This window comes from Mixophyes fleayi, chromosome 8 (genome assembly GCF_038048845.1).
Source record: "Mixophyes fleayi isolate aMixFle1 chromosome 8, aMixFle1.hap1, whole genome shotgun sequence".
Classification (NCBI taxonomy): Eukaryota; Metazoa; Chordata; class Amphibia; order Anura; family Limnodynastidae; genus Mixophyes; species Mixophyes fleayi.
This window is the reverse complement of record NC_134409.1, coordinates 83704886-83807009: the sequence shown is the minus strand read 5'-3', so window position 1 is coordinate 83807009 and position 102124 is coordinate 83704886. Positions and strand designations below refer to the sequence as shown.

Genomic DNA, 102124 nt, shown 5'->3' with positions numbered 1-102124 from the left:
AAAGTTGTTGAGAGCCAATTCCCCGTAGTGCCGAATCCAGCTGTCATCCTCATGCAGATTCCAACGTCTGCTAGTCACTTTACTGTCATTGATCTATGTTCTGCTTTCTTCTCAGTCCCTCTTCACCCTGACTGCCAATACCTTTTTGCATTCTCCTACCAGGGAGTGCAATACACATGGACCAGACTTCCCCAGGGGTTCATTGACAGTCCCAGTATTTTCTCCCAAGCCTTACATGACTGTTTGCAATCCTTTCAACCCCACAATGGGTCTGTTCTAATTCAATATGTGGACGATTTGTTGCTGTGCTCTGATTCTTTTATGTCATGTTTACATGATACTAAATTGTTGTTGCTCCATCTCTCACAAACAGGGCACAAGGTGGCAAAGGACAAATTACAGCCATTTCAGACTAAGGTCAAATACTTAGGACACTGCCTCACTAAGGGGCTAAGACACCTGACAACCAACAGGATTAAGGCCATACAACACATGACTCTGCCGCAGAGCCAGAAGCAGATTCGTTCATTCCTGGGGATGTGTGGATACTGTAGATCCTGGATCCCAGGTTTTTCTATTCTGGCATTACCATTGCAGGAGCTAGTCTCTTCTTCAGAACCAGAATGTGTCGTACACACAGAAGAGTCAGAGCAAGCATTCTTTAACCTTAAAGATAGTCTGACTAAAGCACCTGCATTGGGAATACCTGATTACGAAAAGCCTTTTGAGCTATACTGTACGGAAGCTGATGGTTGTGCAGCAGGTGTCCTCACACAGAAACATGGTGACGCTAGCAGACCGGTAGCATACTACAGTGCACAATTGGACAATGTGGCAAGATCACTCCCAACATGTCTCAGAAGTGTAGCAGCAACTGCTCTTCTGGTAAGTAAGATTGAGGACATAGTATTAGGACATAATTCAACTCTCTATACACCCCATGCTGTATCAGCTCTGTTAAATTCGGTCCAAACCAGACATATTTCTTTAGCTAGATTCACAAAGTGGGAACTAGCCCTGATGGCACCCTCAAACATCACCATCAAACGATGTAGCACCTTAAATCCAGCTACATACCTTCCATATGTGTCTCTAGAGACACAAAGGGTGGGAGGTGAGGAGACCCTGGTTGATGATGAGTTAGGCAAGAAAACTGACACGCATGACTGTATGGAACACCTGAATCAGACCTTTACTGCAAGGCCCGACATACGTGACACCCCCTTAGAAAATGTAGATTTTACGTTTTATACAGATGGGAGTTGTCATAGACAGACAGAGACGGGAGAGCTATGTACTGGTTACGCTGTTGTAGATGATCAGGATGTGGTAGAAGCTGAACCCCTTGGTTCACCTCACTCAGCCCAGGTGGCGGAACTAGTAGCATTAAGGAGAGCGTGTGAGTTGGCAGAGGGTAAATCAGCCAATATATATATACTGATTCTGGGTACGCCTTCGGGGTAGTGCACGATTTTGGGGCCCTTTGGCGTCTTAGAAACTTTACGACAGCAGCAGGTACGCCAGTGGCACAGTCACAACACATAAAAGGACTTCTGACAGCGATACAGTTACCCAGAACAGTAGCTATCATAAAGTGCAAAGCCCATACCTTTAAAGAAGACCCAGTGTCATTGGGCAACAACAGGGCAGACGAAGCTGCTAAATGGGCAGCAGGGCAACCTATGACTGTATCGACCGAGACTATGATGGTTTTTCAGACATTAGACATGCAGAAATTAATTGAAATGCAAGATTTGTGTTCCCTGCAGGAAAAGGCGGTCTGGAAGGCGAAGGGATGTGGTCAAGAGTCCTCAGGACTCTGGAGGGATGGACAAGGTAAGCCTGTAGCTCCCCGAACGTACTATCCAAGCCTGGCTGAAGCAGCACACGGTCTGACTCACCTGGGTAAAGAAGGTATGTGCAAACTGGTGAGAGCATACTGGTGTGCTCCCGGATTTTCCTCTCAGGCTGGTAAGAAGGCAATGTCATGTCTTACTTGTTTGAGGAAAAATGTCGGGAAAACTATTCCAACTGAGCCATCACACATCCCTCCTACAGACGGACCTTTTCAGGTAATACAAATTGACTATATCCAATTACCACCGTGCAGGAATCTAAAGTATGTGTTAGTGTGTATTGATGTGTTTTCCGGTTGGGTAGAAGCATATCCGGCAGCCACTAATACTGCTGTGTTCACTGCAAAGAAAATTGTACAAGATTTTGTATGTAGGTTCGGTATCCCTAGAATCATTGAAAGTGATAGGGGTACCCACTTTACTGGTGATATCTTCCAAAATATGTGTAAACTCATGGGAATCGGTAACAGACTTCACACCCCTTACTGACCACAAGCCAGTGGTAAGGTGGAGAGAGTAAATGGTACTATAAAGAACAAGCTTGGTAAGGTAATGGCTGAAACTGGGTTGGCATGGCCTGAGGCTTTGCCTTTGGTCCTCCATAGCATTCGAACCACTCCTAGACCTCCTCTTAATCTGTCCCCCTTTGAGATACTGTTCGGACGACAACCTCATTTGATCGTGAGTCCACAAGACGACTTGAAGTGTAATAATGAAGTGACTGTACAATATCTTAAGAATGAGTAGACAGCTAAAGCAACAACAACAAAAACTAAAAATGCTGTCACCTGGTATGCCAGATACGAACTGTCATGATGTTAAACCTGGAGACTATGTTATGATCCGCAATTTCTTACGTTCAGGTTGTTTAACAGACCGTTGGGAAGGCCCGTACCAAGTGCTGCTGACCAGTACTACATCTCTGAAAGTTGCAGAGAGAGACACTTGGGTCCATTCCACCCACTGCAGGAGAGTCCGTAACCCGGAGAAAGTGCAAGATAAAACTGAGACCGACGACATAGATTTGTCACTTGTGAGTCTGTTCCGGGAGACCTAAAGCCTGCAGTCAAGACACCTGAACCAGAGACGTTGCCCCAGAACTATCATTCCAGAGATGGAGTGGCGGTTTTTGTTTTTCTTTTGTTCCAGGATTTTCCTTGTTTTTACTTTTTCTAGGACATTCTATTTTTGTGAAGGAGGATGGAGGACGGAGGAGGGTTCTGGTAGTGATGCGGATGAGATGGAGGCAGAGGAAAAGTTATTAGAATACTCAGAGCAGCCCATTATCAAGCTTGGTCCGGGGGTTATGAAAAGGTCTGCTAGCTCAGGATCTCGGAGGCAGTGTGAGGGGCTATTGTCTGATGAGTATTGTATCTGCAAGTTCTGCGACTCCCTCGTTGAAGAGAGATGCATCCAGCGATGTCAGTCCACCGGTAATCTGAATGTGGGCGGGCATCCTTTGGAGGATTATCACTCCCTGGTGGGTAAGGTGCTAAACCAAACTGAGTGCTGGGTGTGCTCTCATGTGCCACAGGGGCAGCATAACATAGGACTAGTGCCATTCCCTCTAAACATATCCAAAGTACTCAAATTGAGGGGTGGGAGGCCCATAGACGGGAGGTACAATAACATTAGGTCCCCTAGTCTGACGCTTCGACAATACTCCGTAGACAGATCTTTGCTGTGTCTAAATATCTCTCATGCAAAACGTCTGGAGAATTGGGAAGCTGACCCATCAGATCAGACAATGGCTCGCCACACTCATTTTAGAGGGAGACTCACAAGGTCACCAATAGGCAGGAATGTTGATGGAAGTCACAAACTAGGGCGTATAAGCAAACATAAGAAGGTATCCATTGGAAAAGTCTCTATAGATAATTGTAAGAATGTCATCCATGCGGACACGTGTCTCGAGCAAATGAAGACACTGGGCATGGGTAGTTTTATCAAAACTCTGTGTGATAAAATTAATGGGAATACTGTTCCTTTTGTTCTCCCTGATGATGTGTATTTTGTTTGTGGAAGGAAAGCTTATTCCTGGGTGACTCTGAGTTCCAAGGGCTTGTGCTTCTTAGCTTAACTGGTTCCAGAAATCATGACTATTACTCATGAAGAAATGGTTGGTATTCACAAGACTACATCACCACCATACATACACACACAGTATGAAGACCGTGGCAAGAGAAATATGATTCCTGGTGAGGAGCCCTTAGCTACAAAATTGATTAGTGAAACCGCGGGGTTTCAAGTTATGGTTGCTCTAGATCTCACCAGGACCGCTCGGGGAACATTAAACTTTAAATATATCCAAGACCTAGCTAAATTAATAGATAATATCACCGAGATGTATGATGACACTTTCAGGTATACTGGAAGGGAGCTACAAGCGTACAAGAAGGAGTTGGTGCAACATAGACTGGTACTAAATTATCTCACCTCTATTACTGGTGGGTACTGTGTGACACTGGCCACCCAGTTCGGTGTAAAATGTTGCACGTACATCCCCAATAATACAGATGACTCTAAGGAGGTTTATAGACCGGAAGATGGATGAAATTCTGCAACTGAAATGGGAATTTCGAAGGAACCATAACTCTTCGTTATATGAGGTCAGGGAAAGGGTGGCAGGTTGGTTCTCGTGGTTGAACCCTGTGAAATGGTTCTCTGGTCTGGGGAAGTGGGTACAGGAAATGGTTGCTAGTGTAGGTAAGCTCCTTCTCCTTATACTGGGTGTCATCTTAGCGATTGGTTTATGTGTGAAATGTGCTCCTACTGTGTTGAGGTGTGGAAAATGGTCTCCTGGGAGTAACACTGAGAAAGAGACTGAAAGGGTGATACCAGATACCGAGATCATGGTCTGTGAAGAAGTATTGTATAATCCTGAACTTGAAACGGGTATTGGGTGATAGTTTATTACACTATCAAAGAGTGGAGCTGTCGAAGTCAGCAAATTGGATAAAGTCATTTCAATTAAAATCGAGCAAACTTGGTTGTCTTTGTTTAAAAAGATGCGTACGGTACGCTACGATGTACAAGGGTACTTTACGGCGTAAAAGGGCGTACGCAGCTGCAACACGTGGCAACAACAGTATTTAGTCTTTTACATAGATTCGCACAAACACGCATACTTGTAAAATAGTACACATTAATGGTAGTTGCAACACATAGTCATTTATGTCGAAATATAGTAGTATTTAAGTGTAATATTAAAAGTTATATGCATATCAGTAAAACATATGGTACACGTTGAAGGAAGCATATCATGTGTGGTATCATAACAATCCCCTTAACATTTGCTACTGTTCTGTTCACTCTGCGAAGGAATCGCAGAGTGCATACACAAGTTATGAATGATAAGGAATTATGGACTATTAAGACTAAGGAATCTTGGCGGGAAGATCGGAGCCAACCCCCTGAAGAGATGACCCCCTCCTTTGGATTCTTTAGGTTGAACTAGCCAATGATGGACAACTCCTTGGACCTTCCTGAAACCTGGACCAATAGAAGCAAGCTATACCATCTGAATTGTGTTACTGTATTTATGTGTGCATATAAGCAGCAGCTCCTCATCTAGTGTGCAGCCATCTTGTCCCCAGACTTCAGGATTGAATGACTGTACACTGGATCCAGAGCGCCTGCGATAAGTAACGGCTGTACTTATTATCACTTCGCTTGAATATATTATACTACTTTTTGCGAATAAATCGTTGTGCGTTGGAAACACAAAACGAGGTTCGACAATCGTTATTGGTTAGCGACAATACGCAAATAACAATAACGACGGCCGGGACGCCGGGACAGAGGGGAGCAAGTCCGGCGGTGCCCAGAGCCGCCGCGGCTCGTAATATCTATGTGGTGGTAAGGAGTCAGCACCAGCTTTACTGAAGACATCGGAGAAGTCTCTGTAAGCTAAGGGTGGAAACTCTTGATCAGAGGAGACTGTGGTTCGATGTGGTATGACACGATGGAGGCAAGAGTCCTTACAAGACACACCCCAGGATGTAATCTGAGATGTAGTCCAATCAATCTGGGGGTTATGTAACCGGAGCCAAGGTAAACCTAGAACTAAGGAATTTGAAGCTTTGGGAATGATAAGAACCTTAAGCAATTCTGAGTGCAGAACCCCCACTCTAATCATTAGAGGATGAGTCTGGTGGGTGATAATGCTATTTGAAATGTGACTTCCATCCACTGCCATGATGTAGAATGGTCGGGTTAACAGCTCTGTGGGTAACCGCAATTCTTGAACCGCTGTGGCAGTAATGAAGTTTCCAGCTGTACCAGAATTAAGAAGAGCTGAGTTCTTGGTTTGCTGAGCATGTTCAAGGGTGATTGGTAGCACACAATCATATTTGTGTGGAGGAAAATTGACTACTCCTAACCTAACTTCTCCATCATTGGCTAGGTGTGGGAGTTTCTCAGACGCTTGGGGCAGAAATCAAGTAAGTGTCCCAGAGCTGTACAGTAAAGGCATACCGTATTTTTCGCTCCATAAGACGCACCTGACCATAAGACGCACCTAGTTTTTAGAGGAGGAAAACAGGGAAAAAATTATTCTGAACCAAATCTCAAATATTCTGAACCAAATGGCACTGCTAATATGGCTATGAGTTTTAAAATATAGTCCAACAACTAATTCATCATACATAAGAGGTCAGAGAATGTATTATAATTACCACTTAGAAATTGCACTACCCATCAATAAAGTTTAACTTCTAAAAACCTATCCAAACTAAAATACAATTCACTGTCCCTCCTGTCACGAGTCTATAGAGTGTCTATAAGGTGTAAATGTGCAATGATGCAGCAATCCATCTTTGAGGCACCTAGTGCACGTTCTGTAATAAAGGCAAATATCTTACTGATTGCTATGTGTAGAGGGAGTCCAATGGTTCTTTAGGGTGACTTAGATGCAGGGATCCCCGTTGAAACGGACAGCGCTATCCGCGCTCACAGAGCAGTGGTGTTTTGGAGCCGATCAGCGGGAGAGACGGCGTGCGTTCCACAGTGGACTTCCGGATTGACGTAGTGTTATTCTCAACACCATTGACACGTTCAGCGCTTACCACATCACTAACATGCGCACACCACTGCAGAATGGAGACATCCGCCCGGCAGCAGGACGCTGGAGCGTTCCCACGGCAACCAGGTATTCTGTACAAGGCTTTTTTTTTTGTATTCGCTCCATAAGACGCACACACTATTTTCCCCACTTTTTTGGGGGGAAAAAGTGCGTCTTCTGGAGCGAAAAATACGGTAAATTTGCCAGTCGGTGTCTCCGACGCTCCTCTTTGGTTAAAACGAAAGCGGTTCACCTGCATGGGCGGTGAGGACTACTGGGACCGAAATTGGTGATGCGGCTGACAACTTTCAACCCTTTCTTTCTAGAGGGCACGTTCCCGAAAGCGTAAGTCAACTTTAGTACATAGGGAAATTAGTTCATCAAGTGTAGAAGGCAAATCACGAGTAGATAACTCATCCTTAATTTTATTGGACAAGCCACTCCAGAAGGCTGCAATCAAGGCCTTATCATTCCACTTCAACTCAGAAGCTAGTATTTGTAACTGAACCAAGTATTGTCCCACAGGACGAGAGCCTTGTCGAAGGCGTAGAATTTCTAATTTCTATGAATGCTAATGTGGTTCTGCCAGGCTTGTCAAAGATCCAACGGAAGGCTGCTGTGAATCCAGAACATGAGGAAAGCAGGGGATCTGCTCTTTCCCACAATGGAGATGCCCAGGCTAATGCTTGTCCCGATAGGAGGGAAATAATGTCTTGGATCATCACCTTATTAGCTACTCGCTCACCCCCAGTTCTTTACTCTCCCTAGTGTCAAACTCTTCTAAGCCTCCTCGCAGCCGCAGGAATTTCAGCTCTATTGATTTTCAACAGTTTTCCACCTCTCTCCAACACCTTCTCTCCCCAATTTCTACATTCTTCTCCCCTGATCGGGCAGTAGCCCATTTTCACCAAACCCTAGCAACTGCCCTGGATCAAGTGGCTCCAGCGACACTACATACTTCGCATACACTTTGTTGCCAACCATGGCATATTACAGTAACACGAACTCTACAAAAACTTTCTCATAAAGCAGAACTGGCATAAATCTTGTACCTCTAATGATTTCATCACATATACTGATATCTACCACTCCTATAGAAATGCTCTGGACACTGCTAAACAAACCTACTTCCAATCTCTCATCTATGCTCAGGCTTCTAACCCCAAACGCATCTTTAACACATTTAAATCTCTTCTGAATCCTCCTGCCCCAAATCCTCCAACTACCATCAATGCCCTTGATCTTGCTTCCTATTTCAAGGACAAAATTGATAAGATCAGACTTGAAATGATATCATCTCCCTTGACAAGCAATCGGCTCAATTCCTTTGTAGCACCCTCTGACACTCTCTCTTCATTTTATCCCACAAATAAAGAGAAAGTTTCTACTCTCTTCTCATCTTCCTACTCTACCTCCAGTCCTCTTGATCCCATTACCTCACAAATTGGTATGTCCCTGTCTCCTGTGCTCATTCCCCCTCTAACTAAAATCTGTAATCTATCTCTTTCTACTGGTATTTTTCCATCACTATTCAAGCATGCAGTGATTACTCCCATTTTAGAAAACTAAATTCTGACCCTAACTCTCTCGTAAATTACCGCCCCATCTCTTAGCTCCAATGCCCCTCCAAGCTTCTCAAGAGAATTGCCTACACTCGCCTCACACACTTTCTTACAGCAAACAAACTATTGGATCCTCTTCAGTCAGGCTTTCGCTCTCAACACTCCACAGAGACTGCGCTGACCAAGGTTGTCAATGATTTGATCACAGTAAAAAGTAATAACCATTACTCTCTTCTAATTCTACTAGATCTCTCTGCTGCATTTGACACTGTTGACCACTCTCTCCTCATAATAAATGCTACAATCCCTAGGTCTTGAAGCCACTGTCCTATCCTGGTTCTCATCCTACCTATCTAATTGCTCTTTCAGTGTTAATTTCTCTGGATCCACCTCTGCTCCGCTTTCTTTTATCAGTTGGAGTACCCTAAGGCCCTAAATATCATTATACATGTTAGATCTGGCAGTGGCATTTAGTAGAAAGAGGTGTGTGTAAAGGCAAGATGATTTTTTACAACACAATCACAGTAATGGCACATTGTATATATATATATATATATAATTTTTTATTTTTATTTTTTTTAAAAATTCAAAATAAAAAACCAAATATTGATATGTGTGCTTGTTTAGCATATTTTTTTTATTTTTTTTCATACGCAGAGTATGCTTCTAAAGGCTTTTAACAGCTGTTTGCGCTAGGTGTTTTGGATTTAAACATGACCCTGGCCTTCCTTAACTTTTGTGAAAGATTTGAGACAGCAGTGACGTCAGTTTCACTTAACTGCACAGAGGGAACGCCTACTGTTCGCAAAAGAAAAAGCATAACGCCTACCTTACTAAAATGCTATCTCATCTCCGCCCAGTCCGCGCCTACTCTCCTCCCATTCCTACCCCTTTGTTCTCAAGTGGTCAGCCGCCATCTATAATATAAAAGCCTAGCGGCGTGTGTTAGTCTTTGTGTGAAAAAAACCAAACAAGCTACAGCGCCACCTGCTGGGCAGAGTTATACACTGACCTACTACATTTTTAGCATTATCTAATATATAAAAGTAAAAGCCTAGCGGCGTGTGTTAGTGTGTGTGGAAAAAACTATTTTCTCAGAAAGGGCTCATCCAATTGACCTGAAATTTGGTATACTGACATTATTTGACAAAAAAATTAGAATAGTGAAGTCGGTTAACTTCCATCATCCCCCCTTCTCCCCGTGGGAGGGGTAGTAAAGGCTAAATTTACGAGTTGAGGGCTCAAACTCATTTTCATGAGGTAATTTTACCTCATGAACACACATGTGTAGCGGCGTGTGTTAGTGTGTGTGTGGAAAAAACTATTTTCTCAGAAAGGACTCATCCAATTAACCTGAAATTTGGTATACTGACATTATTTGACAAAAAAATTAGAATAGTGAAGTCAGTTAACTTCCATCACCCTCCCTTCCCCCCCGTGGGATGGGTAGTAAAGGCTAAATTTACGAGTTGAGGGGTCAAACTCATTTTCTGGAGGTAATTTTACCTCATGAACACACATTAAAAAGGGCGCTTGCGTCGGGAAGTAACGCTCTTCCCCTGAAGAGGCCTGGGCTAGGCCCAAATGCATGACAAGAACCTTTTTAAGACCGTAAGTAGCTTGATTTGACTAGAATGCATGAGTATTATGCACGGGTTAACTTGTCTCAAATACATTTGCGTTGTCCTTTGAGATTGCGTTGACTTTGAGTGCTGTATCTGCTGTGAATGCGCAGCGTATGTGGTGTTTTGCGCATCTCAAGTCGCGTTTCGCGCGTGCGCAGAACAAATTAGCAGATGCGTATGCGTTCCTTGATGAATCGGGCCCCTGGTTCCCAGCAGTTTGCATTCTTGCTATCTATCTTGCTACAAATCCAGCTCTGACAGTGCAGTCTGCATTCTGGTTCCATTCCAATTACTGCATTCTGGTTTCAGTCTTGTTACAGCATTGAGTTTACAGCAATTCACTTCCAGCAATCTAGTTACTGCATTCATGTTACAGCATTCTGGTTAAAGTATTCGGGTTACAGCGATCCACTTCCAGCATTCTGGTTCCAGTATGGTCCAGTATTCTAGTTCCTGCTTGCACTCCTCTGCTAGTGTAATCACCATTCCTTTCACTACATGCAGACGAACATTATCAGGACACCCAGCCAGGTCCATGTAGTCACCAGTCCAGCTCCAGAGACACAACCCAATCTGGGTAGAGACAGATCCTCAGGTGTGACAGTCAGGCTGGGCTGGTATTGGAAACAAAGGTTGGGTTCGGCCAGAATAGTGGGAGGAATTCAAAGGAAGAACTCTGAGGTTTTTGAGGAACTGGTAGTTTAGTGGACACTGTGATTTTCTGATCTCTGAGGGTGGAGATAGTGTGGAAATCTGCAAGGTAAAATCCTAGATAAGAGTGCCACATGATGGATTACTATATTTCATATAGGCCAATATAATTACATTTCCAAAATACCGCTATCAATATAATTAGTGATCAGACATATTCATAAATAGGATGAGGAAGAAAATACCATACAATGAATAATGCTGTCTGTCATGCAGGTAATGAAAGGCAATGAGTATCAGCTCAAATCATACACTTGACCTATCTATGTTTGGTATATGTAGATTGGAAAATTTGTATTGTATTTATTAATGATAAAATTTGGTCTGTGTGACATTCCCCGGAAATTTTTTTACATTTTAGCATTATACAGGGAATATGTAAATTGTGGTTGTAAAATTGTGCAACATGCATCTCCTGTAGACTGATCCCTATAGGAGGAGAAAGGCGACAGAGTCTTTAAAAGAGGAGACCACTTACAGGATATTGTCAGACTTTTGGGAAATCAATCAATATTGATAAGCTGTCCATCTTTCAAGCCAATTTCCCTTGGTGCAGATTATACAACTGGTATGTAAATTTATACTCCGAGGGCTAGATTTACTAAACTGCGGGTTTGAAAAAGTGGAGATGTTGCCTATAGCAACCAATCAGATTATAGCTGTGATTTTGTAGAATGTACTAAATAAATGACAGCTTGAATCTGATTGGTTGCTATAGGCAACATCTCCACTTTTTCAAACCCGCAGTTTAGTAAATATACCCCTGAAACTTTGTCTTTTTTATTTTTATCATCAATAGTTTTTATTGAGATTTTTTAAGTAAATGGGGGGTACAGAAAGAAAAAAAAAAAGGGGAGGGGAAGGGGGGGGTGGAGTTCGAATACCAATACAGGATTTGCAAGTTACAGACAGTGTACAATATATAGTATTCAGTCTACTGTGGAACTTTAAACTAACTCACCAAACCTGGTCTAGGTCTTGGAAGACCCAACTTAAACACTCAATAAGGGTGCAAGAATTGGCAAAGAACCACCATTAGTAGGGGGAGGTGAAGAAGGATTATTTACTGGAGCCCCACCCCCGTCAGTCACGTAGACATGCCATTCAAACCATTTCATCAATGGGGAAGATGGTCTCATTGAATAAGGGACATCTAGTGTTTCCATTTCAAACGCATACTGGACTTTGGTTATTACCTTTGACAGAGAGGGGGGAGCGGTGCTCTCCATGCCTGGGCTATGGCGGCTCTGGCGGCAATAAGTATATGATTAAACACATAACAGGCCTGTCTCGGGACATGAGACGGATATACCTGGAGAAGGGCAATCTCGGCGGTCTGAGGAAGATCTAATCTGGTCACTCTCTTAGCCAAGTCAAATACCTGAGCCCAGAAAGAGCGCAAAACCGGGCATGTCCAAAAGATATGAAGCAAATCCCCAACCAACGAGCATTGTCTCCAGCACAGCTTAGACTGGGAGGGCCACATTTTATGAATTCTAGAGGGGGTCAGGTAAAGTCTATTAACTAGCTTGATGAACATTTCAGTGTGGTTTAAACATTTGGACATGCGAAAAGCATTTACATAGACTGCCTGCCACTGGTCCTCTGTGAGGGTTATCTGGATATCTGATTCCCACTGGAGTTGACTAGAACTCTTGGCTGTTGGCTCCGGGGAGGTGACTCCGTACCAAAAGGTGATCCCAGCTCTATTGTTTCCTTTCGTAAGTTTCGAGAGGAGTGGGGCTGGGAGGGCCTGTAGGGTCAGATTATATCCCGAGAGGGAGGATATCCAATGCCTGATTTGTAGATATTTGTAAAAATCTCTCGCAGGTATATGGAATTGGTGTTGAATTTGCGTGAAAGACATCAACCCCTGGTCATCAAATAATGATCCTAGGACTACCATCCCATTCGCTATCCACAGGGCCAGATTTACATCCGGGATCAATTTAGCCAAAGCTCTCAATGACAGGTTCTTAGTGGGAAGAGATATGGTAGGTGAGTTCTCAATCAACTTATCCCAGGCCCTCAACGAGTTACTGGCTAGCCAGGACAGGGACCCACAAGGAGGGCGCCACCGTCTAGGCAGCCAGAGTAGATCCTGCAAGGGGAAATGGGGATTGCGAGCCCTTTCCAAATCTACCCATGGCTTTGTATTGGGGGGGAGAGACCAGTCTCTAAGCTGGGCCAGAAGGCAAGCCATATGATATCTAGCCAGGTCTGGGAGAGCTAGGCCACCTCTTTGTCTAGTTGAAGACATATGAACACTAGCTATTCATGGAGGTTTGTTCTTCCAAATGTATGAGCACATGATAGAGTGTAACTTGTCCAGTATAGGTTTTGGTAAGTGCAATGGTAACGTACGGAACAGATACATTAGCTTCGGCAAAATCATCATCTTAAAGGCCGCCAGCCTACCTAGCCAGGAGACCTTGCGTCTTTTTTATTTTTAATGTTTTGGTGTCTGTTATGTCATCTTATTTTGTAACCTGTAAAGATTGTACTTTTTTGCATATTAAATCTAACATTTAGTAAGTGCTGTCCTTATTGCTCTAAATGAATTCACTGCCTGTTGTTAGAGGTGAAATCCCACCTTTGATCCTTTAAGTGAGGATATCATCAATAGCCTATCCTTGAGTCTCAGTAACTAATATTGTAACTTATGAATTGACAGCTAGCTGGGGAAATCAAATTGAATACATCTTAGCCAGGCGTAATCAAAAAGAGTTCTGGTTTATTCCACAAAGTACAATTACATTTATATTTTAGCTGTTATATTATTGCACTGCCTATAATGTGTAAATCGCCATAAACATCAGCCCCAGACATCAGCCCCCGTTAACCGCAAGCTATATGGGTAGATAGAGACACCTCCATCTACCCTGCTAAATTCTAAGAAATGGCTTAACCGCAGGTCCTAGGTGTGAAAACGTACTTCCTCTATTATCAACATCATGACATTTTTGTAAATGTCAGGTATTTCTTTTGGAAAAACTGTTACATATTTTATAGAATATATTCTAAGCATAAAATGTATCTTTTAAACTTAACATACAAAATGAAGTATATTTGGCTATATAGAATCACCAATCAATATGTCAATCTCCTTTTCACACTCCCTACTTTTATTCTTAAAAAGACAAATATACTAAAACACTAGTTCACTATGTTAATCAGACCAGGCGATGCCCTGATTAAGTGCGTCCTTTCCCCATAGGTCCTGTTACAGACCAGCTGGAGGGTAATAACCGTCCCGCATAACAAAGTTAATAGTGCACCTGCCTGACATTATTTCTAAACATATTTTTCTCTTTCCAAGTAGATTTCTTCATCCCTGTCTTCCAACGCTCTGATGTCATCATATTCTTGTTCTGGATAATTTCTTTCATATTCATTAGCTTTATTTGCTCTCTTTGTCAGGCGTTTCTTAACTCTCTTAGTGGTATATGTAAAACAACACATAAAAACTTTGGTGAGTATATAGCATAATAGAATCAATCAACAATTTTTGCGATCCATACTAATATTCCCATTATCCAACCAGCAATTCCCTTAACCAGTTCAGGGGATTCAGCCATGACCAATCTATTCCCCCATAGAACCACGGCAGTTCTTTGTGCTCTGTAGCAAACTTAGTCATAATGGCCTGTACTTCTGCAGTGTGATTTGCGACTACTTCCTCAACATTGTCTTCCTCATTAGTTATGAATGTGCAGCACATTCTACCGGTCTGGGTGTAGAGGGTCATACAGTAACCCCCTGTTTGTGCTGTCAAATAGTCCAAGACCATCCTATGTTGCAATTAAGGTAAGTAGTGTTTAACCAGCTTGGGATGTCAGTTGTTACCAAGGCTCCTATATTGTGACGGAGACAAGTGTCTTTTTCTATGTCATAGGGTAAGGGGACTCCTGGTGTGATATTGAAATGGTCCACTTTTCCTATGATTATTGGGGCTTTTCTGCATGGAAGATATCCCAAATCCCTGTATTGTGGCTTGAAGATAGTTGTCATGTTACCTCTGGTCATAGTTATTCTCCTCAGAATGGTGTGATTTGTGATCATAAAACAGAATTCTATATTTCTGCCGCTCAACTGGGCATCTATTTCTGGAGGATTTGTTATAAATTTTCTCTCTTCCTGGAGAGACAGCTGTTTCAGGGAATTGACCTTTGTGCCCAGGTTTGGTTTTATGCTTACCGCAAGTTCTATTAGGGTTATGGGAATAAATGTCCATTGGCCTCCCCCCCCTGACTCTGGGTTAGGGGAACATATCCAACAATTTGTAACATTAACCACTTGAGAGACCATGCTATGTAATCCCATCATTACATTATTTCTTTCGAGGGGTGACCTACACCACTCTTTACATCTCTCTTCTGGGGGGTCTCCACAGTACTCACAAATACACTTGAGTACCGGGGGAAGTCCATCACAAGGGTGCTTAGTCTCCCTTCGAGACAACCTATTCTCTCTTACAAGTGGGGAACCGTAGTGTCCAAGCCTATTGTAATGATCTTTGCAACTATGGGTGCATTGGGATCCGTTATGGATGCAACGTTCACATATGCATTCCTCGACCCCTATCTTTCCTCTACATTTGTTACTTTGGGCACACAGTGTTAGAGACCTAAATATAAGGAAGGAAATGATTATCAAAACTTTACTTCCCATTATCTATGGTTCTCCTCTTTGGATGGTTATCTTGGTCTTTTTGCAGTGTGAGGCGTGTATCCAAGAGTCTCTCCCGGACACCTTGACCGAAGTGAGGGTAGTCAGTAACACCTGGAATGGCCCGTCGTATCTGGGTTCCAGGGTACTTCTCACGTGTCTCTTTATGTACACCCAATCACCGATCATTAGACTGTGTGGTTCAACATCTGTAATCCTATTATCAGAAGACAAAACTTGAGAATGTATTTAAGTTAAATGTTCGGCAAGCAATTTAACATATCCTGTCATACTGCCGTGTTTGTGCTGCAATTCTTGTGGGAAATAGCAACCTGTCTTGGGTTTCTCTCCAAATAATATTTCATATGGGGAATACCCTGTCTCTTTCCCAGGTGTGGTTCTTACAGCGAACAGGGCTAGGGCTAAACACTCCACCCAGGTTTTCCCTGTCTCTTGCATTGCCTTCTGAATTTTCAACTTGAGAGTGCCATTTAGCCTTTCTATCCTGCCACTAGCTTGCGGTCGGTAAGGTACATGGAAAGCTTGTGAAATGCCTAAATCTTGCATGATATGTTGCATTACTTCTCCTGTAAAGTGGCTACCCCTGTCTGATTCTATGACTTCTGGTACCCCATATCTGCAGACTATTTCTGACATTATTTTCTTTGCTGTGGTGAGTGCGTTAGCCTTGGACACTGGCCAACTCTCCGGCCACCGGCTGAATACGTCTGTACAACACATACTCGTAAGTGCCACACTTTTGTATGTGGATATAGTCTATTTGCAGTCTTTGGAAAGGGAAATATGCGTTGGACACATGTCCCATGTTGGTCCTGGTTCGTCTTCCTGGATTATTTTCTGCACATATCCAGCATTGGTCTGTGAATGCTTTGGCTGCCACATAGAATCCTGGTGCTATCCAGAATTCTTGAACTAACTTTGTCATTTGTTCTTTTCCCTTGTGATCTGGTCCATGGGCTATTTGAACCATTGGTGAATACAGTGCTTTTGGTAAACACCACTTGCCATCCTTTTTCCATAGACCTATGCAAGATTCTTGTGCTCCCTCCGTTTTCCAAAGCTTGTGTTCTGATTCTGCTTGTTTTTGCAATTTTATGAGGATTTCCACATCAATTTCCATTTTCTCTTTTTGGACATAAATTCCCGGCCTTTTTTCCCTTACTGCTGCTTTCTTGGCTTGTTTATCTGCAAACGCATTTCCTCTCACTTCTTCAGTATCTTCTTTTGTGTGAGCTTTTGTGTTTATCACTGCCATATGTTTTGGTAGGCGTAGTGCCCTTGTCAGTCTTTGTATCAGTTCTCCATTTTTTAAGGGTTTTCCAGTTGCTGTGAGGAAGTTTCTTTGCTTCCAGATGGATGCATAGTCATGTGCCACTCCCCATGCATAGCGGGAGTCTGTGTAAATGTTCACTGTCTGTCCTTCAGGCATTTCTAGGGCTCTTATGAGTGCCATTAGTTCTGCTGCTTGCGCTGAAGTTCCTGCTGGGAGAGGTTCTGCTTCCATAACTTCTGTTGGGGAAACCACTGCATAGCCTGCATGTTTAGTCCCGTTCTCATAATAGCTGGATCCATCCGTGAAAAATAAAAAATCTGGATTAGCTATTGGGTTCTCTTCTATCTCCCAGTCTGGTTTTATTTCTTGTTCCATCATTGATATACAATCGTGAGGTGCTTTATGTTGTTCCCCTTTTTCGCTTCCTTCCTTCCCTCCTTTTGAACCGTCCGGTTCATCTTCATCTTCGGTTGGCAATAGAGTGGCAGGGTTCAGTACTGTGCATCTCTTGATGGTGACGTTGCTTGCAGATAATAAGGCTACTTCATACTTAGTGAGTCTGGCAGTGCTGAGGTGCCTTGTAGATGCTTGCTGCAGTATTTCAGTTACTGCATGGGGTACCTGGATTGTCAATGCATGATCCAGTACTACATCAGCGCATTTATCCTTCAATGTTGCCGCAGCCGCCACTGACCTTATGCAGGATGGAGAACTCTTCATGACTCCATCTAATGTTGTGGAGTAATATGCAACTGGTCTTTGTTTTTTAATGTGTTCTTCTGTAAGTACCCCCATAGCATGTCCCTTTTTCTCATGGCAAAACAGCGTGAAGGATTTGTCAAAAACCGGTAGTCCTAGTGCTGGGGCTGAACACACAGTTTCCTTAATCTTGTCCACTGCTTCCTGTTGTGCTTGTAGTCCTTCTGGGGTATTACCTGACGTTTTCTTGATAGCATCATACAAGTGCTGCATTAGGGCTGATGCCCCCAGTATCCAATCCCTCACGTATGATGTCAGGCCCAGAAATGCCCCTTTTTCTTTCAAAGTCTTTGGGAAAGGAGCTTCTAGTATTGCCCTTATTCTTTCCATTGTAAGATGTCTTGTTCCTTGTGAGATGCAATGTCCCAAAAAGATGACCTTTTCCTTGACATATTGTAGTTTACTTTGGGATACCCTACAATCTTCTTCTGCTAAAAACTTGAGAAGCAATATAGTTTCTTCTTCACATTTCTGTTTAGAAGTGGTGGCAATTAATAGGTCATCTATGTACTGCAGTAGCTGTGTATCTTGGGGGTAGATGGGTCCCCATTTTTCTTCTCTTGCCACTTTTTATATTGTCGACAGTCTCTCTTCATGTGACCAGTTTTCTGGCACCAAAAACACTGTCCAGAGATTGGACTTACGAATCTTCTTGTTTCTTCTCGTGGTGTATACTTTTTCTTTGTTTCGGTCACCACATACACTTGTTTAGGTTTGGCTGCTTTTCTTTCCTTTTCTTGATCTTCAAGGGCTTCCACTATTTCCATAAACTGATCCACAGGTGTGGTCTTGTAGGCTGGAGTACTCATCATTAGTTTTTGTTTTATCAGTGGTCGCATGCCCTCTAGTGCTGTTTTCTTGACCATTCGTAGTCCAACCGCAGCTTCAGGGTCCATCCCTTTGTTACGTATCTGGGTGACTATCTTATAGTAGTAGTCTCTAAAGGGTCTGTCTCCCTGCGGACCCACATCTTCAGGGTGTCTTTCATTTCTTTCATGACACCATCTGCGTAGCCGATTAACGAATTGGACTCCACTGTTTTCTGTCTTCTTTTCATTATCGTTTACCGCAACAATTTTCCCATGATACTCGGTTACAGCATGTATTCCCATGTTCTCAATGGCTCTCAGGTCTCCCAGTGTAAGTTTGTTTTTACAGAGTTGTGACATATCTAGCCAAGCAGCAGCATGTAAGGTACACATAGTTTGCATATAAGTCCCAAACTGGCCAGGGGATTTGTAGGGGTCTGGACAGTCTTTCAAGATTGCATTGACTTCCATAACTGAAAAGGGTGTGTGTTGTTCTCTTGTCAGGAATTGTGAATGAAATACCCCTGGGTCGTTCGCATCCACCAATTGCCCTCCGCGGGGGTTGGCATAGGAAAATGTACGTACTGGATACATTTGAAGGGTGCCTGTATTATCTTGTGCATAAAACATGGTTTGTATCCCCGCTGTTGTTATATCTGTGGGGTTGTCTTTTCTCCGGGTTTCTGCCCTTGTTTCTTCCTTTAATCCTTTTGGGTTATAATCTTCTAGTCTGGTTAACATACGTGGGAGGGTTTATAGGGCATGCGGGGCATTTTCCTTCTTGGTCCGTTTGACTTGTGCATTTTGGACATGTCATTATGATTGGATATCTGGGTAACGGAGGCACAGCTGGTGGGTCATTTGGCTGGTCAACAGTAACTGCCTATTGATACGGAGGGGGTCTATAATCATTAGTGATTGAGGATGTGGCTAGACAGACAGTCATTTGGTTTGCTTCTTCGTCCTGTTTTTTCATTCTAAGTTCCTCTTCCCACTTCTCACTAGCCATTACCCAAATGTGAACTAAATCTCCTTTATTTTTTCTTTTTAACCAGTCAAAGTTACATTTTCTAAAGTCTTTCCATTTTGTAGAATTAAATTCTCCTTCTGGGGAAATCCTCCTCTTTTAAGTATCTTTCCTATTCCCTTCACTGCATGTGGACCAACCTTTTCCTTGACTATTTCGACAAGGGTGCGTCCACCCTTGCCATTAGAGGCTCCCATTCTATCCTTTCTCAATTTATTAATACTTTCCCTATTCCTTTAAAAAGAGTTTTGTTATAGGCAATCAACACTTCTGTTATGTATTAATTATTGAAGTGAATGGGTCACAACAATTTTTATCCTCTAATTACTTTTAGTTATAAATCCATATAACTGTCGCAGAACGTTATATTAGCTCTGCTTCACATGCGTCAATCAGGTGGTCCACTAACTCTGTGTAGTGAATTGAATAGGGAGAAAAGAATCTGTCTGGCTCTGGTTCGTTAATTATTTGATGGAGACTTTTTCCTTCTCTGAGGTTTACTGACCTGTGATATCCAGTTGTCAAAATGGCTGAAATAGTAGTTTTGTTTTTTCCCCAAACCCTCCTTCTATGACAATCAGTTTTTTAAATCCAAAAGGTTCTTTCACTGATTTTGTTACAAAATAAAATAAAGCGGCAGTTCTACCATGTACAAACCCTTTTAAACTTCCTACACAACAATTACAACCGTATGTATTTTCCTTGTTTATAAAGGCATCCTCTAAAATATTAAAGGCTTCAGTCATTTATATAATATTATCTTTGTAATATAGTTGACCATACAATTTGACTATTGAATAACAATTGTTTTTCCTTATCAATTCATCAATAATATATGACAACAGTAAATACAGATAATCTTAGTCACTTTTACTCTTATACTGAGACAAGGAGGCGCTTGGATTTGAAAGAAAAACTAAATGTCTGACAGGAATCTAAAGACACGTCAAGTAACAATTGGCGAAAATGGCTAATCAATATGTTACTTACCGCGGTTATAGACGTCGTTGATATTCCCAGTCAGAACCGTCCTTGTTCTTCAATCCAATCACTTGGCCTCCCGGTTTTTTTTTCGGCACCAAGAAATGTTAGAAGTGAAATCCCACCCTTGATCCTTTGAGGATATCATCAATAGCCTATCCTTGAGTCTTAGTAACTAATATTGTAACTTATGAATTGACAGCTAGCTGGGGAAATTAATTTGAATACATCTTAGCCAGGCGTAATCAAAAAGAGTTCTGGTTTATTCCACAAAGTACAATTACATTTATATTTTAGCTGTTATATTATTGCACTGCCTATAATGCGTAAATCGTCACAAACATCAGCCCCAGACATTAGCCCCCGCAAGCTATATAGGTAGATAGAGACACCTCCATCTACCCTGCTAAATTCTAAGAAATGGCTTAACCGCAGGTCCTAGGTGTGAAAACGTACTTCCTCTATAATCAACACCATGTCATTTTTGTAAATGTCAGGTATTTCTTTTGTAAAAGCTGTTACATATTTTATAGAATATATTCTAAGCATAAAATGTATCTTTTAAACTTAACATACAAAATGGAGTATATTTGGCTATATAGAATCACCAATCAATATGTCAATCTACTTGTCACAATGTTTAGAAGAGGTCGATTGCCTGTCTGTGTTAACCCTTTAAATATCAGTGTGGGAAGTGTTAACTTTTTTTTAGCTACTAGAGAGCAGAGTGTACACAATTGAGTAATTAAGTCATAGGCATTCTACGGGCCTTATACATAGATTACGGCAGTTGAGAAGTGTGACTGGTTCACTTATAAGTAATTTATGGCATAAATTTATTTAAAGGAAATAGTATGGAGCGCTTATTTATATAATTGCAAATGCACTTATTTTTTATATTGTGTATATTTTGGTATAGGAAATCTTTATTTCTGAGACCAGGGGAGAAAATTCATTTTTTTCTGTTTTAACCGTGCTACAGGAAAAGCATTATTTCTGATTTATATATCTGATATAATAAGCCTTTGTTTAGGAAGTCTTTTGTGTATCTTGGTGTAAGGAAATGCCTTATTTGGGGTTTTGCAACTATTCTTGAGGAATTCTTTTCTTTGGAGGAAATGTGTATTCTGCAACTGTTGGAAGAAAGGACCCATGTTAACTAGACATTTTGATGTGTGAGAGTCTAGCACGTGAAGGCATGGGAAGATTTAATTAGACTGCTGTTAGATTTTCTCTGTGTCTGAAACAAGATCCAGGAAATCCCAGCAAGTGTTAGGATATCACAGATTTCTGCCCCCTGACCAGTGCGACAGGCCAGGGGAACTCCATCCACAGCAACACTGTTCTATAGGAAGAGGTCAGGAGTACCAGCCCAGGTGCACCAGTAATGGGGTACATTAGCAGCATCAGTTATCCAGAAGTCCAGTTCTGGATGTCCAGTGGTGGCAGCACTTGTAAGCCCCTCCTACTGCGGTGAGAGGGCGCATTTAGGATAATGAAAGGGAATGGTGGCAAAGTAAGCGCAGCCGGGTCCCAGCAACAACAGACAGGGTGGCATAGGGCGGCCCATCCTGTCACAAGGAGATTTGTGGAAGTCTGTGCCTGTGATGGGGACGGGATCAGTTAGAGCTGTAACTTTAGTAAACTTCCAAGTCATGAGTGTGCATATTGCAGTTTGTGACTGGTAAAGGTAGTCAGGAGAGGTTTCCTGACAAAACAGAGGCGCAGGCAGAGGTGGGTTTCCCTGACAGTGCCACCTGTTTTCATGCAATAACCTGTGTTGGGCCAGACTAAAAACTATTGCAATTTGTGATCAGGACCACCTTTAGTGTTAATCTAAGGTGAAATCAGTGGATCAACTTGATTTAATCCTTTAAAAATAACGTTTTCTAAATAAGAAGCTGGAGCGCGAATAAGAAGCTAACTTCAGCCTTCAAATGTAGTAAATGTAGTAATTAGTAGGTCAATTTTTAAATATAGGCATAGTCAAATCTTAAAAAACGGGGACTGTCCATGGAAATGTGTGACACTTGCCAAGCATGCTGTACAGTGAGCTGCTGACCCCTGGCTGCGACACAAGGGCACGTGTGGTCACCTTCATGTGGTAAAGTCACTCATGGACATACTTGCAGGGAGTTGCGCGTATGTTGCGGAATAGAAAAATACAAACAAAAGTTGTATTAAATTTCCTACAAATAAAATGACCTTACAGTGTAGTTCAGTATATAGTATTAGTTTATTTCATATATTTTAGTATACTTTCTGTGTGTTATCCCGTGTCATTTATCTGACAGGTCCTTCTTTCTCTCCTCCCACTTGTCGTCATCCTCTCCACCCATTCTCCACTCTGTATAAGAGCTATGGCTGTGACATCACGTTCATGTGACCTCATCTTTGTCAGTGAACAAAATGGCGCCTTACTGTGTCCTAGCAGGCCGGTTACAGGTGAGCGGGCAGATAGCGGGTGACATTCCATATCATGTTATGCGGCAGTGAGAGAGTTTAGGCCTTAACGAAGAACGCGAAATGTGTTGGTTGTGTTGCGGTATATGGAGCCGCTGTGTTGTTTCTGTTACTATAAGGTCTGGATGTCCTTTACATATAGGTGACCCGACTCATGTCTCCATGGCAACGGGCATCTGACAGTTGCTTATAGAAAGATGTTAAATGCATTGTGCCTGTGGCTTTCCAGTGTTAATAAGCTGTCTTCTATTCTCTGCAATGTTCAAGGTGACCCCAAGGTGACAGCAGTATGTAGCTTTTTGTAGTGTAGGACTTCCCTGACCGTGCCATAAATGTCCATTAAAACTCTCTTCTCTAAAACCCACGAGAAAGCAAGTAGTTATGTTGTAAATATAAATATAGACAGCACCCTGTTTAGAGGTTGCTTTCACCCTATCTTTAAACTTGTTTTGAAGGAAAAAAGGGAACGTTTTGTTGACAGTGTGCAGAAAATGATATTCACATATGTGTAATATTCATTATTTCAAAACCCAAAACATTGTTCCCCAGAAGTCTCAATATGCAGGCTTGTTCTGTACTGGCAAGTACACTAATTAAACTTATCATAGTATAGTTTCCATATTCCATCTTCTGTACTTTATTTACCCTTAAATATATTTGTAGAAAATATAGTAGTTAAATTCTAGTATATAATCTAAAACTGAACAATAATAAATAGGTTCACAAACATAATGTGGGTCCTCTTGCAAATAAAATTTAAAAAAGCAAACAAACTTTTGTTCCAAATCAAAAAGTTTGCTGGGGATTATATGTAAGTTATGTGTAATTCTGGAAATATTGCCCCAAGGTCTTGGAAGGGGGACTTTATTGTTGGTTGTAAGGGTTCAGACCTGAAAAGCAATCTTGCAATTGTGGCCAATCAAGAAGAGTCATTAATACCTCTATAGGAAAAATTTATTTCATGTTTTTTCAAATGAATTGCTTAGAGACAACTCTTACTAGAGAAAAATGAGCACAAAATGTCCTCAATATGATAATTACAGTAACACCTTACCCAGGGTCACAAAAAGTGATATTCAGAGATGTCTCTAACATACTACTTAACTTAGCTGGATGTTCCTCCTATTCAATTTTGATGCTATTGAGGTCCCACTACTCATTCCTCATTTGATGCTACTGCACTTTGGCTACGTTATTATAATATAACATAACAATATTATAAATAAATATAAGCACACATTTTTCTCAACATGTTACTAGCCTAATTGAAATCTTTGAGCACTTATGAGGAATTCTGTTAAACACTGTTTAGGATTTAATTGGTTAATGTCTAATTTACGACCGTTGTCGTGCAATTTTGTACATTAAATACTGGTAAATGAGACCTTTCAATATCTGTGGACATATTGCTGAGATTCATAGGTAACTGTATAATAAATTAATGCTACTGAGTAACTCTGTTAAATATAGTTATGCTCATTGTTCTATGACTCAATACATCAATAGAATTATATTTTGATAAAAGAAACTGCTAAGAATTCCAGTATTGCATAATTCAACATTAATTGCTTTCTGATTGCTGTATACTTAAATTTGACTCTCGCATTATATTTTTTTTACATTATTGCATCTCTTGCTTTTTTGAATGTCAAGAAGCCAATATATCAAATGCATTTAGTAGTTGTAAAAGGTGTTAAAGATTTATAACAAATGTATCTGCAATATTTAGCTATGGATGTTGATTTTATAAAGTTGAGACTCCTGCACATAATGTAGTTCAGTGTTTGATCCTTTACATTCCACATGCAGTGGCTCAACCACTGGAAGGAGCAAATTGGCACGCATATCCCAGTGTAATATTCTTTGTGCTCTTTCCTCATATGTGGTCTGTACAGAACGCATTATACCGGAAAAAAAAGTCACATGCACCTGTTAACTCAGTGGTACATTCCTCCAAATCTATTGCAGAGATAATGATTTCTATACACTTAAGTTTCTGTTGTGTGTGGCATGGAGCAGAAATAAACCCATGTGAACTAGCCCTAAGTGATGTGAAGTCCATCACACAGACAAGATGCACAGTACAGAAAAATCACTTTCATTTACGTAGGCTAAATTGTACACATATAATTGCTCTTGTAGTTTCTCATTGGGGCATTCCATAAGAAGATGAACCTGACCATTGTTTTTTCAGAATCATTATCAAGGTTCACTTTTTAATTATTTTGTTAATTCCTCAAATTTAATATTGCATAAATGAAAAATAATTTTGCAGCAACATTTATTGTCTTAAATCATGGTAGAAATACATATGTTTGTAGCTGTCTACTGAAGAAGTTTTGTTTCTAAAGTTGCCATTATTACATATGCATCAGCTATTTATAATGTTAGTGAGTCTCAATAAGTGTTTACTTCAAGATTCATCTGAGGATTTGCTTGAAAAGACAAGTTTATATATAATATTTAACTTGCAAAAAAAAAGAGTGCCCGTGACACAAACCATACTAAATTTTTGTAGTGAGATAATGGTTTTGAATTTATTTGTGTGATCCTACAAATGAAGAATGCATGACAGGTAAATACAGATCTCCAAACATTAATTTCTGATGGTGTAGACACATAGGAACATTAGCTGAAAGCAATGGAAAGAAATTGATTGTTGCCCCAAACTAGTTGAGACTGAAGGCTCACTTGAAGATGGTATTGCTGAGTTAACTTCAATTGCTTCCATTCAAAAATCATTTTTATGTTAAAAGAATTCGGTCTCAAACATTCACTGACATGATTGAAAATCTAAAGAAAGGCGAGGCTGTACTCCAAATTGATTTTGTGGCAAATTTCTCTGCAATGACCCAAGATGCAATACAGTCAGTGGATTGGAACCACAATCTGGTCACTATATTTACTGCTTGTGCATGGCTTTTAAGGGAAGAAAAACATCCCTTTGCAATGGTCAGTGGTTGTCTTGCCCACAACAAGTATGCTGTATTTGCCTAGCTGAAAAAAATTGTACCTTCAATGAAAAATTAGATTCATTTACTAAACAAGATATTTTCTGATGGAGAAGCAGAACCCCAATTTAAGAATAGATTTACAATATCGATCTTTGTTTTATGAAAGAGGACTTCTGTGTGGAGGGACAATGGTACTTCTTTGCCACATCTCATGGCAAAGGGGTGGTTTATGGGATAGTAGCTGTAGTAAAATGTGCTGTATGGAGCCAAGTAAAACAGTGCAGATTTCAGGTTGAGAGTTCTGTATACCTTCTGAAGAAAACAAGGAAATGATAGGTCAAAGATGGAAAGCTGTAATTTATATTGATGGCGTACAATCACTATCTGCAGGGCCATGACAGACTGACTTTGATTGTTGGGCAAACTTTTCAGTCTGTGCAAAAAAAGGTTCAAAGTTTTCAAACTGTGAATCTCCCAAGTGTACTCTGATTCTGAACCTGACAGTCCCGATGATCGTACCTCCCGACTGGAAGTTATTCAAACACAGCCATGTAACAGAAGGACACTTATGCTGGTAAAGTTCAAAATGTCTTCCAGAAAGACTGCTTACTACAGATATGTTGGCATTGCACAGAGCTCCTGTGAAGATGACTGTTCAGTGAAAATAATGTTTTTGAAGGTTGTTGGGGGGAGGGGGGGGAATAAACTGTTCAAACAAAGAAAAATTATATTAATTTTGATCAGATTCCTGCAGTGTTAATTACACCAGATCTTAAAAGAGTTAGGTGGTATTTTTTATTAGTTTCCTGCTATGGTAGATGTGTTTTGTCGAAGTCGTATAATTGGATGAACGAAAGTATATTTGTTGATGTTTTATTGGTCAATTGCATTCAGTATGCCACGCTACACGTGGCATACGGCGATCGCAAGGTAAAATCCGCACGTACACACTCGCATTACAACATTTAGTTATTTATATAATTCATATTGGTTCCGTTACACAGTAATTTATGGGCAGATAGTATTTAGTTTATTATTAGTTTATATAATATGATTAGATGTACACTTCAGTGTTCTTTAAGGTTCAGGTTATAGGAAAGGTGTCATGTCTAGTATCATATTAAACCCCCATTCATCAGCAGCTGTCCGGTTCATTCGGCGAAGAGATAGCACATTGCATACTCTAGTTATTGTTATTAGGGAATAAACCTTTAATAATGATGCTGACTATGAAATGCTAATGATTCACAATTATCCCTGAGGAAGCCTCATTGTATGAGGGGAAACGCGTTGGATATAACATCTTCGAAACTGACAACATCATCCAAAGTAAGGAAGGACTTATGTGAGACCGTACAACTAGGAACACATTATTTCCAGCACAAAAGCGGAACTATCAAATTACATCTGAGTTCCCCGCCGGACTGAACACAACAACACGTGCATGCGCCAACTAAGTCCTGTTGCAGGAGAAAGCACAGCCGGAGCTCTCGCTGCAGGCATTGGAATAAAGTAACGAGGACTCGCTGGATTCAAACCAACAATCGTAAGCCTATCCATTATAACACATCTAATGATGGAAATAGTACATTGGATTGACTATTGACGGAGAGTGAAAATATGGTTTTATAAAGACTTGAATATTTTATGATCAGGAATGTTTTAACTGCAGCAACGTACACCAGAGATCTTAACCAGGTCACAGTAGAACATAGTTTATAGATACTCTGGCCAGAGATATACAAGTGTGTATAGCAATAAACAATAGATTTACCCGATGTGTGTTAGGTCCTCTTTTTTTCTAAGTGGTGGAGCTCTGAGGAAAAACTTTATAATTTGCATCATCCATAAATGTGAGAGAGAGCATTTAGACCCTCCAGGGCAGCACCCCACTCCAACAAGGAAAAAATCTGAATAAATAGACAGCGCTTGGGATTTTTACCTATGAAATGCTAATGGACTGGTTGTAACTGGAGTCGTGGCGGGAAGAAAGGAGCCCATCCCCTGGAGAGATGACCCCCACCTTTGGATTCTTTAGTTTGAACTAGCCTATGACCTGTTTACCCTGAACCCACCTGAAGTCTGGACCTATAGAAGCAAGCCACGTCATCTCTATTGTTCACTCTGTTGAGCTTGTGATTTCACTGCTTTTTTGATTTCAAGTGCTGTTTTTGTTTAAAGTGTGGAGTTGAATCCAGGAAGGGGTTTAATCTGGTAAGTGGCTAGCAAAGGTTAGTACTCTCAAGTTGACTGTAGGCTATAAGAAGTTAGGTTAGCCATAATAAGATGAGTAGTAGCAGGCTTGATGATCTCACTCAATGCATATCTTGTCATATGTATGCACACTTGGAGCAAGTGTTCCAAGGTTTATACCTCTGTGAGAAATGTGAGCAATTGGTCTCTTTGGAAGCCCAGGTAACTGATCTAAAGCAGACCATTGCAACATTGAGAGACATTGCCAACCTGGAGCAGAGTTTACAGCTCACCGTTGATGCGTTATCTGAGCAGGGTGGAGCAGAGACAGAGGAGGATGCACAGGTAGGCAGCTGGGTAACAGTTACTAGGGGTAGCAGAGGGAGGAAGAGGCAGGCCAGTTCTGAGCTAGGCAATCCCAGCAGATTTGCCAGATTGGATGAAGATACTGTGGAAGGCAGTTCAGAATTGGTAGAGTTGGATGACACTGCTTCCTCTAGCAACCAGGCGAATGGTCTCTCCAGCAAAGAGGGGACCATAGTTACTCAGGGACCCAGGCAGATTGTGGTGGTAGGGGATTCAATTATTAGGAAGGTAGATAGGGCAATCTGTTACCGGGACCGTGCATGCCGAACAGTGTGTTGTCTCCCGGGTGCTCGGGCTCGGCATATTGCGGATCGGGTGGACAGATTGTTGGGAGGGGCTGGGAATGACCCAGCGGTTTTGGTGCATGTTGGCACCAATGACCGAGTTAGAGGAAGAAGGGGTGTCCTAAAGAATGATTTCAGGGACATAGGTCGCAAACTTAAGGCAAGGACATCCAAGGTAGTATTTTCGGAAATACTACCTGTGCCACGCGCTAGTCCAGGGAGGCAGCAGGAGATTAGGGAGGTTAATGCGTGGCTAAAAGATTGGTGTAGGAAGGAGGGTTTTGGATTCTTAGAGCACTGGGCTGATTTCTCGGTCAGTTGCCATCTTTATTGTCGTGATGGATTGCACCTGAATGAGGAGGGGGCTGCAGTGCTAGGGGAGAGGATGGTTAGAAGGTTGGAGGAGATTTTAAACTAGGCTCCGGGGGGGAGGGGCAAGCAAGTATTTATGGGATAGACATTGAGAGTAGTAAGGAGGAATTTAACAAGAGTAAAGGGGGTGGAGAGGGGGGAAAGGGAAGCATAGCCGATAAGGAGCGGCCCTTTTTAAAGCAAAAAGAAATACCTAAGGGAGGCAATAGACTTAAGTGTATGCTTGCAAATGCAAGAAGCCTGACAGGTAAAATGGGGGAGTTAGAACTAGTAGCAATAAATGAGCAGTATGATATAGGTATTACTGAGACCTGGTGGGATGATACACATGACTGGGCAGTTAACTTGGAAGGCTATTCTCTCTTCAGGAGGGATAGGGTAAATAAAAGGGGAGGAGGAGTATGTCTTTATATTAAGCCAGAATTAAAACCAAGTATTCAGGAAGTTATATACGAGAATATTGGTGATAATATAGAGGCATTGTGGGTGGAAATATCCAGCGGAGGAAAAAGTTCAGAGAAGTTTCTGATAGGGATATGCTATAAACCGCCAGATATTAGTACGATTGAGGAAGCCCAACTTCTACAGCAAATTGAAAAGGCTACACAACTAGGTCAAATTTTAATTATGGGGGATTTTAATTATCCGGACATTGATTGGAGTACTGAGACCTGCGGTACAGCTAGGGGAAATAGGTTTCTGAGCACGCTAAAAGACCATTACATGTCCCAATTAGTTGAGGAACCAACTAGGAAGCGGACTATACTGGACCTAGTAATAACAAACAATGTAGACGTAATATCAAATATTCAAGTAAAGGAGCACTTGGGAAACAGTGATCATAATATGGTCTCATTTGAAATTAGTTTCCAGAAACAACAGTATAAGGGATCAACTAGGACTTTAAACTTTAAAAAGGCAAATTTTAATATGCTAAAGGAGTCTATAAAGAGCATAGACTGGGACAAAGCCTTTGAAGGAAAAAATACGGAAGAAATGTGGGCTGTCTTTAAAATGTTGTTGGAAACATACACGTATAAGTTCATTCCTATGGGAAATAAATGTAAAAGAATTAAGTCTAAACCAATGTGGCTAAATAAAAAGGTAAGGGAAGAAATGCAAAGGAAGAAGCGTGCATTTAAATTGTTTAAGTCTGAAGGGTCAGAGGAGTCCTTCCATAGGTACAAGGAATGTAATAAAACATGCAAAAAGGAAATTAGATTGGCTAAATTAGAAAATGAAAGGCACGTTGCAAAAGAAAGTAAGACAAACCCCAAAAAGTTTTTTAAGTATATAAATGGCAAAAGGATTAAAAAAGATAATATAGGACCACTAAGAAGTGAGATGGGTGAATTGATAAATGATACTAAGGAAAAAGCAGAGATATTAAACACGTTCTTTTCTTCAGTATTTACCAGAGAGGAACAAATGGCAGGAGTAATACATAAAAATGGAAATGAAACCATGCCATTAATTAATACTTGGTTGTCAGAGGAAGAAGTCCAAAGGCGACTGAAGAATATTAAGATAAATAAAGCTCCAGGTCCAGATGGCATACACCCAAGGGTCCTTATGGAATTAAACTCGGAAATAGCTAGACCGCTATTCTTAATTTTCAGAGATTCAATCTCATCAGGCTCAGTACCAAGGGATTGGCGAATAGCAGATGTGGTGCCGTTGTTTAAAAAGGGGACGAGATCACAACCAGAGAATTATAGACCTGTAAGCCTGACATCAATAGTGGGGAAACTGCTGGAAGGTATTTTAAGGGACAGTATTCAGGATTACTTGGTACGCAATAAAATTATTAGTGGGAATCAACATGGATTTGTGAGGGATAGGTCATGTCAAACTAATCTAATTAATTTCTACGAGGAAGTTAGTGGGAACTTAGACATGGGCAGGACAGTAGATGTGGTCTACTTAGATTTTGCAAAGGCCTTTGATACAGTGCCACACAAGAGGTTGGTTTACAAAATAAGGGAACTGGGTCTAGAAATCAAAATTTGTACTTGGATCGAAAACTGGTTAGAGAATAGGGAACAGAGAGTTGTGATAAATGGAACATTTTCTAATTGGTCAAAGGTCTTAAGTGGAGTTCCTCAAGGTTCCGTGCTGGGACCACTCCTTTTTAATATATTTATTAATGACCTTGGTGATGGTTTAGAGAGTAAAGCTTCTATTTTTGCAGATGACGCTAAACTCTGTAAGGTAATAAAATCAGAGCAAGATGTAGCTTCTCTACAGAGGGACTTAAATAAACTGGAGGATTGGGCGGCTAAATGGAATATGAGGTTTAACACAGATAAATGTAAGGTTATGCATTCAGGGATCAAAAACAAGAACGCAATCTATAAATTAAATGGAATTAATTTGGGAGAATCTATAATGGAAAAAGATTTGGGAGTGCTCGTAGACAGTAGACTTAGCAATAGTGCTCAATGTCAAGCAGCAGCTGCAAGGGCAAACAAAGTATTGGCATGCATAAAAAGGGGCATAGATGCAAGGGAAGACAGTGTAATTTTGCCACTGTATAAATCATTGGTAAGACCTCATCTTGAATATGCAGTACAGTTCTGGGCACCACTCTATAAAAAAGATAATTTGGAACTAGAAAGGGTTCAGAGAAGGGCGACAAAATTGATAAAGGGTATGGAGTCATTAAGTTATGAGGAAAGGTTAGCCAGTTTAGGCATGTTTACTTTAGAAAAGAGGCGCCTAAGGGGAGATATGATTACTATGTACAAATACATTAAGGGTCAATACAGAGAGCTTTCATGGGAACTTTTTACCCCAAGGACCATACACAGGACTCGTGGTCATCCCCTAAGGTTAGAGGAGAGGAAATTTCACAACCAGCAAAGGAAGGGGTTCTTTACAGTAAGGGCAGTCAAGATATGGAATTCATTGCCAGGGAAGGTTGTGATGGCAGATTCAATAGATATGTTTAAGAAAGGGTTAGACAAATTTTTAGCGGAAAGGTGTATCCAGGGATACAACCGTTAATTTAAAATAAAGGATAGTAGTGGATATAGGGTAAAAATTGGATTGCACTATTGAGTCTGGGGGGATTTTCAAAATTGAAACAGATGGGCGGTTGCCTACTCTGGATTAATTTCAAATATAAGTGCAGGATCGCAGGAGATCCAAAATAGGTTGAACTTGATGGACTGGTGTCTTTTTTCAACCTCATCAACTATGTTACTATGTACTATGTTACTATGTATGTTACTGAATGTATATATAATCATAGCTGCACCCCCACTAGCCTCAGTCTACTCTGACCACAGTATTCAAAGGTGAATTACTGTCCACCGGTACCCGTGGGAGCGCAGTGCGAATCGCAGCGCAGCGGTATGTATGTATCTATCTTTTGGTATTGGCTGTACTGTACTGTATCATTATATAATAATGTATTGAACTGTTGACTATTTACATCTGCTAAAATAAATCACTTTGAGCGTTAGAAATACAATACAATCGCTTGGGCAATGCTTATTTGAAAACGATAGAATTACTTTAATAGTTTGAACAGGGTTAAAAGTGGATTGTAAAAACAAAAAGAATGTACTCAAAACAGTAATATTTGTAATAAGATTAACATGTTAAATTAAATTATTATATAGCAATAGAAGTGCACTATTTTGTTTTACATAAAATGGATGTTACTGAGAATTATTTGTCAACAACAAGATTCCCTAAGGAATTGCCTACGGCGCTAGCAGACCAAAAATAAAATATTAAAAAATATACGTATCACACAGATATCCCTGCAGCTCATGCCATGACTCATCAGATCGTAAAACAAAAATAAATACACATACACTGCAGAGCGCTGAGAAAATCTCTAATGATCACGTAATTCCAATAACATAAGTTAATATACAACCCTTTATTAATAGTTTGATACTTTAAAGTATTCTCATATAATGGCATAAATAGTAATCAATAAAAATTACACTATCTTGTAATATGAATATCTTTAATAAACATAAACAACCTTGCACTCCTATAAAATATGCATCCCCCTGTTTCACAGGGGGATACATATTTTATACCATGCACACTGTATGTAAGCTACTATAATGGAAATATAATTCATAATATGAGAGCCTCTTTTGATAAGAAAACCTCTGTCTCACCCGTGACAACGGAATGCCCCATTAAAAATAAAATAAAAAAAAAATTATATATTGTAGTGCTTCAAATTTCCACTCACTCCTAGGAAAATATTTTACTGCAGTGCTACCTTTCCTTAGCAGGTGCAGTTTTATAACCTATTATATTAAAGTTTTGTTACATTATAAAGTGATGCTTTTCCATAGTACTTCATGAATAAATAGAAGATTGGGAGTGTTATCTTAGTGTTTCATGTTTTTGTGAACTTGCTAGCTGCAGTACCAAACTGACATTAGTATTGAATGAAAGTGCAAAAGCCAGAGACAGTAGCTCTAAGCATTGTACTACACTTGTGTTTTACACTACTTAATCAGTGGAAAATGTTTACTGTTCATATAGAATATTTTAGTGACTTGTGTATTATGGATAGTCTAGTTATAAATGGGCTTAACTAAGTCTTTGCATCAACTTTGTTCTATGTAAGGTCACATTTCAGAATAATAAACATGATGAGGCTTATCTCTATTTTTATTTTTTTTCTTCCTTCTAGCAAGCCTTGGGCTTTGGAGCTCGCAAGTACCACATTTCAGCCATCATGAGAACCAAGGTAGCAATGAGCCACTTTGAGCCCAATGAGTTTATCAGCTATGAGAAACTGGAAAAAAACATAAACATTGTTCGTAAACGGTAAGACATAATTATATCCAAGAAGACTGTTTTGCATTTCTCCATGTAATCCCTTTATACATGTAACCATGCTTAATTTAAAAACTACATAAATGCTAACTGGTAGCCTAGCATGCTCCCCTACAAATTATGAAAACCGCACCAGTGATTTTGATGTGAAGTTGTCTTTGTTCTTAATTTGCAAGACTTTGCTAAACTCCCAATTGAATGTCTCCAAATGTATTATTTGTGACAAATGTAAGAGTTTCATGCAGTATTTACATGTGGGAGCATTACTTGTGACTCTTTTTTAAGCTGTATGTTAAATAACACTTCCTATTACACTTTTCCAGTCTGGACCGTCCCCTTACCCTGTCAGAGAAGATTGTGTACGGTCATATTGATCATCCTGTAAAACAGGAAATAATACGGGGGAAGTCTTATCTTCGTTTACGCCCAGATAGGGTAGCCATGCAGGATGCCACGGCCCAGATGGCCATGATGCAGTTCATTAGCAGTGGTCTGCCTAAAGTGGCGGTGTCTTCAACCATCCACTGTGACCATCTGATTGAGGCCCAGCTTGGTGGTGAGAAGGATCTGAAAAGAGCAAAGGTAAGGGCTGTGTTGAACAAATCCAAGTTACATGTTATGTTTTTTGTTTTCCCTCCTATGATCTCTTTAGCTCTGTGCTCCGTTTAACCACTTGGGTTCTCTGTAACAATTCTTCATGTTTTCATCTTTTTAGGATGTCAATCAGGAAGTCTACAACTTTTTGGCAACTGCTGCAGCCAAGTATGGTGTTGGCTTTTGGAAACCAGGCTCTGGCATCATCCATCAGGTGAGCCCAACTTTATTTGCCTAGGGCAGTGGATCCCAAACCTTCTCATTTTGAGGCACCTTTAGGGTCTCCATAAGTTGTTTTTTTTTTCAAGGCACCGCTAAGCCAAAATAATTACTAAGTAGTCCCACACCTTGCTTACCACCGGCCCTGGACACGGCATACAATCTTATGAATGAATCACTGATGGTTATTAATCACTGAAGGTATTGCTAAGATCATTTGTTTCTGATCTAGTCTTTGTATATATTCTGCTTTTTTTAAGAAATCACTACCTGTGATTTTGTAATAATTCTGCCTAATTGATTTGAACGGATTATACTTTGTATAAGATTATGCTTGCCAGCACATGTTGCCCCTTTTCTTCCCAATAACAGTACTTCCACTGTAAAAATATGAAACAAAGATGTCTGTCTGCACGGTCTATCCCCAAAGCTGCCTCTCCACCTATAGTACACAATCCCCAATGAGTACGAAGATAATAATATAAACAACAAGGATAAGAGAAGTTGGCGCAATAGGATATCGCATATAAATGTCAGGATAAATAGTCCAAAATTGAAAGTCGCTAGTCCTTCAAAAAATTCTTGATAGAATGTGGGGATTCTTCTTCTTTAGCGATCCCCGTCACTCATTTTTCAGATGAATATGCATAAAATAAAAAGCAGACATAGTACAGCTCGTATGTATGCATCACATATACACCCATAAAAACCTTAAAACATTTGTATAAAACTTGACAAAAACACCACGTGATGAACAAAGGATTCTTTTTAACCCCTTATGGGCTTGCACTTACTAGAAGCCATAGAAAATAGGGCATATCACATCGAGCATCTACGTTTGTTCTCCGTCCTCATTATTACTCTTTACTCCTTAGAAAGAACTTCCACTCCGCCATAATTCTAGGAGGAAAAAAGATTCCATAGTGTAAAATCTTTACAACTTTTATTTATAAAAAACCTCTTACAATGGACTCATAGACATTAAAAAGATAGGGAAACAGGTGGACTCTTACCCTCCAGATCTAACAAACAAGCGTAATAGATGTTGCCACAACACCAGCTGTGAATGTGCCGGGTAACACTCTCGTGTTGTACGCTGTCCGAGAAGAGCTGAAGTTTCCACACATAAGTTCCCCCACCGGGCGTCTGACGTCACTCACTCTATGTTACCCGACGCGTTTCGATTCAATAATCTTTATCCAGGCATAGTGAGTGAACAATCCCTTATACGTATAACCAATAAGACGTTCTATCCAACTACTTTCATATTAAATGCGCACAAGATCACATGACAATGTTGTTTAAATCTGATCTGCTCGGATACTACAAATAATTAACTTTTTTCATTCAGCGTCCGTAAATGTCTTCATGAGAAATATAACTGTTGTGTTTGTCCTCATAAGTGGTAAAAACATAGGTCTTACTGGTGACCAATCAACATTAAACGGTAAAACTTCAATCCACATAGATGCATTCTGCAGATATCTATATTCTAGATTCATACATAAACTAATGCTATGATTTAGCTCAAAGTTACATTGAACATATTGGACTCCATACAGCCTATAATACAAATGGTAACACCCCACCGTTAACCCCTCAATCGAACGGAAGATGTATTTGTCCTCATAAGTAATAAAACCACAGGTTTTACTGGTAATCCATCACAGGTCTTATTGATAACAAATCAGGTTAAACTTCAATCCACATGAATGCAATCTGCAGATATCTATATTCTAGATTTACACATAAATTAGTACTGTAATTTGGCTCAATGGAAAAAAGCGTTAAACATATTTGACTCCGTACAGCCCTTAACAAAAACTGGTAACATCCACCGTTAACCCCTTGATAAAACGTAAGATGTAATTGCCTATAGTAAAGCTCCTCCTATATAGACCCCCACTAGCAGGAGTATAAACAAAGAGATGAGTATATTCCATGATGTTACAATCGGGGATAAAATTTATTAATATTAAAGGCTCATCCCAAAAACCATTTAATTTCTAAATCGGCATTCAGGCCATTAGGGGCCAAAGTGCCCATGGTATAAATCATTTTCATTTCTGCCCTTGCGAAGTCACCGACAGATTCATTGTTACGCCAGTGACTTATAACTTTCTTTAACCCACAAAACGTTTTAATAGACCCAGTATTACATTGGTGTGAATTCTTTACGTGACAGGATAATGACTGATTCTCCTGACCTTTTTTAATGTTTCTAACATGTTCTGCCCATCTTTCCTTCAGTTTTCTCCCCGTTCTGCCTACATACTGTAAGCCGCACAAACATTCCACTAAGTATATGCAGTTTTTTTGTGTCACAAGTAATAAAATCCTCTATCTTATAGATATAGCCATTGAAATTGGATTTTACTTCCGTTATATTTTTCGACAAGGGTTTCGTGTGTTTGCATGCTATACATAGCCCACACCTATAAAACCCCTTGTTTCTCAAAAATTGTTTAGATGGTTGAGTGATAGCACTTCTCAGCAGTAAATTTCTTAAGGTAGGAGGATCATGAATAAAGTCTTTAAGATCTTCATCATTTTTCAAAATTGGCCAGTGACGCCTAATGATCTTTTCAACTTCTTTATATTGAGTATTATATCCTGTTATGAAAGGTATATTCCTTTCCCCCATTTGTAATTTGGGTTTTTTTTCTTTGTTCTATTAGGGGTCATCAATTCTCCCCTATCTATATCAGAAGCTTTATTTAAAGCGTCATCTTGGTATCCTTTTTCTAAAAATTGGTCCGTTAATGCTTTTGCTTGTAACCGAAAAGTTCCAACATCTGTGCAATTTCGCCTAATTTTCTGAAACTGGCCCAGTGGAATATTATCCAACCACCGGGCATAGTGGTTACTGTTAATGGGTATAAAAGAATTGGCATCAGTGGGTTTTTGATAATTTTTGGTGAAAATTTGTCCTCCCTGAATATAAATATTCAAATCTAAGAAATTAACCTCTTGTTGACTGATGTTAAAAGTACTTCCACTGTATTTGTCCTATTTAGTCTTAGCATGTATAGCTGGACCTAAGCAATTAACTTTTTGGTGCTGCTCAGGTCTGTAATTCTAATTGAATTAATTGAATTGAATGATCGTAGAGCTGCTGTGTTTTATCATCCATGCTATGCAGAGATCTTCGCAGCACTAAAGTTGGCTGACGTGCTGAGATCCAAGAACAAGGGATGGAGCCCCACCAGAATACACATGTTGGGGAAGATAGGGGACTTGGTAAAATGTATCTCTAAGTAGAACATCCCATTTAAATATATTCCTTTGTAGTAGGAAAACAGGAATACAAGTTTAATAAAATGTAGTTTTTAAAGCGGGAATCCCCTAATGTTATGGAGCAGGCAGTGTATAAATTTAAATGGCCATCTACTAGGTAATGTATACATGAGATTTGTAGGGGTCTTGCATTGTGGGATTCCTTTACTTCTCTTTAGTCTTGTGACTGCATCCTAGGCTCAAGGTCACCTTTCAGATGAGCTTTTAAATCTTTACTACGCCTCACGTGCTTACTATTGCCACCAACTAAGCCTTGACTAAGGAAAAAAAACCACAAGATATATGCTTTTCTCTTTCATCCAGTCTGGGGGACACTGCTTACCATGGGTTGTGGAGGGATTTGGGGAGTTGGCACCTAACTAGTTAACTTTTAGTACTGCCGACAGACCCCTCCCCTCTACAATCCCCCTGCCTCTTCCTCCTCCTGTCAGTTTTTTTTTTTAGGTGCCCATGGAGTTGGGCAGTGTTTTAGTACTGTAGTTAATTTTTAACTTTTATTTTATTCTTTTAATTTTTTTTTTCTACAGGTGGCAGTGCTGGAGTGTGTTCTAATATAGAGAACACACTCGCAGCAGGGCAACGCAGGCACTACCCTGTCAGATGAGAGCCAGCGGCTCTCACTGACAGGGACAGGAGGAGAGAAGAAGAATGGGTGCCTGAATTAGGAGTGGCAAGCGGTCTCACGGACCGCTGTCACTCCTGGAGCCTCCCCGATAACCTGCGCTGCCACTCCAGGCATAGAGCGCCGGTTATCGGATATTGCATTGGCGGCGGCCATCTTGGAAAACGGAGGAGAGGAGAAGGGGGCTATACCAGGATCCCCCTCATACATAGGAGGGGGCATCAGGTATTATCTGCTGCGGAGACCTCCCCTGGAGGTCTCCACTACTCTGCCACATAATACTTTTAATTTTTTATTTGAACACAGAATCGCTGCAGAGGCAGCATTACTGAAGGGGTGGAGCTAACACATAGAGCTCCCCCCTCCTTCCAGAGAGAGAGATGGTTTATCCCAGTCTTCTGGCGCCAAGGAGAAGCCCGGGAAGAGAGAACAGATCTGAGGGAGCAGGCACCAGGATACTGCTGTTGGACTTCTCCCCTGTTTGGCCTATGGGCTAAGTATCTGATTTATTTAAACACATACTCTGTATTGCTGTATACAAGTGGGCTAGTAGGGGTTATATTATAGTTCTCCTACTTGCTTAAGTATTATATTGTGTTTAAAATATTACAAGTACAACTTTTATATCTAGATTAGTTGATTACTTGTAGTTTTACTTTTTTCTCTCCACACATTTATATCTCTCTCTCTCTACTCAGCTAAATTTAACAATTTAAGTCTGTGTTTGGTGTGCCTTCCTTTATTAAGAAATGTCAGATAAGGGAAAGGGTCCTATTGCAAAATATTTTACATGTTCTAAATGTAATGTAAAATTACCTTGTGGGCAGAAGGACCCGTTGGCGCTCTGCTCTGTCTGCGCAGGCCCAGCATATTTCAGCCCCAATGACGGAGGAAACGGCCTGGGTGGCCTCCCTGACACGGTCGGTTTCCTCTTTAGCACAGATGGTTTTTCAATCTAGTCAATTGCTATCTACTGTGGCTACTTCGGTGGCTAATAATACTAGTACACAGTGGGGCCTCCCTGTTACACAGGTTCTATTGGAACGTCTATACCAGAACCTTCCTCTTCTCATACAGACCAAGCCCCTGTTCCCACAGAACCGGCATGGTCTGCAGCATTTATAAAGGGTTTGGATAAACTAAACCAGTTACTTGAATCCCCAAACATTCTGCCTGCTAAAAGGAGGCCTAGATCTGATAATACCCTTATGGTCCTTTCAGACTCTGAGGAGTTTTCAGAGAAAGAGGGGGAAATTAATTCTGATCCTGACCAGGTTTAACCTTTGGGACAGGAAGAAGGCTCTAAAAGCCAATTTATTAATGATTTGGTTTTAGCAGTGAGACAAGCGTTGGACCTCCCAGAACCGGAGGATACTACTCCTAGAGACAGAAGTCTATTTAAGAAGGCCAAAAGAAAGGTTATCCGTTTTCTCCCTTCCGTAGAACTTAAGGATATTGCAGAAGGAGCCTGGAAACGGCCTGATAAGAGGTTCTCTGTTCCCAAAAGGTTCTCTTCCCTGTATCCATTGCAGGAGGAAGATGTGGTTCGCTGGGAGAGTATTCCAAAAGTGCATATTCCAATAGCCCGATTGGCCAAGCACACTTTACTTCCAGCTCCAGGTTCTGCATCTCTGCAGAATGTCAATGACCGCAGAGTGGAATCCCAGCTGAAATCTATATTTGCGGCTGCGGGTTCTTCCTTTAGGCCCACATTTGCTTCAGCTTGGGTGGCTTGAGCCATGGAAGCATGGGCAGACCAGCTGGCAGAGGCCTTGCAGGACTCTGATTTACTTCCCCTGGCTTTGTATTTAAAGGAGGCATCGGGGTACCTTTATGAGGCGGCCCAGAACACAGCGGCTGTATCCTCTTCTATTCAGGCTGCGTCTATTTCAGCAAAGAAGAACGTTATGGCTGAAATACTGGGAAGGAGATGCGGAATCAAAAAAGTCAGTGGAAACCATTCCTTTTTCTGCAGCAGGTTTGTTAGGCCCGGAATTGGATACCCTGATCTCTCAGGCAACGGGGGGTAAAAGCTCTTCCTTGCTGATATTCCCTAGCAGGAGCCGAAACCCTCGGGTCAGCCCTTTCGGGGGACCTCCTTACCTAGAGGACAGTCCTTTAGAGGCAGACAGCCTAATTCTCGAGGCTCCTCTGCCAGGGGGAGATCCTCGTTTGCAGCTAGGCGCCAGGCCTCTAAGACCCAGGAGAAGCCTGCGTCCTGACGACCACTCTGTTCTAGAGGGGGCACCAGTGGGCGGACGTCTGTCGTTGTTTCAGGTACAGTGGGCAATGTCCTCCCAAGATCCTTGGATTCGGGGCATTATATCAGAGAGGTACAGGATAGACCTGCTGGGCCACTGGTTCCACATCGTTTCTTCATAACTCCGCTACCCCGAGATCCTTCAAGAAGTCAGGCAATACAGGATTGTGTCGCCTCTCTTCTTTCACAAAGAGTTATCTGCAGGGTCCCAGATTACCAGAAAGGACAGGGGTTTTTATTCAAACTTGTTTCTGGTCAAGAAGCCGGACGGCTCCTTTCGACCCATCCTAAACTTAAAGGGCCTCAGTGTGCTCTTACGGGTGGAAAATTTTCGGATGGAGTCCGTAAGGTCGGTGATAAACGGCTTAGAGAAGGATCTGTTTATGGCGTTATAAGACATAAAGGACGCATACCTCCACATTCCGATTTGGATCCACCATCAGTCTTTCCTAAGATTCTCGGTGGGATCCTCCCACTATCAGTTTCGGGCCCTCCCCTTCAGCCTCTCAACAGCTCCGAGGTTTTTCACGAAGATCATGTCAGTTATGGCAGCATGTCTTCAATAAGGCACGACCTGAATTCCTTGAAGGTGGACGACCTGCTCATCAAATTCTTCACAGAGAATTGCTTACGTCATCACTTATCCCTCACCTTGGCGGTTCTCGAGGGCCATGGATGGCTAATAAACTTAAGGAAATCCCAGATGGTTCCGTGTTAACGCATGGTTTTCCTAGGGCTCATTATGGGGACACCAGCCAGCAAAAGGTGTTCCTGCCTGTCGAGAAGATCAGTTCTATTCAGAGTATAACAACTCAGGTCTTGTCTTCTCCCAGCCCCTCAATGCACTTGTGCATGCGGCTGCTGGGAAAGATGGTGGCCTCATTCAAGACCATCCCCTTTGGTCGAGCCCATTCTCGATGTTTTCAGTGGGATGTATTAACAAAATGGTCAGGATCCCACCTACGTTTGGATCTCCAGAGGATCTCTCTATCTCCAGGGACGAGAGAATCGCTTCAGTGGTGCTGATTCAGGATCACAGGACAGTGGGCAGATCCTTCGCTCCATGGCCATGGATCATAGCCACAATGGACGCCAGCCTGAAAGGTTGGGGGGCGGTAATCCTGCACCTCCGGCTCCTATTCTTTTGGCCCTCCGGGGGGGCCAGTCCCTCCTCCAGGGCCACCCAGTCAAATTTCAGTCCGACAATGCCACGGGCGTGGCATATGTCCACAGGCGAGGAGGAACCAGGAGTCATTGCAGCTCAAATTTTGGTTTGGGCAGAACAATATGTTCCAGCAAGATCGGCAGTATACATTCCAGGAATAAGAAATTGGGAGGCGGACTACCTAAGTCGAAACCAGATGATGCCGGGGGAGTGGTCACTCCATCCGGAAGTTATCCAGTCTCTGGTTCAGAGGTGGGGTCTTCCGGACATGGAGCTCATGGCCTCCTGACACAACAGAAAGGTTCACAGGTTTTGCGCAAGGGCAAGAGACCCCTTAGCGGTGGCAGTGGACGTTATGACGATGTCATGGGAGGTTCAGGTTGGGATACCTGTTTCCTCCGATTCCCATGCTTCCTCGCGTACTCAGACGAGTAAGGCAGGGCGGTCTGACAGTAATTCTAATAGCTCCCTCATGGCCGCGCCGAGTCTGGTACGCGGACATAATCTCTATGGCGGAAGGACAGGGTTTCCGTCTTCCGTCTCGAGACGACCTTCTTCTGCAGGGTCCCTTCCGTCACCAGAATTTACCTCAGCTCAGTTAACAGCATGGCTGTTGAAGCCAGCCTCTGGAGGGCTAGAGGTTTTTCCCTCCAGCATAGTGAACACTATGATGCAAACCAGAAGGATGGCCTAGAAGCAGGGCTTCGGTTAGGTTCCCTAAAAAGTCCAGGTATCGGCTCTTTCAGTATTTTTTTTTTTTTCCCCCTGAAATTAGCGGATTTACCAGATATTAGGACTTCCTCCAGGGAGTCTTGCATATTCAGCCTCCCTATGTTCCGCCTACAGCACCATGGGTACTGGTATGCTTAAGGGGCCTCCTTTTGAGCCATTACTTGTGGCAGATTTGAAGGGGTTGACCTGGCAGGTCCTTTTTCTTTTGGCTATTGCCTCTGAACGTAGGGTCTCGGAATTAGGAGCTCTGTCCTGCCGTGAACCATATCTGGTTTTCCACGAGGACAGAGCGGTGTTAAGAACCCTCCCTTCCTTCGTTCCAAAAGTAGTTTTCGCTTTCCATCTGAACCAGGAAATTGTAGTTCCGGTCTTTTCATCTACTTCCCATTCGTATCAACAGTCTATGGAAAAGTTAGATGTGGTTAGGGCTCTCCGCATTTATGTCAAAAGAACTTCTCAGATCAGACGTACTGATTCTCTATTTGTCCTTTTATGATGCTAATTAGAGAGGCTGGCCAGCCTCAAAACAGTCCATTGCAAGATGGATTACGTCAACCATCAAGCAAACTTACATAAAGACTAACCGTCCTGTGCCGGAGAGACTTACGGCCCATTCCACCAGATCGGTAGGGGCGTCGTGGGCAGCTAGAAATGGGGCTTCTGCAGACCAGCTTTGCAGGGCAGCCGCCTGGTCCTCTGTCCACACCTTTACAAAATTTTACCAGTTTAATGTATTTGCATCCGCAGATGCAAATTTCGCTAGTGCTTTACGAGCGGAGTTTTCAGAGTAGTCCCACCCTTAGGGGGCTGCTTTAGAACATCCCCATGGTAAGCAGTGTCCCCTAGACGGAATCAGAGAAACGGATTTAACGTAAGTACATAAATCCTCTTTTTTTTCTATAGCCGATTACTATACAATTGGTAAGATTGCAACCTCAAACTTCTTTAACTGGAATACAAGGTGTACACACCTAAATGACCTATACTTTTTTTTTTTTCTTTCCAGTTAAACTTTGTGTGCCTACTTGGGTTTTTTTTGTTTTTTTTTTTTCTTTAGCCTATGTAGATATGACTTATTGGCATATGTTGGCCTCACCTGAAATGAGGGGCAAACCTCCTCACTGAGACTGCTCTACAATTTTGAGAATTTCCCCTTTTAAACAGTTGATTCAGCATGAGAGAGTACAGTAATAGTAATGAACTAGTTGGTGGGGCTTGTCCCGATGTCTGTTTTCCTGGTATTGGGCTTGCCAACTGGCAATCGCTGTAATATTTTTTTTATTTTTTATTGTAGAAAAATAAGGTGTCGTTACATTGCAACAAAAAATGCAGTGACCTGTATTTGTGTATTGGTGGTACATGCATAATGTCCTCTGTTGCCTGCCACAGATCACCTCCAGGATAATGTTGCTTTTACAACTTCCTGAGTCAAAGTAATTTAAAGGTTGAAGAGACTGTTTCATTGTTCTTTCATATAAAAGTTTCAGATGGTGGTATGGGTGACTGCTCTTTTCCCCTGAAAGTTAAAAGCCCTATATAGTAACATTATTATGTAAATTTTATGGGGGGGGGGAGCTGTTGCAACGGTATGTATCTGGGAACTGCTGTGTTGCTTTACAACATCACTTGCAACATCATAATTTCAAAGAATTTAAAGTAATGCTTCACACATCCCAACATGATAAAGCAATGAAGGACTTTAGGAGGGAAATAAAAACTAAAATTGTGGGGGAGGTTTGTTTTTTTTTGTCCCTAACCCTTTCCCCCCCCGCCCCCCTTCCTACCCTTAAATGAAGTAGATGTTCTCCTACCCTCAGGGATTTAAAAAGAAAACAAAAAAAAATCTGTATCAATTCAAAAGTATATACATTTTGTTTACTTGATTACATTAGATTATCTTGGAAAACTATGCATATCCTGGAGTACTCCTCATTGGTACAGACTCTCACACTCCTAATGGAGGTGGATTGGGGGGAATCTGCATTGGTGTTGGAGGTGCTGACGCTGTGGATGTCATGGCCGGGATTCCCTGGGAACTGAAATGTCCGAACGTAAGTTGATTGCTATTGAACATTACCAACTTTGCTTGTATTTTAGTTGTGTGTGATTTAAGAGGAAATATAACTTGAAGTATCTTAAGTGTCACTTCCTGGTTGCAGGCAGAGCTTCCCTGGGTGGGAGGTAAACTACAATGATGTGAGCAAATACCTGCTGACATCTTTAATCTCTTTACACATACTGATTTTTATACATTTCAAGCTTTCCATCATACCACACCATATGTAAGTGCCATGTTGAAGATAGTAGCTGCATGCTTCCATGCACAGTGCCCTTGGTGGATCTCTGTCTAGGTTCCTGGACCTGTTACACACAAAACTTCCAAGGGTTGTGCTAATACATCACTTTGGGATGTCACCAGGACCATTTAATATGAGGGGGGCCCAGAGAGAGACCATTTCCCTCTCTGAGACAGTACTAATAGATTGTGAGAAACCATTGGAAAAAAAAATGCCATTGCAGCAAATGCAGTGGCCTTTTACATTCGAAGGCACTGCAAAAGCCCAGATAATCATTGAAAGGAAAAATAAAAACATGAACTGTAGTAGAAATGTATTTTAATACACTCATTTTCTTGCGAACTAGTCCCTTTTTTTTTTTTTTTTTTTTATATAAAGGTCATTGGTGTTAAGTTGACCGGAAAGTTGTCTGGCTGGACTTCACCAAAAGATGTCATTCTGAAAGTAGCTGGTATCCTGACTGTGAAGGGTGGCACTGGAGCCATTGTAGAATATCATGGTCCTGGGGTGGATTCCATCTCCTGTACTGGAATGGCCACAATCTGTAATATGGGAGCTGAGATTGGAGCCACAACATCTGTATTTCCTTACAACCATCGCATGAAAAAATATTTAGACAAAACAGGGCGTTCAGGTATGTTAATCTTTTCCCCCTACTGTGGGTGCTAAACATAGAAGCAATGAGGTAGACTCTTGGCATTGGTAAACTTTTGCTGTTAACCTGTCTTCATTGTCAAATACTGTTGTATCAATGTGACTCTATTAATTTTAAAATCTTTATCGGGAAAAACAGATAAACATCAGGTTGGTTGCTTTGTTTTCCATTGTTACCTTGGAACTGTCTTGATAAATATCTCCCACCATGCTGTAAGTGTCTTTTGTGTTTCATATCTGTGTAGACTTCAAACAGTGGAAATGGCTACCATTTTATGAACCAATATTTTAGAAAAATGCAGCCTATCCATTCACTGGGAACCACTGTATCATAAAATGTCTGTCACAATTTTCAGTTGAATAGATAATTTATTCACATGTATCTGCCTGCTTTGTGTAGGTGACCATTGCAGGTGACACTAAATCTAATACAATAAAGTAGTTTCAAACTTTAAAGTTGCAGATGTTTCTTTTGTATTTGCATCTGTGGTGGAAGTGGGCTGGTATACAGTTGTATGCCACACCGACACCTTTCATACCGCCTTCATTGTAGAACTATCAAATTCAATTACATTTTCTGCCACTTCTAAATTTCAACGACTTTGTGTATGGGGGGGGGGGGGCTGTATAATATTCTTTGATGACTGATATCAATCTTAAATTTCAGAAATTGCATCGCTGGCAGATGAGTTCAAGAGTAATCTGGTACCAGATGAAGGATGTGAATATGACCAGTTGATTGAAATTAACTTGGATGAGGTGAGTGTACTCTAGTAGAGCTGTCTGTAGTCTAAGTGCTCTTATAAGTGTATTTCCCTAGTGTTCCACATTATTGATAAAAATAAGTTAAATAAGGTGGGGGGATATTGGTAGTAGACAATATCTGCTTAAGTTCTGGGGACACTACTGCTGTGTGGGCTGGAATGAACTTGCGTGCATAGCATGCTTTCTTCCAACTGAATATTGTTTTGGGGTCTGCTTTAATACTTTATAGCCATGTGTTAATTGTATGTTACTAATGTTTGCTTATCTCAACAGCTAAAACCATACATCAATGGACCTTTCACCCCAGACCTAGCAACCCCTGTGTCTGAAGTGGGAGCAGTTGCAGAACAGAAGGGATGGCCTTTGGATATCCGAGTTGGTAGGTTGCTATTGCTGGGTTTTTGTTTTGTTCTTTTCCTGTAAGTGTATAACTGACTGTTTGATACCAACATCCATTTCTCTTTTCTTGCTTTCCAGGTTTGATTGGCAGCTGTACAAACTCCAGCTATGAAGACATGGGTCGTGCAGCAGCTGTAGCCAAGCAGGCTCTAGCACATGGACTTAAGTGCAAATCCCAATTTACCATAACTCCAGGCTCTGAACAGATTAGAGCCACCATTGAGAGAGATGGTTATGTGAGTGATGGGTGTAGGAGGGAATGTTATAATAGAGCAGTATCCTTTAGTGGTAGTAATCTCCACCATCCACTCCTTTCTTTAAAGACTGAAATTCCATTTAATTTACTCTATGTTCATTTTTCTTGCTGTTTTTTTCTCAGTAAAAAATAAATAAATAATAAAATAAAATCAATACTTTGTTTTTTCAACAGGCTGCCATCCTTCGTGATGTGGGTGGTCTAGTGCTTGCCAATGCATGTGGACCTTGTATTGGTCAGTGGGACAGGTATGGTTCAGTTCAGACTTTATTTAAAAAAAATAAAAAAAAGGCAGTACTGATCACTTTGTTTGCGTCATTTGCAATTTTGTAATTGTTTCCTACGTGTGTCTCCTAACAGGAAGGACATTAAGAAGGGAGAGAAGAACACAATTGTGACCTCCTATAACAGAAACTTCACTGGAAGGAATGACGCAAACCCTGAGACTCATGCCTTTGTCACATCCCCAGAGGTATTTTCGTTTCTCTGTTAAAGCACCCCAACCTAAAGTAAGATTTATTTTTATTAGAGAGATCTATAAAGATATGGGTATCTGTTAATCATTTAAGAATATTTTCTTGGAGCCGTTGCCACTACATTGGCGCCTCAATGATAACCTCCTTTCTAAGAAAGAAACCAGACAAAGGATTTCACAGGCAATCGTGGAGTTCAAAGACCTGAATTCCTCTCCAGAAACCTTGCACACGATCTTGTGGGAAGCTCATAAAGCTACTATAAGAGGTCTCCTCATAATTATGTCTTCTGCGGCCAGAAAAGCCCAGGTACTCAGGTCCAAATATTGGAGGCTTTTGTCTCATCCCTAGCACTGAAACATCAGCAATATGCCAAGTGTAAGACCTATCTCAAATTACTAACACTTAAGGGCCAGCTCCAACAAATCCTCTTATCCAAAGCAACTGCTACCCTTCTGTGGCTCCGCCAAAAATATTATGAGAAAGGGGACAAAGCTCTAAAAGGACATGCAATAGAATAATTTATATACAGGATTCGTTCTCAAGAAAAATTTACGATCCCCAAAAAATTGCTGACCATTTCTGAAACTTTTATGCTCAACTTTACGACCTTCAAACAGAGACCTCCCCTCTCACTGACCTCCAAAGCAGAATCGAACGCTATCTTTCATCATGCCATCTCCTGACCCTCTCTGAATCTCAATTAGACTTTCTTAACACAGATCTCAGCAGAAGAACTCAAACAGACGGTGACAACCCTTAGAAACTCTTCAGCTACTGGCCAAGATGGTTTTACAATTTTTTTTATTTTTTTAAGAAATTACTACTAGCCTTTTCCCTAAGCTTATTGATCTATTCAGCTCAATCCTTCAAGGCAAAAAAATTGATGGGGCTACTACCAGAGCAAATCAAGTGGTGATTCTTAGAGATTAGAGATTCCACCTTATGTGCAAGCTACAGGCCCATTTTACTCTTAAATGTAGACCTCAAATTGTTCGCTAAAATTCTGGCCAACAGACTTGCTCGTTGTATACAGTCGTTGGTCCATCGTTGGCTTTATACCCAACTTAAAGCGGCTGACAATACAAGGAGGGAAATTAACGTGATACACTTGGCTAAATCTTGTAAGATCCTTCTCTCCAGGACAAATATAAGGGACAGACTGATATTCTGCAAAAGATGCAGGGATTGGGGTAAAGTCATTTTCTCTGATGAATCCCCTTTTAGATTGTTTGGGACATCTGGAAAAATGCTTGTCTGGAGAAGGAAAGGTGAGCGCTACCATCAGTCCTGTGTCATGCCAACAGTAAAGCATCCTGAGACCATTCATGTGTGGGTTTGTTTCTCAGCCAAGGGAATTGGCTCACTCACAATTTTGCCTAAGAACACAGCCATAATTAAAGAATGGTACCAAAATATCCTCCAAGGGCAACTTCTCCCAACCATCCAAGAACCATTTTTGGTGACTAACAATTCGTTTTCCAGCATGATGGAGCACCTTGCCATAAGTCAAAAGTGATACCTGCATCAAAACATCGACCTTTTGGGCCCATGGCCAGGAAACTCCCCAGACCTTAATCCCATTGAGAGCTTGTGGTCAATCCTTAAGATACAGGGGGACAAACAAAAACCTATAAATTCTGACAAACTCCAAGCATTAATTAGGCAAGAATGGGTGGCCATCAGTCAGTATGTGGCCCAGAAGTTGATTGAGGGCAGCACAGTGGCCTAGTGGTTAGCACGTCTGCCTCACAGCACTGGGGTCATGAGTTCAATTCCCGACCATGGCCTTATCTGTGTGGAGTTTGTATGTTCTCCCTGTGTTTGCGTGGGTTTCCTCCGGGTGCTCCGGTTTCCTCCCACACTCCAAAAACATACTGGTAGGTTAATTGGCTGCAATCAAAAATTGACCCTAGTCTCTGTCTGTCTCCCTCTCTGTCTGTCTTTGTGTGAGTGTGTGTATATATTAGGGAATTTAGACTGTAAGCTCCAATGGGGCAGGGACTGATGTGAATGAGTTCTCTGTACAGCGCTGCGGAATTAGTGGCGCTATATAAAATAAATGATGATGATGATGATGATGATTGACAGCATGCCAGGGTGAATTGCAGAGGTCTTCAAATGGAAGGGTCAACACTGCAAATATTGACTCTTTGCATAGACAATGTAATTGTCAATAAAAGCCTTTGACACTTATAAATGCTTGTAATTTTAAGTATACCATAGCAACATCTGATAAAAAGGTCTAAAAACACTGAAGCACCAAACTCTTTGAAAACAAATACTTGTGTCATTCTCAAAACTTTTGGCCATGACTGTAGTATCTCTTGCTTTATTTGGTCGGGCAGACATCCTAGAGTCCATCAGAACGTTCTATTCCAACACTCCCTTAGTGGTGGTCCTGGCATTCCTTTCCTCCATAAGTATTACTTAGCTGCCCGTCTTACCCAAATAGCCCGGGCCCACGCTAACTCTTCCAGGATGTGGGTAGATGTGGAGGCGGATATACTACACGTCTTCCCCTTACACTCTACTGACTTGACTCTGGGAATCGGTCCTTACAACACCTCCCACCCACTGTTCACTTTTCTTTTCCTTTATGGAAATACTGTACTCGTACCCCTTTTTTTTTTTTTTTTTTTTTTTTTTTTTTTTTAAATTTAATAAGCAAACTTAAGCGGATGACCCCCCTTGAGGCATAACCCCTCCTTTCCTCAGGGTCTCAATCCTAAAGCTTTTTCTGCTTGGACAAAACATAACTTAATGCCTCCCAGATATGTTCCAATGGGCTTCTTCCTAGAGTTTTCGGAGCTTTGTGATCTTTCATCTACTGACCTCTTTATCAATACCTCCAAATATGACACCACCATAACACCCTTACTGACCCGAGACTCCCCTGTAATCCCTCCCCCCTAGAGACTTTGTCTTCGTTGGTCCTCTTCCAAATTACTTATATTTACCTTCTATTCACTTATAACAGACCACAATCTCCCAGATAAAGAACCTCACAAGCTCCGCTGGGAGAAGGACATGAATGAGATACTTGACATTGAGGATTGGATGGCCATTCAAAAAGCCACTGCTAAATCCGCCCTATCTGCCCTAAGGAGAATTCCTAAAAACTTCTGTTTCGATGGTATCTTGTCCCTTCAATATATCCCGATACATTGGATCTGTGCTGGCAGAACTGTGGCCAACGAGGAAGCCTGTTCCACGTTTGGTAGAATTGCCTGAACATTAAGCCTTATTGTCGAGAGATGTCTGAACTTATTTTTAGGATCATGTGCCTCTCCTTCCCCTTTAATCTCTCATAATTTTTTTTAATTTTTTTTTTTTTCTTCCTCTTCGCTGGAATCCATAACTTGATCTGGAAACTCCCATCACACATCCTTACTGCTGCTAGATGCTTAATAGCTCAGAACTGGAAGAACCCAGATTTCCCCTCGATCATATCCCTAATCAAAAATATCTGGCAAATCAATAAACTTTTAACATATTACCAGCCAACTTCATATATGTCCCAGTTAATTTTTATCTACTTGGCACTACTGGACTGAATATTTTGATTGGGAAACTCTGCTTGCTTAGCTTTTCCCTCTGACTAGGTTTGAGAACTCGACTCCTCTTTCATCACATCTCCCTTTTCCCCTCCTATACTTATATCCCCATGTATTTCTTCCTTCCTCTTCCCTATAACTCCATGTTGTTGCTTCCCAATGCCTAATAACACTGCTGCGCTTATTGGCGCCTTAAGAAACGCTACAATTGCCACCAGAGTGTATTATCTTATCGTCTGTTTAGACTGAATATTGACCTCCACTTTTATAATTCCGATATGTATGTGCTCCCCTTATCTTTGTCCCACTCCTTTTTTTTTGTTTTATTTTGTTTTTTTTTCTTCCTGTACCCCACAAGCTTTCCTCAAATTTACTACAAAACTCAACAGAAAAATATTCCTTTCCCCCCCAATATTTTAGTAAGTAGGAGCTGCCATACCGTTGGCTTGGCCAAGATAAAAGCCATTTAAAAAGTGGCTTCTCTTGGCGTTGCCATGCAGTTTAACAAAGTATGTAATATTAGTCTACAATCCTACTCCTTCTCTCCCGGAACATAAATGTTCTCTTGGCCTTTAAAGTAATTTGCCATCACTTATTTTAATATACTGTAATTGAAGATGTCAAGACAAAGCCATAAAAAAAAATACTTTTGTTTTATATTCAACATAAGCGATGTAAAGTTTTTATTTTCATTTTAATAAAAAAAAAAAAAAAAAAAAATCCCTTGGCAAGTGCAGATCAGTGACTAATCTAGTCTGTTGCTTAACCTATATGTTCACAGGAACATCTAGTGATATTTTTAATATGGCTTTCTGTTCACAGTCAACGGAACACTAATGGTGCTTGACACGAGCTGCACATGGATTAATGATCCTCATTTTAAAGCTGGGCACATCCTGTGATATGCCAGGCAGTTGATCCAAAAATGATTGGTCGAATTGAACTACCCTGTCGCCGCACTCTCGGGCAACCCTAAGATTGAGTGTATACACATTGTGGTATTTCTATAAAGTATGAACACCACACAGATATTTCTGTTCTGTACAATTTTTTATTTTATTTTTTTCCTTCTCATGTCGTGGTGTGGTTTTTTTATTTTTAGCTGCAGAGGGAGCTCACATTTGACATGAATGCCTATGTATTCATCCCTTTTTCTGGGCAGTACCTCTTTCAGAAGGATTCAAGATGAATAGCTCCTTTCTCATTCATCCACTCTGGGGGACACAGCTACAATGGAGTTGTATGAGGGTGCAGGAGTTGGCACTTAATCAGTTAAACTAAACTTGCTGCTGACTCCTCCTCTGTGTAACCCCTAATAGCCTCAGTGTAGTTTAAATGTCCAAGCAGTTGGGCTGTCTGAGTACTGTTCCAGTACTTGCTGCTTAGATTAGTGTAGTTTTCTTGTATTGTTTATTTCATTAAGAGCGAGGAGATATAAGTGCTGCCGGAAGGGTACCAGCTATGCAGCCAAGGTGGGAGGCGCCACTTAGAGGATCAGGACTTTCATCTCTGCCTTGCCCTAAATTTGAGGACTGTATTGAGAATATAGATGAGCACCTGCAGGTATTTGAGAGAACCTGCAGGCTACACGCTGTACCAAAAAAGGAATGGGTTAAGCATCTGGTGCCCACAATGCAAGGACGTGCAGTAAAGGTCTACCGTGGGGTGCCCACAGAGGACTGTGGGCTAATTAAGGAGTGTCCTTTTCACTATATCATAGTCCGCAGAGTCCCATCATCTGAAGTTCCGGGAACTTGCCAGGAACCTCTAAGCCACCCATGGGGAGTTTGTCAACCTGCAACGGAACCCTACCAGGAAGTGGGTGAGCAGAGCAGGTACCCAGACCGTGGAGGAGGTAATAGACTTGTTGTGCCAAGAGCAGTATCACAGACGGTGCGCACAGGAGGTGAAAGAATGGGTGCCGGAGAGGAGACCAGCCACCTTGGATGCCGCCACCCAGTTGGCGTATCAGTATGTAGCAGTGAGGTCACACTGGCAGAGGTGCCAGGTTAGCAGTCAACACCAAAGGACTGTACGATCAGGGGGACACACCTCTTATACTCGCCCCCAAAAGCAAGTACCTAACTCTTCGGTTACCATTCGCCAGCAACCGTTCTGTCCCTGGGAGTTATCAAAGACCACCGGAGCCCAGGCTGGAGAAGTTCTACAACTGTGGGAAAACTGGACATTTAAGGATGGACTGTCCCACAGCCCTAACACCCCAGACTCATGCCCCTAATCAGAGTCCTGGGGCCCGGCTGACTTGCTTAACTGGTGAAGGTGAGCCAGTGAAGACTGTTTTCACCCCTGCCAGCCCAACGGAGTGTGGTGTGTCTGAAGTTGAATCAGAGGAGAGAGTCACTTGTTTCTCCAAAAGACCCCCCAAAAACACGTGGAGGAACCTGCAGCCAGTCCAAGTGGGACCCCTGCAGGGTGAAGGACTGAGAGACTGACTTAGATGATGGTGAGGGCCGCAGAAAAGATGGCCCGCCTATGCTCGGCTGTCTTATATTGAAATTATTCTTCTGATTCCATCTGACCTGAGCACTGATACCTTCAATCAGTGGGACTGCAAATAAACATCACTTGCTTCAAAGACCTGCTTGTAACATAGTAACATAGTTGATGAGGTTGAAAAAAGACACCAGTCCATCAAATTCAACCTACTTTGGATCTCCTGCGATCCTGCACTTATATTTGAAATTAATCCAGAGTAAGCAACCGCCAATCTGTTTCAATTGTGAAAAATCCCCCCCAGACTCAATATTGCAGTCTTATTTTTACCCTATATCCACTACTATCCTTCATTTTAATTAACGGTCGTATCCCTAGATACACTTTTCCGCTAAAAATTTGTCTAACCCTTTCTTAAACATATCTATTGAATCTGCCATCACAACCTTCCCTGGCAATGAATTCCATATATTGACTGCCCTTACTGTAAAGAACCCCTTCCTTTGCTGGTTGTGAAATTTCCTCTCCTCTAACCTTAGGGGATGACCACGTGTCCTGTGTATGGTCCTTGGGGTAAAAAGTTCCCATGAAAGCTCTCTGTATTGACCCCTAATGTATTTGTACATAGTAATCATATCTCCCCTTAGACGCCTCTTTTCTAAAGTAGCAATGTCCTTGCCTTAAGTTTGCGATCTATGTACCTGAAATCATTCTTTAGGACACCCCTTCTTCCTCTAACTCAGTCGTTGGTGCCAACATGCACCAAAACCGCTGGGTCATTCCCAGCCCCTCCCAACAATCTGTCCACCCGATCCGCAATATGCCGAGCCCGAGCACCCGGGAGACAACACACTGTTCGGCATGCACGGTCCCGGTAACAGATTGCCCTATCTACCGTCCTAATAATTGAATCCCCTACCACCACAATCTGCCTGGGTACCTGAGTAACTTTGGTCCCCTCTATGCTGGAGAGACCATTCCCCTGGTAGCTAGAGGAAGCAGTTGTGAACATAGTCCATGCTGAAAATCCTGTGACTTACAGACTAGACCCAAAATATAATTCGTTCCCGGCTGTTTCTGAGGTTAGGACCCAGCATCCAACAATACTGCTCTGCCGCTACCCAGCAGCTCTGGCCAGTGTGATAGGTCAGGGGGGATCCATCCACAGCAACCCTGATCCATAGGAAGAGGTCGGGGGTACCGGCCTAGGTACACCAGTAATGGGGTACTCTCACAGTGTCAGTTACCCAGAAGAAACCCTGTACTTGATGCCGGTAAAGGAGTACAGGAGTGGCAGCACTTGTGTGCCCCTCCTGCTGCAGTGAGAGGGTGCGTTTGGGATGACTAAAGGGAACAGTGGCAAAGTAAGCCCAGCCGGTTCCCAGCAACAACAGACAAGGTGGTGGTCCATCGTGTCGGTTCCGTTTTGAGAAAATCAGTGAGGCTGTAAATCCTCTGATGTTTGGGTCGGATGCCCACTCAACGCTGCGACAGCCGCACGATTGCAGGCTGTCACAGTTCCTCCCGTCAGGTCCGTGCTGCCGCTGGCATAGAGTGCTGAGCCCTGTCAGTTGAGCCTCCATTAGTAGGAAGATACCAAGTCCCCTGAAACTGGATTGGATCTCTGCGGCCGGAAGGACAGGTCTAGAGGATCTGATCTGAGCACTTAGAGAGGTACTCTGAAAATCTGTTAGAGACCTGGAGGAAGCTTTTTATCAGTCTGTGTGGGGAGGTTTAATAGAGGCCCCCCCCCCCCACCCTTTCTACCTGTACTCGGCAGTGTAGTGTGAGGTCCTGACAGAGACTGGGGACGCTCTGTTGACAATCTGTTCAACTGTGGTTGACTCCCTCCCTCTGCAATTGACCATCCTTCAGCTAAGTCCCCTGAGGGGGTTTATTTAACTTTCCTCATATAGGAAATTGGTATTCTGTAGTGATGGTAGAGGAACCAGCATGGGTTTCCTCACTGGCACAGTCTGTCTGTTAATAAGCTGAGCTAACAGATACAAACTGAGACTGCGGTCATGGTGCTAGGTTCCCCTGCCGGGTCTGCCCCATCTACCTTGGCAGACAATGTGGCAGCTGTTTCACAGATAGCTAAGGGGGACATGTCCCAGACTGCTCCCATTCCCCATCAGTCTGGCCAAATGAAGCCAGTCTGGTCATCTTCCTAGGAAAAAGGCTCGTAACAGTACCCCCCCCCCCCCCTCTTGAGGAGGGGTCAAGGAACCCCGACATCGCAGTTTTCCAGGGAACCCAAGAACGTTCTTCTGGGCTGTTACCTCGCCAATGTTCAAGAAAATGGACTTGTCCCTGAACCCACTTAGAGTCGAGATTTTCTCTACAATAAATTCCTTGGAACCATGCAAATTAACTGGTCGAGGTCTGGGTTCTTCTTGAGTCACAAACTTAGAGGATAAGACCACAGGTTTCAGAAGGGAACAGTGGAACGTATTGGGTATTTTCAAGGAAGATGGAATCTTCAGCCTGAAAGCAACGGGATTGACTTTTTTTAATAGAAAAGGGTCCAATGAACCTAGGTCCCAACTTTTTGCAGGGTTGTTTAAGCCTAATATTCCGGGTGGACAGCCAGACTTTGTTTTCCACCTTAAGAGAACAGTTCTTGCGATGACTATTTGCAAAAAAATTTGGACCGAGCAGAGGCCTGAAGCAAGGCGGCATGGACTTTTTTCCAGATTCTTTTGAGACGAGAAGCTGTTTGGCGTACCCCAGGAGATCCAGAAGGTTTGATTGCAGCAAGAGAGTTAGACCTAGGATGAAGGCTGTAGTTACAAAAGAAAGGGGATGTGCGGGTGGAAGAATGGCAGGAGTTATTGTAGGCGAATTCGGCCCATGGGAGTAAGGACGACCAATTGTTATGGAATTTAGAAATGTAGAATCGAATAAACTGTTCCAATGATTGGTTGACTCTCTCTGTGCGTTTGTGGATGGTAAGCAGAGGACAGACTGACGTTGATGCCAAGGTGGTTACAGAAGGATCTCCAAAACTGAGCGATGAACTGAGAGCCCCGATCAGAGACAATATCTTCAAGCAACCCGTGGAGACGGAAAATATGGTGAGTTTGGGCGTTGGGTAGCCCTGCCAAAGCGATGAAATGAGCCATCTTACTAAAGCGATCGACCGCGACCCAGATAGTATTGTGACCGGATGACCAGGGTAAATCTACAACGAAATCCATAGATGGATAGATGTGACCAAGGTTTACTCGGAGTAGATAAAGACATGAGTTGACCTGATGGAGAATTTCTGGTGGTCTTAGTTCTAGCACAATCCTTACACGAGAGTACAAATTCTTTAACGTCAGTGGTCAAGGAAGGCCACCACACTGTGTGTAAAAGAATTTCAGTGGTCTTGAATACTCCAGGATGTCCGGCAGCTTTGTTGTCATGAGCCTCAGACAATACAGCACTCCTGAGATGGACCGGTACAAACAATTTACTTTACATCACTCTCACAGGGAGTGATGTTTTTGAAATTCTGGAGAACAGCACCCAAATCCTTGGTCAATCCAGAATGAATGGAGGATGGGGGCACAATAGGAAGCAGCGTAGTGAGAGGACACAAAGCTGCGAGAGAGAGCATCCGCTTTAACATTTTTTAAACCTGATCTGTAGGAAATAATAAAGTTGAAGCGGGTAAAGAACAAGGCCCAGCGTGCCTGTCTGGAGTTAAGACGTTTGGCAGATTCAATAAACGACAAATTTTTATGGTCTGTGAATACTGAGATGGTATGAACAGCACCCTCCAGCCAGTGTCGCCATTCCTCAAATGCCCATTTAATAGCCAAAAGTTCCCGGTTACCCACATCGTAATTTCTCTTTCGTGATGAACTACAGCCGTGTGCATACTTATCATCCTGAGAATCCTTCTGGGACAGGACCGCACCACTATCAGAGGCATCTACCTCGACAATAAACTGTAATTCAGGGTTAGGATGTCTTAATACTGGAGCGGAGGCAAAGGCAGACTCCAGAGCTTCAAAAGAGGCAATAGCATCAGAAGCCCAATTAGTAGCATCAGCCCATTTATGGGTTAGGGCCGTAAGAGGCGCTACAATGTCAGAGAAGGAATGACTAAATCTGTGGTAATTCGCAAAGCCCAAGAATCTTTGTAGAGCCTTCAGATTGGTTGGCCGTGCCCAATCTAGGACTGCTTGGACCTTGCTGGGATCCATGAAGAAACCCTCCGGGGAGATTATATATCCTAAGAACGAGACCTTTTGGACCTTGAATTCGCACTTCTCTAACTTGGCGAAGAGTTGATGTTGTCGAAGTTCAGTAAGATCCTGTTTCACATGGAGGCGGTGCTGTTTCATGGAAGAATAATATATCCGGATATCGTCCAGGTATACTACAACAAAGCACCCCAGGAATTCTCGTGGAACATCGTTAATTAAATCCTGGAAAACCGCAGGTGCGTTGCATAGACCAAAAGGCATGACAAGGTACTCATAGTGGCCTGAATGGTTATTGAATGCGGTCTTCTATTCATCTCCATTCTTAATGCGTATAAGGTTGTATGCACCTCGTAGATCAATCTTGGTGAATATTGAGCGCTCCTAAGTTGATCAAACAGGACCGATATGAGTGGAAGTGGGTAGGTATTCCTGATAGTGATCTTATTTAACCCACGAAAGTCAATACAGGGTCGAAAAGAGCCGTCCTTTTTAGCCACAGAGAAGAACCCGGCTCCTACCGGGGATTTGGAAGGCCTAATGAAACCTTTTTTCAGATTTTCTTTAATGTACTCCTCCATGGCCTGTGTTTTGGGAATCGAGAGGGAATACAGTCTCCCCTTAGGAAGTTTAGAATTGCACAATCGTGGTCACGATGAGGAGGTAACGTATCGGCTGCCTGCTTAGAGAATACATCTTGAAACTCTTGGTAGGGTGCCGGCAGCTGATCCAAAGAGACCTGGAGCAAACGAACAGGCGTAGCCAAACAGGAAGAAGAGCAAGATGGACTCCAGTGGATAATGTCTCCCTTGTTCCAATCAATGACCGGATTGTGGAGCTGTAGCCAAGGATGTCCCAGGATCACCGGAACGGAAGAGCACCTAATGAGGAAAAAAGTCAAGGCTTCAGAATGTAGCGCCCCCACGGTGAGTTGTAATAGTGGTGTCTGAGAACACACTTTCCCACCTGGAAGAGGACCTCCATCCAAACCACAGACAGTGATGGGTGATTCAAGCTTAATGATGGGTATACCCAAGGAATGAGCTAGGTCTAGATCCAGGAAGTTTCCAGCGGTGCCACTATCTAGGAAGGCAGAGACAGGAGCAGATTGTGCTCCAAAGGAGATAACCGCCGGAACCAGGAGTGCATTTTTGGAAGATGTGATTTGTAAGCCTAGACGAACCTCTTCCACCTTCTCTAGGCTTGCTCTTTTCCCGATTTGTCTGACTTGTTTGGGCAAGCACGAAGGAGGTGGCCCCTGTTTCCACAATACAGACAAAGCCTAAAGTACGTCTCCGGGTTTTTTCTTTGGAAGGGAGACGGTACGCACGCAGCTGCATTGGCTTTGCTGCTTCATAATGTACAGCAGGAGGAACAGAAAAAGAACTTGAGGGAAAAGAGGTGTCCTTCTCGGCCTTCCTTTCTTTGAATCTGCGGTCAATCTTGATGACCAACTGCATGAGATTCTCTAGTGTAGTTGGTACTGGATATTGCACCAGAGAATCTTTTATTTGTTCTGTCTGTGGACCAGCACCTGAACTCCGCGCAGTATTCCTCAGCCGTGCGGCAACCCTGTTTCAGGGCCCTGAGGTGTGTTTCAGCCGAGGCTACTCTATCGGGATCATCATACAGGAGTCCTAGGGCATCAAAGAACGCATCCACGGTTTGGAGAGGAGGACTTGTGGGTGCCAGGCTAAATGCCCAGGATTGCGGATCACCCTGCAGGAGGGAAATAACAATGCCAACCCTTTGGAGTTCCGATCCTGAAGACCGAGGCCTGAGGCGAAAATACACCTTGGAACCTTATTCCACAACTTTAAGGAAAGTTGTATCTCCGGAGAACCGATCCGGCAGATTCAATTTGGGTTCAACCGTACCGGATACGGGAGCTTGCTGGGCTTGTGAGGTTCTGGCTGATTCTTCATGCGCAGACAAACCTATGTGACAGACCCTGGACCATCTGAGACAATGTTTGAATTTGGCCTGCCAAGACCTGACAGGAGAAAGATTTGTTCCGCTTTCATCCATGGGAAGCGTTTCCTGGTTTCACTGGCCGGTTATAATGTTAGGAACCCCAGCAGCCAGCACCACAAAACCCGGAGTCTACTCCGAAAGTCTGGTTTTCACTGTTGCCCCTAGTAGTGGGGACAGACTTGGCTGCAGACAAACGGAGGGTCGTGAGAAGGGTACTGGCTGTGGAGAACCAGGAACGGAGAGTAATGGCAGACCGTTTTTCCCAGAGAACGGGCCAAAGGGTCAGGGTCACGAGCAGGTCAGCAGAATCTGTGGTACAGACCAAAAGATCAGGGACACAGGCAAGACAGCAAAATCCAGTAACAGGCAAGGGGTCATACACGGGTAATCAAAAATCCAAGGTAATACACCAGCTGAGGCACAGGAGCACTGAGCTATAACCGGCAGAGAGGCTAAGCCCTCCCTGCCTAATAAAGAACCACTGGCCAATGGGGAAGGAGAGGTGATCAGCCCTAGAGGCTGTCCTATTGGCCCCCACGCTAAGCGCGAGCGCGCGCCCGGCTGCACCTAATGCCGGGACGCAGCGCTATCTCTTACAGCGTCCCGACCGTTGCCTAGGAAGTGATGTCCCGGTCGTCATAGCGACGGCTGGGACGCGGAAGAGGGAGTTGTGGCGGCTGGGAACCGCCGCGGCTCGTAACACACTTTTTATTATTTTTTTTTCTGTCAGATTCAGAAGGGTCTACTGAAGAAGAGGGGGAAGTGGGTAAGAATTCAGATTCTTCCCATTTGGGAGATTGGGATGAGTCGGTGCAGAACTAGGGTATTCAGGATCTGGTTATGGCAGTACGTCAGACCCTGGAACTGGTAGACTCAGAGGAGCTGGGTCTGGTCTTTCGTAAGAGACCTAAGACGGTTTGTTTCCCTTCCTCGTGGAGCTCAGATAGCCGAGGCAGCATGAAAACAGCTGGATAAGAAGTTTTCCGTTCCTCGTAGGTTTGCTAATCTATATCCCTTACAGGAACAGGAAGCGGGGCGCTGGGAACAAGTACCCAGAGTGGACACGCCAGTAGCTTGGTTGGCTCGTCATACCATTTTGCAGGTGCAGAGTTCGGCTGTCCTTCAGGATCCCACGGACAGAAAAAAAGAGGGTTGTCTTAAGTCTCTTTTCTGCTGCGGGTTCATCATTCGATCCCATGTTTTCTTCGGCATGGGTTGCTAGGGTCATGGAATCCTGGGCTGGATTACAGGATTCAGAGCTACTTCCGTTAGCCGTACATTTAAAGGAAGCATCGAGTTATTTATATGAAGCAGCACAGAATGCGGCGTCCGTTTCTTCTGCGGTTTCAGCTGCGGCTATTTCTGCTAGGAGAATCCTCTGGTTAGGGCCTGGGACAGGGATCTGGAATAAAAAAAATTCCCTGGAAGTCCTGCCTTATTCCGGTTTGGTCCTTTTTGGACCAGAGTTGGATTCCATGATCAGTCAAGCCATAGGAGGAAGGAGTACTTCCCTACCAGTGAATTCGCCTAGAGGACAAGCTCCTAGGTTTAGTTCCTTTTGGGGAAACCCGGTTCACAAGGGTCAGTCTACCAGTAGAGGTAGATCCCAGGGTTCCCAGGGACAGGCTGTCAGAGGCAGGGGGTCTTATTTTAAGACACACCCAATCCTCAAATTTGGACAAACCCTCGCAATGATGGGGGTCCACCCTCTCCTCACAGTGACGGGGATAGGGGTCGTCTAAGTTTGTTTCAGGATCCGTGGGTTGCGACATCTTGAGACAATTGGGTTTGAGGAATTATGTCTAGGCGCTATATCTTGGATCTTTCAGGAACCACTCGTGTGTGTGTGTGTGTGTGTGTGTTTTGTTTTTGGTTTTTTTTTTCCTTCTCATGGTTCTTCTGTGAAATTCGGAAAGAAGACAGGTGATAATTGGTTCGATCACCTTTTTTTTCTTTCCACGGGAGTTATGTTATGTTCCAGAGTCTCTAAAGGGACAAGGTTTTTATTCCAAGCTCTTCTTGGTTCCAAAACCGGACAGGTCGTTTCGGCCGATTCTCAACCTAAAGCTCCTGAATCAGTTCCTCCTGGTGAGCAAGTTCTGGATGGAATCAGTTCATCAGTCATTCATCCAGGGTTTGGAACCTCTGGGGTTTTTTCCATCTAGATATCAAAGACGCTTATCTCCATGTTCCTATTTAGGAGGGACATCAGTCTCTTCTGCGTTTCATGATGGGAGGTTCCCACTTCCAATTTCGGGCCTTGCCCTTCGAACTTTCAACATTGCCCAGAATATTCACAAAAGATTATGGCAGTAATGGCTGCTCACTTGAGGAATCTGGGTGTGAACATCGTACCTTTTTATTTAGATTTGCTTCTCAAGGCACCATCTCGGCTAGCCCTAGAACAACAACTGGGTCTTACCATTCAGTCTTTGGGATAGTTTATAATCCAACTGTGTTGTTCCAAGTCTGTTAGTTCCTTCTCAGTGAATGATATTTCTTGGACTTCTCATGGACACCAAGTGTGAGCGTTTCCTTTCCGGAAATCAAAGTTTGTATGCTAAGGCAGTTGGTAAGGAGACTTCTGCATCATTCTCGTGCATCCATTCTTGGGCATGAAGCTCCTGGGACATATGGTGTCCACGTTCGTGGCGAGTTCCACTCTCTGAGATTCCAGTGGGACCTTCTGAGACAGTGGTCAGGGTCTCATCTTCATCTTGCTGCTCAACTAATGATCCTTACAGCAGAAGCTCGTCTCTCCTTTCTTTGGTGGATGGATCTGAGCCATTTAACAGCGGGCCGATACTTTGTTCCATGATACTGGACTTTGGTGAATACAGATGCCAGTCTTCAGGGTTGGGGAGCAGTTGTCCTCATTCTCCCTCTGCAGGGTCTGTGGACACGCAGGGACTTCCTCCGGCAAATCAACATTCTAGGGTTAAAGGTGATTCTTCTGGCCCTTCAGGCTCTGTTACAGGGAAGACCGGTGCGTCTCCAATCAGACAACGCTACTGTGGTAGCATTATATAAACTGACGGGGAGGAACAAAGACTGCAGAGGCCACGAAGGTGACAAACAGAATCTTCACCTGGGCCTAAGCCTTTGTTCCAGCCATCTCTGTGGTGTTCATTCTGGGGGTCAAAAATTGGGTGGCGGATTCCCTGAGCAGACATTCATTCATTCCTTCCCGAGGAGTGGTCCCTCCATCCTCGGGTTTTTCAGATGTTTGTTCAGAGATGGGGTCTGCCGGGTCTGGATTTGATGGCATCCAGGCACAATTGTCAAGTTCCCAGGTTTTGCTCCATAACCAGGGATCCCCGGGTGGTAGCAGTCGATATCTTGACAATGGACTGGGAATTCCATTTGGGATATCTTTCCACTGATTTCCATGATTCAGCGGGCTCTCAGATGGGTTTGTCTGGGAGTACTCCAGTAATCCTGGTGGCACCGAATTGGCCCAGACGAGTTTGGTACGCAAATGTTCTACAGATGGCGGACAGCCCGGTTTGGGCCCTTCCTCATCGTCCCAACCTGCTAAGACGGGGCCCGTTTTATCAGAATTCTCATTTACTAGCTTTAATGGCGTGGCTGTTGAGACCGGTCTCTGGAGATCCAAGGGCTTCTCGCAAAAAGTAGTCCAAACCTTGATGCGCAAACTTTCTTCGGTACGTATATAGCACAGATTGTGGCGAGCTTACATTAGATGGTGCAAATGGCATTCTTATAGAACGGACCTTTTCAAATTACCCTGTCTGTTGGCTATCTTACAGACAGGCTTGGAGGCAGGGCTTCCAAGTATCTACTCTCTTGGTATTCTTCCAACGTAGACTGGCAGTTCTACCGGATGTTCATACTTTTTTTTTTTTTTTTTTTTTTTTTTTTTTTCAGGGAATCTTATGGGTTCCGCTACCTTTTATGTTCCACCCATGGCTTCCTGAATTGAGACTTTTAACATGGAAGGTTTTGTGTCGTTTCTTTTTTTTTTTTTTTTGCTGCTGTCCAAAGTGTCTGTGTGCAGAGTTTCAGAGTGGGGTGCCTTGTCGCACAGGGCCCCATATCTAGTTTTTCACTAAGACAGGGCAGTCAGAAGGACGGTTCCTTTGTTCTTGCCAATAGTTGTCAGGTTTCCACATTAATCAAGATGTTATGGTTCTGGCTTTTAAAGGTGGTTCATCTTCCTCTGAGTCATCTTTTCCTGTATCCTTAGATTTCATTAGGGCGTTGCGAATTTCTGTGAAAAGAACAGTCTTCACACAGACCATTGCTCGTTGGATCAAGTCAATGATCAAGCAGGCTTATGTGAGCTCCCCTCCACTTGTTCTGTGGGGGCGTTTTGGGCCGCGCGCCATGGGGCTTCTGCGGATCGACTGTCGGGTGACCACCTGGTCCTCATCAGTTTAGTGTGTTTGTGTCGACTGTTTTGCAGACCACGCTATCAGAGAATTCAATCCCTTAGGGGGCTGCTTTGGTATGTCCCCATTGTAGCAATGTCCCCCAGCGTGGATGAATGAGAGTTATGTGCTTTAAATCTTTCTCTGAATCCATCTGGGGGACACGGCATTCCCTTCCTTTTGCTCTTCTGCTTTGTTGTTTTAATTGGTTGCTATTTTACTTTGGGGCTTTTGTATTACACTGAGAATAATGAAAGTTGCAGAGGATTTAACTTCTGATATGACATATTTTAAATGAATGTTTTCTGTAACTTTAACTTTTTTTTTATTTCAAGATAGTCACAGCATTATCGATTGCCGGTACCTTAAAATTCGACCCAGAAAAAGACACTCTCACTGGTGCTGATGGAAAGAAATTCAAATTGGTGCCACCAGATGCAGATGAGCTGCCAAAATCGGTGTGTATTTTACTATGTAACTGCTACCTTTTTTTTTTTTTTTTTTTTTTCCTTTATAATATTAACATATGTATATAAAACACAGCAGTATAACAATGAAAGTCCCCCAAAAAACTTTATATATACTTTTTGAGGTGTAGTGTGGGGGGGGAGGGCACACACATTCCATGCTACTCGCGTGACAAATGTGGGATTGATTTCCCCCTATAGACTCCCAAATATCTTGCTATTTGGCAGAATTTAATATGTACTTTTTTTTTTAATCCTCTTTATCAATGGTGATAGCTTGGCCTTTTTCCTAAAATGTTTCATGTAAGTCCGATTAATACCCTTTGGTTCCTTCACCTGCAGCACCTGGCTTTGTCACAATACCTGTTAAAGTTTGGAGCAGGGTTCTGGTCAAGTTTTTACCTTCCTTGGAGTAGGTTCATGGAATCTGCCAACACTTCTAGACCACAGAACAATCAGAATCTGGTAGCTTTTCAGTCCTGGGAGGGATTAGGCACTACATTTTCCTCCCAGTCTGAAGGTGATGTGGCAGCAAATTCTGACCCTGTTTTTTTTTTTTTCCATTTAATTATTATTATTATTTTTTTATGTAATGCACCAAACCTGATTGGAGGTTTCGGGTCTCAGGCAGGTCGCGCTGGCACTTGAGTGACTGCTTCCTTATCCCACAAAGCCAAATAATGGCATCTGTCATGTTTGCCCAATCCTAAATGAAGGGGGAAACCCTTGCTGAGGTTGCCACTCCCAGTCAACAAAAGGGACTGATACTTTTGAGAACATCTGATAAACTGGCTTGTCAGATAATGATGTGACTTGTTCCATTTTAGCATTAATTTGATCTGGTACTCCCTCGAGTGTAACCATACAAAAAGCCGCACAAACAGCACAGGGATCTTTGATAAAAAGGGGGCCCACTCTGTCCTTATTCTAACACCTCACCTAGCCAGGGAATTCTGGGGGGTTTTTTTGTTTTGTTTTTTAAGAGCTGTCATCAAGTGGATTGGGACCAGCGATATATCCAGGTTATTAACAAAGCTTAAACTTTTGAATTAAGCATCGTTCACAATGAGTTCCCGTGCTTTATAAACAAATATCAAAAATATGCAGCTATATTTAGAACGGCAATGTGTTTAAAGTCAAAGTATCGGTAATTTGTAAAAATCGCTTGTGACAGGATGGACCGCCTATGATACTGTTTTTGCTGGGAACCGGCTGGGCTTACTTTGCCACCGTCCCCTTTCGTTATTCCGAATACGCCCCTCCTGCTGCAGTAGGAGGAGCCTACTGCCACCACTGGAGAACTTTATAGCACCCAGAACCACGTTCCTGCTGGTTAACTGTCGCTGCTAGTGTACTCCCGTGCTGGTACACTTGGGCTGGTATCCCTGACCGCTTACTACGGATCAGGTTGCTGTAGATTGACTATCCCTGGCCTATCAGACTGGCAGAGCTACCCATTAGGTCACAGAATTACAGAAATATTGAAGTTGTCAAGCAGGGTCTTGAGCGAAATAAACAACACTCTCTGCTTCAAGTTTCTTTTTTTTGGTTTGTTTTTTTTCATACAGGTTTTAGAATCACAGGCTGTGTCTATCTTTAGAATCAGGATGCAACTTGTTTACCCAAACATAGATTTACATGCAATGCAAAGCTTACAATTACACTTATCTGTGATATCCTAAAACCTTGCTGTCATTTCCTACTTCTTGTTTTGAACACAGTGGGCATCTGACAGCAAGTCTAATTACCCCTTCCTTTCCCTAAGGGACCATCAAAAGATCTAGTTAACACAAGATTAGCATGGGTGCTTTCTTCCAACAGTTGCAGAATACACTGTTCCTCCAAAGAAAAGAATTCCCCAAGAAAAGTTGCAAAACCCCAAACAAGACATTTCCTTACACCAAGATACACAAAAGACTTACTAAACAAAGGCTTATTGTATCAGATATCTACATCAGAAATAATGCATTCCCTCTAGCAAGGTTAAAACAAACAAGTTTCTTTCCTGGTCTTAGAAATAAAGATTTCACTTACCAAAATATACACAATATCAAAAAATAAGTGCATTTGCAATTATATAAATAAGCGCCCTACACTTTTTCCTTCAAATAAATTTTATACCAGAAGTTACTTATAAGTGATCCAGTCACATCTGAAATAGCGCTATTTCTTTCCAGATTAAATAGCTTAGATTTCACATATGGATGCACATGCAGCGTGGATGTATGGAACTCAAAAGCAAACAAAGAAAACAAACATAGGGTAATATAGTCAAATATAACATACTACAACATACTAAGAGGAAAGTTCCACAAACCGGATAGACCCTTTTCCTGGTGTGTAGGAATAAACAAAATCCTCTTCAATAATTGACAAACACCAACAAATCCCTTAGGAATGCTGCTTACGAGATATACGCTAAGTATGAGCCTGTAGATTGAGGTACCTTAAGGAAAACATAATTTTCAAACATCCAGTTCTTCTGTTGTTCACAAGCGTTAACCACCAGGAGAGAAAACACACATAGTGTAAAACCTTTTATTAAAAAAAACCCCAAAAAGTCCCACATGACTCGACACAAAACACTGATGTCTGGTATGAGCATACAATAACAGACGTTAAAGCACATATCAGCCGGAGTAAGATGGAATTCCCGGGTATCCTCCATCCGAAAGGCCACCAGCTGCGAGTAGAGTATACACACTGCTAAACCAACCCTTTTCAATCCATAAAAGGATATTTCTCAAGCTCGCCTCGAGAAAGATCTTTTTATGGATTGAAATATGGATCCTCAAACATCCAGCTCCTACACACCAGGAAAAAGGTCTATCCCGTTTGTGGAACTTTCCTCTTAGTATGTTGTAGTTATATTTTGATTATATTACCCTATGTTTGTTTTCTTTGTTTGCTTTTGAGTTCCATACAGCCACGCTGCATGTGCATCCATATGTGAAATCTAGGCTCTTTAAACTGGGAAGAAATAGCGCTCTTTCAGGTATTTATGACTTTCTTTGATGTGAGAAGTTAGTGGTTCTTCTTTGTATCCCTAGGGCTGCTTTTTCTGTACATTAGTGCCATTTTGTTCACTCACTTGTTTTATAGATCTAGTCACATTATTTCTTAATGCATTTACCCCTGGTCTGTTCAGTGGTTGTCTATTTCCGTAAGTTGTTCTTGTTGTTTCATGGTTTACACTTGCAAGATCCGTTTTAATGTGGTTACTTGACTTTGTGTTTAACCAAAGTTACCGCTCGTTTGGGTTTTCATTCAACTCAATAAAATGTCCTATTTCTTGATATTAAACTTGTAAAAAACAAATAGGAAAATTTGTGAAAATACCATTCATCTTTATGATTCTTGCCAATACATTGGGATGTTAGAAGTTGCAGTGACTTAATGAGGATTTGTTATAAATGTAACATTTGCCACCTCCTACAGAGCTTTGACCCTGGTCAGGATACCTACCAATATCCACCCAAGGACGGGAGCAGTGAAAATGTGGATGTGAGTCCTACCAGCCAGCGTCTTCAGCTACTCGAGCCGTTCAACAAGTGGGATGGGAAAGATTTGGTTGACATGCAGATTCTCATGAAGGTAAACAACTGCAAGTTTTCTGCACTTGTCTTGTCTCTCGTTATCAAGTTCACTTTTCTTTAACTTTGCATTTCCAAGCACTTCTGGTATGCAACCAAATTTTGTAGGAAGCACTTTACACTCTCCTTTCCCCCGCCCCTCTTTAAGTCTAATTGTTTGGGTGGGGGCCCTTGTTTTATGTTTTTTTATAAACCGTCTATAATTGTTTTGAGCTTTTGAATTTACTGTAGCGTGCATCAAGCAATATATATGTATTCCTTCATGAATGTTTAATTTTGAAGATATCCCTTGGCAAGCATGTTTTGTGGCTTTGTTTTATTTTTGCCAATCAAATATTCTTTAATTCTTAGCTTTTTGACTGGGTTTATTTTTTTATCCTTAAATCACAGGTGAAAGGCAAGTGCACAACAGATCATATTTCTGCAGCTGGCCCCTGGCTGAAATTTAGGGGTCACTTGGACAACATTTCTAATAACTTGCTGATTGGGGCCATTAACATTGAGAACAACAAGGCAAATAGTGTGAAGAACTTTCTGACTCAGGAATATGGATCTGTTCCCGATACTGCTCGCTATTATAAGGTAGTGTGTATATATAGCTACTTTGTTAATAATATAGTAGATTAGGGGCATCAAAACACTGTGACATGTCTCATTTAACTCTTTCAAACTAGGCTTGTTTACTTTTCGTGTGTGGGCTTAAAATGTTATCTAACTAATATGTAGACATACACTACATAGACAACATTATTTCCCCCAGCACACTGCTATAGCCAGCAACAGATCTGCCATTTCTACTGTAGATAAAAATGCAAAAGTCTTTGTTGCACACATTTGCAAATGTATGTTTAAGCCATCCGCCACGCCAAGGCGCTTTTGCTAATCGGATGGTCCTACTCTAAACAATGAGAGTCCCATATATTTGGGCCATACATATGTGTTTTTAAAAAATGTTGTGTGTATGTTCCTTGCAGGATAACCCCACCCATTTAAGCACCTGTTATGGCCTATAAATTGATTTGAGCAGCTTCCACTTCTGTATTAATATGTAGACATATAAGGTCTGTATAAAGATTTGGCTATGGATTTCCTTATCACTTGAGATGGGGATGGCAAATTTCTGAACATAATTTAGTAATGGACTGGATGCTTTTCATATAATGATTATCTGCAACTATAATTGGTAAAGGACATTGTGCGGGTGATTTGGTCAAGGAAATTTTATCTCCAAATAACAACTGCCTATTTTCCCCCCAAAAAATAGCTAACTATAGCAGTGTATGTGTGTCCTCAAACTATCATGAATGTCATTCGCAGCATTGGGGTATCACAGTGGCTCAGTGGTTAGTACTTCTGCCTCACAGCACTGGGGTCATGAGTTTGTGGAACAGGGCTTTATCTGTGTGGCGTTTGTATGTTCTCATTTTTGCATGCGTTTTCTCCCACACTCCAAAAACAGTCTTAATTGGCTGCTGCCAAAATTAACCCGTATGTGGGGGAGGGGTTATGAGGACTGTTGTGAATTACATACTTTCTGTACAGTGCTTCAGAATTGGTGGCACTATATAAATTGCTTGGAATAAAGTCTGTTTCTACACAGAATAAGACACTTTATGGGATGCCTGGTACAAATGTATGTAATTTGCACTATAAAGACCGTTTGAGCCACTAGAAAATGTAAGGGGATACCATATCATCAGCGCTATGTAGTGTCAACTGTTAGGCAAAGATGTTCCATCCTGAATGAGACCTGTCTGTTGTAGGGACATGGAATTAATTGGGTGGTAATCGGTGACGAGAACTACGGAGAGGGATCCAGCAGAGAGCATGCAGCACTGGAACCACGGCACTTAGGCGGCAGGGCCATCATTACCAAGAGCTTTGCAAGAATTCATGGTGAGTTTTCAGTACTGTTAGGTCAATATTCACTTCTAGGTATCCTGAACAACATTCTGTCAAAGGCATAGCATGTTTACTTCCCCTTTCCTTTCTATCTCTTTGAAAGGTACTGCATAAAGTAACCTTCCTAACTATTATGACTCGTCTTTCATTGAGTGATTCTTGGCCAGTTGTACACACTGTTGAGCTAATAAATGCATATTTGGTATAGTAATTTGAATTCCATTGCATCATATTGTCCCACCCTTATCCAAGGCATTAGCCTTTGGGAGAGTGAACAGGACTTTGTATATGCTCCCCTGTAGTATTGCTGGTCTTCCTTTCCATGGTCCTCAAACTCGTCTTGCCAAAGGGGGCGGATTGCTTTCAGCAGTGGAATCCACCACCGTGCAGTCCGTATCGGTGACCAGTAGAACATCTGTTTTTACAAAATGGAGGTGCAGGAGCAAGAGTCCTTATGGGATGTCCCCTGGAGACTCCCACTGGTGAGCAGTAATAGTTGGGTGCTGGTTCACACTGACCAATAAAAAGGCTTCTTTTGAGGTTCTCATTGCAGTCGTCAGAAACCTGTTTGGATAAAAGAATGAAACAGAATTCTGTGACTACTATAGTGTCTATCCCAGTGCACTAGCCTCCAAATTATATGCTCTGCTCATTATCATAATTTCCAGAACCATTTTGGCCTCGCTATGGAGTGATGAGGGGCATTGGACGCTCTGTGGAGGGCTATGGAGGAAAAATGAGAGAAGTTGCTGACTTCTGATCACTCCTGTTACTATTTTCCCAAACACCCTTTTGGTCTAAACATGCCACAGGCCTTTGGGGGAGGGATGATTTGGGATTATCTTGATTGCACACCTTGGGGCTGTGATGGAGAGAGCCAGAATGTGATGGCAAGAGAGTCATCTTGCACCAGAGTGACTGGCATAGTTATGATGGATGGACTGCAATAGCTAAACAACGAACGTTCACTCATCCGTTTTGTTTGGGTGTGTTTTTGTTTAAGTCCTTTGAATCTTCTTACTAAACCAATATTGTGATTTTTAACAAACACTTTTTAGCATTAAACATTTCTTTGACCTAAAGGTTAATGGTTTAAATTGGTTTCATACCAGACCCAGGTTCTGCCTTGTGTTCAGAATTCTAATGATACAACTCTAACTCTTCGTTATGGACTATGGGTATCTGCGTGCATAGGGCTCACCTTCCCAGGGTTTTCTCCATTGCATGCACAGGTTCCTTTCGGAGGGGAGGGGGCTAGAACTAGAACTTGGATGCCTTGCTGGGACACACTTCATCACCAATAAATGTAATAATTCGTGTTTATTGAAATATTTATAGAGAGCAGCATGAATTTATCACTCAGACTGCAACTGGTCAGGCCCACATAGGCTACACAGTCTAAGTTTTTACGTATTTGTGCAAGCCGTTATCTGAACATATGGGGTGACACATGCCGACCATATAAGCGACATCATTCTGATGGTGGACAGTTAGGAGGTGGATCTCCTGAGTTATAGTATAAGAGAGGCTAGTTAGTCAATTGGTTTATAGTCATTAATGAGTGCTTTTAAAAGTGGTGTGTTTAAATACAAATATAAAAAAATAAAACAGTCCACTTACCAGGAGCAATCTCAACAGAAAGGGCCAACACTCCCTGACCGCTACTAACCTCCATATAGGTCTCATAAGTTACTAGTATGCAAAAATGCTGAATTAATTAATAGCTAATGCCAGGGGAGTGTTTCTTCTGTCCTAAACTTAGTCAGGCTCTGGGCCCGCAGGTCTGGTGATGTCCTGTTTTGTCCAGTGTTTCACATACTAGAGGTAAGACCAGAAAGGGTGCTGCTGTTATTAACCCTGATTGGCCCAGGTGATTCTGGCACACCATTCTGTCAGCTCTGTGCTTTATATTTGGACTGAACTTTTTGTATCGGGGCCTAAACAGAATTTGTTGTAGGGAATGTTTCTCCCTTGAAAAAGTCACTGGGAGTGACGAGACGCGTTGGACACACCCACACATACAACAGGAAGTTGTCATCGACGCGTGTGTTTCACCATGGAACTTAACTTGCTGCAGTTCTACAGTGCAATTCAGTTTCATCAACCACCACAACGATGCCAGCCAACGGTCAGAGTCGCTTGCTGGGTGTTTTTATCTATGGTACCAACCGCAAGTATAGAGACTTAATTACATCAATTTGGATACCCCAATCAATTCCATTGCACCCTTGGTCATGTACTATCGATTGACATCCAATTTTATCTGACTGGATGACACTGGCATATGGCCATATCTATGCTTTCTTAGCTGGACTTTTAATTGGATGAATTATATGTGTGATATATATTTGAGTTGCTGTTAGGCTTTTTATCTATGTTGGTCTATGTAACATAACCTATGCATTAAATTTAGTGAGAATATTGGTCACCAATACAGGACTCCGAATACATGTTTACTACTAACCACCACAGGCAAAATTACAATCCGTTATTTGTACAATCCTCGTATAACAATGGCGCCCCTTATTTATACAAAATTTGACAGGTCAGGATCACCTGTAGATCCTCAGCTGCTGGTTATACAAGGTACATGTGCACCAGTGCACACCTACCATAATTTGTACCTGTAATGTTTCTTAACTGTACTGGTCTTGCTGACCCAGTAATTGAGCCTGTAGCTTCTCATTTATTAGTCTTTCTCCATAGGGACCAGGTAAGAAAGCCTGGTAGAAAGGTGCTTCAGGCAGCTGATCATTGCTAAGCATCCTGACCCCCTGTTGAGTGTGGCTTTGGGACATTCAGTACCCCAGTTGCTGAAGTAGAAAGGGGGATTTTAGACAACCCACCCAGGAATACAGTTTATTTGTTTTCTTGGGTTTTTCTTTGTCTACTTTCATGGCTAACTGCTCTGTGAAAGAAAGGGTTAAAACATAACCAAAAACAGAAAATGACTTAAAGGAAAGTTCAAAAAAACAAAAACGTTTTTTTTCTTTTCTGCTTAGAGTGCAGTTAACTAATGCTAGAATTATTTCAGAAACCAACCTGAAGAAGCAGGGGCTCCTACCTCTCACCTTCTCTGACCCTACTGACTATGAGAAGATTCACCCCGAGGACAAGATCACACTTGCTGGGCTCAAGCATTTGGCACCTGGAAAGGTAAAGTTGCTGTAAACTAGTGACTCCACAATGCATGATTACAAGAAGTTTTAGAATATTTTAGATAAAGCACTCTGAAAGCTTGTGAATAATATCGATTTATATACAATCCAAACCTATACTTTTGCAGGGTGCCAATTTTCTAGCAATTTAGACAAAATGTGTGCATCTGCACATAACAAAAGTACACTATTGAAAGCACATAGCAAATAGTTTTGAATAATCTTATTAGAATACTAAAAGAAAAATATTACTCATTTTAATGGTTTGAGATTATATTCTGTACTTTCTTGATGCACACATTAAAGATGTTGGTGTAGCCAGACACAAACAAATCAGAGCAACTCTGTGATGGCTGCATTTAAAAATGTATATGTTGCATAAAAATAGTTTCGATATTAAGGGGTAATCTACTAAAGGACTAGTTGTTTACAACCTGTTTCATATGTATTAAAACAGCTCTAAATCCCAGTGGGGGTTCTTTGTCAGTGGGGTTTACAAAACCGTTAGTTTTCCATTACTAGACAAATAGGCTAGTTATAATGTGATCTGACCTTTTGGAATTCAAATGGTAACTCCAGAATGGTTTCCAAATTAGACTGACTCTCCCCATGTGCCTGGATTCACCATTACTGTTAAGGGTGGTTTGTTTTTATTTTCTTATCCATAAACAAAACAAATATACAGAAGTCTTTTATTATAAAAATTTTAGAAGCTTCCATATAAATAGTAGTGACCTTTCAATATTGAGCGCATTCAAAGTGTGGACAAATGAATTAATCACTTAAACCAAGACTTCCAAATCTGTCTTAATATGGGAGGGGGATAATGTGTAATTTGGACTTCACCAGACAACTTCTGAAGGGTTTCCAAGTGTCAGGCCATTGTATAACTAGCCTGTTTACAAAATAATGTGAAAAACGCCATCCATGGAGCTTTCTATTGCTACCCAATTAATTTCATTTAAATGGGGTGAATAACCTGCTATTGGAAACAGCTTGTGAGTCTTTATATTATTGATTGCTAATGTGGTTTCAGATGGCAGAATAGAATTAGATCAATCACAGCACCCTGTTAATTATAAGTATTATTCTAATATATTTAAATGCACTCCCTATTTTAACACATCACTTTGGTGTATTTTTGTAATCCTACTATTTTCTGTGTTGAGCAGGGATCAGGGCTTACTTATCCAGGACTGTTGCCGCTTATCTCTGGCATTGCTCAGTTCTCACCGTACCAGGGGAGATCCAGCACAGCAGATGTAAATAAAAGCAGGGACCCTGCTCAATACAAGGAATGCTAGGAATTGAATGGGATAGACCTCCAACTCAAGGGAAAGGAGGGCAAATATAATTGGAAGGGTATTCTCCACGTTGGTGCTGGAAATACCTCTTTCACATGTATTTTTATAGATTGGGCCAGTACATCTTTCTCTGTCCTACCACTGGGGGACACTGCGTTACCTTGGGGGTATAGTAGGTGGGACTGGAGTTAGGCACTTATAAACTTGTTTGTTCCCCTGACTCCTCCCCCACTATGCCCCTCCTCTGTAGCTGACTTCAGTTGTTGTAAGTGCCTTCTGGAGAAAGGTCACTTCTGTATAGGCTCCTGCCTATACTTAGTTTAGCAGTAGGTTTTCCTGTTTTTATTTTTTTATTCCTTTTCAGGTGCAGCGCTGGACTCCATGCCATGACCCAGAGGAGTGAAAGTCCCCGGGATTTCTTCACTCTTGAGTTCCAGCACAGGTAAGCAGCACGCTTCCCTTGCACCTCTGCCGGCAATCTACCCCTAGAAAACAACGCGCAAGGGGCCATTTATGTTTATTAACTGCCTTATAGACGGCCGTGGGCCATGTTTTATTTAAAGTATGCCTTTATAGGCAGCTTTATATGGGGCGCATATGTTTGTTAACGGCCTTATAGACGGCCGCGGCCACGTTTAAACAGGCGGGCGGGAGTGAGGGTGTCTCTGCCTCTCCTCCCCGCCCGCAGACTTGCCGGCAGCCTCCCCCCCCCCTCCTCCGCCCCTAGATAACGAGCAGCGGGGGAGAAGGACAAGCATCGCGCTCTGTAGAGGCGATGATGTCAGTGAGACTGCACGCACCCTGGGCATGGCAGAGCGGCGGTTCTCACTTGTTGCAGCCATTATATATATATATATATATATATATATATATATATATATATATATATATATATATATATATATATATATATATATATATATTAGAGCGGCGGTGAGCAGAGGCGGACATGCTAGGAGAAGGGAGTACACCTCCCCCTCTCTCTCTCCCTAATGGCGCAAACGTCGGCCATCTTGGATCCGGAGCATACACACACATCAGTGCATGTTGTTCCAGACTTCTGCCTCTCATCACTGGGTAATGTAGTATCGTTTTTAATTCTGTTTTTAAACGATGGTGACACCCTAGTTGGGAAAAATGTTTTTCCTCATATCTTGGACTCAGTTTCTGTCTTTTGTCAAAGACCAGGTAAACCGTAATAGACTGGCTATGTTTTCACCTCCTATAACTCTCCTGAGTCAATACAAGGGAGGTCCCTGTTGGTGACAATCCTGTGGCTCCTCTGTTCTCTTGTTCTGCTGTCCCCGGCAGGAGCAGACAAAGAAGTCCTCCTACACAGAGCAGGGGCTGGTAACGGGTTTTATCTAGCGGTTCTCGGACAGAAGAAGTGCTCTAGCCTTTATTCACATTAAGGGTTAATGGGGTGGTTTGTATTCAGCCAACAGCATCATAGCTGGTAGGCATACAGCTATTCAGCTATGATACCTATAGTTAGCGACATGCTTACAGCACTTCGTTCCAATAGCGGAACTCTCAATTTGCTATTACAAATGAGTAGCCAAAGGTTTCTGGCGGTAGGTGTGCTTTCTTTGTTTTATGTCAGCGACACCAGGCCATGATGTTTACGTGTTCCATCCGTTGATCCTCTCTGTTGATTTGAGGTCAGGGTGCCACATTCAGAGTCAGGCTTAGCCTTACGGGGTGGTTATAGTTTATGTGCTGGGGACATCAGGTAAACATCCTTAGATTTGTGGACATTCCCCGAAGGTGGAAGTTGTTTATTACACCCTATGCTTAGCTTACAGCTAGACGTTTTCAGCCAGAACATTATACTTGCAGCCTCTCAGCAAGAAGGACTGCATTATTGGGTTCACAGGTGATCACTTTGAGCCTACCCAGCTCTTCGTTTATTCTAACATGATAGAAGCGTTGGCTTATGCCTTATCTTCTAGTTTGGGGTTTTCAATAGCTTCCTACCGAAGAACACGCTCATCTCTTTTCTACACCGTTCCAAACTGCTCCTGGCAGAATTTCCTTTCAGTATCAGCAGTTTCTGTTTTGCAAAATAGGATATGAAGTTTCTACTTGTATCCTTGGCTCTTCTTGTTCGTAACATCTCCCATGTCTCAACAGGGAGATTCTCATCAAGGAAGGCTGATTTCATGGCTTTGGACGTACATAGCACCCCTTTGACTAAGCACCACCCGAAAGGTAAGTTTAGTGAATCAGGGCACATTGTACAAGAACAACAACTGACTCACTAATAAAAACAGAGGGTCAGAAGACCTGTAGAAGAGATTCGGTCTTAAAATGCAGTGCTGCTGCATATTTGTAGCACTTATGCAATTCCCGTATCCTAATGCAGGATAGGGGTCGACCTGTGTATGGTTGGAGGGGTGTTCCTTGTGCCATCCTATGGGCCAAGCTAGTCCAACTTATTATTATTATTGAGGGCCGAATGCCTTAGCAATCAATCCTTTAACAGGTAAAGTGGGTCACCTCAGGGTAATACCTTTGTGCTCTCCTGGTTAGGTCATAGGGCTCTCTGAGAGGGAGCCCAAGTTATTTTCACATGTTAACCTGTTTTCTCTATCGGCTCTCAATCTAATGTCCCTCAGTTGGATTTGTTCATAGCCAAGTCGGGTCTCCCTAGAACTTAGGGGTGTACAGTTGATTCACAGGTCCAATTTTCTTGTAGGGGTTCAAGAGTTTCTAGGAGGGGGCGCATACCAGCTAGTCTGGGGGTCCGCCTATGTCTCGCAAAGCAGTGTTCTACTGTTTTAGGGGACTTGTGTTTTCGTCCCTCTTTTCCTGTTCCAGAACGGCCTCATCTCGTAGTTCGGCTCTCTTTGTTTTCATTATCTGGGTTGACGTTGTGGCGTCGGATGGCTAACCTTTTCGGCTAGAGAATCCTTGCAGGAACATGGTTGCTACCTTCGCTTCAGCCGTAGAGATTCTTCTTTAGCTGTTTTATTTGGGGCTAGAAACTATATTCGATTGGTGTAAATTCCTAGAATTTCACACATCCCACTCAGGTGTATTTAAAAGAGTTTCCTTACCAGCTGGCTTTTATTGGGTCTACGCCCTGCTTCTTTCAGCGTGCAGCTTCCGTGGCTCTCTGTTTAGCTCAGCGGAAGGTTGTTTTGCTTAAGTGGTTTCTTCATGCTCAGCCCACCTTTGGTTGGTTGTAGATTTCCAGGGAGTCTAGTTCTCGTCATCAGGAGGCTTGCTTGGGCCTCCAGTGACTGTCTGAATTAGTTAAGCGGTTAGCTCATGCAATGAGTGCTCCCTTGATTATCTCTGAATGATTTAAGCACTGTATCAGTGCTCCCTTAGATATCGCTGAGTGGCTTAAGCTGTTGCATCAGTGTATATGGTGATCCTTTGTATATTATTGAGTTGTTGGCTCAATGCAGGCTGTTCTCTTGGATGGCACATCTCGTAGGGGATCTGGGGCGAGAGTGTGTATGGCTCTTCCTCATGTTCTTTATCATAAACTTAGTGGTGCGTTGTACGAGACATTATTGGTTATGACAATTCGTGCCTGCATTCCACTGACACAGAGATTGTAGTTCATCATTCTTGTGCCTCTTCTTTTTGTGTAATGTTCTCCGACGGGAGATAGTTTGTGCTCTTGTTCACACAATTCCTGTTTAGGAATTTAATGCCCATTTAGCCTCTCTAACGCTAAAGAGCGTAGGGGGGACAGGGTCTAGGTGGTCTCTTGCCACTGCATCATGACCAATATTCTGTCTGTACCCCTCTGCAGGTTCCAGTGACTTTTACAGTGCACTTTCCAGGAGGGTTGCAGCTTTTTGTACGCCACAAAAGCGTCATTCAATGGCGCAGTTGTACAGAGTGGCAGCGTCTGTTTCTGCTGCATATTGTTTCTTTGTTGCATGCCTTTGCATTCACAAATGCAGGGTTTTGAACACAAAAAACATTGTGCACAGCCGTTACAGAGCATTCCTGCCCTTGGACACAGCTTTGGTAGCTCCCCAAGGTAACGCAGTGTCCCCCAGTGGTAGGACAGAGAAAAGAGGATTTTTACTCACCGTAAAATCAATTTCTCTTACTACACTGGGGGACACTGCGCGCCCTCCCTTGCTCTGAAAGTAGTGCTATCTTTGGTGTTGCTTTCTAAAATTGCTTATTCTCTCTTCCTGGCTTGGTTATACAAAACTGAAGTCAGCTACAGAGGAGGGGCATAGTGGGGGAGGAGTCATGGGCACAAACAAGTTTATAAGTGCCTAACTCCAGTCCCACCTACTATACCCCCAAGGTAACGCAGTGTCCCCCAGTGTAGTAAGAGAAATTGATTTTACGGTGAGTAAAAATCCTCTTTTTTATTGACTTTTCTCTGTATACGTACAGTTACTAATCTGATTGGAAGTTTCCATGCGTTTTGACCTACTCATCCATAAACTCCAATGGATTAGTGCCAATATTAAAGGCTTATTTTTTTTATAGGTGTTTTTGTTTTAAGAAAAAAAAAAGAATTAATCTGCCAATAAGTACTGTTTCAGCTTGATGTCCTTTGTTTTATAATGATAAATAATCAGTCCTTTTATCTTAGTGACTTGGTGATTGTGAGTAACAATTACTCACATTTGCCAGGTGCCAGATTTAAGAATATGTCAGAATAAGCTAATGTTATATGAAGTAATGTTAATATTTAAATGTGATGTTTTTTACTTGTCCACTGCAGCCTGTCCAGTGTGTTATCACTCATCAGAATGGTAAACAAGAGACCATCTTCCTGAATCACTCCTTCAATGAGACACAGATTGAATGGTTCCAAGCCGGGAGTGCTCTTAACCGCATGAAAGAGCTTCAGTAATAGAAGTGCATCTAGCCACTTTTTTTTTTTTTTTTTTTTTAATTTCCATTTGCCATTAACATGGACTATTCAGTCCCTGATTGATACATCAGAATGGTTCATCATTTAACTACACACAGCACTTTTTTTTTTCTCTCCCATTCAATGAGAGCATTTTTCAGAACCTGCCACTTGTCCTACACTGCTAGAACTCCTATCTTCCATCATGCCAGGTCTATTTCTTGTATTTATTGGCAATTTGACGTTGCTGCTGTGATGCTCTCCAGTCTGGGGAAAAGATAAAACTAACCATGCTGCATTATAAAAAAAAAAAAAAAAAAAAAAAAAAAATTCTCTAAAGTTATTTTAATAAAGCCTCTCCGATTGGACAGATTGCATTTCAGTCATGCCTAAATTTAAATGTTTCTCATTGCATTTAATCAGTTCAAAAATATTGTGTTTTAAACAGATGTCGAGTCGCTTACTATGGGACTACTTTCCACTGCTCATTATTTTGCACAGTTGAAAGCTATATATGTCAGGCCTATCTGTCTGTGCTTTTGTGCTGAGATTTAGTCCGTCCGGCAAGACCTACTGTGAAATTGTTGGAACAGGGTCAGTAATGTATGGTGTATGGTTAATGCCTTCTATGACAAACTGTTTCTTAAAGTGTAGAAAGATAGTGATGCATTGTAATCCTCAGTAGGGAAATAAATGGAATGTATCTGGGAAACAATGTAATTTCAACCTGATTGTTCTGTTGCATCGGTGTATAGATATTACCAGCATATTGTAATCCGATTCTGTTCAAGTGATGGACACCAACTTCTCTTTAAAACATGACCATTTAATGTTGGCAAAACAAATAATAATTGGACTGATAGTAATAAATAATGCAGGTTTCCTTTCTGAATCTCCCAATAAGAATCCTTGCACAATGAAAGAAATTAAGTTGCACAAAAAACAATTTTCCATCTCCGATGTTTTGGGGAGATGTGATTTAATTCAAAGCAACAGTTTTTTATTCATTTTAAATGTAATGGTTTCTGCAGGAAACAGTAAAAAATTGAATCTGCAGCTTTCAACAGCTTATAATTGTCTCAGACTTCTACAGACAAACTGCTATGATGATGATCTCTGTATGTATAGCATCTATTTACAAATCTGTAAATGCCAGAAATTGATAATTAAGCTGAATATAAACTTACAGAATTGCAATGGACAGGTAGGAAGCATAAATGTTTTTCTTTTGGGTTTTTAAACTTCCTGCACAAATATTAAATAATACTGCAGTTTGAGAAGTTATTTTGTTATCTATCCAATGGACCAATTTATCTAATCTTTGTGCAGACCCATAAAGAAGTGCTGGAAACATGGATATTAAAGAGGTGCATCTTTCCTCGTCTTGCACATTCATGTTAATACTAGCAGCAATTGCACAAGTCCATTTCTGCTGTGAATGAGATAAAGGGGTGGAAAGGGAACATTGTTTTTCTCTGCAAAAGGCATTGAATTGTCTTTCACCTCAAAGATGATGAGCCTCATATCTGTACTTGAACAGTACAAAATGTATCCCCTTTTATTTACAAGCCTGGATCCAAAGGCGGTATCTTACCTTGGAGAGGCCAGGAGGAAATATAGGATTAAACCAAATGGGAGTTAGGGGGGAAAGGGGCTGATGTGAGTTTTAGTTTAAAGGAATAGGAATCCCAAATCTTGACGTCAAATTTAGTAGTAGGGAGTAATTTTGAAGAGGGGGGGTGGTGTATAGGGGGTAGACCCCATAGTGGGGTGGAATCGGGGAGGGCTATATATGCCGCCTCTAGGTCAAGCCACGAGGTGGAACTCGAGGGGGCATATGATGCAACAATTTGGGAGAAATGGGAAGCCAGATAATATAGCTTGATATCGGGTAGTCCCCTGCCGCCACCAGAGATGGGCCTTTTCAGAACGTTGAACTAGACCCTTGGGTGCCTGTGATTCCAGATGAACCGAGTCAGAGCTTTCTGGATATTGGATAGGAGGGTGGCGGGGACAGCAACTGGTAGGGTTTGGAAGAGGTATAGCCATTTTGGTATGATATTCATTTTGACTGCTATGATCCTGCCCAGCCATGAGATGATAAGACGGTTCAGGATAAACTCCCAAGTATTTTATTTTCCTGGTCTGCCATTTGAATTTGAAGGAGGACCGCAACATCTCGGCCTCCTGGGTACATGGATCATCATGGCCTCTGATTTTGTGTAATTTATTTTATAGTTAGATATCACACTGTAGGTCTGAAGAACCTTATAGAAGTTGGGGAGGGAAATGGCCGGCTGAGAAAGCGAGAGCAGGACATAATCCGCAAAAAGCGAAATTTTAGAGTTAATGTCCCCACCTGCACGCCCCAAACGTTGGGATTAGATCGGATTTGAGAGGCCAGTGGATCAATCACTAATGCGAAAATGAGGGGAGAGAGGGCAACCCTGCCTTGTACCGTTTTGAATGGATACCGAATTTGAAGGTGTACCATTTATCAGTACTTTAGCCGAGGGTGAGGAGTACAGTGCCAGGACGCCAGTGAGAAAGTCACCTGTGAAGCCAAAGGCCTCCAGCGCTGCTCTCATGAAACCCCAGGAGATCCTGTCAAATGCTTTTTCAGCATCTAGAGAGAGGATTATGGTAGGGGATCTCCTGGTGTTTGCAATATGGATGACATCAATGGCTCTCCTTGTGTTATCCCTTGCCTGACGCCCCGGGATAAATCCTACCTGGTCGTAGTGGATCAATGAGGGGAGGAATTCGTTCAAACGATTTGCCAGGATTTTAGCATATATTTTTAGGTCAAGGAGAGATATAGGTCTGTAGGTGCCGCAATGGAGTGGGTCCTTTCCTTCTTTTGGGATTACTACGATCTTGGCTTCAAGCATTTCAGGTGGGAAGGGGGTCACCTGGAGGGTACCATTGTATGGGAGTGAAGGTGGGGACCAAGCAAGCGCGAGAATTTTTTATAATAGGCTGCTGTAAAGCCGTCGGGGCCCGGGGATTTGCCTTTTTTTTGTGATTTAATAGCGAGTTGGATTTCATCTAGTGAGACTTCTTCATTGAAGTGTTGGAGGGCTTGAGGGGATAGTTTAGGGAGTTTGGATGCAGCAAGAAAATCAGAAAGCAGGTTGGCATTGGATTGCTGTGAGGAAGGGACAGAGGTAGCTGGAAGGTTGTAAAGGGTGGAGTAGTATTGTTGGAAGGCTTCTCTGATGGCAGCGGGGTCATGGAGGAGTTGGTTGTTAGAATCACGGATCGAGATAATATTTTTGTGAGTCCTAGCTGATCGAAGCCGTGCCGCTAGAATTTTGTCCGCCTTGTCCCCTTTTTCATAGAAGGATTGTAGAAGCCATTTAAGGTGCTTGGCTACTTACTTGGAAAGGAGAAGATCAAGTTGGGCTTTGGTCTTATGGAGAGCTAACAAATTGGCGGGGTCTGGAGCAGCCTTGTGTTGGGCTTCTAGGGATTGAAGTTTAAGGGATAAATTGTTAGTCGCAGTGAGGATTTCTCTTTTCTTCTTAGAGGCAATGCTGAGTAAATGTCCCCTCAGGACTGCCTTATGTGCTGTCTAAAGAGTAGTTCTAGAAATGTCGGGGGTGTCGTTTAGCTCGAAAAATTCTTCGAGGCAAGCCCCGAGCTGGGAGAGTATATCTACGTTATGAAGTAAAGAGTCATTAAGGTGCCACGTCATGGGGCGGACTACAAAGCCGCAGAGGTCAATAGAAATAGGGGCGTGATCAGACCAAATCATCGGGTCAATTTTGAGCCGTCTGGCTGAGCAGGATCATGTCTATACGTGAGTAAGAATGAGGGGGTGGAGAGTAGTATGTATAGTCACGCGCAGTTGGTTCTTTCCCTCTCCAGGAGTCGTAGAGAAGTTGGGATTTCATTAGACTGAGGAGCGACTTAGAGGATACTGGGTCTGACATGGAAGGGGATGCGGCCACAGGGGTGGAACGGTCCAAGGAATGATTCAAGACTGTATTAAAGTCTCCTGCTACAATAAGTTCTCCCTGGCGCAGGCGGGACACTAAGATGTCTAGTTTGGAGAAAAAGCGATTTTGGTGTTGGTTAGGGGCGTAGACATTAACCAGGGTGTAAAGTTTGTTATTAATTTTGCCTACTAAAATAAGGTACCTACCCTCTCTGTCTGCCAGGGCAGCAATTGGTTCAAAAGTAAGATGGCGGGCAAATAAAATTGTGACTCCCCGTTTTTTAGTTGAATGGTCACATGCATGGTGTGTATCAGGATATGCTTTCGAGCGGAGCTCGGGATGTGAGTTGTGTTGGAAATGCGTTTCTTGTAGAAGATTAAATCACCTGAGTAGAGTTTAAGGGTAGCAAAAAGCTTACCTCTCTTCTGGGGGCTGTTCAACCCCTTAACATTAAATGAAAGGATTCTAAGACCCATGTGCAGCGAGGAGGAAGGAGATTAAGAGAGAGCTTGACATAGTGTGGTCGATTAAGGGACTGGTAGGGTTTGTGAAAGTGGGTGAGGAGGTTAAGTCTGAATGCTTCATGTGGTCGATTGGGGATAGGAAAAGGCTAGTGATAGGGAGAGGGAGGGAAAGGGCAGGGAGTGGGTCACTCGGCGAAAGAGGCCGGGACCAATAGTGCCGACATCGGGAGAGGTTACTATGCACTGGGGTAGTACATAGGTCCTGAAACATTACTTTTAACATTACTTAAAACAATATACAAGTTATTAGTTTTTACATTTTTGGTATTTGCTGTACTTTCCGCCCGACCGAATTTGTCAGGGGCATGCTTGCGCTCAGTTCTCCACGCTTTGCAACTCACTTCCGGAATGCTCATTTCCGGTACGCTTATTTCCGCTGTACACGCGCTTTTCGCCACACTTCCGCTGTGCATTCGCTGCTCTGCCACGTGTTGCCTTCCATTTGCCACAACTTTAAACAATCATCATGTCTAGTTCTCACTTCTGTTGATCTAATCAACCATACTTTTTCTTTTACATTATTTAACACCTCTGAGTCAAAACTACCTATGTTTGGGAAAGGTTTCACACACTCCCGGGTCATCTTGACCCATTTGTCGCCGTATGCCGTTGCATACGCACCGTATTTATTATACATAACACACTTTGCCGAACCAACCGGCCATTCATTAAGCAGCACACAATTGGCCATGTCTTCTTGGCCCTGGACGATTTCAACAGGTACGTCCCCTCAACTCCACGCTACCGAGTACAACTGAACAATAACACACGAATGTCAGCGTACTCACTGGAGAAACAACCTAACACAACTGGGATCAGACAAGTACCAAGTTCGCAATATCCTGCCTTTCCTAGTTTGAGTACTTTACCACTGTTAGCGACCGATATCAATCAAGAATATCAGTGGTTGCAGCGTATTTCCTCCCACATCTCCCAAGTCGCAATCACGGCTGCAATAAATCAACCATGTGGTCCGATCGCACCGCTTACAGATGCTAACTATCAGTAAGCTTTAAGATTACAATTGGCAATGCCGCGAAAACCTGTTATTTTTGCTTTGAGTATACCTGCTATGTATACTCTGTGGTGTCTCTTTATCACCTGCTGTTTGTTAGAACAGAACACCACTTCACACAAAGGTTTATTTATATCCTGTTCACACCGAGAACAGAACCTATGTTGTCAGGTCCTCTTTTTACCGCGCCCCGTCAGACACACCTGAACCAAAGCGCTATCAATTTTCAACAGTTCCACGCTGCCCTCCCAATACTCAATCACGGCCTTATCATGCGGTCCAATCGCACCGCTGAAACTAGTTATCAATAAACATTGTGATTAGTATTGGGCGCACATGCAAAACAAAACCTATATTCCATTACCAGTATACTTTTTGTCTTTATGTATAACATTCACATACACACACACAACCTTTTGTTTTCTGTACAGAAAATAGATTTCCCAAACAATGGTAATATTTTTTCAGAGGCTTTAACAATTGATTATACTATACATATATAACAGACTATGAAAATCGATTGTTTAACCAATATTATGGCAATATTACCGGAAGTACACACACCCTATGCAATGCAATACCCTTTAAAACGTAAAACGACAATAAAAAGAAACATTTTTCTTTCTTGTCCCTAGATTCAAGTTAGCATTCCTTCAGATTGTGTTGCGAAACCAAATGTCCGTTGTTGCATAGAGTGAACCACCGGTCTTGGAACACATTGCGTTCTTTCCCCGTATGAGACGCGTCCGTCAATCCACCCTTTGTTGAGGAACCAAAAACCATAAGCGTTGCATACCTGCCGATAACGTAACCTCCAAACTCAGAATTATTTTAATAATTTGGGGTCTCTATCGTTTTCAAATAAGCATTGCCCAAGCGATTGTATTGTTTCCAACGCACAAAGTGATTTTAGCAGATGCAAAGTTTAACAGTTCAATACATGATTATAATATAGTACAGTACAGCCAATCCCAAAAGATACAACCAAGGGCACCAGTGGACAGTAATTCGCCCTTGAATACTGTGGTCAGAGAATGACTGAAGACTGGGAGCGCAGCTATGATTATATATACATTCAGTGTTACAGAGAGAACAATGCAGATGACGTAGCTTGCTTCTATAGGTCGAGACTTCGGGTGGGTCCAGGGTAAACAGGTCATAGGCTAGTTCAAACAACCCCCTCAAAGGCTGAGGTTAACATTCCAGATGATTCTCCCACCCAGAAACCAGTTACAACTAGTCCATTAGCATTTTACAGTCTGATATCAATCTGACAAGATATTGCATAACATCAATAACTAGAGTATGCAATATGCGATCTCTTCGGCGATGGAACCGGACAGCTGCTGATGAATAGGGGATTAGAATGATATCAGACATGACACATTTCCTATAACCTGAACCTTAAATAACATTGAAGTGTACATATAATCATAATATATAAACTAATAATACACAGTAATTTATGAGCAGATAGTATTTAGTTTAACGGAACCAATATGAATATGAATTATATAAATAACAATGTTGTAATGCAAGTGTGTACGTGCGTATTTTACCGTGCAATCGCCGTATGCCACGTGTAGCGTGGCATACTGAGTGCAACCGACCAATAAAACAATATTAACCAATATACTTTCGTTCATCTAATTATACGACTTCGACACAACATTGTGAACAAGTTGTTTGGTATTACAGAAACTGAGAGGGATTCACCTATATACCAAGTAGGAGAACTGTGAGTTTGAAGTCACCACTGTGGCATTTTTGGAGTATTCCATTCTCTGCCAATGGATTTATAATGCATTCAGCCAAAGACCTAGCCAATCCAGATTGGAATCTTCCCAGTAACCTAAAGCCATCCAAAGGTTTCTCAGGTCTGCCAATTATTACAGGATTAATTTGTAATTTTTCAGTAGTAGTGGCACCGATTACTGTATTGCCGAAAAAAGGAGCTAATCTAGCTGTGTGGCCACCAGAAGCTGTTAAAGCATTTGAGATTCTCAAGGACTTTGTTTCTGCGCCTAACCTTAGGCATCCAGGTTCAGAGCTACCTTTCAAAACTGAAGTGAATGCTTCTGATATTGGTGCAGGGGCAGTTCTGTCACATGGTTCAGGGTCTGATGGGAAGTTACACCCCTATGCATTCTTTTCTATGAAATTTTCAGATGCAGAAATTATGATGTAGGTAGACATAAAATGGGCATTCGAGGAATGGAGACACTGGTTGGAGGGTGCAATTCATACCATTACAGTGAACACTGATCACAAAAATCTCCAACACATCGAGACTGCCAAGAAATTGAACTCCAGACAAGCACACTAGACACTTTTCTTCTCACGTTTCCATATTGTGATCAAAATGCTTTCTTTATCTAGAAGTTTTCTACAAAACCATGACGATTCCCTATATAACACTTCTATCATTTGTTTGAAAATGTTTGTCTCAGGACTTACTCTGGATTTGGCTACCCAGTTACAGTCAGTTCAGGACCAGGCACCATCATCCATGCCTTTCCATTTGGTTTCTCTGAGACAGTCTGTTTTGTTGGAGGTCCATGACAGCAAAATATCTGGACATCCAGGTATAAAAAAAACAAAAAACTGGGTGGGATTACTTGATCTCCATTCACCTGGAGCTTAATCTGACACCTGCCTTGATTGGTGACTACTGCATTAACTGTTATTCTGCTTTTGTCTGATACTTGGTTTTGAACTGTGCCTATGACTTGACTTACCCCTGACTGCTGCCTCGATTGACCTATTTGCTTTTGACCAGGGCTATGTTTATATCACTGCTTGGACCAACCCTTTTGCCTATTGTTTGACTATGTCTTTTGTCTGTAATACCAACTCCCAGCCACAGTATTTTGGTCCACTCCATCGAACTTTCCTGTGCATTCGGTTATACTCATACTGGATATATAGTGCAAACTTCCTTCTGCACATTCATGTTCACTGTGTGCTGCTCACCAACGCCATCTCCACAGAAGCATTACATCTTATCTTCTACTCTATACTGCCAAGCTGTTATACTGGAGGAAATTGGTAGTACATCCTTGTGACAGGATGGACCGCCTATGCCACCCTGTCTGTTGTTGCTGGGAACCGGCTGGGCTTACTTTGCCATCGTTCCCTTTCGTTATCCCAAAAGCACCCTCTTTCCGCAGTAGGAGGGGCTTATAATGCTGCCACCACTGAGCTCTTTATATGGCACTCAGAACCACGTTCCTTCTGGGTCAATGACGCTGCTAGTGTACCCGGGCTGGTAACTCCGGACCTCGGACTATGGATCCAGGTTGCTGTGTATGGATCCCCCCTGGCCTATCCCACTAACCACAGCTGCATGAGTAGCAGGCAGAGCGATGGTACTGGAAAAGCTTGGGTCCAAACCTCAGACACAGCCTGAGAACTGATTAGATTTGGGTCTAATCTGTATATCACAGGAATACAGCGATATTGAAGATGTTTCCAAGCAGGTCTTTGAAGCAAGATGGTTTATTTTCTCTCACCCTAGTTGAAGGTACCAGGGTGATCAGGTCAGATGAAGTCAGAAGAATGATACATGCTCAAACATCTCATCTTTTATACAAATCAGAAATATTTTTAGAATCAGGGTGTAAGCCTGCTTAACAAAACATGTCTGATATTTATATAAGGGATTGGGAACGTACCTATGTGCTGCAATATTACGAACATACTACGTATTAGTACCCAGAAACCTAGATAGGAGGAAACTTTCTAAGTATTATTGGCTTAATCTTTAGAAGTGAGGCAGTTCCTGAAATATACGATCCCCGATTGGTTTGGTAATAGGGTAATCAAATCTCTACTTATTATGCATATATACAGTTATCAAATTGTGGTTCTAGGACTGTTAAAATGAGACCGACATAAGATTAAACTACATACTTTATTTAAGGTTCTGTTCCCCATCTTATCCGTCCTTTGAGTGATTCACTGAACATAATTACTGCTACATTTGTTGCAACAGTTGTAGCGAATATAAAGCATAATATGTGAACACTTTATATATTAGCTATTTAACGGCATGCAATAAGACTGCAATACATTGTAGGGGTGATATCTAAGCAGTAAGATATGCACTGAGTTATATATTAAGACAACACTTCAGTTACTGTCCCCCACAATTTGAGATTTATGAGGTGTGACCAGTTTTTATACTTTATACCTACATTTTTAATATTCAGTTGGTGATATTTTGCTGTTTTTTAAAAAATTTTAGGTTAAGTTTTATATTCAAGAATCCCCAACAATTTTGAACATTTATTTATGTGGAGTGATCAGTGCATCTTATAAATCGAAGAAAAAAGAGAGAGAAAAGAGAAGGATTGGTTTTATAACACTAGGTTATGATGCACCCCTTACTGGAGAATAAGATCTACATGTTAGAATTATTAACTTTCATATGATAAGGGTAGTGTCACTCTTTAGCAATTGGTGCGACCACTCCACTCCCCTTATTCCTATAAATCTCTTTGATATGTCCAAGAAAAGTTATGGTAGGTCAAAGATTTTGGACAAACTATAACTGACACGCAGGGGACACTTTCTTCCCCCACATTAGCATCTACACTGCCCATCTGAATGCTTTCCAAGTGAAAGCTGTTTAAATACTCTGTGTATGAGAGAGCAAATTGTCAGCTCTTGGAGATGCAATTTAATTGAAGGACTGTTTATTTCATTCTGCCTTGTCCCAGGCATACAGATTATGATATGTGTTTGTTCTCTGTAATTTCATTGAGTTTGTATTTAGGACTGTATTGCATAGATTTTTTTGTTTGTCAGTAATTCTTTTTTATTTATTATATCCAGATGCCCTGTACCTTTGTATATTAAATCTAACATTTAACAGTTTTGTACTACACTCTAAAGAATCCACAAACCCTTTATGAGGATTATTGCTTAACCCTGTTAATTGCTGTAGTGTGAATTGTTAACGTTTAACTAACCAGCAGCCTAGTGTGTTCAAGAGTGTACATTTGTGTAATAGAGCTTTGATGTGCTAACCCTTTGACTGCTGTTATGTGCATTGTCAACTAATTTGAAATAAGAAGCAAAGTGTGTCAGTAGGTATGTTTGTGTTACAATTTCTTGAGGTCTTATTGTTCTGATTAAATAGGTTGTGGCGGATAGGTGTATATGGGTGTGAGCACTGGTTGGAGGCGATTCAGCAAGTCTATAACCTGCGTGATAGGAGAGTGCAAGATTGAATGCTAGAATCGCTTGTAACCCTGTACAGTAAACATACGTGTGTGTGGGTGTGGGTTGTAGCCAAGGCTAAGCTGCCATATGGATGTCCAGAAGCGCAATGTGCTTCTTCCACAGCTAAGGGCCACTGTGCGCGCATGTCTGGGGGATGCAACAAGATGGTTGAGTAAGCCTCAGCAGTGTTGCTAGTCCAGTCCTTCACTTGGCTGACACGGCTTGTACTACAGAAGTGACAAAATCCTTCTAATTCTCCTTAGGGATTCCAGCAATTGATCCCCTTTTTTCTTGTTTTCCCTGAGGCCAACAGTGGTCCAGGAACCATCTTGGGCCCGTTATCTGGAAAAATCTGTTCACAGATTGGCATGAGAGTCTACTGAAATCTTCCACAGCTCACAAGAGTTTCAAGCGTCATGGGTCTGCCAGGGTTCAGTTCTTTGGGGAATCTGAATCAGAATTTTCCTCTCAAGGGGAGACTGAGATGCCAGGGTTCTCACATTTTGAGGATGCAACAGGTTAGGAGGATGACAGAAAGTCGAAGAGTTAGTGTTTGGCATTTCACATGCCCTTAATATTCAAGCCCGAAAATGAGGAACCACAGCTTTTTGATTGAAACTTGGGAAAAACCTGATGGGTAGTTAATCAAAAACCTCTTTTCTGAGGAGGTTACTCTCAAATAGGAAATTCCACCCATAGTGCATACCACCATCCTTTGCACATCCTTTCCAAATACACCATGATCCTCATTCCAAATGATGTTTCTTTGAAAGACATCATGGATAGGAAATGTGAGGCGATTGTAAGATCTTTTTTTGTTGCAGTAGGTGAATCACTGCGAGAGACAAGTGCAGAGAAAAGGGGACACTGGAATCTTTACCCTTTGAGGGGAGCATTCAACCACCAAATCTGCTGAAAAACAAACCGTATGATGAGTTTCTTTCCCACCCACCAAAGTCTTGTTCTTTTGAGACCAGTGTGGTCAGATTCTCTTTGGACATGTGTGAGGACATGATAGGAGGCATACTAGAAAGAACTTATATCTTGTGCCTCTTTGGACTTCCACCCAGTTTTTTCTCCCCAGACACGGAACCAGGAGTTTGGCTCTACAAGATGACATCCAATCACTAAATTCTTTGGCAGTATTTGTCCCAAAAGATCAAGAGTGTTTGGGGATTTACTCAAGCCTATTTCTGGTACAAATACTGGAATTTATTTTTCGGACAATTTTAAACCTGAAATCCGTAAACATTCACCTGCTGGTGGACAGATTCAAGATGGAACCTTTAAGGTCTGTCATCAATGGCATGGAGCGAGACTAATTTCTCACCTCCATAGACATAAAAGATGCCTATTTCCACATACCAATCTGAGAAGCATCAGTCATTTTAAGATTGCAGTCGCAGATCTCCACTTTCAGTTCAGGGCACTGCCCTTCGTTCTGACCAGAGCACAAAGGGTATTTTACCAAACATTTGGCAATCATGGCAGCCCTTTCATGATCAAGATGTGTAAATGGTTGTGCCATACTTGGATGACCTTCTGATAAAGGAGGGACCCATTCTGACCCATATTTGGATAACAGTTGTCAAAGTCAGCAAATTGGATAAAGTCATTTCAATTAATATCTAGCCAACTTGGTTGTCTTTGTCTGAAATTATGTGTAGAGCATGCTACAGCGTAGGGAAGCGTATCCAGCCGCAACACGTGGCAATAATAGGTTTTACACACATTCACACGAACATACACATTTGTAATTAGTACACATTAATTGTAGTTGCAACACAGTTATTCATGTTGAAAAATGTAGTAGTATTTATGTTTAATATTATAAGTTATATACATGTTAGTGAAATCAAGGGTTTAGGTTGTAGGAAATATGTCATGTTTAGTATCATTTTAATCCCCTATTCATCCGCAGTTGTCCAGTTCATTCGCCGAAGGAATCGCACATTGCATACTCTAGTTAGCGATGTAAGGGAATAAATGTTTAAAATTATGCTGACTATAATGTAAATAGACTAGTTTAAACCGGATTCTTTGCGGGAAATTCGGAGTGCATCTCCTGGAGAACTGACCCCTACCTTTGGATATTTTGGTTTGAACTGGCCTATGACCTGCAGTACACTGGAACTTCCTGCAGTCTGGACCAATAGAAGCAAGCCACATCATCTGCATTGTTTTACTGTATTTACTGACTGTATAAGCAGGGGTTCTGGACCCAGTGGACAGTCTACTTGACCACAGCCTTCAGACCTGAATGACTGTTAAATATGTACAGCCATTACTTATCGCAGGCGCCCTGGATCCAGTGTACAGACTTGTTATTCTGCTACATTGTGCTTTAAAAACCACATATCGGCAATCGTTATTGGATAGCAACTAGACGTGCATAACACAGTGGATATATTGGAATGCCATGGAACTGCAACCTCATTCCAGCCTAGTGCATGATTTTTCTGGGTCTACTCTGCAACACCAGAAGTGCATTAATTCCAAGAGTAATAGTATTTATGTCAGATTGGTGCTTTAGTGCAGAGATTTTATCTCCCATCTTTTTTCCCAAATGTGGATTTTTCCTGAATGGTGTCAAAATAAATTTCCTGTTTACTACTGTTACAAAACAAACCAGAATAGGCACCAGTGCTTTTCAAGTAGCAGAAAAACATTCAGGAAAAGCTGTTTCAGAGAGACTTTTCTGCTGGGAAACTTGCTGCCTTAAATGTTCTGCGTAGTACACAAGCGCTTTTCAGCTGTTTAAATTGCTCAGATGAGAGGTGTAAGAAACATAACAGATTTCTAAGAAGCATAACCACAGGTGTATATAAGCCATTATTTTACCAATTAGCCAAATCATACACCTCTGAAAACACACACATACATTTGCACAGAAGCTACAATAAATTTACCTGCTCCATGTTTATTACAGCCATTAAAAGTAAAATAAAACAAAGCCAACATAAAATCATTTGCAAAATTGAGATGTACAAAGCTATACAGAAGAGGAGACTGAATAATGAGCCCTGTTAGAAAATTCATGTTGCATACAATTACTATCAGTGATTTTAAAGCTGCAATTCCAGGGAAAAAAAATGTTTGCTTTTCATTAACTAACTCTGGCTTACATGAGGGTAAATGTATCAAGCTGAGAGTTTTTCGGTGGGTTTGAAAAACCAATAAGATTCTAGCTATCATTTATTTAGTACATTCTACAAAATGATAGCTAGAATCTGATTGGTTGCTATAGGCAACATCTCCACTTTTCAAACGCGCCAGAAAACTCTCAGCTTGATACATTTACCCCATGGTGGTGTCTTTTCATCACTCTATTAATGATCTCCAATTGTGATGAGACATGTGACTACCATGGCAACCACAGTCACATGACAGGCGAGGCTTTGGAACACTTCTCTTATCAGCATACTCAATTCACAGCACAAGCAGCGTCATTCCTGTACCATCATGTACATGGAGGGAGGGCTCAGAATTAGGTGGTCCTGTGTTTGCGAACAAGTTTTAGTGTCTCTAAAGCTATTTACGTCTCCCTCAGTGAAATTTTGTGAGACTTATAAGAGGACATCCTAGAAAAATGGCTGATTCCATTTAATCAGATTCATGTTAAAAGTAGCAAACTTGCTTTAAAAAAATGAGAGAATGCACGATTGCAGCTTTAAACACAAAAGAATTTGTTGGGATGACTTCAACCTCATCTCTCTTACAACAGAGTAAATTAAAGCTACAGCAGCTATAAAGAGTTTCAAAAGGTGGTTATTTCAGGACTTTAGCTGTAAGGATTGTTAATAATATGTGGAAGGCAGTGTTAGAAACAAAATAGTGCACCCTTTGCTACTCAAAATCAGGTTTAAACAGCCTTTTACTTACAACCCTAATAAGCTTCATATTTCTCTCAATAGCTTGGTAAAGACTTTTCCGTGGCTACAGTTCATTTAGTCCTCAATATTCCTGCGAGGCTTATGTTATTTGAAAGACAAATACAATTTCCTTGTTCTTCAGTTGTTGGTCCACCAGGAAAGCAGGCCAAGCCCTGGCTCACTTATGGAACCCTAGAGGGAATAGAACAATGAAGTGTTTAGAATTCAAATTGTTTTCATACATAAGCAAAAAAAAGCCCAAGATGTTTATGTATTCAGAAATAATTGATTTAATACTCTGAAAAAGAATTTACTTTTCACTAACAGTGCAATAATGTGAATACCATGACACCTTCTAAATATGCCACACCACTCCTGACTATGCTTCAGTCCCAAGGTAACTATATTTTTCATATATATATATATATATATATATATATATATATATATATATATATATATATATATATATATATATATTATAAATAACAGGACGGACCGCCCGTGTCACCCTGTCTGCTGTTGACCAGGGAAGAAATTCGTTTAACCTTGCTAGTAGAGGAAATGCATTATTTCTGATTTATATATCCGATACAATAAGCCTTTGTTTGGGAAGTCTTTTCTGTATCTTGGTGTAATGAAATGCCTTGTTTGGGGTTTTGCAACTTTTCTTGGGGAATTCTTTTCTGTAGAGGAAATGTGTATTATGCAACTGTTGGAAGAAAGCACCCATGCTAATCTCATGTTAATCAGACCTTTTGACATTAATCGTTTTTATTGAGTTGTTAAATAAACGGGGGGTGCGGAAAGAAAAAAAAGGGAAGGGAGGAGGGAGGGGGAGTATGAACACACCAATACAACATTTGCAGGATTCAGACATTCTACAATATACAGTATACAGTCTACAGTGGCACTTTAAACTAACCCGCCAGACCTGGTCTAGGACTTAGAGGACCCAACTTAAACACTCTGTCGGGGCACAGCCCTCGAAAAAGAACAACCATTAGCAAGGTGAGGGGAAGAAAGGTTATTTACTGGAGCCCCACCCCCCTCTGTCACATAGACGTGCCATTCAAACCATTTCATCAATGAGGAAGATGGTCTCATTGAATATGGGACATCTAGTGTTTCCATTTCAAACGCATACTGGACTTTGGTTATTACCTTTGACAGGGTGGGGGGGAGCGGCACCCTCCATGCCTGAGCTATGTCGGCTCTGACGGCAATAAGTATATGGTTAAACACATAACAGGCCTGTCTCGGGACGTGAGGCAGATACACCTGGAGAGGGGCAATTTTGGGGGTCTGAGGAAGATCTAATCCTGTCACTCTCTTAGCTAAGTCAAATACCTGAGCCCAAAAAGAGCGCAAAACCGAGCATGTCCAAAATATATGGAGCAAATCCCCAACCATTAAGCATTGTCTCCATCACAGCTTGGACTGGGAGGGCCACATTCTATGCATTCTAGAGGGGGTCAGGTATAATCTATTAACTGGTTTGATAAACATTTCAGTGTGATTTAAACATTTGGACATACGGATAGCATTTACATAAACTGCTTGCCACTGGTCCTCTGTAAGGAGTATCTGGAGATCTGATTCCCACTGGAGTTGGCTAGAGCTTTTGGTTCCGAGGAGGTGAATCTGTACCAGAAGGTGATCCCAGCTCTATTATTTCCTTTCGTAAGTTTCAAGATGAGTGGGGCTGGGAGGGCCTGTAGGGTCAGGTTATATCTCGAGAGGGAGGATATCCAGTGCCTGATTTGTAGGTATTTGTAAAAATCTCTTGTCGGTATATGGAATTGGTGCTGAATTTGTGTGAAAGACATCAACCCCTGATCATCAAATAAAGATCCTAGGACTATTATGCCCTTCGCTATCCACAGGGACAGATTCACATCCGGGATCAATTTAGCCAAAGCCCTCAGTGACAGGTTTGGGGATTGCGAGCCCTTTCCAAATCGACCCATGGTTCTGTATTGGGGGGGGGGGGGGAGGAGAGATCAGTCTCTAAGTTGGGCTAGAAGGCAAACCATACAATACCTAGCCAGGTCTGGGAGATCTAGACCACCTCTTTGTCTAGTTAGGGACATACGAACACTAGCTATTCGTGGAGGTTTGTTCTTCCAAATGTATGCGCACATGATAGAATGTAACTTGTCCAGAATAGGTTTTGGTAAATACAAGGGTAACGTACAGAACAGATACATTAGTTTCGGCAAAATCATCATCTTAAAGGCTGCCAGCCTACCTAGCCAGGAGACCTCGCTGCACATCCATGATTTAGTCAAAGTGAGAATTAGGGGAATCAAAGCCGCAAAGTTAAGGTCTACAATGTTGTTTATCGAGGGAGTAATCTGAATACCTAAATATTGGAGCGCCTCAGACTTCCACGAGTAAGGGAAAAGAGCCCCAAGGCTCGACACTTTAGGTGGCGGAAGATTAATAGGCAACGCGTCGGATTTAGTGGTATTCAGTTTATAGTAGGACGCTCCACTGTATTTATCGAGTATATCATGAAGGGGTGGCAGCGAGGTCTCCGGGTCAGTTACAAATAGTAAAATATCGTCAGCGAAAAGACACAGCTTGTGAACTGTCTGGTTGACTGTAACCCCAGGAAAGGACTTAGTCTGTCTAATAGCTTGAGCTAGAGGCTCTATTGCTAGAATGAAAGATAGGGGAGAAAGGGGGCACCCTTGTCTGGTGCCATTCGAAATCTTAAAATGATCGGAAAGAAAACCGTTGCTGAGTACTCTAGCTGGATCACTATAAAGAGCCATGATCCCATTCAAAAATCTATCTTTCAGCCCAAAGCGAAGAAGGACCTGCTGCATAAACCCCCAGTGCAACCTATCAAAGGGCTTTTCTGCGTCAAGGGAGAGAATTACTAGCTCGAGGTGGGACCCATCCATACTTTCAATGATATTAAGAACTCGCCTTGTATTGTCAGAGGCCTGACGACCACTGACAAACCCCACCTGATCAGGGTGTATGAGCTGTGGGATGAGGTTTTGTAATCTATTAGCTAGAAGCTTGGCGTAAATTTTGATGTCAGTATTCAACAAGGCGATAGGCCTGTAGTTAGAGCAACATGCAGGGTCCTTCCCCGGCTTTGGGATTGTTATCAGCTGAGACTCTAGCATTTCCTCGGGAAAGTGCCCCTGCTCAGTACCAAAATTATACACTTGCATAAGGATAGGGGCTAAGGCAGACTTGAAAGCACTATATAAATTATTAGTATAGCCATCTGGGCCTGGTGCTTTATCTTTCGGTAGTTTTTTTAATAACCTCTTCAATTTCAGGCTGTGTCCACGGGGTATCTAAGGACATGACCATTTCAGGATCAAGACTGGGAAGATTAAGGCCCTGTAGGAAGGAGTCTATGGCTTTGCTATTTGGCTGAATCGTAATGGGATCTTCCTTCAGATTGTATAGGGAGGCGTAGAACTTAGCGAATATATTAGCTATGTCTTTGGGGTTTGAGACTTTTCGATCACCTTCCTCCAGCAGATATTTTATTCTGTCCCTAGCTTGTCGGCCTCTTAATTTACGCGCTAGCAACTACCCTGCTCTATTCCCGGCCACGTATATTTGCTGCAATCTATTTAAGGCTGCTTGGGTCCTAGCCATAAGTAGTTTCTGTAGTTGGGCTTTCACCTGAGTAAGTTCCTTTTTAATCTCTCTAGATGGGCGGGCCTTATTTTGAGCCTCAAGCACTTGAAGTTTGGCTTCTAACTCCTTCTGGCAGTGTGGATTTGCTCTCTTCAATCTGGCCCCGGTCTGGATGGCAACCCCCCGCACTACCGCCTTTAGGGAACACCAGAAGTTAAATATATTAGTCTCTTCCGGGCTATTGGTTTGGCAGAATGAGGAGATAGAGTCCCTTAAGGCCAATTTCGCTTCTAGCAGGGAAAGCAAATAAGCTGGGAAGCGCCATGGTCTGGAATATAGGGGCGGGACAGACGCCAGGACCAGAGTAGCGGAGCATGGTCCGACCATGTTAGAGGTAAAATCTCCAAGCGGATAGACCTTTGTAACGTCCACTTATCAGTCAATATAAGATCTATACGCGAGTACGAATTATGAACATGGGAGAAATATGTATAATCTCTCCCCTCTGGCTCAGAGACCCTCCATACATCATATAGACCATGCTCCGCCATTAGCTTCGAGAAAGCCCCCGCTGGGCCTAGCTGATTGGAGGCCGCAGAGGGAGGGGAAGATGGCGATCTGTCCATCCTGGGGTCTGCCACTATGTTAAAATCACCCATCGTTATTAGGCACCCCTCCTTATGTTTTTCTACTTCCTGGAAGACCTCCCTTAAGAAAGCTACCTGCCGAGAATTTGGAGCATAGAGGGAGGTGAGGGTGACTAAGGTGTCTTCCAATAGGCCAACTAAAATCAGGCATCTACCCGCTTTGTCTGCAACCCGCTTTTTAAGGGTAAAGGAGATATTAGAGCTGAACAGGATGGCAACTCCATTGCGTTTTAGTGGACCATTCGCCAAATAGATTGTGGGATAGTGATTGTCTCTAAAAGTGGGAGGGGCAAAGGCTGAAAAGTGAGTCTCCTGTAATGCAACAATATCTGCCCGTTGTTTAAAAAATGAGAACAGCGCCATTCGGCGTTTATTTGGCGAGTTTAAGCCCCGGACATTAAGAGAAAGTAGCTTAACCATCTAAATTGAGGGGGATGGGTCATTGTCTAAATGATATGAAAACACCGCATACCCCATCCAAAATTCGGAGAAGGGAACGAACCACAATAGCAACCTGAACAAGGGTGTGATCTTGAGTTGTATCAAAGACATGAAGGGTAAAAGGGGGGAAAAAATAAATAAAAAATAGGGCAAACTAACCGAAATAACCCATTGGGTTAGTGTATTTGCTTGAGGGGAAAAAGGAGAAAACCAGCAAAATAAGTAACAGGGGGAGCATGGACTAACGGGGTCCCTACCCACATACAAACCACCCACTCAAACCCAATAACAATTGATAACCCAGATAACATCCAGCATCGTAACATGTATAACAAACAATACCTTAACTTTCAAAGAGGCATACCAGGAGCTGCCATTACATAACAGTATAACCATAACATAAAAACAATTGCAACTCAACAATTGAAGTGCCTGGAAGATAAAAGAGGTAAGTGGCACAGTAACATTTACAAACCAGGCACATATAACCCCGACTGTGGCTTCCAATAGATTACCCTATACAGGGTAGTCCTAAAGCTGAAGTCTGTTTTCTCCAGTTTTAAACCTTTGGAGCTGAACGAGCCACCAAGCAGTCGGGGATAGTTCTGATGTCGGAAATAGGAAATAAGCCTCTTAGGGAGCACTTTTCGACCAGTCGCCTCTCACTCTCGATTTCGGGGCAGGTGCCGTCTCACGCACTGGAATGTCCCAAGATTTCAACAGCAATACCATCTTCTACCGATGAGATCACATGGGAGACATTTTGGCGACGAACCAGCAGCTTTACTGGGAAACCCCAATCGGTACTGGATCTCTTGTTCCCTTGGGGCACTGGTTACTGCTTGAAAGGATCTGCGTTAAGTTATAGTGGCAGCCGAGAAGTCAGGAAAGAATTGGAGTTCTTTAAGAATTGACGAGCCTTCATCCAGCCTAGCCGCCTGTAGTAAGCGCTCTTTAATTTGAAAGAAATGGACCCTGAGGAGGGTATCCCGGGAGAGGGATTCGGGACCGAACCTCGGCCTTGGAAGGCGATGAATACGGTCGATGGTTACATCGAGATCAGAAGCTGCGGGTAAAAGTTGGTGGAATAGGTTGGTAAAAAAAGGCAGAAGCTCACTGACTCCTTGAATCCATCTTATTTTAATATCATTACGCCTCGACCGGTCTTCCATATCCGCCGCCTTTTCTTGAGAGGCATTGAACTCCGCTCTCAGTTTTTCGTGTTCTGAGATTAGCTCATTGTGGGAGGCCACCACTTCCTCAAATTTGTCTTCCAGATGACCTGTTCTTCCTCCCAGTTCAGTGACTTCACGTTGAATATCTAATTGAAGACTTCATTTCCGATAGCAATTCTGACTTAAGTGTGGAAAGCATAGATTGCATAGCTTTAATTGTGATAGTCCCATCCGCATCAGCATGGGAGGGAGAAGACGGAGAGGCACTGTTGGGGCCCTCTAATGAGGACGGTGAGGAAGCCGACATCGTAACATTTGCAGGATGCTTGTTTTTCCCCGCATTAGAGGAAGAGGAGGCCTGCGGTTTGAAGAATTGGCCTGGCGACGATGATTGGATAGGTTTAACTCTTTTAGGTGCCATGGCGCCTAGCATAGATCTAATTATAGACTGAGAGAAGATAATTGCCAGACCAAGGACTTGGAATGTTAACTGAGTGCAGGATCCAGGTATAGTTGGGAAGACTAGGCGAACCACCGCCACATGTGAGGGGTGTGCTGCAACATGGTAGGGGACCCAAGAAAGCTCAGTCCAGCATTATATGAGATAACCCATATCTCCACCACTCCCTTCCCTACTGGTATTTGGGGTGAGTGCCAGGTAGGGGACTAGTGACTCCTCACTTCACATAGAGAACAGGGCTCCCAGGGTACCTGTTACTGCAGCAGCTGTGTAATAGCCTCCAGATCTGTCCTCAGCTCAGCAGCTACTTCCAGGATCCTCCAGCTGAACGATCTAGCCACAAACCCGAATATCACTGCTTTGGTCCAATTAGAGTGTAGAGACCAGCTAATGGGGTGCAGATCCACTCTAATTAGGCTTTACCGCTGACCGTCGCCGCAGCCCGCGACTGGAAGTCCGGACCCGCAAACCAGAAGTGAGGCGTCTGGCGGACCTTGCGCAACCAAAGACCGCTGCTTTGTTGGCCTCACACCCCCGCTACCGCCGACTGACACCGGAGCCTCGCTGGAGCAGGTAGGGCAATGTTTTGGACACCACAGGGGGCCACTTGTGAATGGTAGTTAGACTGCCGCCTCACTGACCCGCAAGTCTGTCTCCCAGCCACTCGACAGCGGTTCCTTTTCCGATCTTCTATGGGTCACACTGGACTCTCCAGCCTCTCTATTGTTTCCTCCACGTATGGGGCAGTTGTTTTAGGCTTTAATTCCTATTTAGGAGCTGTTAGGATAGTGGTTTCGAAGGAGCTCCTTCCACACACAGCTGGACAGGATGGCGACCAAGCTCCGCCCCTTAATTAGACCTTTTGATGCGAGTGTCCAATGCCCTTAAGGGAAAGGAAGGGGTAATTAGACTTGCTGTCAGATGTCTACTGTGTCCAAAATAAGAAACAGGAAATCACAGCAAGGTTTTAGGATATTACAGAAAAGTATATATATTGTTAGCTTTGCATTGCATGTAAATCCATGTTTGTGTAAACAAATTGCATCCTGATTCTAAAAATAGCCCGTGAGGCTGTGTCTAAAACTGTATAAAAAGAGACCTTGTACACTGAAATGTATCATTCTGATATTTCATCTGACCAGACCACTAATACCTTTTAATCAGTGGAACGGTCCTTGTCAGGACACTTGAAGCAGAAGGTGATGTTTATTTCGCTCAAGACCCTGTTTCACAACTTCTTCAATATTGCTGTAATCCAGTCACCTACAGATTAGACCCTAAATCTAACCCGTCCTCCGGCTGTTCTGAAGTTTGGACCCAGCTGCTAGTGCCACTGCTCTGCCCACTACCCACCAGCTCTGACCAGTGTGATAGGCCAGGGTTAATCCATCTACAGCACTCTGATCTATAATAGGCGGTACCAGCCCAAGTGTACCAGCACGGGAGTACACTAGCAGCGAAAGTTACCCAGAAAAAACGTGGTTCTGGATGCCATAAAGGAGTCCAGTAGAGGCAGCAGGCTCCTCCTACTGCGGCAGGAGGGGCGTATTCGGAATAACAAAAGGGGACGGTGGCAAAGAAAGCCCAGCCGGATCCCAGCAACAACAGACAGGGTGGCATAGGCGGTCCACCCTGTCAGATATAACTGGTGGCAAGCGGTAGGATAGCCCCAGGCGGTTTCTCGTGAACCAATCAGGAGAGCAGAGTTATTCAGGAGAGGAATAACTGCAGCCAAGAGAACGCACAGTATGTCTGACTACACCAATATGTCCAGGGCGGACCTCGAGACTGTGCAGTTCTAAGGACATTGACATCAGTCATTCGCCAAACAGGGCGGAAAT

General features: G+C 42.3%; 2 protein-coding genes and 1 long non-coding RNA gene across 3 annotated transcripts in view; 1 reads left to right on the top strand and 2 right to left on the bottom strand.

Moving 5' to 3' along the window:
- Positions 1–13530: 13530 nt before the first annotated feature.
- On the bottom strand, positions 13531–20715 carry LOC142099398 (uncharacterized). Its single transcript, XR_012678533.1, has 2 exons — positions 20364–20715; positions 13531–15701 (listed from the first exon to the last, which is right to left on the bottom strand). It is a non-coding gene; the product is annotated as an uncharacterized LOC142099398 (long non-coding RNA).
- A 1977-nt stretch (positions 20716–22692) lies between these two features.
- ACO2 (aconitase 2) lies at positions 22693–80253 on the top strand. Its single transcript, XM_075182817.1, has 17 exons — positions 22693–22799; positions 33656–33792; positions 34125–34383; positions 34517–34609; positions 44583–44741; positions 45366–45621; positions 46309–46400; positions 46680–46785; positions 46884–47041; positions 47236–47309; positions 47422–47533; positions 64442–64564; positions 68012–68167; positions 68557–68748; positions 69930–70062; positions 73103–73224; positions 79239–80253. Exons 1-17 carry the CDS (start codon positions 22764–22766, stop codon positions 79368–79370), a joined length of 2340 nt encoding a protein of 779 aa, XP_075038918.1. The 5' UTR covers positions 22693–22763; the 3' UTR covers positions 79371–80253.
- Positions 80254–92976: 12723 nt separating this feature from the next.
- POLR3H (RNA polymerase III subunit H) overlaps positions 92977–102124 on the bottom strand; it is a 77353-nt gene continuing 68205 nt past the window's right edge. Inside the window, exon 6 of the mRNA XM_075182816.1 lies at positions 92977–94140. Coding sequence (XP_075038917.1) covers positions 94087–94140 — 54 coding nt within the window. The 3' untranslated portion in view covers positions 92977–94086. The remainder of the gene's footprint in view (positions 94141–102124) is intronic.

Excerpts from the sequence above, each read along its gene's own strand:
- ACO2 (XM_075182817.1), top strand. The coding sequence starts at position 22,764 with ATGGCGCCTTACTGTGTCCTAGCAGGCCGGTTACAG. Across the intron at positions 34,384-34,516 it reads AGGATCTGAAAAGAGCAAAG|GATGTCAATCAGGAAGTCTA; the intron begins GTAAGGGCTGTG and ends TCATCTTTTTAG. Across the intron at positions 44,742-45,365 it reads GGGAACTGAAATGTCCGAAC|GTCATTGGTGTTAAGTTGAC; the intron begins GTAAGTTGATTG and ends TTTTATATAAAG.